Raw genomic sequence first — 103478 nt, forward strand, 5'->3', positions numbered from 1 at the left:
GATGGATAGTTTTCCTTCAGCCCCCCTGAGTATAAGACCCATTCCCTGCTGCCTTCACCTTTACCCTCCTGCGCCCCACTCTCCGGTCCTCCCTGGCATGCTGCCACGCCTCAGCCCCCCCAGCCTGCCTCCTGCTAGGCCCAGCTCCCAGACGCCTGCTCACACATGCCAACCAAGAGCTCACTGCCAGGTTCTCAGCTGCCGTGTGCGACTGCGGCCGCTGGATTGATGGGGGGGGGGGGGCTGGCGGGGCATAGGGCCCTGTGCGAGGCAGAGCCCAAGGCTGCTCAGCGAGAGCAGCTTTCCCTGGCTCCTTCCCCGTGTTCGCTCTCCACCCACCCCCATCCTGCCCGGCCACATGCTTCTCTCGCTCAAGCTGGTGGCATCAGGCTGCTGATGATTTCACCCCAGCTATTCTTGGGCCTTCTCGGCTACGCACCGTCTTTACTCATGCGTGAGCCGCAGAGCATGGCTCAGGGTATTAACCGGGCCAGATGCTGGCTGGCTGGAGCCATCCCCGCTTGCTTTTTGCTGGTTTGCCTTTCAGGCCAGCATCACAGAGAGCTTCCTTCCGTGATCCTGGCGCTCGCCTCCCTCGGCATCGCCCATCCCCATATGACCATCAAGGGTGGCTGAGGGGCAACGGGGATGGAAGGGAGCTTCCCCAAGGACAGCAGCAAGTCCTCCCCACCCCCCCCCAGCACTTTGTGACTCAGTGATAGAGCCAGAACGAGAGCCCCCTGGCTCCTAGCGCCCTGCCCGAGTTGCCATCCGAGTGGGCAGAATTCACAAGGCCCCAGGCTGAAATGTTGGAACTGGGCTTTGAAGACAAGAAGGAGGTCTGGCTCATTTTGTGATCAGCACGGACGGGGAGGGGGGAAGGAGGGGATTTCCCCCAGCCACTTCTTCACAGCACTGTACAATGGGCCAGGGGGAGAGCGGGGTTCACCTTCTCCTGCAGCATCGGTTAAGGCGGGGGGCAATTACCATCACTTGGGGAAGCCAGGGTCTGCTCAGTACAAACTGGGTCTGGGTTGTTCTCCACGTGAATGCAAGGAAAACGTGTGTTAAACCAATGGGCTCTTTTCTCCTTCTCTTACCATTCCCTTCCACCGAACACAAGCCCGAGCCTGCCTCTAGCTCCTCTGTACTCTGATCAGCATGCCCGTCCCTGCATGGCTGGGCCCCCTGCACAGGAGGTAGGAGTGCGGGGCGGCAGGCCCAGCTCCCAAGGGTGTGTCGGCACCTAACTCCCATTGACTTTCATGGGGAGGGGCGTGAGTTGGTGCAGATTTGACCTCTGCTCCTCCTCCCAGCCCTGCAGGCTTGTCTATACTCCGGGCCGTACCTGTGCCACTGTAATGGCAGAGTGTAGCCACTTCCGACAGCGCCGGAAGGCGTTTTTCCACTTCCCCAAGTGAAGCCAGACAGGTCGATGGAAGAATGCCTCGGTGCCCATCAGCTGATGCCTGAGATCTGATCACCCCCATCTCAGCCTTTACTGTCTCTAGCTGTGGCTGCACTGGGGGGCTCAGGGGGGTGAATTTTTCCCACACACCCCGAGCAGCAGAGCTACGTTGGTCTAAACTGGAAGTGTAGACCAGGCCTCTGGAACCCTCTCAAAAGTGGAGTCACTCCCAATTCACCAATGCCCAGCTTGGCTGAGGTCTGGTATCTATTCGAACAGTTGCCCCCGTAGCATTTGGTGTTATTCGGCGGAGACAGGCACGCGGCCACATCTGGGTTCTTCCCCAACCGAAACCGCCTGCAGCTTTTGCTCTAGAGGCTCCCGCCTGTTCAGAGCCCTGTCGGCGGCGGGCCGGCACGGCCGCATGCTGGCACAGGCCTGGTGGCACCAGAAAATGCAATCCTCCCACTGCGTCCCCCATCACACCGCTCCCTCCAGCAGCCGCCTGTCTGGCAGCCTTTTGAAGCTCCACTTCCCATCAAGAGGCCAAAGGGCAAAGGGCGGGGAGCATCGATGCCACACACTAATTGCCAGGCGGGGGGAATTCTGAGGGCTGGCATAGCTGGCTGGGGGTGAACCCCACGGCCAACTGAGATGAGGATTACCCCCCCGCTCTAGATGCAGGCCCGGTGGATTCAGCCAGGGCTGGGTTGACGCAGCTCCGGGATGAGGACGTGTTTTACAAGCGTCACTGCCCCCAATGCAAAGCAAAGAGCTGATTTATGATAATGGTGAGCTGTTTAGACCCATCCTTCAAAGCCCAGGGAATTAAAATGCACCAGAGCCCCTTGTCTTGATTCAATCATCACAGAGACAAGAGGTTTTTAACAAGACGTTCCTGGCAAGTGTTTGTGAAATTCTCAGCCTCCGGCTGCTCCCCCTCTTCTCTGGGGTGTGGGGATTCTCCATCCTGAGCTTTGACCAGCCAGTCCTGGGGTGTCACAGCGAAAGCTGCAGGATCTGGACAACTGGGGAGATGCTGGGCACTGGAAATCTGACCCCCTGGACCCCAATCTGCTCCCCTTTACCTGTGTTGAGTAGCAAACTACTCCAGCAGCTGGACCATGGGAATGTACAGAGAGGAGCTCCCGCTGTGTGTCTGCACGTAGATTTCAGGATATAAACAAGTGATCTCCTTAGCCCACAATAAACCACTGAGAACATTCTTCTGGCTGAGCTAGAGCCCAGCTTTCAGAGAGCCATCCGGTCTGGCATGAGCCACTGTGCCATGTCCTTGAGGGGGAGTTCCCCTGGCTGCCAAGAATTTGCCGCTTATCTGATGCCTGCATTTGTCAGCTGGATTCGGGGGCAGAGGGGAGCTATCACCTCCTGCAGTGGAAATATTGGGGGCTGAACAGTGTTCCCACGTGCATGTCACATGCTGCCCTTTAACCCCGAGCATCACCCCTGGCTCCAGCCACCTCTGAGCCCCGGCTGGGGAACAGGCCAGGCCAGGGCCCAGGAGCGAGAGACACCCCTCTCTGCCCCACCCTGCTGTGCCCCATCCAGGAGCTGATACCTGGGCTCCAAAACACAGGGCCCTCTCCTAGAGGGAACCAGCCAACCAAGGGGTTAATAGCCACGGTAGTTTAGAGCCCATTTGTTCCCTCAGATAGTTTTTCTTCTCTCGCTCTCTCTGCCCCTTACTAGCTCGTTCACTCTGCCTGCGAGCGTCAGCATCAGCCCAGTGATTGTCAGAGCGCGGCTAGTCATTCTCTTCCCGCTGCCCCCCCGACGTCATCTCTTCCTGGTTTGCATCCCACAGCCTGGGCGTCAACGATGACATTCCCAGGGCCCTCACTCTGGAAGGCGCTTTGATGCTTCATGGCGTGATGCTCTTGCCTTTTGCACAGAGCGATGCTCCCAGAGCAAAGGCAGCAGCTGCATCTGGATTTGGATCCAAGAGTTGTTTTTTCTGTGCTCCCTTCAGCAATGGAGGAGGCCGGGAGGGAACGGGGGGGCAGGAAGGAATTTTGCAAAGAGGACATTTCCCCATGGACACGTTATGCCATAACTGTCCACTAGGGGCGGTTCTTGCACCTTCCTCTGAACCAGCTGGTGCTGGGTGCTGATACAGGAATAGGGTTGCCACCCATGCAAGTTTTCCCAGGATTGGCCCTTTTTTTAGGCAGCTGTGCTGGGAAATCTGGAAGTCTGCCCAGGCCCTTAAAAGTCCCGGGTTCTGTCAGTCACACCCCTGCTGGCTCCCCCAGCCCCCACTGGCGGTAGCCGGTAGGGTGGCAGTGTTGTGCAGAGGGACCTCTGGCTCCAGGGTGTCTGGGAGCCATGGGGATGGGTCAGTAGCAAACAGGACAGGGGGAGCTGAGGGTGGGTAGCACCCAGTCACCACCATGCAGGTTCTAGCTGGGTGATTGCTGCCAGGGTGGATTTAGCCGGTACTGTGTCCTGCTTGGCGAGGTCGTTGCCAGGGACAGCTCTGGCAGCAGGAGCTTTCAGGGCTGGTGCCCTCTCCTGGAGGTGGGATGGGGAGACAGGGCCCTGGGTGGGGGATAAGCGGTACCCAGGGGTGTATGTGTTGGAGGGCAGGCAGACGTCTGAGTCTTTTGGGCCTTAGAGGTGGCAACCGTGTAACAGGACTAGCTGGGTCTCTGGGCTGATCCCAGCTGGCAGGCACGCTGTTCCCGTTCACACTGGCTGTGCTCACACGTTAATGCACTCGTGTCCCACGAGGATTTGTGTGTCAACTGCAGGCATTCCCTGCTTTAAAATTTGTGCCAAAACTCAAAGATCAATTCAATCAGGCGGGTCATGCACGCTCAGCCAGTCAGGGAACAGAAATGGTGCCGTGTAACACTTACAGGCCCAACTGCGGCTAAGCAATGAGCCTGGCCTATACCCACAACCGACCGTTCGCGATCAGCCCGCCCCTGCAAAATAGTGTCCTATTGTTATGGATAAAGGACAGATTCCTGGGTGTGGCCCAGGAACCGTGCCCCTAAATGCACTCTGCTCGCTCCTCTGCTGGCATGACGCAAGCCAAGGCAGCGACCCTCATTCGCACCAGCTCAGGGGCCGGCCCATCAGCTGCTCGTGATCCCAAGACAGGGCCTTTGCTCGGATCTGCCTCCTGGAGGCCCAGATATTATTCGCGGGCGTCAGTACGTGTGTAAAAAGAAAAGGAGTGGATTTTCCACTGAATGCGTCCGAGGAAGTGAGCAGTAGCTCACGAAAGCTTATGCTCAGATAAATTGGTTAGTCTCTAAGGTGCCACACATCCTCCTGTTCTTTTTGCGGACACAGACTAACACGGCTGCTGCTCTGACGACTTGTGTAGTGTAATGTTACTTGTGTGTTACCCTCCAGTTCCACATACGGCCAGCAGGGGGCTCTGTGATCCCCCTGGAACCGGCAAGGGAGGAGCCTCCCCAGGCTGTGGGGGGCAGCCGCAGGCTGGGTGCTGGCCAGGCAGGGGGTGTCAGCAGGTGCAGGAGGAGGAGGACGGGGCAGACGGGGTCACCGTAACAATACCCACATAGCGCTTTTCATCGGTAGGGCTCCATGAACATCACAAGGGAGGTCAGGCTCCTTAGCCCCATGGTACAGATGGGGAAACTGAGGCACTGAGCAGGGCCGTGACTTGCCCAAGGTCCCCTAATGGCAGAGCTGGGAATCGAACCTACTTGTCCCAAGTCCCAGTCCAGGCTCGTCCGGCCAGTGGCCCGCGCTGCCTCCCAGTGAGCCTGCTCCCTTTACAGCCCTGCCCCAAGGGGCTGTGGCAAGAACGGCTGGGTTTACCCTTAGCATGAAAGCAAACGTGTGGGATTGGGAATGGCAGGCCACCAAGGGCAAGGGCCTGGGAAGTTCAGTGCTTGGAGCAGGTACCGGACTGGCCGCTGCATGCCCAGTACACCCATCACGCTGCCCACCCCCTCGGGGAGTGGTGCACTCAGTCACCCCCCACCCCCACCCCCATGCGTTTGGGGGACAATAGCAGGAGCCTCCCCGCAACGGGTCATCAGTGCGGCTCGAACCCACGTCCCAAAAAAACCAGCAGGCGCTGCCCCGTGAGTGACTCCCTTAGCTGGTGGCAGTAGTAGACTTTTGCCCCCGCTGGGGGACACTGGGCCAGTGTGTTGCATATCTCAAGCCAGCCCCTGCCCTGCGGTCTCTATTCCCGTGGCAAGAGGAGACAAAACGAACCGGCGGTTCAGCGTCAGCTTTCAGCCCTGGCCCGCTCACATAAGGCTTTGATGGCACGGGCGGCTGGCTGGCCAGGGCAGCGCCCGTGGGAGGAGGGCTTTGGCCGAGGCAGGCGCCAGGGGCGAGAGGGACGGGTACCCAGCGATCACTCTGCTAGGGGCACCCCGAAAAGCTAGCCACCTCCAAGGGCACTAAAGGGGGCAGGTGGGTTTCTATCTGGGTTGAGCGCAAACAGCAACTGGATGCCATGAGGCCTGGAAGGGGAGGTTTTAGGAGCATGAGCCCCCCCTTGACACCCCCACATGCCTCACTGTTCTGCTGCTGCCCCCTCCTGGCCCTGCGCAGAACCGCACGGTCTGGCAGCCAGCGGAGGAAAAGTTTCCATCCAAATGTTTTTCGGCAAAAGATGCAGCTTTGGTGACCAGGAAAGGCTCAGCGGAGGCATGACGCACTCCGGGAAGGGTGCTGGTGTTTTACCCAGGCGCTGGCTGCTGGGCCCACCTGGCATGGTGCCCCCCCTTTGCGGGGGGGCCAGGCCGGGTGAGGATTCCGGCCCTGCCTTGTCACTCATAATAATCAGAGATGGGACCAGCCCGGCCGGATGCTGGTTCAGCCCCAGCGTGGGAGGAATCAGAGCCAGGCTGGAGGCAGAGGGTGTGAGCCAGCCGCGTGGCGAGCGCCCACCAGGGCACAGGGATCTGGCACAGGACAGGGCCTATGGGTTACAGATTGGGGCAATGAAGGGGCCGTGGGAGGGCCCCTGCCCCAACTCCGGTCCAGGTGCTCCCTCCCCCATGCTCATGGCAGTGGCTCCGGGTGACCTGGAGTCCCATGTGCTGTCAGGACAGAGCACTGGGCAATGAGGCCAGTGACAGGGCAGGGTGGGGGGCTCCAGAGGCCCCTTTCTTCCCCTGCAGGGACTGAAGCAATGTGAGTCACGAGAGCCATGGGCCAGGGCAGGGGGTGTGGGCGTGTGTGTTTGTGGGGGGCGTAATCAGACCTCGGGAGCCCAGGACAAGTTACAATGAAATGGGATGGGGGTGGAAGGGAAGACGGGGAGCACCTCCCAGGTCACAGTGCCCCCCAAACTCAGCCAGCCAGACAATAGCACTGGGGGCATTTCCCCCTCCCCTCTGTGACTTTGGGAGCCTCCTCCCGCAACTGGGCCGGTAGGAGCCATGCTGGGCCAGTCCCAGCAAGGAGCCCCCTCCCCCGAATGGGCCGGTTAGGTAGGAGCCATATGGGCCGTTACCAGCCGGATCTCGTGAGGGCTAATTTGGTTTCTCCCAAACGGTGCCCATTTTCACCCAGCCCTACTACGGTGCCATAAATTCCTTGGGGGGGGGAGGATCACAGCCCCCCCTCCCCACAGTGGGGATCATCTCCCAGCTCCAGCAGGAGCCTCTGAAACAGAGCCCGCCTCCCAGCCCTGCCCTGCCCTTCACCTCCCCTGGGCAGGGAGCGTGGGGGTTATTTTCTCCCCCTGGAACAACCCCGGCGAGGCTGGAAGTGGGTCACAAGCTCTGCGTTTGCTGCCTCAGCACCCCGGCTGCCGTCACAGGCCCCGGAAGCCGGCCCCCCTCCACCCGCACTCCCCAGGCCAGGCAGGTGTGTGTCAGCCGAAAACGGTTCCAGGACCAGCTATATTTAGCCACTGTTTGTCATGCACGGATTTATAACTCACCGCTTGGAAACTGCAATGCAGCCTCCCGGAGACAGCGGCCGAGCAGGGAGGGGAGGGGAACCGCCGGGGGCGGGGGGGGGTGTCACCCCAACCCTTCCACGGGTGCAGAGGGAATCGTCACAAAAAGTCGAGGTTTGGGGGTTCTGTACGCTGGGATCCTGCCGTGGGTATCTCCAGCTTCTTCCAGCCACGGCGCCCCAGGCCCGAGACAAAGGGCGAGGAGTCAGGGCTCACCGCATCTCCTGTAGGATAACAGCTGGGGTGCCCAGCCCCAGCACCCCAGAGAGACCCTACAATCACAAACCAGACCACCCAGCCCCAGCACTCCCAGCCTCCTCCAGCTCTGCCACGGGGAACGAGCTGGGGTGGGCCGTTCCAGTCACCCCCCAGGTCTGCCTGCCCTGGAAACCCTTGGAAAAGGTGACCTGGGCTGGGAGTCGGGGGTGGGCCATTCCTGCGGCCAGCACGGCTCTCCTCCAGGTCAGGAGTTTGAATTCTGCTCAGGTTGGCAGCGGCCAAGCCCAGCTCTTGAGATCAGGGCCGGGATGTGTGGGGCACCGCTTAGCACGAGTGCCTAGGCGGGATTGGCTAAGAGCTGCAAAATGAGCTGTCCTCTATCTGCCCAATTGGTCCCCACCCATCACCAGGTGTCCCTAGTGCCCCAGCAATCCCCTCTCCGGTTCCTCTCTGCCCACAGCTAGTCCTAGCACTGTAAGCACCTCCCCATCTCTCTGCCCTAAGCCCCCCCAGCTTAGCGGTTTTCCCTCTTCAGAGCCCACCACAGACGGCAGCTCCGGGCTCAGGGATGCCAGCGGCAGAGGAGCCCGAGGCTGGATTGGCCACGGAGACTGACTCCCAGCCTGAGGAGGGCCCCCGGAGTCACGGGTGGTGCCCATGGGTGGGGGAGCTCACCCAGCGTGGTGGGAAATAGAGACCTCAGGGGTGTCGCTCTGGTACTTGCCACTAGGGGGCGCCAGTGTGTTTTGGGGCCTGGCCCCCATCCGTCGAACTGGGTGTCAAACAGGCTGGCACAATACGCCCACCGAGACCTGCGCCCTTGTCCGCGCGGGTCTCGGCCAGCCTCAGCCACTGCCCCTCTCTGCTGTGCTGACCCCAGCAAAGCCCCACTCCCAGCCCTGGACGTGCCCTTCAGGGGAGGCCTCGGGCTCCCCGCCCCGTGGCGGGGCCGAGGCGCCTAGAGCCAGGCACGCTTCTGCCTCCCGGCTGCCGATGAAGCTCAGAGGTCAGCCCCACTCGGCCACTCCTGACCGCGCAGCTGGGTCCAGCCCGGCCTGAGGACAAAGCCAAGGCGAGCCAGGACTCGGGGACAGCCCACAGCTGCGCCCTGGGGTGGGGGTGGGTATGGCTCCCGCCAAGGAGCCCGGGGGTGGGCGGCAGAGGGAAAAAGACGAGCAACATCCCAGAGGGGCCCAATCATCCCTTCTAGCCCAGTCGCCGCAGCCAGTCCAGGAGGGGTCCCATGGCGCATTCTCCAGCTTGGGGGCCGCATGGCTCAGGGCGCCTCCCTTCTGATCACCCTGTAATGGATGACGGAGGATGCAAGAAGTTTGGCCCAAGGATTTTCCTGTTTGTTTCCCCCCCCCCCCGGACAGTCCCCGAGATCAGGACGATCAAGTCTCTGTCCCTGGCTGTGGCGTCCTGGGGTGGCAAGACGCTTTCGTATGGGAGGGTGGGGAGGGTGTCAGCGAGCAAACAGCGCTGCCCCCTGCTGGAGGGAATTGGCTCTGTGTGTGTGTGTGGGTGTGTGGGTGTGTGTGGGTGGTGCTGCCCCCTGCTGGTGGGAATTGGGACCCTGCGTGTGTTTGTGTAAAATGGTTGGCCGCAAAACCCAGAGAGTCTCCACCGGTCTCAGGGAAACCCCCGTCCCCGCCATCCAGGCTGCTTTGTTTGTGCTCCAGTTCCACCTACCAGCCCCAGGCGAGAGCGAGGGGGGCACCTGAGGCGATTCCCTGCCCCCCAGGGGCTGTGGTCTAAACAGGCAGGAGAGCGATGAGCAGACTTGCCCTGGGTCAGAGGTTGGGCTGGGAACAGAGCCCAGTGCCCTGCCCACTGGGCCATGCTGCCTAGTACCCTACCCCTGCCAGCTCCCCGGTCACGCACAGAGTCCTCCGGGGGCCACAGGCCCAGCGTTTCTCATGTAGACACCAAGCCCCCCATCTCTTGGGAGGGTCAGACGGGGCTCCTTGGAGCTGGTCCTCCTCTCCCCACCCCCCCATGCTTAATTATTCCCACGTCCTCGAGGGAACCGCAGGCAGCAAGAGGCACTGAAAAGCAAAGGGAAGTCCGCCACGGTTTCAGGTTAATTATTTTTCCCATTAAAAACAGCAGCTCCCCCCCCCTGCCCCCCCAGGGGCTCAGCAAGAGAGAGGGAAAGCCCAGTCGTGGGGCTCTGCTCCCAGCCCCAGGCTCTGGAATCCCAGAGGGGGCTGGACGGAGCAGATCGGCCGTGGGGATCAAAATGTGGGTGAATGACTAACGGCCAGGGGCAGAGAGACCACAAGCCAGCTGGAATTGACCGCCCCCCCCCACCCCCGGTCTCTGTCACGCACACACCATGGGGAGGTCAGTCAAACTGGGCTCGGTGCTGCTCACTGGGCGAGCGGCTCTGGCCTGCGTCCGGCCGGCTCAGCCTAGAATCTCGAACCCCCTCCCCTGGCCCTGAACTCTGTGTCACTCAGACGTCAGCCCCCTGCCCGCAGCACGGGGTGCCTGGGGAGGGCCGGGGTTGACCCCCGCGAAAGGCCCCCGGCCTTGGGCTGCTCCTAGGAGGGCTGCTGGAGTGGCCTTGGGGAGGGCCTGGGGCGGGGGCGAGAAGCATGGGTCAGCGATGGGGGGGTGGGGCAGGGCCTGGCCCTGGAGAGCAATAGCTGGCAGGGAGAGTGCCCCTCGGAGAGGCCCCACTCTCGTCAGGGCCCCTTCTCTCCTGCAGGGGACGCTCTACACCCAAAGAAATTGCCTGGCTCTCTTCCACAGCTACACCCAGCTGTGATCTGGGGGAGACGCTCACGGGTGGGGGTGCTCTGTACTTTCAGTTCGGCTGCATTGGGGGAGATGAGTGTGCAGGCCTCAGCCAAAGTCCCTCTCTTTCTGGGGGTGGGGGGGGGGAGGATCTGAGCTTTGCAGATCTCCCCCAAAGGATGCAGGGCACCTGGGGCGTGTCCCCGCCTCCCCATCCCCAGCGGCTCCTGGATCATTGCAAGGGCTGGTGTTTACTGGAAACGGGGCTTGTGTACAGCAAACACCAAGAGCGGGCCCGGTTTCCACCCAGGGCCTGTGATCCCTGCTGCCCTGCTGGGCCCTGGCCTGGAAAGGGGGGTCCAGGGATAGAGAGGTGGGATTGTGGGGGAGGGGAGATGCCCCCACCCATGTTTGGAGTGGGCAGAGCCAAGGCTGGGGGAGGGGGGATGCCACCCCACCCCAGGTGGGGTCCGGCAAAGGAGAGCTGGGGGGGAGGGAGCTCTGGAAGGCGAGACAGAGGTGGGGCAGGGGAGCCAGAGCTGTGGGGGAGGGGATGGGGAGGCAGAGCTGGGAACTGGGGGGCCCCCCGCCTGCTGGGGGAGCTGGCAGGGAGGCAGCAGCTGAGCCTAGGAATGGGCTGGGTGGAGGGGGGGGGGTTTGGCGACAAGGAATGAGGAGCAGAGAGATGCATTGGTGACCCCCTCCTGGTTGCTACCTCAGGGGGCGCCAAGGGGATCTGACAGGGTTCCCCCTCCCCCGCCAACCCCCGGACTCCAGGGTTCAATCCTGCCAGGAGCCAGGAGCCCTGGGGGTGGTTCTTCACCCTCCGTCCTGATTCTGCAGCCATCTGGTGTCAGCCTAGGGTAAAGGCGCCAGGCCACCAAGGAGCTAATGCCCCCAGACAGGGGGAGCAGCCCCCCCCAGCAGACGGATCCTTAGTGGGCTGAGGAGGCTCCTTGTGGTTGCAGAGACACCCCCCACCCACCAGCCCCCCACGGGCTGAGAACTGGGACCCCAGAGTGTCTCTGAGCTACCAGGCCCTGACACCCCCCAAGGGACCCATCGCTTGGCCCATGGAAATCCACGTCGGTCAGTGCGCTACTCAGTGCCCCACAGGCCACAGTCCTCCTGCCCCACCTCGGCCCTCCACAGTCACTGCCAGTGGGATCCACCTGCCCCAAGCCCTGCTCCTGGGCCCAGCCGGCGTGGGATGGGCCACAGCCTGGGATCGGGGACCAGCCCAGCCTTTGGGGGGAGCTTGGAGCTGGGCCTGAACGGCTCTGCTCCAGCTCGGCTTGGGGGGGAGGGGGGGTCTGAGCCCTCCAGCAGGCAAGCGGGGCTGCTTGGCCCCTGCCCCCGGGAAATTTGGGGGGAGGCCTAGGTTGTACTGAGCCCCTCTCCCCCTCCATGTGTAGCTCATGTCAGGGGTCTCAGAGGGGTGAGCTGCAGCCCCGGCTGCCCTGCTTCCCCCCAGGTCACACCATGACCTGCCCCCACTGCAGGGCTTAGTCTTTCGTCCTCGGGGCCCCGGGGACCAGGGGAGGTGCTGTCCCCTCCAGCCCCCCAGCCGCTCTGCGGTGGATCAGTATGGGGCCAACTAGCCAGGCATCCCACCCCCCAGCTTCCCGGGCCCCTGGATCAGACCAACAGATTGAAGTCCCCCAAAGTCCCTCTGACCCCCGGACACCCCCTGAAGTGCTGTCCCCGTCCCCCTACCAGTGAGCTCCGTCTATTTTGACACCAAACACACACGTCTCTCCGGGTTTCTAGGAGCGCGTTTTACGGCGCGGGCTGTGTGCAGTGTAAACACGGGCGCAGGGTGGGGGGGAGCGGACTCCATGCACCCAGCAAGCCAGCAGCACGCCCCCGTGTTTGTGCGTAAACACCCCATGGGCGTGTCGGGGGGACGGGGTCGACGGACGGGGGGGGGGGTTGGGGGGGACACTGCCAGAGCGGGCAGGAAGCTGATCTGAAGCCAGCCCAGGCCCAACGGGACGGACCCGATCACCGGGATGCAATGGACGAAGACCAAGCGTAAGGCGGAGGGGGGCAGGGGAGGTTCATCACTGCCCTGTTGCCATTAGTGGGTGCCAACGGGCTCCACGGCCCAAAAGCCCTGGCCCGGGCGGCGTCCCGCACAGGCACAGATTCGGCTCCCCTGACTCTGGGCTCCCCCCACGTCGGAGGCAGAGTGCGCCCCCACCCCAGCGCTTAGCTCATGGGGGTCATTGCAGCAGGCGGACGGGGCAGCACCCGCGGCTGAAACGGCCTCCAGCAGCCCCGGGTTGGGGGATGCAGGACCTCCGTCCTGGCTCGGGGCTCTGCACAGAGGCAGGGGTGAACTCGGGCCACGGGGCTCCCCGGTCTCAGCCCCCCGGTGCCTCCCGTCCCCGGAGCCCTGCCCTTTCAGCAAGTGATGCAGAGTTTAGGCCACACAGGAAGGAGCAGCAGCCACCCTGTATTTTCCTAGCGATCCCCCCAACCCCTTGCCTCCGCCGCCTGCACTGTCCCCTGCTTCCCCCCCAGGCCACAGGCTCCCAGCCCCACGGCTGCCCCAAACCCTGGGCCAGCGACACCTCCCAGCCCCCGCTACAGTAAAGAGGGAAGACAAGAATTTCCCCAGCTCAGCAAAACAAAGGGCCCTTGGCTCTGCCTGTTTTCACAACAAACCCCAGCAAAGTGTTTGCTGTAAACCCGGCTCCAACCGCCCCGCCACACCCTTCGCTGCTTCGGGGAGGGGGGGAAAGCTCTTCCCAGCCCCCCTCCCCGGGGCAGTCCTGAGCTCTCGCTCACCCCACCCCACCCCCTCGACTCAGCCGTGTAACCCTTTCCTGGAAGCCCCGGAAAGCTCCAGGCAGCTGGGAAGAGACCCAGGCCCACCCAGGCACTCGCTCCGGGTGGGAAGAGGTGTGATCCTTGAGCCACCCAGGTGATGGCAGGGCAGAGCTGGGAACTGGGGAGACCTGGAGCCAATGAAGTCACAGCACCAGCCGGGTGCACACCAGGTGGGCGTTGCTGGGCTAGCATGTGTGCACGGCTAGACCAGCACGTGTGCATGGGCGGAAAGGTCTGTTGCCATCATCTAGTCTGACACCCTGGATAGCCCACTGCTTCCCGGGATCGAGGCCCCCATCCGGGAAGCACGACCTCCAGTCTCCCTTCCCGACGTACAGGGGCACAGGGAGCCGTATTAACCCAGGCTGGCGGCCGTCGTGCCAGACCCTTCTTGCAGAGCCCAGCTTTCTGAGCACCCGGCGCCAGACCGGAGCAAAGCTAGGAGTTTTTGGTTCGGTGCCGGGGTTCCTGCTCAACCCGCGGGCTCTGCAGACAGACGGGCCTTCCGCCTCTGGGCCCTGCCCGCGTCTGGCCTGGCTTCGCTGCTCCTCAGCGTTTGCCTCCCCGCGAAAGCCAAGTCTCCCTCCGTTTCAGCCGCAGGCCAATCTAGGCCATGTTCGTGCCTCCCTCTGCAATATGCTCCCCGCTCGGAGATGCCCCCTGGGAAAAGCCTTTTACACAGGCGTGCGACAGGAGAGACAAGGCAGGACACCGGCCATCCTCTGTCCCAGCTTGCCCAGGCCTGTGCAGCAGAAGCCGGAGTGCACAACACGACACGTGGTGAGCTGCAGCGGCCAGGAGGCAAGAGGCCTGGGGGACGATGGCATGTCTGGGGAGCTCCTGCACCAGTGCAGCCTGTGGCTGGCGAATCCCCCAGCAAGCGAGCCCCGTCCCAGCTCAGGGCTTAGCTCTGCGATCGCCTGTCTCCTGCGCCTCCAAAGCATGCACATGGGGGGAGGAGGTTACCCAGGCAATGCCCGCTGCAAGGTGAAGCCCTTCTGGCCCAGCCCCCGGGGACGGCTGGACGTGGCTATGGTTTTCTGAGCTTGTTTGGGCCGCGTCCCACTGGGTCCTTGCTGCCTCCTACCGCAGCTCTCGGTTAAGCAGGAGGGGCAGGAACCCCTCTCCGGCTCGTGGCGCTTTGCCCGCTTGTGCCCCAGCGATGACCGCCCACCTCCTGTAACACAGACCAGGGCAGCCGCAGTGAAACGGCCCCAGCTCCCGTCCTTCCCCCCCAGGGTGTGGCCAGCTGCTCAGAGCCATCTGGAAGCTGGCCAATCCTTCAGCACCTCTCCCGGCACACGCCCACCTGGGGAGCCTGGGAGCATAAAGGCAGGTGCCAGGAGCTGCCTCACCAGACAACAGCCACCTGACAGCGCCCCTCACTCAGATCTGGGGACTTTTCCGTCCAGCCTCACGCCCTCACCATGCTGTTCTGGCACAGCCAGCCCGAACACTACTGGCCAGGGCCAGGGGAGATGTACCCCTGCTCCGGCGGCAATCTGCTCAGGTAAGTGGCTTTTTCGCATCCCCCAAATTGCTCCCCCACCGTCACTACCTCTCTGCCTCAGTTTCCCCTGCTGTAAAACAGGAATATCAATTTTTGCTTGGGCTTGGAGATCCTGGCCTGTTGTTACAGCAGCTGCGCTAGCTGAAGGGGTACGTGTGTGCGTGTGAAATGGATGCCCAGGAGAGGCGGCAGGGGCTCTCCTGCAAACTGGAGAAATGCAAGCGAGCGAGGAGCAGGGGATTGTCCCATTTCAGTGCCCTCTGTATGTGAGAGATGCCCTTCAGTGGGTGTTTGGAAAAGACACAGGCGATTCACTTCCTGTGCCTGACAAAGCAGTTCGCAGGCTCCAAGCACCGGCCCGAAGAAAGACATTTGGTTTTGGTCCGTCCCCCCACCCTCTGTCAAAAATGAGGATTTTAATTTTTGTTAAAACCCCAAGCATGAAGGACCTTTCTGGCTGGCTCGTGATGGTGCTGGATTGCCAAGAGCTGTCCAAACTGCGTCACATGTGACCAACACGCCCCATGGGGAGACACGGCGGGTCTGGTCGGCAGAGAGGCTGAGCGCCCACACGTGGCTGGCCACGCAGTATGGAGCTCCCCCCCACTGGCAGGCCCTTGGCAGGGCCTGAAGGTGGGGCCCCTGGAGCTCACAGCACATGCTTCTGCTGCTGGAGCTAAAAGGCCAGGCTGGCAGCACCCCCCACCCCCCCCAATAAACCTCTGCACTAGCAAAGAGCCCCCTGGGGTTAACACTGGCGCCTTCCCAAGCGCTTGCAGCCAGCCCCGGGAGGCAGGAGCTGGGCCGGGACAGCCCCCCTGGGCTCCAGCCACCTCCCTGGCATCAGGGCAGGATTCTTCCCTCTCGTGTTTCCTCCTGTGAGGGCTGGTCTAGATGTCCCAAGGGCCAACGGGCTTCCACCCCCCCCCCCCCGAGAGACGATTCCAGGGTCGGGGGCATTTTCTTGCCCCTCGGCAGAAATATTCCCTCCCCTTCCTCCTAACCCTAAATAATCGCTGGGGGCCCACCCCCCTTCAGAGCTAAGCACTAGCAGATGGGTCAGGGTAATGCTTCAGAGGGGAAACAGACTCAGCAGAGGGGGAGTGATGTGCCCAGGTCCCAGTGGTAGGAGCTGGGATGAGACTCTGGCTCCCAGGCCTGTGCTCAGGGCACTAGGGGCTGGGAGGATGTGTGTGTGGGCGGGGAGTGTGACAGGAGAATTATACTCCCCTTCCCATCCCCCAGCCCTGCATCTACAGATCCCCCCTTCCAACAGGCTGGGGGGAGGGGGAGCTCACAGGGGAAGCTGCCCCCACTGCCGTGTGCTCTGCCCTGCCGCAGGGAGTCCCTGGCGCTGCCCTTCCTGAAGCAGGAGGAGCAGAACATCTCCACGTCGGCCGAGCTGCAGTGCCCGGCCTTCCAGTACGTGCTCTGCGCCCCCACCTCGCCCGCCGTCAAGCAGCACGAGGAGACCCTCACCTACCTGAATCAAGGTGAGCCGGGTGGGCTGCGCCCTGGGCGGGGGGTAAGCCCCGGGGCTAGCAGCGGGCCGGCTGCCCACAGCGGGGCACAGAGAACTCCTCCCCCGGAGCCTCTGCCCACAGTCGCCCAGATCTCACCCGCAGGGCCCTGCCGTCTCTTTCAGGCCAGTCCTACGAGATCCGGATGCTGTGCAACCCCAAGCTGGGCGACTTTTCCGAGTGCCGGAAGCTGCTGAAGGTGAGCCGGGGAGGGGGCCCGGGGGGGCAGAGAATGGGGGCTGAGCTGTTGGAGTCTAGGCTACCCCGGCTGCATGACGTGGCCTCTCCCGCCCTGGCTGGCGTGGCTCCATCCCCCATCTGCTCCTGGCCACGGAGCCCAGCCGAGGCAGGGCCCAGGGCCTGACGCCCCTCTCTCCCGCAGAGCGTGGCCAGGGTGGTGTTTCACGACCGGCGTCTGCAGTACATGGAGCACCAGCAGCTGGAGGGATGGCGGTGGAACCGCCCTGGCGACCGCATCCTGGACATCGGTGAGTCTGGCTGCCCGCAGGGGGCGGCCCGGCTGTGCCCCAGGGATAGGGAATGAGAGGGGTTGGGTGAGTACCAGCTCCACACCCCTAGTGTCTATCACACACACGGCGCATGGTGCCCCTCGCTCCTGGCATCTGCAGCCCAGCCCGCTCGTCGCTAGAATCCAATCCCGGTGGGCGAGGAAGCCCCCAAGAGCAGCCCAGCCTCGGCTGTGGGTGAAGCGGGGAGGGGAGGGGGTCCCTGGGTCAGAGCCAGGAGGAACCAGAACCGGACTGTAGGCCCTGCACGGAGAGGACTCGGGGAGGGGAGAGGGGCATAAGGAATCTGTGCTGGGCCGCTGGGCCAAGCCAGGCTGGGCAAGATCCTATTCCTGGTGCCCTCCCACCTCCATCGCGGTACATGTGACAGTACCACCTACTGGTCCTGGTACCCCAGAAATGCCATCCCAGCCTGGCACTCAGCTGAGAGGTCTGGGGGAACCCCAGGCTCCCCCTTGCTGGGTCTGGGCCAGCTCCAACAGCCCCCGCGGTGGGGGAAGGAAGCAGAGGATGAGAACCAAGGGCTGGGAACCAGGCTAAAGGAACAGGGGGCACTGGGGAGCCGACTCAATTCAGTCCAGCCTACGGAGGCGCGGCTCCTGCAGACACCGGGAGCTGGGCCACTTGGGAAGATTTGGGCCCATAAAGTGCTTAGAGCACAGGACTGGGAGCCTGGCCGCCAGGGTCCTGTTCTCACCTCTGGGAGGAAGCCTGGGCTAGTGGTCAGAGCCCCAGCTTGAGGACCTTGGGCAGGTCACTCTCACGGCCTCACTTTCCCTAGAGGGAGAACAGCTCCCGGCCACCGGGGCTGGGAATTGAATTCGCTGTGGTGTAGGAGGGCTTTGCGATCCGGTTTCATGGGAGGGGTGAGAGCGCCGAGAACGTAACCGGCAGGATGCCCATGTGGCTGGGCAGAGGCTCATGGGCAGCGGATCCTTCAGCCCCCTTCTGTTCCACATGGGCTCCTCCGTCGTGCCCATCCCTGGGGTGTCTGGGCACCTGTTGCCCCGCATACACGTCTCCCTGGCTCCAGTCCTGCCTGATCCCTCTGTGCCCTGCTTGCAGACGTCCCCCTGTCCGTCGGGGTGCTGGAGCCGCACATCCACCCCACCCTGCTGAACACGGTGGAGTTCCTCTGGGACCCCACCAAGAGGACGTCTGTCTTCATGCAGGTCAGAGCATGGGCGGAGCATGGGGAGGGTGGAAAGGCAGAGCGTGGGTGGCTGGGGGGGGGGGGGGGAAGCCAGGGCGCCACGCTCACCCCTCCCCCTCCCGGCAGGTTCACTGCATCAGCACCGAGTTCACGCTGCGCAAGAACGGGGGCGAGAAGGGTGTCCCCTTCCGCATCCAGCTCGACACCTACAAGGCCAACGAGAAGGGCGAGCACGCGGATCACCTGCACTCGGCCAGCTGCCTTGTCAAAGTGTTCAAGGTGCCCGCGCCGCCCTGCCCCTGTCCCGGGCACGGACTGGGCCCCCTCTATGGCTTCCCTTAACATCCCCGGCTGCCTGGGCCGGGGGGAGGCCGGGAAGAAGCAGCATTAAAACAGAGATGGTCATGGTAACCGTCCTCCAGGGCAGGGGCCTGGCACCCTGGGATCAAGTCGGGGGCATGGAACCCAGGAGGCCGCCGCGCCAGCCTTCGCTACAGCCACTAGATGGCCCAGCCCTCCCCTGCGCCCACGGCCTCGCAGTCAAGAAGAGAACCCAGGAGTCCTGCCCCGCTGTCCCCTGTTCTAGCCCCTAAACGTTGCTCCCTCCTTTCCATCACTGGCGTGCAGGGTGCTGCTCTGGCTCTGCCCCCACCGGCAGCAGCCTCCCACTGCCAGGCCTGAGCTTCCACCAGACGGGGAGCAGCATGGGGCTCAGCTCTCCCGCGCTCCCCAAGACTCTTGTCTTCGGGGTCAACTCTGTCTCGCCGTCAGCTTGGCAGGCTGGTGCAAGCAACACACAGGGTATCTGTCAGGGGGCCCAGCAGGGAATCCGGGGTGGGGGTGGGGGGGGGGCGGTCCAAGGGCCAGCAGAGACCAGAGGAGTTCAGTGATTTATATTTTGCCATCACTACCGCCTGGGAGGCAGTGCGGTCCAGGGGTTAAGACACCGGAGCAGGACTCAGCACGTTGGGGTTCTATTCCCAGCTTTGACCCTGACCTGCTGGGTGACTTCCCCACTCTGTGCCTCTGTTTCCCCATCACCGAAATGGGGATAGCAATACTAAGATCCTTTGTGAAGATCGAGGGCTGCAAAGAGGTAGAGGGTGCTGGGGAACTTTCAGAGGCCCCTATCCTGCCAGCCCAGCCAGGGGGAAGGGTCCCTCGATAGACACGATGGGGTCTGCGCTTACTGGGTCCAGCTGGAAACTGGGAATTTGTTTTTTCAGCCCAAGGGAGCAGACAGGAAACAAAAAACTGACCGGGAGAAAATTGAGAAACAATCACCGCAGGAGCGAGAAAAATACCAGCCTTCCTATGAGAGCACGGTGCTGGCGGAGGTGGGTTTGGGTCAGGTATGAGGCAACCCCACAGCACCAGGGGCAGCTGAGAGAGGCACCAGCCTGCTGGCATTACATTTCTAGCTGTACCTTGTGCCCCCCCACGGCAGCCCAACTGTGGGGTTAGCAGTGCAGCGTTCCCAGGTAGGCCAGGGCTGGGCAGACCCGGACCTGTCAAGGGGGCAGGATCGGTGCCACCATCTTAATGGGGCAGCAAGATAACCAGGACTCCATCCTATTAATGAACCCCAGAGGTGTGTCCCCTGGCCGGGAAGCGCGCAATTGTCTAACCCCAGAACACAGACAGGGAGGGCGGGAGGTGCGTGTGGTGAGGGGGTGGCTAGGTCCCACCCCAGAGGTAGCTGCATTAAGGGGGCAGAGCTGTATGCAAAGCACAGCACTGCTAGAGAAGTGGAAACTACCCTCCTCCTAACCCCCTCCCCTCTGCTTCCAGTGCACCCCCTGGCCCGAAGCCTCCAGCAGCCCCCCAGCCACCCCCGGGCTCCCCTCTCCTCACGCCTTCAAACTGCTGACCCCAGAAAGGTAAGCTGGAGAGACCCCCTGCTCTGATCAACCCCCCTCCCCCGCAGCACTTGTAGCCCCCCACTTCACCCCTGTGCTGCCTGCTGCAGGATAACCGTCAACCGTCTCCCTTCTCCCTGGCAGGGGCTGTTCCTCGCCCAGCTGCCCCTCCGACAGCCCAGCAGAGAGCACGGCCGAGGTAAGAGCCTGCCTGGCGCTCCCCTTGCCTCACTCTGCCACCCACACCCCGTGCCATGGCCGGCTGCCGCAGGAGGGGACCTTGGCATTGCATGTAGCAGAGGAACCATCATTGCTTTCCCGGCAGGCGGAGGAACTCCAAGCACTTGCTAATCAAGCGAGTCTCCGCACGCTGCGGGGTGGGCGTTATGGCACCCATCTTGCCCGTCAGCAAACTGAGGCAGAGAGACTAAGTGATTTGAGCTGATGCCCCGCTGCAAGGCAGGGGTAGAGCCCAGGGCAGAACCCAGGAGTCCTGACTGCCTGTTCCTGCTCTAACCCCCTGATCATACGTCCCCTCCCAGAGCCTGGCGCAGAACCCAGGAGTCCTGACTCCCTGTTCCCGCTCTCACACCCTGATCGCGCTCCCCCCCTGCTTGGGAATGGAACTCACAGCCCTTCACTCCTGTTCTAAACCCTGCGCCACACAGGGAACACCTCAGCCCCGCTACTGGAATAAGCCACGGAGGTAACCAAGCTTCAGCCATCCGTGGATTCACTGGGGTTGTTACTGAACCTGCCCTGCTCCTGGCTGATCCCTTGATGAGAGAGGGGCTGGCAAGAGATTGCAGGGCACAACGATCTGGCATGAGGGTGGGTTCCCTGCAGGGTGAGATGCAGAGGTTAGATCCCATGCCTGGGTTGGGACACTGGACAAGGCCTGGGTGTCTGGGCCCAGCTGGGACAAACACTGAAGGCGTTCAGGTTCCGGGGGGCTACCAGCATCACTCTGCACCTGGGGCTACAGCTGGTGGCTGTCTCCCCACAGGCTAGTCCTCACGGTCACTCCACCAGGTCCAGGGGCCCTAGGTGAGTGCTGGGCTGAGGTTTGCTGAGTACGTACAAAGCTCGTGATTGGGGTCTCAAGCCCACCTGTCACTCCAAACGCTCCCCTCTCCATCTGTCTGTCCCAGGCTCTCAGTCCCTGTGCCTCCATCTTGGAAACCCAGCAGTGGCTGCACAAGAATCGCTTCGCCGCTTACTGCAGGATGTTGGCTAATTTCACAGGTGAGGCAGTCTCGCTTCCTGAGCCAATGAAACTAGGGAGAAGGGCTGGTGGAGCCAACCCGCCCCAGAGCTGGGGGGCAGCGCTCACCCTTGCGTGGCTCTGTCCCTGTCCTAAGGGGATGCTCACAAGACAAATACACCTCTGTGCTTTGGAGGTGCTGAGACGCATGGATGAACTCTGGGTGGCTTGGATGATGGAGAGGTTAGTGGTGGGTAGGAGGGGCAGTCTGTCCGTGCCCCTGGGGACCGGCAAGCGTGAGCCCTCCACTTACAAAGGGACGTAGGCCACGTGAGCAGTACCAGCTCTGCAGGCTGGGCTCTGGCCTTGTCCGAAGAACCCAGCTGATCCAGGAGGTGGAGGAGCAGCCTGCTCTCAACAGGTCCACGCTGCTGGATTCATTGGTCTGGAATGGAGATGGCTGCCTTCATCCCCTGCTCACCTAACCCTCCTCTGGGGGGAGTCAGGGGATGGTTTGAAACAGACAGGAGCCCTGCTCGGCCCAGTCGCACCCAGGGGGACGCTTTCCTTCCCCAGGCAGGGACCTGCAACATGGCAGGTCCGGCCCCTGCCTGTGAACCACTCTGCACTGGGATTTAGTGCCGCACTGGATGATCATGCCAGCCACGCCTGCCTGCCTCTCTCTCTCTCCAGGAGCCGACCTGCTGAAGCTTTCCCGCAGCGACCTCATCCAGATCTGTGGAGCAGCTGACGGGATCCGGCTCTCCCATGCGCTGAAAGCCAGGTGGGGTGGGGGGAAAAGAGACCTTGACACTGCATCCAGGGCTGGTGGGTGGGGGAACACGGGGTCCCCTTCTGCAGTGCTCAGGCAGACCCAGAACCCATCGATTTGCACAGCCGTAGCAGCCCCAGTCACAGCCCAGGCTCCCGCTATGCTAGGGGCTGTACAAACAGAATGAAAGGACTGTCTCTTTCTGAACGACTTTATACTCTAAGCAATTGCTTTGCTGCACCAAGTCATTGCTCTACCTCATCTAACAGTAGCATAGAGGGAGGCTCCCCGTCTCCTTTGCACCTAGCTGGCGCATGTCATGAGCTTGTAAGTTCTCAGTGTGGTCACAAGGGGTGGGATGTGGTGGATATAGACAGCCCAGGAACCGGTGATCGTGGGAGCCCAATTCTCAGAGGGCAGGTGCTCAGCCCTTGGAAGGAATCTGAACTTAGACCCCCCCAGAATCACTAATCACCTTTGGAAATCTTGGCCTTAGTGTCCAGGAGGAGGTGCAGCGGGTGGCTGGCCCTTCCCGGCTCCCCGCAGGCCTGCCCGGGCAGAGCCGAGGACACAGGATCGCGGAATGGGCTAGTCTTGCGGCGCTTACCCCTACGATTGCAGCAGCCATGGAGCGATGGGGTCCCTGTGCAGGGGGACAGTGGTGACCTCGTCACAAGCACTGAGGTCTGATGTGCATGTCCCACTTATGCAACCACAGTGCCTAGCAGGAGGTAAATACTTCTCTCTCCAGCACCCCCACAGCCGGGGCAGATCAACACAAGTCTAAACGGTTCATTACAAGCTTCTCTTCATCCGCAGGGGTAGGGTAGCCCTGAATTCCAATAGGCAGAGGAAGGTGGTGTGTCCGTTGGAAGCCCTGTACTGGGGACTCGGGAGATCTGGCTTCAGTTCCCAGCTCTGCTAGATTCCCTATGCAGCCTCCAGTGAATCACAAGCCCCGTGCCTCAGTTTCCCCAACTGTAAAACTGGCATTGAGGTCTGGGGGGGGCAGGGGGTGGACACGTGCACACATGCAGGCAGCACTCAACCTCTCCTGGGGTCCCTGGGCACTAAGTGTAATTCACGTTACACGAGCATGGCTCCTGCGGCCCTTCTGCTTCGAGACACTTGGAGCTACAGGTCGATAGGCCAGTCAACACGCTCTCTTCTCCCACAGGTGCGTCCGCCCTCGGCTCACCCTGTACATGTCCAGGGAGCCCCAAGCCCATGGCAGAGACACCCCTGAGGACTCGCACCCAGGTAAAACAAGCAGCTGCTCTTTACTGTCAATGCTCCTGAGGGCCAAGTTCAGGGAGCCAGGCCAGTTCGCCTTTGACCAGGGGGCTGGGCACAGCAAGTCTTGGGCTCAGGAGAGATTCTGCACTGGCCTCCAGCTGTGCATTTCTGGTGCACCCATCCATGCAAAGCTGAACCTGGCTGGTCATCTGGCTCAGGGCTGGGGCCAAAGTCCATTGAAGACGATAGGATTATGCTGGCTGAAATCCCCTAGGGCCTATCCTATCAGCTGTATGAGGAAGAGGCTCAGATACCCACGTGCTGGGCAACTGCATAACACTTTTAGCCAGACAGCCCTCCCTAAGCACTGGATCAAGCCCTTGGCTTGCAATCAAGCCGTGGCTATTTCACAGGGGCTGCCGTGTCAGCTCAGCAGGAGCTTTCAGGAATTGGGGGCCGCTAATGAGGCTATATCTGAATCCAAACTTCCTCATACTGCAGGAAGGGCCGGAGCTGGGCTGGTCTCCACGGTAGCTGCAGGTGACCCCTGGAGGTCTTTTTGTCGCCCGACAAAGCTCTTGGGAAGGGGAGGGAAATCCTGGCGCTGGCTCACTGGCTTTTTGGGGTTTTCTTTGAAAGCCACGTACCAAGAGGTCTATCTGGAAGAACTCACTGCCACGGAACTGACCAATAAACTGGCAGAGCTGCTCAGCCTCCCAGCCAACCAGATCCAGCAGGTTTCCAAGCAGGGACCGACCGGGATTCACATCCTCATCAGTGATCTGGTAAGGGGCTTCCAGGTTGGGAAAACTGCTCTTCCCTTCACCTATTCCCTCCCCTCGCTTGGCAGAGCCCGCTTTTGTGCTGGACTTTCCCATAAAAGATCACCTGCCGTTGGTGAAGGGGTAGGACATCACGGGGGCTGGGGTGGGGGGGTCCCCCTTGCACTGGCCAATACGGGCACGTGCTGCCTTGTGTGGCCTAGCAGATAGAGCATTGGCCTGGGACCCAGGAAAACTGGGTTCTAACCACAGCTCTGCCACAGGTCAGCTGGATGACCTTGGGCAACTCACTTCTCCTCTCCCTGTCCCACTTCCCTGTAAAATGGGGATAATGATGAAGATAGTGCTTTGAGATCTACCACTGAAAAGTGCTATGTAAGAGCTGGGTATTATACAATCCCGCCTGCACACAGCAGGATGACCAAACAACTGGTACCCACCCCAGCAATTCGCACCCCGCCTCTTAAAATCCTGCTGGAGCACCGCTGAAGAATGAGCAGCCTGACTCACTCTGCAGCCTGCCCACGTTCTAACCTTGTCTCTTTCCTCTCTGGGGCACCGCAGATGGTCAGGAACCTGCCAGATGAAGCCTGTTTCGTAGCAGCTGTTACCAAAGGTATACGGCTTCCCTGGGAAAAGGAAAGGGCGGGGAAATGAGGAGCAGCCAAAAAAAAAAAGCCCGTGAAGGGAAACTCCAGTCCACAGTTGTGATAGCCCTGGCTCATGACAGAATGGAGAAAATGACTCATATGAACATCAGTCATAAAAGAACAGGGAAGAGGGAGAAAAAATAAAGACACACGAAGAGGGCCTGTGCAGGTCTAGTTGGGGGTGGGGGAGGCTCCTTCATTCTCACAGGAAGACAGGATTTTGTGATGTCCCAAAGCGCGGTCTTAAATCGTCTCAAATGCACTGAGACGCCCCCCCACAAGCTGAATAAGAGAAACATTAGGACTACATTTCCCAATCGAGGAAAGTGACTGGTGCGTATGCCTTTGTCTCTCTCAGTGCAGGCTCCAGAAGGCTACCACTTAATTTTAAGATAAGCGGACAGCAACCTAGGACAGTTCAACGCAGAGAAGTGCAATGAGAGAAGCAATGCCAAATCACTGTCTGGAACCAAGGGAGATTTCCCCACACAGAAGCTGGTGAAGAGGCCAACAGGAGTATTTCCCAGCAAGGCAGTCCCATCCCAGTGCTGTAAAGAATCTAGGCCAAGACAGCTGCAGTGTCCTGCATTTGTGAAATGCCCACATGCCACCTGTTTGAAGACATGCTCTGCTTTGTGTAGCCTTAGACTGGCACAGTTTACACTGATGCTCCATAGTGGCACGGTCATACACACAGCTAGTGGCCTCCTGCACTCAGGGGCTTGGCAATAAGGAGTTCACTTCTAGGCTGTTGGTTGAAATCCAGCTTAAGTCAGTAATGATATTCAGTCATCTGGAGGCCTCTATGTCATGAGGTTAGGGGGGGGGGGGGAAATCTTGGACAGAGGACTTCTGGGCAGAATTTCCAAAAGCACCCAACTCCCAGTGAGCTAGGCACCCATCCACCTTGGGAAGCTTTGCAAACCCCTGCCTGCCAGGGAACCCCTCACGACCCTTTAAATTCTTCCCTTCACAGACCTGACCTGTAAGCAAAACCAAACCTCAGGCTGAGGTAAGCAGGCTCCTCTAAATATTGTATCATCTGCCTTAGCATTAACACTGAAAACCAACTGCTGTTTTTAGAGTTCTATTTTTATTTGGCTGTTGTATTGTCTAATCCTTTTGATATTAAAAATATCAGAGCTGAATAGTCAGTCTATTACTGCCATCTGCTTCAGTTTGGGTGGGGGGGTGGCACATTAAGGGGATTTCAAATCCCTTTGTGTCACAGCAGGGGGGCACCTCTAGTGATTAAACTAACCGCTAGCAAGTAGTTTGAGAGGGCAGAGCCTGTGTGTGTGGGGACCAGGAGTCGGGCCTGCTCAGACACAGGATGGGGCTGTTGCGCACACATTTTTCACCCTGCGGAGCCAGTGGAGTATGAAAGCAAAGCTAAGCCCTGGCCCTGCAGGATCCACACAGACAGAGCCTTGCACAGGCATGGAGCCCTAGTAGGATTGCCCCCATCAATACAACTGAAGAAGCAAGGATTAAGAGTAACCTCTCCCTCCCCCCCCCACACACACAATCCCGTGGGTGCAAAGGCCTGAGTGGTTCAAACTCCTCCCCAAAACCCTATGTGCTCTGTCACTTGTACCCTGAGAAAGGGAGCAGGTGACTCACACCTAACGCACTGCTGACTTGCTTTGGGAGCTAGGACTGCAATGCTTAGCAACCCTCTGGTTAAATAGGAGGAAAAACCATTCTTAAAAGGAACGTGCATTCACTTCCAGGGACAGCCCTGCCCCTTCACCTGGCACATCTCAGTCATTCTGGCACACGAAGGATAGGACGAGTGGGGAGGTGGCACAGCTTTCCTCAAGCCCATCTGGTGGCCCCCTAGGTTTAGATTTGTGAAAAACATCTGGTCCTTATGGTGCTGATGAAAACCTGCGGAAGATGATGCAATGCTGTCCCCAGCAAGAAGCATCTTTCAGAAAGGTGAGAACTACTCACCCACAGAGCCTCAATACACTGAGGACTCTGAACGCTAACTATGACATCTCACATTCAAAGAGCCCCTCTCATCCAGCTGGGGAATGAAAATGTACCAAGGGAACCCAGATTTCTTTAACTAGATACCTGCTTGCGTCCCCTTATCCGCCTTCCACAGTCAAGTGAGAGAGCAGCAGTGTGGTGTGATGAAACATTAACGGACCAGACATATTTCACTTGCCATAGTTAAGGCTGGAATTTTCAGAAACATCAATAAAAGATGGGACACAATTCCCACTGCATTTGGAAATTAGGAACTTAACTCCTACATGCTTGTGTAAAGAAGCCCTTATCAATCCTAAATACCAGGGACACTCAGCACTAGAATCTCATCTTAAATAGGTTGGTTTTTCTCCCCTTTCTGAACCACCTTTTGTCATTGTTTAGCTACAGACAAATCCAAACCTGACTACATACAGCTATGGACTCCGGAGGAAAGCTGGCAGGGAATGAAATATTAATGAACCTATTTTTGTGGTCTGTCGCTTTCACTCCATTTCTTGTGAAAACCTCACTTGAGGTTTGCATGTTCTCTTCTTTTATGGTCTTTAACTAGAGGGGTTCCAAAGTCCTGTGAATTATAATTTTAGGATGCTTTGAGTAGGCAACACACACACTTATCAACAAGGATTGGGGGGGGGTCCCCCACCCCCAAGGTTTGGTACTATGAAAGGAGGATAAACCATGGAAGAAGGGAAGATCCTTCTCGGCTTCATCACAATGGGAGAACGGTGTCATTGAGGCTAACATGTTAGTGACATGCAGCTGTTGCCAAATATATTAACACTTGGTCCTTTAGTAATGAGTCTTCCACCCAAGGATCTCAAAGCACTTTACATCGTAAGCCTCAACATCCCAGATTAGGTCAGTATCATCCCCATTTTACAGATGGGGAAAACGGAGCAGTGACTTGTCCAAAGTCACACTGTGCATCAGTGGCAGAGCCAGGAGTAGAACAAACTCCCAGATTCCAAGTGCCACACACTGGAAAAAAGAAAGTGAGCCCTTTACTTGAAAAATGATGAAATTCAACAAACAGCATTAGCCAAGCAGCAATACCAAGGACTGAGGATCAGTCAGGACAAGTAATCGTTCCCCAAAACAATTAAGATCCTCTTTAGATTGTGGTAATGGTGGGATTTCAAAAGTGCTCAGTGGTGGCCTAACTCTGCTCCTGTAGAAGTCAATGTTGAAAACCCCAGCCTAAGTGTATAAGAAACAGAATAGATTAAAGAGCCTTTGTCAGACGATCCGTAGCTATTTGCTGTGTGACCTCAAAAGGCAGTATTTGTGGGCACTCCTTTGCATTACCACAACGCCACCTCGGTGTTAGTCAGGACTCCGGCATATCACACAGACGAAAAAAAGGACAATTTAGCTACATATATATATTTTACTTTTAGTTAATTGGCAATATTATATCCACACTTAGTGTCCAGGAGAGGGAAAGCACAGATTACAATATCATTAAAATAATATTTTACAGCTCTCTCTCTAATATATATAATTAAGGGAGTGTATGACAAGGTTCTATCTTGTGTGTCCAATAAGTTAGTCTAATGGACATGATGCATCCAACAAAGTTTAAAAATACTTAAAGAAACCTCTCCAACACATACAACTTTAAGAGAATAGTACACTCAACCAATCCAAAACTGCAGCTATTCGGACTGGATCAAGATAAGAGACAGTTGCGGGGGAGAAAGAGAAAGGAACTATAAGACAAGATCATCAGCCCAATCCTGAATGCTAAAAAGCAAACAATAAAACAAAATGTCTTCTCAACACAATTAAAACTATTTCTTTAAGTTCAATTAAAATTACGAGCCTCACAGCCAAAAATAAAAAGATACTGAACCACCCTCCTGAAGAATTGAAAGCCAGGTCAGGGCTACGCTACAAAGTTATGCCAGCGTAGCTATGTTGGGAGGAGCGTGCAAAAATTAAAACCCCTTAGCTGGCACAGCTATGCCAGCAAAGTCCCTAGCGTAAATGCAACTATGCTGACAGAAGAGTGCTTCCGTCAGCATAGCTCATGTCGTTTGGGGAAGTGGTGTTACTATGCAGGTGGAATTCCTCCTTCTGTTGGCATCTGTGGTGTTTAGATTATACTAATGGGCTATGCCATTATAGGCTCTGTCGTGCAGACATGGCCTTAGTTCAGGAATCCGGTCAGCTGCAGGAATCCACAAAGGTTAAAGGTTTTAGTGTGGCAGGAACGGCCTCAATGGGAAAGGAGGATTGTAGGAGGTGATGGTGCAAGAGGGATTGTCATGGTGAAAGCTAAGTAGTCTCCAAGACCCCGTCTGTCCTGGCCTTACAGCCAATCTAAGCATCATGCCTCAATGCATGGGTAGCCAAGCTAACAACATCTGGACAGACTGGATGGGGCCAAGACCAATCAACAGCCGCCACATACTAGTCTTGCTAGGCAATGGTGCAGATGGGTCCTAGGAGAGGAACAGCCTCCATGTGGCTGGGGAGGGATAATATACATCTGAGGGGACATGAAGGAGATTGTCTCAGTGGGGGCAGTAAACGGAGGGGTGAAGGAGCAGCAGAGGCGGGTTGGTGAAGCCAGAAATTTCACGTACCTTGGCTGTTTCTTTAAAAAATCACTGCCCAAGTAAAAACAAAACCAGAAGGTAAATGTGGTGTGGAAACACATTCGGTGGCCGCAAGGACATGGCAACATGTGCTAACCTTTTCCTCCCCTGCCTGCTGGGAGGCGGGGAAGAAGCAAGAGGAGAATAATGCCCTGTCGCAATGACAGTCCCTCCACTGTGGAATCCAGAGGTACAAGGCCATGTTCCCTGCAGCTGTAAACAAGAAGGGAGCAGAACTTATCTGAGGGGGAGTGTAAACGAGACGAGAAGCATTTAAAAAACCCAGCAGACTTCCCTAGAGATGTGGCATTATGCTGAGGAATCCACTCTATACCCGGGCTACTCCAATTGCCAGCAACTGTGCAATTACCTGCAATTATGTGGGTTTTGGCACATAACCCAGGGAAAGGTTATCCTCAAAGATGGAAACGAAGGGCTAAGAATGCAAGATACCGGATTTTTGAACATGGACTGTGAAAATTTTGGCCTGAAGCTTTGAAAGATAAAAGTATGTTTTTGGTACCTGTCTGGAAAGCCCTTAAGAGGGTAGGGCATGGGGTTGAGAAGCCCAGCGCTAAGGAGTAGGACTGTGACTCCCGGTGCCCGTGAGTTTTCTGATTAACTCTGCAGTATTGTTGGTAAAGCAGCACAAAGAGAAAGATCTGCAGTTTGGTCAAGTTGGGTGGATGCCCCTCAAAAAAAAACCAAAACACTAAGCCACACACTGTGTGGACAAAGGATCACAGGTCAGTTCAACCCTCAGCTCTGCCCACCCCCACTAATAGGACACTGTAGTGAAGAACCTTGTCATACTGGTCTCCCCTGCACCCCCCCCCCCCCAAAAACCCAAAACACAACACCATGGGCCAGCCATGAACAACACATTCGATTAAAATAAAAAAAAGGAAAAAGGAAGAATACAATGATGTTTAGAAAATAGGAATTTTGTTTAGGTTTTTTTTTTTTATTTTAAATATTCATTGTGACAGCATGCTACGCCTTTCCCTCCCACCCCTTTCAGGAGCAGTTCTACAATCATGATTGAAAGTTCTGCTGTCTTTTTTTTTTTTTTTTTTTAAATTAAAAAAAGCCTCTTATTTTTGGTTGTGTTCGAGCTCCTCACAGCACCTCTACTGGAGGACCTCAAATTCCATTAGTCCAGAGGTTCTCTCGGTCTTCATTTACTTTACCTTCTTGTCTGTTCTGAAGGTCGCCCCCACTTCCCCTCCCAAAAGTGCATGGACTGGGGCAGTTTGACAACCACTGCACCAGCCCATGGACAACTCACGGCTGCTGCATGTTGAAAAGACAGATACAGATTACACAGAGGAATTAATACATGGTTCAACCTACACCACTATCATTGTGGATCACGTGGATTTCCATGGAATCACCCCCAGCAATTTAGGCTGCGTGTGGGGATTTTTGGTGGGTGGGTAAAGAGGGAGCCAATAAGTAAATGCAACAGTCAATGGCCTGATACATCTTTAAGACCAGCACTGACAGTCGCTGGAGATGACACTAAGTGAAAGAAGTCTAGTGTCCTTCAATTTAGCTCACATATTTGGCACAAGTAGAAGTCTTCAAATCAGATTAGATATTCAGCACGGGTTTGTTCCTTGCTGAACCTCTAAGAAGTTCCACTACTTCCCACCACTTCCCCCTCAAAAACCTCCACATCCCTAAAGGATGATCCCTTCATCTCAATACATGATACCTCCTGTATTCATCAGGTCAAACAATGGTGCTCAAGTCTATTACCACCTCCGCATCAGCAGCACTTAGGCTGAGACATAACCCTGCCGCTGGTGCCTAGCAATCCCATATATCTGATTGATGGCTAACCAAGACAAAGCAGGAATGCACCTGGGACCTATTCTAGAATTCCAAAAGCCAGAGCTTGTCCAAAACACTAAACTGTTGAAGTTCTTGCCCTACAAAGGCATTCTTCTGATACGACCAAACTTGGAAAGTGGTTGTTTATTGTATTTATAAATACAAAACATAAGGAAGAGACCATTTAAAAGAGATTCTTGACATAAATGGACTCTGTCAAGTAGTTTGGGATGCCAAACTGTTACCCTGTTTAAGAAAACACTTTGGATTCTAAATTCTTAAATTCCGCCCCCAGCCCAACAATCCATTGCCAAGAAATTAAACAGCCCCTCTGTAGTTTGACTTACAAACCACTGTTTTTTTTTCCTCTTGCCCCACCAGAAATTAACTAAAAGATTACTTCCAGAGCTGTGCTAACACTGACTGCTTCTGGTGCCCAAATTGACATACATCTGACTTGCTCAGGAGGTCAATAAGTTGCAACATAAACCCGTAGCCAGACTCCTTCCGACACACTGAAATCAAGGGAAAGTAGCAAGTTTGGCAAATGGAATTTGAGCTCTGCTGTTGAGGGGAAAGATTATCTCAGCTTCTAAAGAGGGCTTAATGAATACAACAGATATAAAAATTAAAATCTGTGCGGGAAACAACTGTCAGTATCCTTTTAAACAGTGCATACTGGGTTTCTTCTACATGCCTTTCCAGCAGATTCACAACATCTTGCAGATTCACAAAAACATACTGATGGATTGGTGAAATGAATTGTAGATGAAGGAATATAGCTTATACAGTGCTAAAAAATGACCCTTTTAATTGCCTGAATTACTCAGGTGGTGATGAGATCCCTGGGTAGGTAACACACTGCCCTCCACACAAATGTGCAGGGAAAAAAACAAACCCTCAGAGCTCTGAAATCTATTACTAGTACTTTAGAAAACCATCTCTTCTTCCCTGTCTCCTGTAATTCTTCTCCATAAAGGTGGAGTGCCGTTTCCTCAGTCTTGGACAATTATGATGATTAAGCATGCTCATTCCTCTGTGTCTCAGTCAGTCGGGAACAATTCACATAACATGTGCTCTCTCTTCTATCCCAGAGTGCTGACAGCAGGAAAAGAGCAATTCCTTACACATGATCGCTCCTTCCAGGAACCTGCTATAGTCTGACCAAGTTCAGCCCCATTAAGCCCGCAATGCCAGCGCATCTGTTAGCATCTTTTGTGCTGGCCAATCTGGACTCCTGATATCAAGGAATCAAATGATTACATGTAGGCTAGCTCAGGTTCTCTACATTCCCTTGAAGCAGCAGGGTTAAGCTTGCCTGAATCACTCAAAACACAGCTGCTACACAGATTAACCATGTCAGTGTGCTAGAACATACCCTTTTTGAAAGTTGGGAGGAACTGGAAGCATGGTATATCCTTATGGCATAGAAGAAGCTCCCATTTCACTCAAATGGATGCTTCTCCAGGACAAGACACTTACCTGTGGAAAATGCAAACGTCAACAAAGTTGCTGAGAGTTCACAAACTCAATACACGACAATGTGTCCATAATCAGTGATAGATTTTCAGGTCTTCGGTCCCTCCTGCTTCAAACAATGAATCATTTCTTGATGAGGGCAACAAGCAGCGATTCAATTCTGATTTTTTGGGGGTGGGGGGGGGAGGTGGGACTGTAGAATGTAGCTGTGTCCCCTATATTGTGAGCTATATTCTCTTTGCTGGGGTAAAACTTGAAATGCAAAAGAGTTGAGACCCAAATATTGGTAAAAATGGGCAAATAAGCCCAGGAGATCCTAGCCTGAACTCCACTCTCTCTTTTATTTAAGATCTTTCCATCAGACAGGCAGTTTCAGACGCAGCCTTCTAATGGTAAAAAGTGTCTTATTTTTATTGATAAATAACTTATGTTCAATAATCTCAAAAATTACTAAATTAGAAATCTGTAAAAAAATGAGCAGTTGGGTGGGGTAAAAACCTGAGCCCGACATTACAGATTTCAAGCTATATCATCACAACAATCTAGGAAGCCTCTGAGCTGAATGCTATGAAACACAGAAGAAACTGATGAACCTTCAATGTGAGCATGCTCAGTGTGTTAGCATGGAAACAAGGAAGTACCGAAGCACAGTAAATCATGTCTCACAATGGCTGCTGTTTTCATTCCCTTACTGAAGAACGGAAAACAAAACCTCTTTTTTGTTTTGGACAGTGGGTGCAAGAATAAAGCATGTTCATTTCTCTCCCTCCCCCAGCTTTGAAGGATTTTGGTGCCATTCCAACACTTAAAAAAAAAAAAAAAAAAAGACAAAAACCAGCAGCAGCCGTTTTGGGTTTGCACAACCCCTTCCCCAATAGTTTCTTCTGAGCATGCCCAGTAGGAATGGTTCAGAATTATATCAATCCACCTACAGCAAAAGACAACACAGATCCAGCTCCCATGTCACAGAGTTCATCAGTTGCTGGAACAGGTGGTGCGTGTGTACACGCGTGTGTATGGGTGGCTACAGGGGCCCGGTGCCACAGCCCTTTTCACTGGCCCTTGCAAATGACACTGGGATCACTTTCGCTGAAGATACAGGTGTCCACTGTAATTCTAGAAGTGTAATTAAATACTCAGTTTGCAAGGATGACCAATTCCAATGTCATAGGATGATGCAACATCTGCAGAAGCGCTGTCTGCTGCCCCCTACTGATGGAGGTGGAGTCACAGGAGCGAAGTAGGCATGGACTTTAATATTGGGTAAATGGGTCTGAAAAGATAAACACAGTATTTAAAGAAAGAACAGCTATGGTAGTGCAATACGCAGTCATGCACAGGCGAGCAACTGAAAAGAGCGTGAGACATTGAGGGGCCTGGTATTTTTCTGAGCTTGGCCACCTAAATAAAAGCATCTTTCCTCTTTCACAAAAATGTCAAGCCTTTTACAGATCTGAGCGGAGGGTTGGAATTTTATCTTCCTGGACCGTTACCAAGTTCTTTTTCTCATCTACAATTTCCCTTTCCTGCCTAGTGAGGGTGGCCTGGAAACCTCTCCTACTCCAGCAGAGTTCACCAAAACCACATGTCCTCACCCAAAAAAATCCTTATTGGATGAGCTATGGCGAGGTAGTGATGGCCTTAAATAATAGTTTTTGGCCCTTCTTTGGTCTAAGATGCTATTCTTTACTTATGCCAAGCTATTAACGTTAAATTATATCATGAAATAAACAGTCAAACTTTGCAAAGTTGCATAGTGACTTGGGGACACATTGTAGATTACCGAATTATTTGAATTAGCCAGTAGGTTAAAAAACAAGTTGTAAAGGGTAAGGCATCAAGAGATGTTATTTTCGTGTATTCCCCAATTGCAAGAGATTAGATTGAGTTAGTTACTAGCACATGGGGAAGAATCAATATGAAGTGCTCTGTCATATACTTCATCAGATTACTTAATATGAGCTGTTGATCTAACACCGGCTCAAGTTATTTCTTTGCTGAGAAGTGAGGCGAGACTCTCAGGTTTTGAGGGAGCATCATCAGGTTTGTGAATCTGCGAAGTAAGCATTAGCAAGCTGGCTTCTCCTGTACTCCTTTTTAGTTCTATTCATCTGGAACTGGAACCGGATCCTACACAGAAGGAAGGGAGCATTCCTTCCCCACCAGCTAGTGCTTACTGTCATCAGCCTTCTCTTGAATGAAACAGCTATCATTTTCACAGATGATGGCATTACCCTTGTAGCACTCTCAGGCATCTTAAGGACTTGGTATAGATTATAGTGAGTCCGGATCCTCACAATCACCCTCTCCCCATCCAGCCATTTAATAACGTGTAAGCAAAAGTCTTAGGTTTTTGGTTTTTTACCCTGAGTCTCTTGATTCCTGCCCGTGTGATCTGTTGACAGTCATAAAGTTCTATCCTCTCCAGGCTATGGCAACTCTTCAGGTGTTCCAAGGAGGCATCTGTGATCAAAGGGCAGTTGTCCAGCTCGATCACTTCCAGTCGGTCATGTGCACAGGCGCCATTCCCCAAGTGACGAATCCCATCATCTGTGATCAACTCGCAGTGTGACAAACTCTGCAGCCAAACAGAGATGGTTAGTGGTCTCTGGAAACACTACTGTACAACCATCAAGAATACCAGGCTAGGACGCTTTCTGGAGAGATGACAGGATGAACGGAGATAAAGTCCTAGAAGAACAAAACACACCCCAGCAAATCTGCCATGTCAAAGTTCTGGGCAAGTCTGCAGTTGTCCCTTGACACTGGAGGGGGTTGTGAGCTGTGAACTCTGGTTATCAGAGTCCCTGTGCCTCTCTCTAACTAGCCAAGACCTCTGTAGACCACAGGGGAAGTTCATATAATGTAGAAGGGAGCCAGTCAAGTTATAGAATCATAGAAATGCTGGGATGGAAGGGACCTCAGCTCCCTGCACTGAGGCAGGACCAAAAATACCTAGACCATCCCTGACATGCGTTTTTCCAGCCTATTCTTAAAAGCTTCTCATGACTGAGATTACACAACTTCCTTTGGTAACTTATTCCAGTGTTTAACTGTCCTTGGAGTTAGAAAGTTATTCCTAGTATCTAACCTAAATCTCCTTTGCTGCAGGTTAAGCCCATTGCTTTTTGTTCTTCCTTCAGCAGACATGGAGAACAACTGATTCCTGTCCTCTTTACAACAGCCCTTAACGTATTTGAAAACTGTTAACAGGTGTGTCTCCCCTCTTCCCCCCGTCCCCCATCTCTAAAGATGCCAAGGGGTTGTTGTTTTTTTTAAGCCTTTCTTCATAGGTCAGCTTTTCTAAACTTCGGATCATTTTGTTGTCCTCCTCTGGACTCTCCAATTTGTCCACGTCTTTCTCAAAGTTTGGTGCCCAAAACTGGACACACAGCTGAGCCCTCACCAGGGCAGAGCAGGGTGGAAAAAATTACCTCCCTTGTCTTACATACGACACGCCTGTTAATACATTCCAGAATGAAATCATGGGAGGTGAAGAGCCTCCAACAGACGGAAGAGCAGCCATGTAGTGTCAAAAAAAGACAAGACAACTATAAAGTTTACCTGATCTTCAATACTACAGTATTATACAGTACCCCAGACACAGCGGTAATACTCTTTTGAGCTGTAGGCACTGGAACTATAAGGAGGACAGACTTTCCCATCATTTGTGGGCTGCCCCTATTTTTAAATATTCTAGTATGTGAAACTAAACTGTGCAGGGAGCTGGGAGACTTCACCATTCCACCATTGTGAGTGATGTCAGTCCATCCCCAGAGCATCTGCATAGTTCATGCATCATTTACTTTGCAGAGGAACTAGGAACAAGAGCTGGTGCACAGATCGCTGTGGAGGAGAATGCACTGGGTGAGTGCTCCAGAGACAGAAACTGTGCAGCTAAAACAACGAAGCACTGTGGAGACAGAGAAACACCCGAAGTTACAGGAATTTCCTGCCCAAAGGGTGCAAGGAAGCACAGCAGGCATGCCTGAACACTTCAGATCTAAAATGCCATCAGTGATAGAACTGCCATTTTAAGGCACAGGGCAGGTGGAGTGGAAGCTGTTTTAGTGAGAGCTCCCTTCCCTAGTGGCCTCTGCTGTCCCTCCCCTCACACAGAAGGAACATGCTGTTTAGAAGTGAGAACATTTGCTTTGTAGTCCCCTCACCTCAGGTTGAAGCAGACACTCCCACTGAATATGAAGTCTAACTTGCAAGGACTACTCCAGGACATGGAGGCTTGTCAAAGCTGGATTCAATAGGTTACAGGCCAGAAGCATTCATGCTCCAAATGAGTGAAGAGAACTCATTTGAACTCCTCCATCCCTACCCCAGTTCTTTTTATTTAGGGCCATCACTTATGCCCTTTATTCTATGAATACATCCTTGTAGGACTGTAGCTAAGGCTGTTAAATGCTAACCCACAAGTCAAAACTTCCTGTATGAGAGCAATAATGCACATTTCACACATGGAGTAAGATTCAGATTCAGAGGTGATGACTGCTATTAAACTGTCTTTCAACAACAACGGCTTCTGAAGCATAGTGTGAAGAAAGGAAACGAGGGTGGTTGCAGCTTTCCATCTCAAGTACTTATCTGGCCCCCATCACTGCAGTATTTGAACTGCCTCAAAATCTTAATACATTGCTCTTCACAGCACCTGCATGAGGCAGGGTAGTGCTGCTACCCCCATTGTACAGATGGAGAATGGAGGCACAGAGAGGATAAGTGACTTGCTCAAGGTCACACAACAAGTCTGTGGTGGAGCAGGGACTTTAACTGAGCTCTTCCAAACCGTGGGCTCATCTCTGTTCTCCCTCCCAGGACAGACTGATAGCCCAGCCACTGAATGAATTATATAGACTTCTACGATCTAGGGCTGTAACTAAAGCAATTAAACCATGTGCCAAGATAATTACTTTCCAAATTATATAAAGTCTGAACTGATTAACGCACTCATAGATCAAAAGTATTGCTTTAAAAACAAATAAAAATCCAAATGCATATATATTATTATTATTAATATTTCTGTGGGGAAGTTGGTAAAACTTCTCAACTTAATCCCGGATCACGCCCTATTGCTTTCGGACCACGCCCTATTGCTTTCAGGCCACAACGTGTGAAATCACTGAAACAGCCTTCAAAATAGCAGACAACTGCAATGCAGTAATGAGATGGGGGAGAATTTCTTTTTGGATCATACGATGTGTGATCAGAGCTGCGGAACCAGAATGGAGCTGTAAACTCACAGAATGGAAGAGAGGATAAAATGCCACTGGAAAAGGAAAGGTATCTGAAGGGTTTTGGCAGGGAAACAGAACATGAAAGCTAATTACAACAGTGCACTTTGATATCCATAGGACTGACTTAGCTGGGACTGCATTCTAGTCTCACAGGTCACAGTTCCATATTCAAGACAAAAAGGGGCTGCAGACTACTGCATGTTATACAAACTAGATACAACCATCACATGCCTGGCAGATTGCAGAGGCAATCCTCAATTGGGAAAAATCTGGAGGCTCCCATTTTATGAAGTGAGAACACAAAAAACTTTTGCCCAAACACTTACCAACACCTGAAGCCGCGGACAGTGTATGGAAAGCTGGATTAATGTACTATCTGTTATCTGGAAGAGACACAAAGCCCTTTAAGACTGAAATCTTTGTACAGCAATTTCTTCCCAACCAAAACTTGACCCCAAGTTAGAATCTTAAATATTCACCATTTTTCTCCCCCATTGGAAACAGCAATCACTATCTCGAACATTTCCAGAACTGGTCTGTATCTGGACCACATTTCAGCCAAAGGTTCCTATTCATTCTTTAGAAGGTGATCGGAAAGGATTTTTAAGAAGTTGGGTCTGCGTTTTTTGTTTCCTTACGATGCGTAGTTTAAAAGGGTTTTTTAAAGTTTTTCTTCTTTTCTTGTTCTTCCCATTTGAAACATAAGGAATGTCTGGTCTTCCCAGGTTTTGCTGGAGTGAGCAGAACACTTACAGATACAGTTGTCCAAAATGTTCATTTATCACTGAAGTTAAACAGGCATTAACAGCCTGCTAAAAAACCCCTTCTGCTCTAAACTGCTCAGATTTCAGTCTCCAGCTCCTGAAGTGTCCTCACTTCACTCTTTTTCAGTCCTCAGAGTATGTATACACTGCAATAAAAGACCTGTAAGCACAGCCTCAGCTGGCCTGGGTCAACCGACTGGGTCTTGCAGGGCTAAAAATTATAGTGTGGATGTTTGGGCTTGGGCTGGACTCTGGGCTCTGAACGTTTCCCCCTCAGGAGGTCTCAGAGCTTGGGGGCCAGCCCAAGCCTGAGCGTCTACATTGCAATTTTTAGCCCCGTAAGCCTGAGTCAATTGACCCGAGTCTCAGTGCCCCAGGTTTTTTACTGCAATTTAGACGTATCCTTCTAGGCTAAACGAGACATGAAGTTCTAATCTAAGAAACATGCAACCCTGACTCCCCTTGCCCTTAAAAAAAAAAAAGCAAAAAAAAAGCACAATACAACTTTTCAGGTTGTCTTTGTACAAAGCAACAAGACTGGACACAGCTTTAAATCACTTCCTGTCTGGACTACTTTAATTTCCTTTTCTATGGCCTTCCTAAATCCCTAGTGCAGAATGTTGGGGCCAGTCTGTTTTTTCACTGCAGGAGGTGAAACCCTATTAACTTCATGGTCTTCCTATCCATTTCTAATGGAAAACTGCTCTGCCCTTATGGTATTCAGTCTCTTCAAGGGCTTCCTTATTTCATACCCACTTAACACAATATTTCACTTTACCTTTAAATCTTACATTAATCTTTTCACTCTTATGACATATTTGCTAAAGGACAGTGTTCAGTCACATATGAAGGGCATTCTAAAAAAAACCCATTGAATGAGTCTGTGGCACCGAGTTATTAAGGAAGTCAGATAACAGACTCAAAGGCTGGTGAAGAATTATAGCCCACTGACTTCTTGGGAGATTTTTGGTTGGAGGGCACCTCATCTTTATTTCTAGTTATTTCCCTCCACCTTCATATACAAGGTCACAGTTGTTAAATACTTCAGCTGCAGTAACATTTAATATTTGGAGATTACCTTTACTGATCTCTATCAGTTTATGGACCAGAGAGCTTTCAATTTAATGGCAGCAAAGATCTCACCCTGGGGCTTGTAGTTCTTGCAGTTGCCAGGTTTTTCAAAGGTGCCTAGATTTGCAGAACTATACATGGTCTTTAGGAGACAAGCACACAGTCTAGATTTGACAGGATCTTTAGATTTTAAGATTTTCAATATTCTTTCAATACAATTCTCTGTTGAAAACTGGAATAGAGGTGATCAAACATATACAAGTAATTCATCTTGTCCAAACTTATCTCCTTTTCTTGATCAGGATTCTGGAACAAGTTGTTTTCATTTTAAAAAATGAATTTGGGATTCTGTGCTCTGATCATTTAGGTGTTGTTAAAACCTAGACACATTTGTCACAGACCATGTTTCCACACTGCTGTGACTTCCTACATGAAACCACCATAGTCAGAAAGCTGGGCTCTTACCTGAACACACTCTTCCAGGTCCATTTTTTCAAGCTCATGACAGTTCTACATAGTACAGGCAGGAAATAAAAGCACACAAGCAAATTAGACACACCCAGTCAGTACTTGTAAAATTATTGGATCCCTCCTTGCTCAACACAAATGAAGTGTGTTTGAAAAGAAAGTCTTCTTTCCAAAGCTGGTCATGACTACAGATAGTTTGTTGCTCCCTGGAGGACAATGCTACTAAAAACAAGCATAATACTGAATATCTATCAAGCCTGCCCATTTAAAGACATTTATAAAATATCTACTAATTTGTTTATCTTTTTTTTAAATGTACAGAAAGGAAAAGGGGGTTAACTCAGTGTTACTCATAAGGAGTACAGGTTGAGTTGTCTGATGCATGAAATTGTACAGGGATTTGTATCCCGCTAACTGTTGTTAATTTCATTGACTTTAGATGCATATTACATTCAATTGGAAGTTGGGTGGCTAAATACAATGTTGAAAATTTAAGGAACAACGAACAATGTAGAGATCTACTTAGCCCTCTCATTTCCACGCAACTTTTAAACCAAAAAGAGATGTTTTAGAAAATATAATTTCATGGGAAACGACTACTGTTAGGCTGAGCTCTCAGGAAACAGAGATGCACCATGTACAAAGTGGAATGCAGCACTTACCTTAGCCAGAGTGGTAAAGCCCACATCCGTTAGCTGTGAACACCTTGCAACTTCTAATATTCTGTACAGAAAGAATTAAGAACGTACTAACCATGCGGTAATCATTTTGCTTTAGCGCCCTGTTTTATTGGGAGCAGGGCAGGGCGAGACTAAGTCAAGGCAGTACTCTGAGAGGATTATTTCCATGGAGTATTATACTCGAGCACATTTGAATGGAGGTCCCCCTCCACTCCATTTGATAATCTCACCATGATTTAATGTATTACATGGCATAGTATTTCATGATGATGCTCAGGTCATGTAAGAATAAGTACTTAATGCCATAACATACTGATTTAAAGTTTTCTAGATAGCAAATTGCTCATTCCCAGTTCAGATGACTGCCGAAAATTCTTTGCTTCAGCTACTGCAGTTTCATGATGCCTCCCCCTTTTCCCTCAAGTTTTACTCCTGAATGCTATAATGCTGCAGGGGAGAGCATTATTTCCATTTCTAAAAATTTAAGATCAGGACCTCCCTTAAATGGGAGAGACACTTTGGTTTATTTCAGAGTAGCATGGCATTTTATGCAGTTGATCTGCAGGCAGAGTTGAACATAAATATGGGATCCAATTGGAATCACAGCATCTTTATCTTCCTCTTTCAAAGTTAGAACCGCATATCTATGAAAACTGAAACATGTAGCCATAATCTTTTACTTTATTTTTGAGTTTATTGTAGAAATTCCATTTCTATTCTGGATGCCACTTATTTTAGCAGGGCACACAGCTGTAACAGATGCCAGATAATACTATTCTTTTCTTTTCTCTACCATGTCATTTTCCTAATTATGCTGTAAAATCTTTAAAGAGATGGCACCTTAAGCCCATTCTCTGTCTGAAATAGTGAAAATTAACAAAACACGCCACTATCTTTTGCTTCACCTGCTCCAAAACTATCCTCAACAAGCATTAATAACTAGGTATTGAGGCAGGGAATAACGCAGTTTAAACCTCGTTTCCAGTTCTTAACACAAAAAAGCTGTGGACTAATTTCAGTTGTTTTAATCAAAAATAAGGTAATACACTGACTGAAAGGAAATGGTCACTAATTCTATATAAGCTCATCAGAGTGGCACAGAACACTGCTGCACCAAGATATCTTGTAGAATTATATTCTGTGGAATCAGAAGTTAGGACATAACTAACTCATTGTCATCTTCTCGCTGGACAGCTGGAAATAACTTCAGCGGTAAACAAGTGCACTTCCAGATTGGACTAGAAGTCCTGATCTTTAGAATAAAAAATTCAAGGAGTTCCATTACCAGGTCACCCACATCTTTACTCAATCTGCACTGTGTGAGTCCAGACTGAAAACTCACCTAAGCCGTGGGCAGTTTTGTCCCAGGGCATTCAAGATGGCATCTGTAATGTTAGAGCAGCCTGAGGCACACAAGGATTGTAATTTATGGCATCCTCTGCATATTGTTATGAGACCATCATCTGTGATTTGCTACAAGAAAAAACAAAACATCAGAACCATTAGTAGCGATGACTGAGATCCAATGCATTGCCCAATTCTACGTTTTGAGACAAGCAAGGAGGTATTCAGCTTAGAGTGATGAAGGAAAAGTTACGCTTATCAGCCAAGAAATGTGTTCAAATATTTTTACGTGATAGCTGAAACAGCACAAGGCACTCTGATATGGCTTATAAATAGTCTGCAGCTGATTCCACAGGCATGCAAATATTTTAGGGGATGGCACTACAGAATCTGCTGCCTAACACCACAGCACTCTCAACTTCCTCAGCAATGCCGACAAAGTAATTCTGGCTGAAAGATTAATTAGGAAAGTCTGTTAGAGGTCACAACATCCCCACAATTTAGTTTTACAAACAACTTTTTAAAACTCAATCTACTGCCTTGGTGCCCAAGAGATAAATGCCAAGAAACAGGTCTGAATCCCTGTCAAATTCAGCACCCGTGTAACTTCACTGAGTTCAATGGAGCTGCATCCCCTTTGGCCAGGGATACATTTGGACCTCGGTCTAAATCCAGGAACCAGTTTGGGATGGCAACATTTGAGGCAGAATCTGTCAGGAGAGTGACATGCTGGTTGACAGTAGCAACATTAACAAAGTTCTGGAGCTCAGTTTAGCCCTGCCAGCTAGAGGACAGAGTATGATGGCAAGACCAAGGTATACTGTGGGAGTAGATAAAGAAAGGAGGAGATGAGATGAGTCAGTATAAAGACACAGGAACAACCTGGGCCTCACTGGATTTTGTCACCTGGCTAGAGTCGATTTCCCTTGTGGAAAGCACCAGCCTGGCGACTGGCAGTAGCTCTTTTGGACCAACTGCTGAAGTGAGAAAAAAAGGTGGGGGGGGGGGGGAGAACCCCTCTACAAAGGGTTAAATTAAAGGTGAGTGAGAACCTTACTTAGTTTTCCTTTCACCTCCTTCTAAAAGTTGCATCTTCCAGATCCCAGGTACCCAATGTCAACAGTGAAAAGTTATTGACGACACCATCCCCATGCCAATCATGTATACATCTCCCTTCAGAGTGTAACCACTCCTCCTTAAAACACACTATTGAGTGAGGCACAGATCTACAAATCTCCAAGCCCCTTCCAACTTTGGGGACAGTCTTAATGCTGCCATGTCAGAAGAGCTGGATGATATACACGAAGAACCCCTCCCAGTTCCTTTTTTGGCTTAAAAGTACATTTTTGGCACTGTTAATGGTTGGTTCAGTGTCTTTTTTTAGAGGGCAAATATGCTGCTTGATTCAGTTTTAAAGGCTACTGTAAAAGTTTGGATGCAAACAAACTTACATTCCAGCCCAAAGGAAAGCATTTTTCCAGCTAGCTCTGCAAACGTGCTTAGAAGCCCCATGGGAAGGGCAAAGAGACACAAACGGAAGCTAACAAGGCTATTTTGGAGGCGTGTATGACTCTACCAAATGCTACCACAAGAAAAAAAAGCCAAAAAATATTTTTATACATTTATTTTTAGAACTTGCCAAAGTACAATTTTCCAGTCTGGGAAAATGACGATGTTCAAGGGTGGAGTAAGTCTTATTCAATCCTGTTTAGTGATGCCCTTTATAGCTACATTGCATGTAATATAGGAATCACAGGAAAGATTACTTACTAAGCAGGTTTGCAGGTTTAAAGTCACTAGTTCAGGACAGTGTGCTCCAATGTATTTGAGAGCTTCATCCTCAAGCTAGAAAGAAAAATGTACAGACTGAAACAATGTGTTACATTCAAAGTGGTCTCTACATGAAAATATGAGTTATCACTCTCTGAATTGTCACTGCGGGGGGGGGGGGGGAGCCACTCAGTTCTCAAAATGTGTATAATGGCAATAAGCAGGCATTATACAGTCTATCTTCCGCTGTCTCTGAGATTGAGAGTCTACAGATTTGCAAGGTTAGTTTATTGTAGGGCTGTCAAACAATAAAAAAAATTGTGATTAATTGCGTGATTAATCACGCTGTTCAACAATAATAGAATACCATTTAAATATTTTTGGATGTTTTCTACATTTTCAAATATATTGATTTCAGTTACAACACAGAATACAAAGTGTACAGGGCTCATTTGATATTTATTTTTGATTACAAATAGTTGCACTGTAAAAAACAAAAGATAGTATTTCAATTCTCTTTATCATGAAAGTGCAACTTACAAATGTAGATTTTTGTTGTTGTTACATAACTGCACTCAAAAACAGAACAATGTAAAACTTTAGAGCCTGCAAGTCCACTCAGTCCTACGTCTTGTTAAGCCAATAGCTCAGACAAACAAGGCTGTTTACAAATGCAGGAGATAATGCTGCTGGCTTCTTGTTTACAATGTCACCTGAAAGTGAGAACAGGCGTTTGCATGGCACTGTTATAGCCGGCTATGCAAGATATTTACGTGCCAGATGCGCTAAAGAGTCATATGTCCCTTCATGCTTCAACCATCATTCCAGAGAACATGCATCCAAGCTGATGACGGGTTCTGCTCGATAACAATCCAAAACAGTGCGGACGGACATATGTTCATTTTCATCATCTGAGAGAGATGCCATGAGCAGAAGGTTGATTTTCCTTTTTGGTGGTTTGGGTTTTGTAGTTTCTGCATGGGAGTGTTGCTCTGAAAGCATGCTCCACACCTCATCCCTCTCAGATTTTAGAAGACACTTCAGATTCTTAAATTTTGGGTTGAGTGCTGTAGCTATCTTTAGAAATCTCACATTGGTATCTTCTTTGCATTTTCTCAAATAAATAAAAAAATCTGCAGTGAAAGGGTTGTTAAAATGAGCAAAGTCTTCTGGGTCATCATCCGAGACGGCTAGAACATGAAATATATGGCAGAATGCCGGTAAAACAGAACAGGAGACATACAGTTCTCCCCCATGGAGCTCAATCACAAATTTAATCTACACATTTTTTTAACGAGCATCATCAGCATGGAAGCATGTCCTCTGGAACAGTGGGCAAAGCATAAAGGGGCATACAAATGTTTAGCATATCTGGCATGTAAATACCTTCCAATGCCAGCTACAAAAGTGCCATGTGAAGGCTTGTTCTCACTTTCAGGTGACACTGTAAACAAGAAGTGGGCAGCATTATCTCCTGTAAATGTAAACAAACTTGTCTGAGAAATTGGCTGAAAAAGAAGGAGGACTGAGTGGACTTGTAGGAGCTGAAGTTTTACACTGTTCTGTTTTTGAGTGCAGTTATGTAACAAAAAAAAAATCTACATTTGTAAGTTGCACTTTCATGATAAAGAGATTGCACTACAGTACTTAGGTGAATACTATTTCTTTTATCATTTTTACAGTGCAACTATTTGTAATCAAAAATAAATATCAAATGAGCACTGTACACTTTGCATTCTGTATTGTAATTGAAATGTTTTGAAAAACATTCAAAAATATTTAATACATTTCAATTGGTATTCTATTGTTTGGCAGTGCCATTAATACTGCGATTAATCAAAAGCCCTAATTTACTGATTTCAATAAATTATGCTCTGGTCAAAAATACATGATTAACAGACAGAATAGGAACTGAAATTACTATCTTTTAATTTTGATAAATTTTGTTTCTAATAAATTAATGCTTCATAGGCCTCCTCTATATCACCATTTTCCTTCCTCTATACCACTTTAGCTGCTAACAGAAAGCCATTGCCAGCCTTACATCCCTGAGAACAGATGGCAAATAATTGATAACAAGGATGTATTCCCATCAATATTTCACTAAAGTCCATAAATAACCAGAAGTTCGAGCTGTTTTTCAGTGATCTGAATTCTGAAAATAGGCTTAGATTGTTAAACCTCTTACCAGTCATGTATATGTCTCCTAGGCTATTAAAAACAACAGTAACATAAGCTTAGGAAACTACTGGCAATGGTCCTAATATTTGGGCTTGTTTTGCAGAGTGATATATGTACTATTGCTTTGCTTAACATACGAAAAATTTATCGCTTTCTACACCCATGTACAGTGGGACTAATCTTTTGGAAAGTAAATGTTATTGAAGTTTACATGTCAACAGCAGGTAAAATACTAATTCCGTTTCAGAGAAACAAAGAACTAAAACCAACACCCCAAACCTCCCACATCACAATTTCAAGATTTGGGCAAAAGCAAACCAAGTACATCCAAGAAGATGGCTTACAAATTTAATCCTTAGGTTTTAATTATGTAGATTTCCTGGAACCACAGGTTGGAAATACAGCAGGGACAACTCAGCACTTCACGTTCCCAAGACAGAAACGCTGAGTTCTATGTAGTTTACTGCATGTTGCTCTTTCAGTCTTTCCTGCCTGATCTGCATGTGCATTGAAGATCCCATGGCTACTTCTTATTTTTTTTAAAAAAAATAAGGAGTAAGGGGATTTGTTCTCATGTTCTTGGGCAAAATTTCTCTTGCCTTCACTGTTCTTCAGCAAGCGGGGTGCCAGTTTTCTGCCAAACTACAATTCTCTCAGCCCAGAATTGGTAGCTAAAGTAATTCCTATACTTACGAACACTTTGGGATTCTTATGTTCTTGGGATGAAATATTGTATCAGGTTCTACAGCGTCATTCTGATTTAGCCAGGAGCACGTCTGTCTGCACAACAAATCATACTTTCCAGTCCTACGTCGGAACTTGGTTCATATCCAACGCTACAACCAAGAGTACTAGAGAAGGTACTACACTGTCTGAAGCATGGTCATCTTTTGGAGGACATTAAAATGGGGTCCCTTGGCTTGTTCTGGCTAGCAAGCATTAGGACCTGTAACCTGGGTACGAACCCCTCTCTCACTAAAAGAGATTCTAATACTCAAGGTAGATATCAGCTATTGCAACTGTAACATCTGCCTAAATAAAGTCACAGTACTATCCCTATTTAACATATTAAGTTCTTAAATACCTAGAATATGAAAAGAGTTACGCAAATTTCATTCTAGTTTGAAGCGTGGGTACTTTCATGGCCCAGCATGTAAAACAGGAAGGTTAAAGAAAATGAACTCCAAACAACAAAAGGTAATGGAAATTTCAGCCTTAAAAGCTAATGCACAATTTTTATTCTAAAGTGTCAGGGTTGAAGATCCATCCATGTAGTATCTTCAGAACCTATTATATCTTGGCCTAGACACAGTCCAAAGAGCAACATGGCCAGTACTACAAGTGGAATCCAATTCTTCCTGGTACAGGGGGTGGGGGGAAGGAGGGGGCACATGACCTTCCATGTGACTTCGCCTCACCCCCAGCCTGGGGCCCCCACGCTCTCCCTGTCCCCTCCCCATGAACTCTGTCCTCCTCCCGCTGCGCCTTCAGAAACAAGCACCCAGGACCTGTACCACCCCAGCCCTCCCACGCAGGGTCTCCTCCATCTGTACAGCAGCCAGCCCCGCCGGATGACAGGGCTGGGGGGGGGGAGGTGTTTGGGGGCAGTACCACAGCCACCCGGTTGCCCCACATTCTGCTTCTTTCCCCTCTGCAGTTCCTGGGAGAGCCCTGAACTCCAGGGCTCTCCCGGGAACCGCAGTGGCGAAAGGAGCAGAATGCTGGCAGGTCCTTCGTTCAAGGGCTGGGGGTGGTACGGCTGCATGTGTGGGAGCGGCCGAGCGGCCCCCCCGTTCTGCTGCTCCTCTTTCCGGTACGCTGTACCGGCTACAAATACCTTGCTGGTACAGCGTACTGGACCGTACCACTGCTGAACATGGCACATCTCTGAAAGGATGGTACTAAGTGTTTAATTTGCTGTAGGAAAACCTTTGAAACAAACAATTACAGTCCAATTCTACATCAGCCAGCTGGAAGATTCCACTCAGTCAGGAACTTTTATCATGTGATTCCAGATGCGACTATAGCCAGGCTTTCTACTACTGTCTGACCCTTTTAAAAAGGATTAAAATAAGTCTAAGGACATAGCCAGGATATTTTATATATTATTAAAAAGAATGTTAATGCGAGTGTCATTTTGCTTACTACATCCTCTGAAAAGGAGATTCCACTACTAGATAGTTTTCATTATTCAGTGTTCAGCTCCTCATGCTGGGCTCAAAGCTAGTAAAGAGAGTTTCAATAAAGCACTTAATGTCTAGTTGGTAGATCTTGAATAGTTATTTCAATAAGGTAATGTTTGGAAATACAAGCCCTACAATACTTTACACTCATTGCTGTAACTGACGTTGAATGCATAAAGGCACTTGTTGTAGTTAGTGTAATGCGTATGGTCTCCATAGTCATACCTGGGTGCAGCCCTTCAGAAACAGGGCTTTGAGTCCTCCACAGCCTCTCACCAGAGCCTGGATGCCGTCCTTAGTCACTTGGTCGCACCAGGAGATATTCAGCTGTTCCAGCAGTGGGCATCCCTCACTTGGGAGGTAAAAGGAAAAGTGGGTGGAAACATAAGAAATCAAGCTTCAAGCCAGATTACAGGAAATTCCAATTTCTGGACTTCAACTGAGCACAGGAAGCAACATGCACACCCCACACCCACATGGAACATTCATTTATTAAACAAAGATCCCCAGAGGAGAGCCGCTCTCCAGTGGTAGGCTCGGAAACCAGTAATTCAATAATTGTGGCACTCTGAAAAAAGAGGGTTGATCTACTGCATCCAGAGTCGGCCATAGGGCTGCGTCCCACTCCCTTGTCCAGAGACTGGGCTTATTCACAGTGTTATTGGTTGAGAGGCCTAGATACAGCCAAACCAACATTAAATCAGAATCAAAAGGGCTTCATTTCTGAAACATGGCCTCTGATTTTCCAGACACAAAGTTGTGCTTGAAAATAACTGCTTGCCCAAACAGAATGTACACATTCGATTTGCAGTCAGCATTTACATGTCTGTCTACCTATCAACTGTGATTGCAAATAACTGCAGGTACAAAACTGACCCTATAAAATTGGAGGCCAGATTGAAGCCCCTTTTTAAAAATAAAAAAAATTTAAAAAACCAGGCTCCAATTTCTGAAAGCTAGCTACAAAACCAAACCTCTCCCCATTCCTGTACTCTGATTCCTTTGATATCTCAATGCAGCCTCTTCACTATTTTGTTTTCCTTCAGATTAGCCTTTCTATATTTTTATCCTTTTTAGATATATGAATTTGTCATTATTTAAAACCCACTTTACTCAAGTTTTTTTTGTTTTGTTTTTTTAATAATTTAGGCTTCACTCCCAACCTTCATCTTCAGGGGTCTCTTTTGCCTCCTTTTTTGTGTCCCAATCTCTTGTCACCATTGCCTGTCATTCCCTTCCATTTCTAGATTACTTGGCAATTACATTTAGTAGGGTTAAGTAGTTACCATGTCACCTAATCAGTTTAAGACAAGTAATCATGTGCCAGTCTTTATTTTGCAACTACAGGACACTTGCTATCTATGCAATGGGAGTTGTGTAATTCAAAAGTCAACTATTAACAAAAAGGTATTTACAAGGCATGTTAATTAAAAACTAAAAACACTCTGCCCCCTGCTCAAAAAATAAACAAACATTGAAACCTCAGTGCAATCCAATTATGCTACTGCTGCTAATCATTATCAGGACAAGGCATCTTCTAGTTAATTCCTGTCTGTTTGCAGACCAGGAGGCATTACCCAGCAGAGCTCAGCATTCACGTATTAGGTTTGGACTGCAATGCTAGTAACCTATTCACTCATTTCAAACTCCAAGAGGGGAGTTCAGAGAATAGGGGACATGGTGGAGCAAGCTATTTTGAATTAAACTGGTGCACAGGATCTCAATGCTGTCAGTTCCTACCTCAGTGCTTTTAGAGACAGGTTGGTTATGGAAGTGCAGGAAGCCAAATCAAGATGCCTGAGTTTAGAGCAGAACTTACTAAGGCTGGTACATGTCCTGAAAGAGAATATATATATATAAAAAAATACTTCAGACAGACAACACATTTATCCATCAAAGACGTACACAGAAATGATAATGTATATTTTTCCATCACACGCTATGTGCACAAGTATATTCACATAAGCCCCGACTTAAAAAATAAAAGGATGGAGAATACTACATGGAGCAGGTATTGGAGGTAGACTGGTGGGAGAGAGGATAGAGGAAATGCTCTAAGCAGTCTATACGTATGTGAAGAGGATAGCGATTTTCTTCACATTTTGAATCATTCAGCTTTCATTCAGGGATTAATTTGCTCAAAACCCAATGCTGAAGACCGTTCTATAGGATATTTCTAACATCTGCTACCAAAGGGGCCAAAATAACTCTTAGATCTGTACCCCCTACCCTATTTTCCCAGCTTGCTGCTCAAGGCTGTTTTGATAGTACTGAGAAACCTCTGAAAATGAGCAAGGAAAAGTACCAAGCATCACATGACTAAGGGCACATACTGCACACTAGCAACAGGAGCTGAGTGCTGGTAGCAGTCTAGAGTAGATGGAGCACATCTGAGGGGCTTGCTGTTTAGCTGGGACTTCAAACTCCCCGACACCAACGGCAGTGATTTCACCTGCCTAAGGATTCGTTTCTGAGGGAATAGCAACAAACTATGATTTTGTGCAGCAAGTGCCAACTGTAGGCAACTATGTACTGGGGAAAACCAGCGGCTTCTTTTATCAAAGCCTTCAAAATGATTATTCAACTAGTACAGTGTAGAAAGACCCACAAGTGCCTGAAATATACTGCGAGTGACAGCCAGCAATACCCCTTAAAAAAATAATCGTTGTAGTGAGGCCAGTCTGGAGGCCAGCTGAGAAACCCAGATGCCATCGCCAACCCAGCTATCTAGCTCCAATGGGCTGGCAGAAGTGCAGAGGTAGAGAGTCTGATCCCGCAAGACGCGGAGCATTCTGGCCTGGAAAATAAAGATGAACTATGGTTTTGAGTCACAGGACTATATTAAGGTTATAAAATAAAATGACTAGCAATACAAAAAGAAGTACTTCCACCTGCTAATTAATAACTCATCTCTACACATCTTTGCTGGCTATTGTTAGTTTTTGCAGGATGTGTTATCTCCAGTGGAAGGCCACATGAGATATGAACAATGACTAGGCTGCATTGTCTGCCCCCAGAAATATGAATTGTTTTTAAAAGCTATTGTAACACTGATGCTTAGACATTAACAGACAACAAAAATTCAACAACATGAAGTGAGGCTATTTCTTAACAATAGTTGCTACTTATATCAGAAAAATACCTAAAAAATCTTCTTTTTAAGGGTTCCTTCAGTTGGCAGATCTTATTTGTCCAAGGACACAATCTGATTTAGTGGATTTCACCACTATTCGTCTAAGAAGAGTATTTTAGGCCATCACACTTTCATTCTGAGACTGATCTATACTTTTAGATGAAGAATCTATAGGTAATCAATGCAGAAAGAGCATACATGTAACATGGTTCTTTCTGATCTCATTCCCTCATGTACTGCTACTGTAGGAAACATAAGAATCTTACAATTTTGTAAGTGATGTTATTTTAAGGAGTTACAAAAAGCACTTAAGCAGGAAAACAGCAAAGTGGCAGAGAAACTAGATAAAACTTTGATACATGCCTATTTCAAGGCAATCCCGGTGCAAACTAAAGCATAGATGACCAGCTGTCCATGGGAAAAATCTCAAATCTATGTGGAGTTGATGGAAAAGCAGAAGAACTCCCCTAGCTCTTAACAGTCTGTGCTCGGCAATGTGGAAGTACGGCTTGACGTGCGTCACCACAACTGAGACACATTTTACTGATGACGACATCTGTGGTCCCTGGATATTAACCAAATTACGTCCATCCATATTCATAGCATTTATTAAAGAAAGTTAGCATTTAAGTACAGGAGGGTTAACTCTTGCCAACTCTTTTAGGAAGGTTCCTTTGCAAAGACATACACCCCCCGTAACTTCTTCCTGGTCAGGGCTAGCATAGGTAAGGATATGTGGGGAACTTCCTTTCCTCGCCCTCTCAGCAAAACCTTCAAAGAGAGAGATCCCTTTCCACCAAGACAGGCAGTCCTCTTCATACTCAGGTTCCCTCTGAGACCTTCTCCTTTCATCACAGAAATGAGAAGACCAAAGCCTCAGAGTGAAGCTACCCCCTACCATCAGCATGAAAAAGGGGGAAAAAAAACTGTACACATTGTAATTTAACAGACAGAATCACTCAAAGGAGAATCGGAACTCGAAGTATACAAGAGGTGGCAGATGAGCACAAGAACCATAAACTAAGCAACTGCAGCTGCTCAATGTGCAGAGAAATTGCAGTCTCCATAAATTCTGACCTGGGAGAACAAGGCTTTTTTGTTCCATTACAGAGTGAGCCTTACTGTTCTGAAGTGGACACTTTAGCAGCCTTTTCTGCATCTGAAAACATGAGTCATACCTGCCTAAAGAATTATTTCCTCAGCTATATTTTCCCCTTAACGTCAACAACCTAATATGATCATCTGCCTTGAAATAACAAGTGAGCCATTCGATGTAAGAGGTTTCCTGATGTCTTCAAATTTTTATCAGACCATAACAAGTCATTCATCTGGAAGTAGACCACTTACTCATACCACATTTAGAAAACAAACAGTACTAAGATAATTGGGTGGGACAACAGAGGAGAATTTGGAACCACTGCCTTCCATTCAGTTGAGACAGAATTCGTGTATGTTAATAATTACAAAGGTTAATATTCCAACATTCCCCCTAATAAACATGTTACTTACGTATCTGTGATCTTGGTGCAGCCATTTAGGTTCAATACTTCAATATTTCTGCAATTCTGTGCAAATGTCCTTCGTTAGAAAAAAAGATAAAAAACGCACTACTTTTCAGACAATGTGTTTCCAGATGCTTTACCCTAATACTACAGAAATAATTAAACAAAAAAACAGGTACTATTTATCTTGGGCTAACTGTTGATCCTCCCCACCAGCCTTTTACAGGTGAGCATCTCTCAAGGACATCGAATCAAACAGGCTACTGAATGCTGGGCTTAGAGGGCAACGCAGAGCAACGATGAGCTGTTACCCATATCTGGTCTTTGGAGTTCTCTCAGCCCGAGAGCAAGGGACAGAGGTTCAGGTTTCCAGTGCCAATTCCCCCAATATTGCAATACCATCATTTGACTCTATGCTGCTATTTTTTAGGAAGGGCTAGGGAGAAAGGCTCATATTTCAAACACACAAAGAATGATACGCATATTGTTCATCATTTACTTAAGCAATTATTTTTGGATGCATATTGTTATTGGTCTCACTCTAGCATGTTCAGGAGTGAATGCACCATTCCAGTCCTCTATGGGGGGGAAGGAGAACTATTCTTTGCTTCACAGTTAAGAGTAGAAGAAGCCATACCACTACCTTAATGCGTTGTCTCCCACGCCTAGACACCCACGCAGGCTTAGCTTTCGCAAGAAACCCCCACATCTTTTAGAAATATTCTCCACTACTCGCCCCTGTAAAAAGACAGGAAAAGAATTCCACTGATATCACTTCTTAGTTGCCACAGTCTCTTCTTTAAAGTTAAATTTACAACTTTGTAGATTAAAAACAGTCTGTATATTATTCCAGGCATAAAGGCCCTGAGCAAACACAAATTACCATCAAGGTACCAATATAAAACTGAAGGAGACCGATTCAACTTCTAAAAATGGACAAGGAACAATTACCCAAAACCAAAGGAAGAAAGCCGAGGCTAAGCAGTAGAAAAATCCTCAACAGTCAGAGCTACTAGGCCGTGCAAGAGGTTACCCAAGGATGGCTGAAGTATCATTACTGAAGAAATACAACAAATCACAGAAACAACACGTGACAAGGATTTCCAATAGGCATGTGTGGTCATGAAAGATGTCAAGATTTTTGTTTTGGGTGACAGAGTGGAGATGAATAGTGTAGGGGAGTTCTCTTCTCTCACGGAGGAAGCATTTCAATTTTCCTCTCAAAGACATCTGGAGAAATGCAGTTTAATGTCATATTTTACATATGAGAGCGAGAGAGAGAGAGAAGGAGAATATCTCCCCAGAGACCCCAGGACAAATTTGAATTTTCCACAACTTTAGATGATGAAATGGTAGAGAGACCGAGGAGAGGAGAGAAAGACTATACAACTCTATCAGCACAAAAGTTTCAGTGTCCAGTAATATTTTATTCTCCTCCTCTGATCATTGGAGAATGGAAACGTCAATCACGTTCAAGTGTTAACTACTAAGAGTTTGTATTAAGAAATTTTTAATCCCTCCCAAACCAAAAATTTATGTGCGCAGTAGGGTAGCTACAAAGTATTAGCAAGCTCTAAAAGGGCTATCAATCTGCTGAACCCCCTCATTTACCTTCCTTAAAACCTACTCTCTGAAATACACTACTCTTGGAATGCCAACTGCAGCTAGGATGTGCTGCCAAAGTGTTGCAATGGCTGAAAGGGATAAAGGAAGGTAAATCCCATGCTGATTAGAGGCCTGGTCTACATTGGGGGGAAGGGGGAGAGAATCTAAGTTATGCAACTTCAGCCACTTGAATAACGTAGCTGAAGTTGATGTACTTAGATTGACTTACAGTGGTGTCTTCATGCGGTGAGTGGACTGCTGCTGCTCCCCCGTCAACTCCGCCTGCGCCTCTCGCAGCAGTGGAGTACAGGAGTTGACGGGAGAGCGCTTGGGGGTCAATTTATTGCGTCTAGGCTAGACGCAATAAATCGACCTCCGCTGGATCGATTGCTGCCCGCCGATCCGGTGGGTAGTGTAGACATACCCTTAGAAAAGGAAGGTTACAGAATTTTAAACCACGCATGTGTTTGTATAGGCCCTCAGTGGCCTCACCATAGCTGTGAATATGTTTGGGATTGCAGAGGATTCAAATATATTTTAAAGAAAACGTAAAAGCTGCAAGTTTATCTTTCTTAAAGCATACAACATTTAGGACTTAGACAGCTTGAGAATGTCTTTTTAGGTTAAGGAACAGCAGCATTTTGGAGCATCTTGTATTAAAATATAAGCCAATGCTAGTGCACAAATACATATTTAGTACACAGATGAGTAAGAGAATGGGGGGACTTTAAAGCCATGTAAAACTGCTCAAGAAGGGAAAAGCCTAGTTTAAAATTCACAGCATTACTCTCTCCTCCTTACACCGTCTAGATAAAGCACCATGGCTGAAAAGTTCTTTCCTTATTTTCTGCTCCTACCTTGGATCAGGGAACTCCAATGACCTCCCTGCACCTGTGTTAAAGTGAAGTCTTATCCCAGCAGAGAACTTTAGGAATGCTCTTACTAGTTTTACTTTCTCCCTTAATCAACAGACACATGTCTCAAGAAAGACTTGCTGTAGAGAGCAGAACCACATTTGCTTCCCTCCTTCAAATATTCAGGGCACTTGCCAAACACCATGAGCCTTTAGACCAGATTTTTCGGGTAAACAATTTGCCATATCAGAGGCCAGTTCCTTTACGTCTATATGAGATGCTTAGACATGTCTGGCAGAGAGAGTACTTTAACGCTTCTGTCCACAAAGGCTGTGTAACTTGCAGCTTCCACCAGGACATCAAACAATCCATTCTTATGTTTTTCAGTTTGTGTTGATCTACAATGCTGCTCTCCTCTCCCCATCTCCAAAAAAATAATTTTTAAAATGAGAATGTAACAATCTGATAAGGGTTTTAGTTTAGTTTGTTTCTGAAAATTCAGCCAGGAAGCATATAGGGACTTTAGTTTCCAGAACGGTATGACAACGTGAGGCACAAAGTTATCATTTCCTACATGGACTCCATAGTTCACTTCTAACAGATTTATCCAAAGTTACAAAAAGGCCTTCCCACAGAGGTACATCTTTTAGAACTAACTCAGAACTGGAAACCTCTGGCATCTTCCAGATTTGTGTTTCCATTTCCAACAAAGGAAAACAGACACTAGAGACAGAGAGAAATTTAGTGTCTTAATTATATAAGTCCAAGTATACTAGATAAAAGCCATACTTGATTATATTGAGTTGAAGAGAAAAATCTAGACCAATACCCACCAGCAATATCTTTCAGCAAAAGCACATATTTACTCCAGTTATTTCTACTCTCTCAGTAAACAAAAAACTGCTTCTTTCAAATAAGTGTACATGTACACACACAAATACCATTCACTCCTGGTACAGTTAAATAGTTCTGTCCATTTTCAAAAGCTGAATGAATTGCCAAGACTATAAAGGCTCCCTGAAGCTAAGAAGAACTGAAATTAATTATTTCTATCTCCAGGGAAGGTGGAAAGGGTTATGCTGGGGGTCTTAATCTATTCCATACTGTAATTATGTTTTTAAACAAGAAAAATGGGTTTGTATGTCACTTAATTATACCTCAATATCCCTCTGGAAATCAAACAGGTCAATTCGCTGCCAGTTACTGCCATCCAGGGCCAGAACATTCCATGCCTTTATTGGGGAAAAAAATGTCAGTGCATGATTAATATGAAAAAAAATGCCAGTGGGAATCTAGTTACAATTTGTTCCTTTTAGAAACAACACTGTATCTCAAGTGAAAAGCCACCAAATAAATGACTGCAACAGATGAAAAACCCTTAGGTCAGCAATATCCTCAGTTCAGATAAGACTTACCACACCTACACAGTGAGCTCTTAATTCCTCATATATCACTGAACACTTAGGTAGGCAAGTCCAAGGTATCGCTGAGATTATCCGCACACAAACGATATTTCCATTTATGGGCCACACACTGGACTTTTTATTTTGTATTTTAGAAAAGAGCTTTCCAATTGGAGAACATATACAGGGGTGACTTATGGATCCCAAAGCATTTTACAAACATTAAACCTCTTAATATCCGTGCAAGGCAGAGGAGTATCATGTTCTACATTTCACAGAGGGGAAAAGAGGCAGAGGCTAGCAGGTTGATTTCGGAGTCGTGGAGCATCCACTGATTCCACTGATAGCAGTGCAAGCTGTAGATACTCAGCACCTCTAAAAAATATCAGGTCACAGGTGACTTGACAAAGGTCACAGTGAGTCAGTGGCATAGCCAGGAACAGGCCTGGACCGCCTGACGGCTAGTCCCTCTGCCTTAAACAATAGACCACTCCCTCACTATATCTTTTTCTGGAACTTCTGCTTCCTCAGTGAAGCTGTGTTCAATCACCAGCTGTCCAAGTTCCCTGATTTCCCATCCTTTCCTTCTACTCAATTCTTCAGTCACTTCACAGTGCTGGATTTGTGACAGCTGAATCCCGAGAAACTGACCAAGGGTCACACACACTGGATGACATCACTGTAGCATCAAGCAGAAGGTGAAGCGGGGGATGTGAAAAAGGAAACAAACACCAGTCTCCACATACTAGCAACAGCAGCAAAGAAGAATGCTGAAGAGTCACAAGCAAAGATAGTTTGCTCATGTGAGCTCCAGCATGAAAGTTACAAGTCACTAAGAGTCTCACATATGTATATCTGTGATTTCTGAAGTGACCTGGAGGATGGATATAAACAAATCCAATCAGTGTACAATGGACGGCGTTTAGAATTTTTGCTTGGCACCAATTTTGTGCTATTTAACCACAAAAAAAAGCTAAAAGGGATTATTACAGAGCCAGCTTAAAACGTGAAAAACAAGAATACTCAGAATGAAGGGAGCGAGTCTGTCCCTAATTCACATAGGTATTAAATAGGCCCCAGAACAGATGCTATACATCATACATGCTACAATGTCCAATAACAAAGAGGTAGGTCAAAGATGGAACCTTAACTTAGCCTTTCCTCACCTCTGCACATTTAAAATCAGATGCTTCTTTTTTTTGAGGTTCTGGCTTATTTTTAGATCAGGAATCAAACTTTAGCAACTGAGACTATTTGTCGAGCATACATTGTTTTCAGCCAGCTAAGTTACTTACCTGTAACCAGAGTATTTCAAGATGAGCCTCTGCATATTCACATTTGTGGGATCAAGGTACCTGCACTGCAAACTTCCAGAACCTTTTGGAAAGCAGCCTCCATTGGGGCCACTCATCTTTCTCCCCCCCTCCAGGGTTCCAAGGATTTGAAAGGGGGAGTGGCCCTAACCTCCTGCCCCTCCACCAGCACCACTAATTCAGGAATTCCTAACCTGAGACTCGAAGGTGGGCAGGTAGTGTGACTATGTAGAGGCTCATCTTGAAGATCTCTGGTTACAGATAAGCAACCTTCATTTCTTCTTCAAGTGGCCTCTGCATAGTCCCACTTGTGGGAGTTTAGCAAGCAGTACAACCCCCAGGAAAGGAGGCTGCGGAGTTATAGGTAAACAAGGAATGCAGAACTGCCAAACAAGCATCAGCTCTGGATGCCAGGGCAGGAGAAGCAACCAATCTTGCTCCCCCAAAACAAGTCTAAATGAGGGAACATTTTTGCTAAACGCATGTATAGTTCCAGTATCGGTAATGCAACATGATGCCATGAAGACACAGCGACGGCATGCCAAGGACACTCCCTTTGTCCAGGATGAGGAGTGATAATTCCAGGAAGATGAAGCCCTGTGAAGTCATAATTGTGAAACAGATGAGCAACCTTTGGACCATGACAGACTGGCTCCTAGACTGTCAGTTCTTTTTCCTCCAAGGGACTGGGAAACATGTAGATAAGCTGTGGCCTGATACAATAACAAGTTCCTCTGAATATGCAGATGTAGGATACATTCAGGGAGGCAGGTAAAGGAGGCCCAGAACAAAGACATTCTAGCAGTCTGAAAGAGGTGGAAATCTCAGACGACATCTTAGACTGTTGTCTACACACAGACAGATATCCAACCATTCACAGCAAGTAGTCATGACAGCCGGCATTTAATGGAACACTTTCTGCCAGAGCATGGCCAAATGATAGGGCACATTTTACTGAGAGAGGTATTCTTTTACTCTAGTCAAAGCTATGTGTAAAGGGACAGATACAGGACTATGGCACAGAAGGGTGCTATTACTAGTACCCTTCAGAAAATAGGAGAGTTCTGTTTCTGGAACCCAGAGGTGAACACGATGAATCTTAGGGAGTTAGCACAGCCAGACAGCATTTTGCCCCGTGCGACACAGTCCTATTGTCCACATTATACAATAGGTGTCAAGTCTCTTTCACATTGTGGCCAGGAAACAAATCTCACACACCACTAAGTGTAGGTGATAGAAGTCTCAACCCTTATGTGCAGCTTTTCCTTCCAAGATGAGAGGAATCAAAGCTATGTTTACTGAGAATTCCAAAAGTGCTGAGTCAACTGCTTCATTAGACTCCAAGTCTATTTCTTCCAAGGAAAGCTTGGTAATGCTAAGGATGGGCACCCCTATGTGTTTCTAGAACCCATACAAGGGGCTAAAAAAAGGACACTACCCAATACTATATGCTGCGTACTCCATGGTGGAACCGGAAGCAGACCTGAAAAGTCTCCTTTCTGGCTTAGAACTGAAGGTAGGTAGCCCAGAGCCCAATAATGTTCTAACAGAATTTCCTCCTATAAGAGCTCAGACACATGGATCCAACCAAATATTATGATGTCAGCTTCAAGAAATATCACAATCCCTCACAAAAAGCTCTTAATGTAAAATAGGACCTACAGTGCACTGCATCTTATTTGCTGACCCTTGGCAATGCGCCTTTTAAAACAAGTATCTCTTTTTTTGCCTTTGAATTCACGGGTTGCAAAGTGACTCAGTCAATAGGCCATCCTTTCCGGAGCCTCAGATGGATCCTGGGACACTGCATCCTGTTCCTCGTATACAGGCTGTGTTGCAAAGAAATCTCTGGATCCGTGAATCTCAGAATCGATAGAACTGTGATGGGTATAGCACCCTCACAACCTAAGGGAGCCTCTGAGCCTGGCATCAGTTCTTAGCCTGTCAGATTCTTGTAAATTCTCTAAGTTCTTGGAAAGCTGAACCGGCCTTTAGGAATGGGCTGGGAGCCCAAGAGAACCTCAACAGTCCCTACCCAGAACCAAGGGGAACTGACAATTCCACAACTAAGTAAATTGGCTTATACAACGTCTCATAGTAAAAAAGTTTAAGAACAGACCAATCCTCCTTTTCTCACCTCCAGGGTAAGGGTCTGACAGATGGAGCATTGAGAGGGGAAAACCTTCACCCAGGTAAGCAGTGCATCCAACAAGTGCATCTGAAGACGACTGAACAGGAAGCACAATGTGAAAATACTATGCTGTAACAGAGACCCCCCATTCCAGACCTGATTAGAAGCTTGCAATGCATTTCCCCTTTCTAGTTTGTGAGGGCCTCCAAACTGATCTGCTTGCTTTTGCCACTATGTTGGGCACAGAATCAGTCAGGCAAGCAGTTCTGCAAGGATTGTGGTGGTGTAACACCAGAGTCCAATGACCTGGGCAGATCTGGGGCCTCAGTGGTACAGCATTCTTAGACAAGTGACTCAGCAGTAACAGATGTCAGCTCCCCATGCTGGCTAGATCCCAGGTAATCAGACCCCTTCTCGGCAACTGTGCTCAGCAGTCCTTCATGTGTGACTGCTCCATCTGGATTCAAGTTCTGGCCCTACCTCCATTTGGATCCAAAGCCAAACATGGCTTTTTTTTTCCAGGGTGGGTGGGGGTAATTCTAGATCTGTGCTCAGTTTGAATTCAGGTTTTGCAGCTCCCAGATCCATAGTAGGCCACCAGATCTGGATCAAGATTTTACAGCTCTGGATACATGCTAAGCCACCAGATCTTGGTTTTGCAGGCCTAGATCCACACTAGGCTGCTGGACCTGAGCTCTACGGATCCAGATCCATTGGAAATTGAATCCAACAGCCAGAGAGCCAATTTCGGCACATAGCTAGGTATCCAGGTCAACCTGGACAGACGCAGAGACTTTTATAGTGACCAGCCTGAGATGCCTCCCATGTGCATGGGTGCGAGAGACAGCCAAACCCATTCCTGCAAGACAATCATTGAAGCTGACTGCGAACTTATTCAGTGTCAGCTTAGCTGACTGGAGGAACCTCCCCACTGTGAGCAGGCCCAATCTGCTCCTGTGTCCAGACAAAGCCCATGCTCGACAGGCATTTCCTCATGTCTTTTAAAAGAAAAACCTAGCTAAAGGATAACTCAGTACAAACAAAATTTGCCTCAAAAAGGTAAAAAGAGAAAAAAGAAAAACTGACAGGAAAAGTGTCGAGGACACCGTGCGATCTGAGCTTGCTGCATCTTTGGCATTTAGAAAGGGACTGAGGGGTAGTTGGGGCCACTCCCCCTTTCATACTCCCAGAACTCATTAGGATGGGGGCATGAGACGAGTGGCCTCAATGGACACTGCTTTCTGGAAGCTTGTGGCACAGGTGCCTTGATCCTACAAGTGGGAATATGCAGAGGCCACTCAAAGAACAATGGACTAACACACAGAGACTATATATTTAAGGTTCAAATTGTTAACTATATCTCCATGGGGAGGACTCCTAAAAACCTAGGTGCATTCTATATGCTAAGAGGACCCTTATTGGAAGCGGGGGGGGCGGGAGAGGAGGACGACTATATAAATGTGCCCAGTACCTACAGTGCAAAGGTTTGATGTGTGTGACCCCACTGCTCCTCATGCTGTTCATAACTCTCTCATTGTTATCTTGTGCTCCCCACTTTCATTTGTTGCATCTGCCTGTTATCTAATCTTATACTTTGACTGAAAGCTCTTCAGCACAAAAAGCATCTTTGTGTAATGTGTTTTTACCATGTATAGCACAATAGGACCCTGAACCCAACTAGGGCTCTTGGGTGATACTGCAATATAAATTAGTAAGTGTAAGGATGGCTGGGACTAAGCAGGTTTCAATAGCTAGGGAGGGAAAGAAGGGGAAACAGGGAGAGTTTATAATTAATACATTGACGGTTAGCTTCCTTATACTATTTGCCACATCTATAATATTTTGAGACCAGATTTCCATGATAAGGTCAGTGCAGGTAGATGTAGTTGGGAACCTGTATTGGAAGTCTCTGCATCTCAAAGATTACCTCAGAATGATGGAAAAACTCCATCATATTTGGAACTATCACTGCCAAGAGAAGCACCTTCCTGCTTTGAAAGGACTGAGAGTATGCACTGTGGGGAGAGACTAATTTCCTACAGGCCATTAAGTGAAAAGATTCAATCAACACTAAAAATTAAACTTCTCAGAAAAAAGAATTAAGAAATTTCAGGGAGTTTTGGGCATTTCTCCTTAGTAAGTCCAATCCACTTTCATAAAAGGTTCTTCCACTATAAAGCTATTTGATATGTCAAGTTAGTGTCTCCCAAGTTCCAAAACTTCATCACTTATCAGTATTTCTCCACAAACTGGGGTTATGGGAGCAGAAAGGGGGTGAGGATGACATTGCAACCTTGCTGAAGCCCTAAAGCTTCCTATTATCTCCTTGCTCTTCTTACACACACACACACACACACACACGTCCCTAGAGTCATGCCAGTCATGATTTTCACAGGAGTGCATTTCCTCTTCTCCTTACTTTTACCCTGATGGTTTCTGCATGGACTTGCAATGCTGAGAAAGAGGCATCATTGCTAGAAGATAGGTCTGGAGTCAGGGCTGAGGGTAACTGTACCAAATAAGCATGATATGCCAAGACAAGCACTTCCTGTGTATTCACCATGGCTATGAAGGCCTTAATACACACTGTAGGTTTGGTCTCAGTGCCACTTTTGATTTAGCTGGCATTGGTGGTGCTGGGCAATGAGACTGAGGAGATGTAGACCTTGAGGCGGATATAAAAGGTGGTGCCAAGGCCGGAGCAGCAAAATGAGTCTTGGATCCTCTGCAGAGGTCTTTGGCGTAGAGACTGGTTTCAGTACCCTCAATAAGCCCAGAGTATCCGGTGTAGGCATAGAGAAGCCAGATGAGTCCACAGCTCGAAGCTTCTCTCTTCTAGTGCAAGGAGTGATGATGGCATGGCAAATTGCACACTGGGTTACCAGAGAGTCTCACGCAGACAGAGAAGGCACTGGCCTCAGGAGTCAGTCTCTAGTATGACTGCCAAGTGCATTTCTTGAAGCCCTTATGAGGGTCGGTGTCCTAATATGGCCCAGGTGAGGGGCCCAAGGTTACAAGGACAAGATGTGTAAGCTAAACTATCCTATGCTACTCTAACCACAAGAAAAATAAGCTAGACCAAGGCCACAAAGTAAGTTCTGTTTACACTAGGCTGCACAGGAACTGAGGCAGGTGCAGGGAGGAGAGGGGGGGCATGCCCGTAGAGTAGGGCAAGTGTGACTTTGCATGAGATCTCTCCCATTTCCCCTGGGGACAAGGTTTTATAAAGCAGTTCCACAGCTCTATGGCAGAGATGCCATATTCCACAAGCAGGAATACACAGAGACCTCCAAAGAAGAATCCATTGTTAAAGTTTCACCTCATTAATAAAATGCACTTTGCAAAACATTTCTGTAGCACCGTGACCGCTTTTGTTCACTTTAAAAAGTGATTTTTTCAAGAGAAGAAACTGACAGGCTTTTAAAAATATGTATTACTTACCCTGTGAGTGAGAACAAGTAATTGGAGGCCTGTAGCTTGTGTTTATTAAATGCAAAAAGGTACATTAAAGTAATGATATGATTGCAGTTTTAAATACATAAGTCATAAAATATAAAGTTACGTTCTCACAACACCTGTAACTCTGCCTTCATTCTATTCATAATACCCAATCACACAAGTCATGCACTGAAGTTACCATTACAGTATGATGAAATACTGCATATTGCATGCACAAGGAGGTAGAGTTTACAGTAGCTGATGGAACCATAATGGTATTAATGGAGTTGTCCGATTTCTGTGCATTTAAAATCTCAATTGTGATATTGCTTTTATGTCCTGTTTTTCATTTAATTACTCCCCCCCAAACCAGGAAAATATGAAGTGGAAAAGAAATGTACCAGTGGACTTAATTCATGGTACAGAGTCAGACAATGCACGTTGTAATGTGTGATCCAGTGAGAGTACTATACATTTGCGTACAGGCTAGACTTAGCAATATTTTCACATTAAAAGAAGGCTGCATGTCATCTGTCTTTCTGAGCTCCAATGTGTTCACAGGTGCCCAGTGAAAAGGCAAGGGTGTGACAAAATGGGAATAATAGATAAGATGGGTAAATGCCTTTGGAAGCCTATGTGAGCCAGTTAATAGCCAGAGTTGCTCCTTTGAGAAAATGAAGTCATCCTTAGCATAAAAATCTAGTAGGATCCAAACACATGATTATGACCATCGTGTCTAGGGGCTGGGTGGTGTCTTCAATTGCAAATAAAAGCAATTTATGATATCATTTTTGTATTATTGAGGGCTACCATTAAGAAAAGCAAGTCCATGGACAGCGTATCATCAAGTGGACCCAAAACTATTCAGCTTTCTCCTACAGAGTCAGTGGATACTGGGATCGGCCAATAAGGTAATTCCAATATACTAGTGACTCCACAGACAAGGATTTTTATATAAGCATTTAGAACTAGATGATTCATTACGGTAATTTTTCTGTGAACAAGATATGTGTCTTATTAGATGATAGCAAGATAAAAAGCAGAAATTCTGGACAAGAGTCCATAAAACAAGTCTAGTAGCTCCGGTTGAATTGGCATTCGAGTTAGTGGAAGTTTCACACCCATTTTCCCTCAAGGAGTCTCGAGTTGAACTATGTTTGCTGAGTTGCATGAAGTTACGAACTACTTTACTACTTAAACACTGAATGAAATACTCCGGACTCCTTCCATCTATATTTCCATCAGCTACATTGGAGCAGAAGGGTAACTGTTCATTGGGTTCTCTTTGTTGCGTTAAAGTTTAATTCATGAACATGGTACATCTGCATTCAAAGCCCAGATATTAGCACAACTCATTTAAAAACATCATTCAGCTAAAGTGAATTGAACATTTTCCCCTGTTTAAAGCAGCCCTTCTGTACCCCATCTAAAAACTGTTCAGAAAACATGTTTTTTAAAGTATTGATGTAGCTGACTTTTCTTCTTCAATAGGTCCTTAGCTGCCACCAAAGGGATATAGCTAGACATTCAAACTCACAAACTGCTGTGGGAAATACCAGAAACTCCTGGCATCACTAGATTAACTATAGAGAAAGAGGAATATGTATAAATAGCTGAGACATTCTTTGAACAGAGTTTGCTGGCATGTTCTTCCCAATCTGAGATAAAGAGGGCAATCTGGAAATGTCAGAGTCAGAAGAAGAAGAATAGTGCTGATAGATTTTAACTGATACATAAAGATTCTTACCCTGGAAACCTGAGCACAACGACACAGAGTGACCACATCCAGAAAAGAGAATATTCTGTAAAGAAAACAAAGAGAAACTTTATTTATAAAAAGGTATTTTGGTTATTTGCATCTAAAAATAAAAAAAGTGGAAAGCTTAAAAAAAAGCTTGAAGATAGAGAACTTCTTTGTAATGCAGATGAAAGCTTGACTGCAAATAAAAGTGCAGAACAAGCAGTTAACAAATGAAAGCAGAGTCCCAGATATTGGACTGCTATGAAATATTTAATCTTGTACCTTGTAGTATTTGCTGACAGAGTAAACTAAATGATTATTTAATCGAAACAGACGCTTCCTGCTACCTTGTAGCTCAGCAGTCAGAAATGTTCAATTAGTTAAGGAAATAGCAGGATAAAGAGTTATAGTTCAACACAAGAGAACAGTTGTACAAAATCTGTTTGTTTACCAGTGAAAAATCCCTTTATCCTTAACAGTTGCATAGCTCCGATGGCACTCAGTGGAGTGAATAACAAGTTAAACACCTCAGTAAAATATGAGGATCTGGTCCCACTTCAGGAATTTATATATAATTTCCTGCGATAATTAAGAATTAAATACTACAATATGAGAAATGATTAAAAGCATTGTCGTCCTCATGCCCCAAGGATGAGGTAGAAGGAGTATCTCGCTTTGAAATAGAAGGTAAGTGCAATTTGCATAAAGTCAGCGGAGTTCATTAGTGTGCCTGTGTAATTGTCTAGGTCACGTGTGTTAGGAGTGAGATGGCTGGGTCACTCCTACATGGAATGCCATTCCTTTGCATGAGGGCACTCCTAAGTATTCTGAACAGTTTGGTGCATAGAAGTCCATCTACTTATTGCCCTATTTATCAGAATCCTAGAAGCAGATTGTTGTACTTTGTTATTTTTCACTGGGCTCAGTTTTTCTACTCTCAAGTCATTTAAACATATACAAATGAAGTACAAAATCCACTTAAACTCTGAAGAAATAAGGTGTTAAACACTGTTGAGAACCACTGGTCTAGCAGTAAGAGATGGGAAGACAAGCAGACTAACTGAGGAGAAGGGCGCAAAAGCATGGTTGGGGAACACTTGGAGTTTGGATCAAATAGAGATCAAAAAGACATTAAACAGCAAATGCTCATGATGGCAACTATAAAATTGAATTTATCACTCGGTCAATAGTTTATTGCAAAGACAAGACTTATTTAGTTAAGAGAAAAGACAGTACACATACCCATGCATATATGAAATGCGTGTATTAATATTTAAAATTGAAGAATTTTTAGAAAGAAGGAAACTTGTTAACATTTGCATTATATAAAGGGTTAAGGGGATAAGCTATTTTTTTTGTTACTCTGACAGGTAACTATTTACAAGGTATGGTCCGTTTACTTTCATTCAAGGTGCCTTTGTTACTGGAGTAAGTGTTTATATAAGGTTAGAAACATCAATGACTAATTTAACCCTATTCACCCCCAGATTTTGTCTACTGTACGTGGCTGTAGGGGATTTGTGGGTCAATTGAACTATTAAATCCCAGAATTTTCTGCACACACTTGAGGCATCCATTTTTTCCCTTTTACATAACAGGATTAGTTTTATTGTGGAAATATCTAGGTAATATTTTAAAACTGCTGTGATTATTATGCAGGCTTTGCTAGTGAGGAATTTGGTTAGATAATGTAGCCGATACACATCAAAGAGTTTCAAGGTGCCACAAAGAAGACAGAACTTCACAAACATAAATGCTCCCGAGCATTAAGCTAACCCAGGAAAGATGGGGCACCTAAAGACTCAATGCACCCCAACGCAGCAGGAAGTTGCTGCCATAATTACTGCCAGACTTGAACTAGGAGGGACCTGGGATGAGAGCTGAGGGCACTGTAGAAGTTGGGCAAGGATTTGGAAACCCTCCAGCAAGTTATTCCCCTCCTTCACCCCTAGTTTACTTCAGAAAACTCCTTCTCACTCCCAAGCCTCACCAACTTCTGATCTTTCTCCAGATGGGCAAGAGAGGAAGCTAAAACTGAAAAGAAACAGGAGTGAAGAGGCAAAGACTGATAGTAAGGGGGTGGAGTAGTACCTTTATATAAAGTGGATGATTGACAAATCTCTCTGCCTACTGCTTCCAGGTTGGTGGACACAGATACTGCAACAGTTGGGACCATGAGGTGCTCAAATGAACAGTCCTTTAGCATAAGTAGGAGGGGGCTGGCAGCACGGTGTTCTTGGTAAGGTGTCCATTGTTCTAGGCTTTACTTACTTCCTTTATTTGGGAGAGCCTGGATACAGTGACCTTCAAGGAGATCCTGCAAGACTCAGTTCATCCCTCCCCAAGAGGGTCTAGGACAGTGGTTCTCAACCATATGCGTCCCACAATGTGTTATGTGGACTGCATCCAATATTATCTGTATGGTCCTGAGAATGTCACATGGGCCGCTGCTGTGTGCTGATTGGGCAGCAAGCAGCCCAGGTCCACAGGTTGAGAACCTCTGGTCTTGGTGTAAGAGGTGGAAAGACAGGCTGGTTAACTCAGGAGAAGGGGGCAAAAGCAAGGTTTGGGAAACACTCGGAGTTTGGAAAATATTGTGGGTAGTTTGTTTTTCTTTGCATGATTTATAAGCCTGGCAAGATCCCTGGGCTAATGTGTTACAGAAACTGTTTTATATTAATTGTGAAATGCATCCACAGCTTGGGATTGTGCAATTTATTCTCTGCATCTAAGTCAGCGGTAAAGCTGGGGGGAAAAGGCACTTGAAATAATGAACAAACATGTACTGCTGACAAATTCCACTTTACATCATGTAAGAATTAGGAGGGGTTATCAAGGCTGCTGCTGCCGCCAACAAACCAGCAGGACAAAGCAGTTTATGAACATTAATGTCCATGCTTTGTATTCAAAGATAGTACAATTATTTTCACAAGGTAATCTGTAAGTAGCAAAGCCATGGGTTTGAAATTTTTCAGAAGTGGAGACTGGCAGCGTGGAATGACATGATATGCTACAGCAAATAGCATTATCAAAAGAAAGTGAAAAACTTTGACATCATTATCAGTGGAAGCATGTCTGCTGACTACCTTGAAAGGAAATAAGCTATTTATCACATCCACTTCTCATAAAGACAGACAAAAATTAATTCACAGACGTGTGCCTCGCTGGAGGTCTCATTTGTCAACATGCTGAAGGTCACCCTCATTAGCCATTTTGTTTAGCTTTGCTGTAGGAAATAGGATTGCAAGCCCTTGTTTTCATTAACCTTGTGACCTCTGGTGCTCAGCAACTCTGCACAGGCTCTTAAGTAGCTCTTTCCTGGACAGAGGAGAGAGGAGAGCGCAGCATGGGTGTGACAGAACAATAAGAAGCCTACAGCAGAGCATTGAGTGTTTTATCAGCAAAGCAGTTAAGGCCTTGTCTACCAGGGAAAGGTTTTTCAGTGTATTTTCCCGTTATAACTACAGCAAAAGAGTGCTTCTACACAGCTTTATTTATGCTGTCTTAAGTTACTTCCCTTGTGAATCATTGCATGCACAAAGCTCTGCGTTTTTTGTGTTTTTTTTTTAAAAATACCCACACAGCATTCTGGGCACATATCCCATGGTGCAGTGTTCTGCCACTGGATTCTACATATTCTATGATTTTTCTCGATGCAGTGTGAAATGCCAACCAGAAGTCTGTGGCTTGGGTCAAACTAAAACTCCCATAATTCATCTGTTTTCCGCAAGCCAGCATCATTTCTACGCAGTATTGAGGAAGCCCTACTGACTGCAGTGATCTGGACAGTCATTTACATAAACAGGCTCTTCCACATGTATGGACAGTTGTGTAGCCAGATAGCTTTGAATGAGTAGGGAGACAGCCACTGTCATGCCTCAATGATGCTTATGCTTAACAATCCGACCCACCTTGTAGCTTGGACACTGGTTACTTTCTCCAGACCTGAAGAAGAGCTCTGTGAAGCTCAAAAGCTCGTCTCTTTCACCAAGAGAAGATGGTCCAATAAAAGATACTACCTCATCTACTTTGTCTCTCCTATCCAGAGACCAACACAACAACAACACTGCAAACACCCTTTTGGCAGCCAGTCCACAGCAGGGTGGGAAAAGAACACTTACTTATTCTACAGTAACTGTAACACTTCAAGACATCAGAGTCCGAGTGGATTTCGCTATAGGAGCACATGGGCCTCCTGTGCACAAGAGGATTCTCTCTTTTTGGCAGAGCGGATCCGTTGGGGCAGTGCATCACCCTGGGCTACCTCATGCGCCCATCCAAGGGCATAAAAGATGGAGCACAGGCAACCTTCCTCCAGTTTCTTTGCAATAAAAAAGGCCAGTATAACTGAGGATTTCTAAGAGAGGGAAGGGAGAGAAGGCAGTGGGATCCACATTGACTATATCATCTTGAAGGACCACAGTTACTGCAGGGTAAGTAATAATCCTTTCGGTGTTAGAGTTGACCCCATTGTGGGACACCTGCAAGCAACATCTCCTGAGGACAGTGGGAATGAGGAGTTCAAGCTGAATCAGTTGAACAGCGATTGAAATACTGCTCACCTGGCAGCCAAGTCTAAGGCATGGTGTTTAACAAAGGTCAGTGAGTTGCCACCTTACAGATTTGATACCGGCACATTCTTGAAGCAGATGGAGGACACTGCTTGTGTCCTGGTGGAGTGAGAGGCTCACCAGCCAGCTAACACAGCGAGATACGCTGTTATCCATTTCAATGTTCTCTGTGAAGAGATGGCTTGACTTTTAAAATGTCTGGCTATGGCTATAAACAGACAGGGAGACAGTTTGAATTGTTTGGTCCTTTCAATATACATTCATAGATTCCAAGGCCAGAAGGGACCACTGTTGTTATCTATTCTGACCTCCTGTGTAACAGGCCAGAGAACTTCACCAAAATAATTCCTATCTTTTAGGGTGTGCAATTTCTCATCTCCCAGCACAGAGCATTCTTTTTCCCAAAACTAAGGTAGGCTGACTGACTGGTCTAGATGAAAATTTTAGACCACTTTCTGCACTATTTCAGGAAGGTCCAAATTAAAGTAGTAACCAAAAATAAGGGGGGTGCAGGAGGGCTGGTTATGACAGAACTTGTCTAGAAGAGGAGTATGAAGCTCAAAAGAAAAGTAGCAGATAGGAGACTTACCAAGTTCTATCTCACTGCCACAGATAGTCAGAAGGAGCTGAGGGAGGGTTGCAATCACTTTATCCTTTATGCAAAAAGAAAAGCAGTACTTGTGGCACCTTAGAGACTAACCAATTTATTTGAGCATAAGCTTTCGTGAGCTACAGCTCACTTCATCGGATGCATACTGTGAAAAGTGTAGAAGATCTTTTTATATACACACAAAGCATGAAAAAATACCTCCTCCCACCCCACTCTCCTCCTAGTAATAGCTTATCTAAAGTGATCACTCTCCTTACAATGTGTATGATAATCAAGTTGGGCCATTTCCAGCACAAATCCAGGTTCTCTCACACACCTCCCCCCCCACCCACAAACCCAGCAGGAGAGTGGGTTTGTGGGTGTGGGTGTGGGGGGGGGGCGGGGGTGAGAAAACCTGGATTTGTGCTGGAAATGGCCCACCTTGATTATCATACACATTGTAAGGAGAGTGATCACTTTAGATAAGCTATTACCAGGAGGAGAGTGGGGTGGGAGGAGGTATTTTTTCATGCTTTGTGTGTATATAAAAAGATCTTCTACACTTTTCACAGTATGCATCCGATGAAGTGAGCTGTAGCTCACGAAAGCTTATGCTCAAATAAATTGGTTAGTCTCTAAGGTGCCACAAGTCCTCCTTTTCTTTTTGCGAATACAGACTAACACGGCTGTCACTCTGAAATTTATCCTTTATGCCCTTACACAGAAGCATGAAGGACAACAAACTCTGCTAATCAGAAAATTTCAATCTCATATGCACAAGGCACATGCACACCTGCTGTAGGGTCCACACCGACATACTGGAAGTATGACCGCTTTTTTCAACCTCATTTTCTGGTGCTAACATGCATTTCATTATTACACCCAGCTCTGACTCCAGTACTGGGTGTTCAGAAAGGAATCCAATACCTTGTCTGAAATCTTTTAATAAATCCTCAGCATACAAATGTCATACTTAATTTGAGGGAAGATATCAGCCAATGTATCAGCCGTCATGTGAGGACTACGGGCATGTTGGAAGCGAGGAAAATACTTTTATTGTCTCTCTGGATTCTTGTTACATGAAGCACAAGTATCTATAGAACACAACCACAGCTAAACCATAAGGCAAGCTCACTTTCCACAAATTATAATTCTTCTTCCTCCATAGAAATTCCAAGCCATTAATAAATATTCCAGTAACAGGACCCAAGGTATAAAGGATGCTAACATGGCTGACAATTGCCCCTTTCACCCTTGAGGGTACACCTCTGAGGTCAGAGTAAATAAAAGCACATGAAAAGTTTTCCTGATCCTAAAAGTCCATCTCTGTATGGTCCAATATACGTAGATTACAGGGTTCTTAATCTTACTTTTCATTTCTCTTGCCACACCTCCCTCAATAGCCTCCCTGCACTCTTCTTGTGGGGTTTTTGACTGCCCAAGCTAGACTGGTTGCTTGGGAGTGGTTGCCTGACAATGACTAGGTTCATGGAAGACAAACAAATTTAAAATCATTCTCTTAAATAGCTAATAAGATTACTCTTTTTTTTTTTTTTTTTAAAAAGGCAAAAAAGACACTTCTAAATGCTGTCTGCACTACTTTTCCCCTAGTCTTTTCTCACGGATACCAAAGAACGACTCAGCAGAATCAGACTATGAACGAATACTGTTTCAGCAAGTCACTGCTCTGCTGTGCACATTGGCTGCTTCACAACTTGGCTCAAGCTTGTAGCACCTCACAGTTGCTGGAGAGAACACAGGAGCACACTGAATGCCCTGAAGTTCGTTTTCCAATGTAACTCCAAGGACAGGCTTTTCTCCTCAGAGAAACTGCTAGAGGGGAAAAACAGGTTGCCCTGCATGGCTAGGCAATGATGAAACAGGGTTCCTCCTCCAATACACACACAGTATGGGTCATAATTAAATACTGGACTTCTCCTCACCCTAATCTGAATTATGCAGTCTGCACAGTAGAAACAGAACATAAAAACCCAAGCATAGATAATCCAACCCTACTTAAACATTTTTTGTTAATATCCCATGACTGGTTTAAAATGAGACTGTACAACAGGGAAGCATTCTGTGCTTTCAGAAGTTTGGAAGAGATCTAACTAGTCCTTTCTAGATCCTACATATAGCAACATTCATTTACTAAAGAGAGGTTTCAGAGTAACAGCCGTGTTAGTCTGTATTCGCAAAAAGAAAAGGAGTACTTGCGGCACCTTAGAGACTAACCAATTTATTTGAGCATAAGCTTTCGTAGCTCACGAAAGCTTATGCTCAAATAAATTGGTTAGTCTCTAAGGTGCCACAAGTACTCCTTTTCTTTTTACTAAAGAGAGCCACCTCTTGGAGTTGTTCCAAATTATTTTGGAGGATATGACTCTGGGCATAAAAATATTGTACAAAACATCCTTCTAGTTCACTGTACAGCTCTACATTGTTATTTACTAGGCTAATAAAGATAGCTATCAGTCGGAATCAAACCTTGAGAAGCTGGTTAAAAAAAATTAGCACGTTATTTAATAGTATATCTGCATGAAGACTCTTCTAGTTTTGATTTACTGGATGAAGAAAATCAGCTATAATTTCAAACAACCATGAAAATACTCATTTTGCTTTTAAGTTCTACACAGCATTTATTTTGATGAAATACATCTCCTGACATTTGACTGCTATGTTGTCGTACTTGCCTTTTCCCCCCCTCACAGAGGAGTGGCAGCAAGAATATAATCCATGCCGTTTAACTTCTGTTCAAACAGTCATTGGAGGGGGAGAGGCAGACACTTATCTAAATATTATCAGCATTAACCCAAGTCAAATCTGTTTCCTATGAGAGAGATTAAGTAATTCCATTGGAAAGCAACAAATTATGACCACTCTTCAATAACAGTAGGACCAAGGGGTTCAGAAAAGCTTTGTGAAAGGGCAGGATACTGCCTGCTCTGGTAGTACTAGCAGAGTCTACAGCAAGGTAAGTCGCCAAAATATATTCTATGAAGAAACGTCCAGCACATTTCTATCGTTCCAACTTCTTCAAATCCAGTCAGGATTTTCTGAGAGATTCTTTACTCTCTCCCATCACCACCACCATTTCCTCTGACAACACAGAGTTTTGCCTTTGACGTCAAGGTGAGCTGGATGAGGCCTTTAAAGATATGCAGCTGTCAAAAGGCTACCATCCAATGTATCGCTTTGACCTTCAACCCAGCCTATTCAAGTCATAAGAACAGCCATATTAGGTCAGACCACAGGTCCATCTAGGCCAGTATCCTGTCTTCCGACAGTGGCCAATGCCAGGTACCCCAGAGGGAATGAACAGAACAGGTAATCATCATGACCCATCCCCTGTCGCCTATTCCCAGCTTCTGGCAAACAGTCAAGCTCTGTTCCCTTCCTATTAAGTTGGTTCCTATGGCCTGACCAAGTAGGCACAGACTACGGTTTGCTGAGCCTCCAATAGGTGAGCCATTCAATTGTGTGCTGTTCTTCACTCATTTGGAGCAGAAATAAAGCTACCGAAGGAGAAATCAATATGGAGGTAGATGCAAAGCCACTGCGCTGTATGCTGAGACAAGGCAGGAGATTATGGGGCAGCAGAGCGGGGACTGAACAGAAGGCAATCAAACCATGAGGGGGAGGATTTTAAAGCTGCGTGACCTTATTGTGAACCAATTTGGAAAAGGCAAACTCCTTAGGGCCAGGGAGACCAAGCCAGAGAAATGTATATTTGTGGAGTAAAAATTCCTTAGGAAACTAGTAGATACCACCATTTCTCTAGGAAAAAACTCTTTCTGACTTCCCAGTGGAGTTTGGCCTACATTCAAAAGTCAATTGGCAGCTTGCCTTAACGTATGAATGCCCTTTCTCAATGGACTATCGATGCAATCATGTTAGATAGTACAGAAACTATTGGCACACAGCTATTTTGGCAAAACAGATGTCTAAATTAACCACAACTAGTGCCAAAAATGAAACATGAATTCACCTTTCAGAGTCAATAAGCCAGCTGTTGGCCTGTCTCAGGGAGGGAGCATCTAAATTCATTGCTACACAAACCAAGCAGCTCGACATTGTCCAAATAGAAGTTGGCAGCTGTGCTGGAATGAGAAGGCGATAAACTGAATTCCACCTTTTGATGGTTTGGCTCTTTTAGAAATGTACATTTTTTAAAAAGGTGTAAGCCCCTAGGGTATGTCTACACTACGGAATAAGGTTGAATTTATAGAAGTCAGTTTTTTAGAAATCGGTTTTATATATTCAAGTGTGTGTGTCCCCACAGAAAATGCTCTAAGTACATTAAGTGCATTAACTCGGCGGAATGCTTCCACAGTACCGAGGCTAGAGTCGACTTAAGGAGCATTGCACTGTGGATAGCTATCCCACAGTTCCCGCAGTCTCCGCTGCCCAGTGGAATTCTGGGTTGAGATCCCAATGCCTGATGGGGCTAAAACATTGTCGCCGGTGGTTCTGGGTACATATCGTCAGGCCCCCCTTCCCTCCCTCCCTCCATGAAAGCAAGGGCAGACAATCGTTTCGCGCCTTTTTTCCTCAGTTACCTGTGCAGACACCATACCACGGCAAGCATGGAGCCCGCTCAGGTAACCGTCACCCTATGTCTCCTGGGTGCTGGCAGACGTGGTATGGCATTGCTACACAGTAGCAGCAACCCATTGCCTTCTGGCAGCAGACGGTGCAGTATGACTGGTAGCCGTTCTTGTCGTGTCCGAGGTGCTCCTGGCCACGTCGGCTGGGAGCGCCTGGGCAGACATGGGCGCAGGGACTAAATCTGGAGTGACTTGACCAGGTCATTCTCTTTAGTCCTGCAGTCCGTCCTATTGAACCGTCTTATGGTGAGCAGGCAGGCGATACGGATTGCTAGCAGTCGTACTGTACCATCTTCTGCCGGGCAGGCAAGAGATGAGGATGGCTAGCAGTCGTACTGTACCATCTTCTGCCGAGCAGCCATGAGATGTGGATGGCATGCAGTCCTTCTGCACCGTCTGCTGCCAGCCAAAGATGTAAAAGATAGATGGAGTGGATCAAAACAAGAAATAGACCAGATTTGTTTTGTACTCATTTGCCTCCTCCCCTGTCTAGGGGACTCATTCCTCTAGGTCACACTGCAGTCACTCACAGAGAAGGTGCAGCGAGGTAAATCTAGCCATGTATCAATCAGAGGCCAGGCTAACCTCCTTGTTCCAATAAGAACAATAACTTAGGTGCACCATTTCTTATTGGAACCCTCCGTGAAGTCCTGCCTGAAATACCCCTTGATGTAAAGCCACCCCCTTTGTTGATTTTAGCTCCCTGAAGCCAACCGTGTAAGCCATGTCCTCAGTTGCCCCTCCCTGCGTCAGAGCAACGGCAGACAATCGTTCCGTGCCTTTTTTCTGTGCGGACGCCATACCAAGGCAAGCATGGAGGCCGCTCAGCTCACTTTGGCAATTAGGAGCACATTAAACACCACACGCATTATCCAGCAGTATATGCAGCACCAGAACCTGGCAAAGCGATACCGGGCGAGGAGGCGACGTCAGCGCAGTCACGTGAGTGATCAGGACATGGACACAGATTTCTCTGAAAGCATGGGCCCTGCCAGTGCATGCATCATGGTGCTAATGGGGCAGGTTCATGCTGTGGAACGCCGATTCTGGGCTCGGGAAACAAGCACAGACTGGTGGGACCGCATAGTGTTGCGGGTCTGGGACGATTCCCAGTGGCTGCGAAACTTTCGCATGCATAAGGGCACTTTCATGGAACTTTGTGACTTGCTTTCCCCTGCCCTGAGGCACATGAATACCAAGATGAGAGCAGCCCTCACAGTTGAGAAGTGAGTGGCGATAGCCCTGTGGAAGCTTGCAACGCCAGACAGCTACCGGTCAGTTGGGAATCAATTTGGAGTGGGCAAATCTACTGTGGGGGCTGCTGTGATGCAAGTAGCCCACGCAATCAAAGATCTGCTGATATCAAGGGTAGTGACCCTGGGAAATGTGCAGGTCATAGTGGATGGCTTTGCGGCAATGGGATTCCCTAACTGTGGTGAGGCCATAGACGGAACCCATATCCCTATCTTGGCACCGGAGCACCAAGCCGCCGAGTACATAAGCCGCAAGCTGTACTTTTCGATAGTGCTGCAAGCTCTGGTGGATCACAAGGGACGTTTCACCAACATCAACGTGGGATGGCCGGGAAAGGTGCATGATGCTCGCATCTTCATGAACTCTGGTCTGTTTCAAAAGCTGCAGGAAGGGACTTTATTCCCAGACCAGAAAATAACTGTTGGGGATGTTGAAATGCCTATATGTATCCTTGGGGACCCAGCCTACCCCTTAATGCCATGGCTCATGAAGCCGTACACAGGCAGCCTGGACAGTAGTCAGGAGCTGTTCAACTACAGGCTGAGCAAGTGCAGAATGGTGGTAGAATGTGCATTTGGACGTTTAAAGGCGCGCTGGTGCAGTTTACTGACTCGCTTAGACCTCAGCGAAATCAATATTCCCACTGTTCTTACTGCTTGCTGTGTGCTCCACAATATCTGTGAGAGTAAGGGGGAGACGTTTATGGCGGGGTGGGAGATTGAGGCAAATCGCCTGGCTGCTGGTTACGCGCAGCCAGACACCAGGGCGGTTAGAAGAGCACAGGAGGGCGCAGTACGCATCAGAGAAGCTTTGAAAACCAGTTTCATGACTGGCCAGGCTACGGTGTGAAAGTTCTGTTTGTTTCTCCTTGATGAAACCCCCCGCCCCTTGGTTCACTCTACTTCCCTGTAAGCTAACCACTCTCCCCTCCTCCCTTCAATCACCGCTTGCAGAGGCAATAAAGTCATTGTTGCTTCACATTCATGCATTCTTTATTCATTCATCACACAAATAGGGGGATGACTACCAAGGTAGCCCAGGAGGGGTGGTGGAGGAGGGAAGGAAAATGCCACATAGCACTTTAAGCACAGCACTTTAAAAGTTTACAACTTTAAAATTTATTGAATGCCAGCCTTCTTTTTTTTGGGCAATCCTCTGTGGTGGAGTGGCTGGTTGGCCGGTGGCCCCCCCACCGCGTTCTTGGGCATCTGGGTGTGGAGGCTATGGAACTTGGGGAGGAGGGCGGTTGGTTACACAGGGGCTGTAGTGGCAGTCTGTGCTCCAGCTGCCTTTGCTGCAGCTCAACCATACGCTGGAGCATACTGGTTTGGTCCTCCAGCAGCCTCAGCATTGAATCCTGCCTCCTCTCATCACGCTGCCGCCACATTTGAGCTTCAGCCCTGTCTTCAGCCCGCCACTTACTCTCTTCAGCCCGCCACCTCTGCTCCCGGTCATTTTGTGCTTTCCTGCACTCTGACATTATTTGCCTCCATGCATTCGTCTGTGCTCTGTCAGTGTGGGAGGACAGCATGAGCTCGGAGAACATTTCATCACGAGTGTGTTTTTTTTTTTCTTTCTAAGCTTCACTAGCCTCTGGGAAGGAGAAGATCCTGTGATCATTGAAACACATGCAGCTGGTGGAGAAAAAAAAAGGGACAGCGGTATTTAAAAAGACACATTTTATAAAATAGTGGCTACACTCTTTCAGGGTAAACCTTGCTGTTAACATTACATACATAGCACATGTGCTTTTGTTACAAGGTCGCATTTTGCCTCCCCCCACCGCGTGGCTACCCCCTCAACCTTCCCCCCTCCCTGTGGCTAACAGCGGGAAACATTTCTGTTTAGCCACAGGCAAACAGCCCAGCAGGAATGGGCTCCTCTGAGTGTCCCCTGAAGAAAAGCACTCTATTTCAACCAGGTGACCATGAATTATATCTCACTCTCCTGAGGATAACACAGAGAGATAAAGAACGGATGTTGTTTGAACGCCAGCAAACATACACTGCAATGCTTTGTTGTACAATGATTCCCGAGTACGTGTTACTGGTCTGGAGTGGTAAAGTGTCCTACCATGAAGGACGCAAGAAGGCTGCCCTCCCCAGAAACCTTTTGCAAAGGCTTTGGGAGTACATCCAGGAGAGCCACGAATGCCAGGGCAAAGTAATCCTTTCACATGCTTGCTTTTAAACCACGTATAGTATTTTAAAAGGTACACTCACCGGAGGTCCCTTCTCCGGCTGCTGGGTCCAGGAGGCAGCCTTGGGTGGGTTCGGGGAGTACTGGCTCCAGGTCCAGGGTGAGAAACAGTTCCTGGCTGTCGGGAAAACCGGTTTCTCCGCTTGCTTGCTGTGAGCTATCTAAACCTCATCATCATCATCATCTTCGTCCCCAAAACCTGCTTCTGTATTGCCTCCATCTCCATTGAAGGAGTCAAACAACACTGCTGGGGTAGTGGTGGCTGAACCCCCTAAAATGGCGTGCAGCTCATCATAGAAGCGGCATGTTTGGGGCTCTGACCCGGAGCGGCCGTTCCCCTCTCTCGTTTTCTGGTAGGCTTGCCTCAGCTCCTTCAGTTTCACGCGGCACTGCTTCGGGTCCCTGTTATGGCCTCTGTCCTTCATGCCCTGGGAGATTTTGACAAAGGTTTTGGCATTTCAAAAACTGGAACGGAGTTCTGATAGCACGGATTCCTCTCCCCATACAGCGATCAGATCCCGTACCTCCCGTTCGGTCCATGCTGAAGCTCTTTTGCGATTCTGGGACTCCATCATGGTCACCTCTGCTGATGAGCTCTGCATGGTCACCTGCAGCTTGCCACGCTGGCCAAACAGGAAATGAGATTCAAAACTTCGCGGTTCTTTTCCTGTCTACCTGGCCAGTGCATCTGAGTTGAGAGTGCTGTCCCGAGCGGTCACAATGGAGCACTCTGGGATAGCTCCCGGAGGCCAATACCGTCGAATTGTGTCCACAGTACCCCAAATTCGAGCCGACAAGGCCGATTTAAGCGCTAATCCACTTGTCAGGAGTGGAGTAAGGAAATCGATTTTAAGAGCCCTTTAAGTCGAAATAAAGGGCTTAATCGTGTGGACGGGTGCAGGTTTACATCGATTTAATGCTGCTAAATTCGACCTAAAGTCCTAGTGTAGACCAGGGCCTAGAAACTCATCTGGTGGCAACAGAGAGAGACAGCTGAAGCAGGTACAGAAATATCATTGGGGGGGAGAAGAGAAGGGAGGAGCAGAGACCCAGCCTGAGTACCTCAACCCTAATGCTCCCTGGACTCAGATCTGTGAAGAGACTTCTGGTGCAGTAGGGTACATGCCATTCCACCCCTCACTCCAGCCATAGAAACGTGGCAGCAAATACTGCTGGGAGTAGCCAGCCAGAGACTCAGATGGGCAGAAGCAGAGATAAGTGGCTGAAGCAGGGACATGCAGACTCTGAGATCAAGGCGGGGGGGGGGGGGGAGAAAGAGAGGTGTTGTACTATTTAAAATAGCTTTTGTTGTGGACATTCTTCCTTTTTGCTGATTGACTGTTCACTCCAGTTTTCCCTGCCCCTTCCCTTACAGTTTCTTTACTCCAGCCTCACATCCAGTCTTCCATGTACCCCTGATTTCCTACCCCCCTTTAATGTGACCTCTACCTTCCTTGTCTCTTGAAATAATCCTCTCCCAACAAAGCTCCACCCTGCAAAATTAAAAAAAAACAAAACACAAAATCATGGCACTACCATGACTTTTGTGAAACTTCATAGTGTTCACCTGCTTATATGTTACATCACTCCCCCGAACACTTTGTCTGTCTTGTCTATTTAGATTGTAAACTCTTCAGGACAGTGCTCTTATTCTATTTTTGCACACTGAGATCCCTAGGCATTACCATAACACAAAAATATTTGGGGCCAATCCTGGAATTTGAATGGAGATTTTGACAGCAAGATCATACAGACTGATAATTATGCTGTACAACGGGCTTCTCATTAGAGGGATACACTCACAGAACGCAAGAGTCAAGTCACTATTTCCAACAATATTGTGGGCCATGTAGCCACAGCAGAATTGCTTAGTCACTGGTTTAAAATCTCCTGCTCAGGATTCAAAAGAGAAACATTTAGCAGATTTGCTCTCATATAAGTTCACATCAAGCATAGCTTTTTGGATTCAGCAGGGGGATGGAAATCACAGACTCTAAACCCATAAGAGACCATTGTGATTATCTAGTCTGACCTCCTATATAACAGGCCCCAGAACATCCTCAAAATAGTTCTTAGAGCATGTCTTTCAGAAAAACATCCAATCTTGATTTAAAAATTGACCTTGGTAAATTGTTTTAATAGTTAATTACTCACTGTCAAAAATTATGCCTTATTTCCAGCCTGGAACACTTAAATTACTATTAATCTGTGCCTCCATTTCCTTATCTGTAGAAAGGGCAATGAATCCATTCCTATGTATTCACAAAAGTGTTTAGATAAAGACCATCTGAAGATGTAAAGTGCCGTAGGTCTTCACCAAAAACCTCAGCAGCTAGGCAGGATGAGAGAATGATAATAAATTCACACAGATTTCTACACTGTGTGGGTGATAAGGTCTATTGTCCGCCCATTTTGCACCCTCCCACAACGGAATGGGCGCAAGTACAGTTTTTCACTTCACAACCACATACATGATACATCAATACCATCCTCAGAATGGCCAAACTGGGGAACGAGAAATTATCCAGCAGCATTGCTGACACACACAAGTCTTTGTCTTGTAGACACTGACATTCATTTACAGGAGATCCCCTTAGACAAATGCATCCAAGTCTCTTTCAAAGGCTGCACTGTCAATCTGCAGTAATTAATTTTCACAGAATGCAAATGATGGATTCCAGCAAGCCAAACCCTTACTTAGGAACTTTAACTTTTATAAACTCATGCTCCTTATTCCTTTTAAAAACAAAGTTTAGCATAACCCTGAACACAAAACACAATTCATCAGCGTGTACCAAGAAAAAGTGACATCAAGGGATGAACTACTATTACCATTCCCATACTAAAAACGCAGCCAGCCCTGGGAGCTTTGTCTGCACTATTGCTTCCATTGACGAACACAAGTGGAAATTTTTTGAGAGAGCAAAATACCTTAGTAGACATGACCACAGAGAGAAAAAGCTCTTCCTCCTAACATCTTGCAACAACTTCCCTAGATTCTGAAAGGGCCTACTGACCCCTCTGAGACCTTTCCATTCTGACTACAGTGCCAGAAATCTCATCCAAGCTCTGATCATCTATTCCCTTCTGGCCTTGATGCCTGCAACCTTTCCCCCCCCCTCAAGTCCATTCAAATGCTGCTACTAACATCTTTCTAGCTTGTCACCAACTGTGTCGCCCCTTCTAACTTCCTCCACTGGAACCTTTTCTTCCAGTGCATCAGACACAAAATTCTTGCCTTATCAAAACCCTTTGCAATCTGGACCCAAACCTACCTATACATCCGGTTATCTTATTGTGAGGGTAGACTCCTGCCTCCGCTATACCAGTGGTGCCACTCGATCACCCATTCTTCCACACTCACTCCCGTGCCGCACTTACACGTGGTAATTGGCTCAGAACTGTACACACAGCTAGTCTGTGCTAAGACATCCTATATTTGTTACCCCAGCCTCCTCATCCTCCAGCTTATCTCATCCACCTATTGTGGCTCGTCTTTTAGACCATAAGTTCTTTGGGACAGGGACTGTCATTTGCTAAGTGCCTACATTGCAAAGTCAAAAACAACTATCCACAACAGCAAGGAGAATATACGGTGTCAGTTGTGAACTAAACATTTTATAGAATAATCAGTTATTTCAGTTCAAGATTTACTTCCGTATTAGGAAGGTTTGAGATGCCTGTGGAGACGGTTCTGGAAAAAGTGATTCTCAATACACTTGATGAAAACTCAAATGACCAGAGCAAGATTCAAGGTAGCAGAGTTGGTGCTTTGAGTGGTGGGAACACCCCAATCTGTGGCCAGTAAACAACCAGACATTACCCTTCAAGGAAGATTAGTGAATTACATGTTCAGGTGCTACAGTGACAAGTAAATTTTTCCAGAGCAACTATGTGACTTCACAGCCCAAGTCCCAATGATTTTCATTAAAATCACATAGGTGTTTTTGAAAGCTTTTCCCAACATCTGTGGCTCTAACTAATGGGGTATTGTGAGAAGTAACAAACATTACAGAATATCAGATAATCGTTATTCATTTTATTTTAAATGGACTAGTGCTTTTTTCAGAGGCTAGGGCTCACCTCCAAAGACTTTACTACCATTAAATCTTGAACATCACTGAGCAATACTCACACGCATTTCAAGAAGTTTGCTCATTTTAATAATTCAGATCCTCAGCACAGACTGCCAGCTACTATTCTGTACAAGCTATGCTCTAGTCTGAGCAAAACAAGAGATGAAAAAAGGGAGAATTTTGTTTCCAGATTTGAAAAATAGCTGCCCAAACTTATGTTGCTCCAAACTTTCACTTCAGTAGCAAACATGAAGGTAATAGTCACAGCATAAGAAATAGATTGAGATACTAACACAAGCTAGATTCCACAATACCATGACAGGAGTCCCATCCCGTGAGATGCTGAGCACTCAGCTACTATTTACAGCAGCTGCGACTAAATGTGCTCAAGTGGGAACTTGGCCATCGTCCAACAGTTTCTCACATTTTAAGTCTTTGGGAGAAAGGGGTTGTGTGGGTTTTTTTTCAGATGAAACATTTCACATTAAAATAGGACACTCTCTGCCTATATTCTTTTTGTTAGACTTCAGAGTAACAGCCGTGTTAGTCTGTATTCGCAAAAAGAAAAGGAGTACTTGTGGCACCTTAGAGACTAACCAATTTATTTGAGCATAAGCTTTCGTGAGCTACAGCTCACTTGCATCCGATGAAGTGAGCTGTAGCTCATGAAAGCTTATGCTCAAATAAATTGGTTAGTCTCTAAGGTGCCACAAGTACTCCTTCTCTATTTTAGACTGTATAGGTATTAGCCTATACCTAGCACTTATTTTTATTAAAGGCCTTTTAGACCTATAACTTTTTTATCTATGAAAACAGTTGACCAGCAAATTCATTTAACACTTCACAAAGACATAAAAAGCAACAACAAAATATTTAGCATAAACTGTGGCTAATGCAGGCCTTTGATCAGCATAGTGTTTGTTTATGGCTTTATAATTGAAGCAATCCAAGCTCATAACTTGTGAATGAACCAGCTAAATTAGCTATTGCTTGTAAACAGATACATAGAAATTCTCCAGTTTCACAAATTGGAAGGCAACTTACCGAAGGAGCAGTTCTTTCGGAAGTTTTTTGTTGATCACAGCTTCGTCATTGTTTGAGAACATCTGCAAACAAAAACAGTTTAAACCATTTAGCCACCCTGTATTTTCATTATAAATCATTACTTCTAGGAGCAAAACTGCTGGTTAACAAGAAAATTTCAACTGCATCGACAGGGCCAACTTTGTGCTTAAATTCTCAAGTTCTCAGACTGGGCACCAGTGTGCGACTGGCATTTGATGCCTGATGTAGTTTTGCTCAATTGGGCCAAAAATGCTTCATGGGTTGATAGAGAGGGATTAATTATAAACGGTTCTGGGAGAACAGGGGCTGTTGGGTGTTACAGGCCGAAACCTACTGTATGAAGGAGCATCTGATCGCGTATGGTGCTAACAAGGGACTTTCAATCCCTGTCAGTGCTGTGAACATGCATCAAAGCACAGGCCTTTTCACGGAAAGAGAAAAATGGCACATTACTCCAAACAACCTTGTGCCACTAGTGCCAGCGGGCAGGGAACAAGAAGAATTGGAAAGAAAGGCAACAATGGGGCACGCAGGGAGCCACAATGTACAGGCAATGGTGACTCAGGAAGGGTGTGTGCTGGCTCCTGTTTCTTTGACAAAAAGTGAAGAAAAGAGCAAGGAGAGCAGATGAGGAGGAGGTACTGATTACAACTCAGGAGCCTAACTAGAAGGGTACCACCACTGCCTGTACAATTGCCGTGAAAGGATAAAGGAACAGCTTTTGTGAGCTTTGAAGAAAATCACCAGCAGTGCCTGCTCCTCCACAGGATCGTGACCACAAAGCATGACCTGAAGAGTAGCATGATCTGCATAGCTCTGCAATGGGAAGAGAGGATTCAGGGAGAATACTACATTCCTCTCCACTGGCAAGTAAGCAAGAGTTTGTTTTCTCTCTCTCTCATACAGAGACACACACACACACACATTCTCACCCGCCGCCCCACACCCCTAAAGATTATTCAACGACATAACAGTCCACTAATTTACAAAAGGGCTCGCTGATCAGCTAATCAATTTTAAAACCACCTCACTAGCTGTATCAAAAACAGACTAGCCAAGCCCCAGTTTTCTAGTTACCAACAAGTCTTATAAGGAAGGCAGAATCTCATGTGCTTCCATGGATGATCTGCATGTATTTAAAGGCTTAGTACTTCCTCCCATTGAAATATGCACTTAAACCTGGGGGAGGGCCAATTAGAGAATACTTACGAATACCTAGATCACTGATGTGTGCAGCCTTGTTGCTCTGTATTCTTGGGTCAAGCATTCAAGTTTCCCATACCTATCATACAGTAGTGCTGAAGCACATTTCCAACTGACAGTGAAAGTGTTATATCAAACCTGGCAAACAAACAAGTCTAAAAATAACGAGTTTCATTCATTAACAAGGTTTCTAACCTTTCTCCTAAAACACACGCAAGAACTGTTGTGTATGGATAAGTTATACCCCACAAATGCAAAGCCTAACAAGACTGATGAGCAGTGAAGTTACATTCTGAAAAGGTTGATTCTTATCAGCTGATTAAGTGGGCTTCACTAAACCAGTCTGGCTGTATAGATGCAAAGCAAATAAACCCAGCATTAACACACCACCAGGTAGGTCACTCTTCTGTTGGCAGAGGATCAGATTAAAAGAGTTAAAAAAGGACAGCAGAAATCTCCCATGTCTTAAATAGGCTACATCTATTTTCCTGAAATACAAAAGGCAAAGTAAGGAAAGACATCTGAATGTTGAAAATCCTACAGTAGACCAGAAAAACTCCAAACTGTCCTTACACATATCATACTTTAACACAATAAACCACCATGCTGCATATATGAAGGCTCCTAGGTAGGTATCACCTGCAGACAGAGGTAATGAAGCAGGCGGTCTGTAAACAAAAGTCCACAGAATATGGGTTTCTTTTCATATATAACAAGAAACACACGTACCGTCATCCCAAGCAGATATCAGAACTGCTCTTTAGAAATAAGGGTAAAATTTTCAATAGCAGTTAGTGATTTATAAACCCAAGTTCTATTTTCCAACCATTTATATTACCTGATGCTTTGCAGGTAATGACAGTGCAAATCACAAGTTTGTCGTGCTGGACTTGGGGCTGACTATGACCAGAGTACCAAAGCAGCATTGTCAACATTCTGGGAGCTGTGAGTTGCTTACAACAAAACCTACTTGCTCAGTAAGGAAAGGAGATTCTGGATTAAGTCCTATTGGCAGAGTAATACAGAGGTGTACCTGACCTCTCTCCCCATAACAGTCTGTGCAAGTATAGTATGTTTGAACCAACATTCCACACTCTGTGGGGAGCGGAGAGAGACAAGCCAGATAACGGTAGGATAGAGGTTAGAAAGGTTCATGTTAGAAGAGATTATCCAAGGCACATAAAGTCCTGAAATAGAGACGACACCTAGAAGTTTACAACTTAATTTCTCCTTCATCCCCACCCCGCAAACCCATCTAAACTTGGCTATTAAGTTACAACTGTTTCTTTTGGATTCTGACCACCACAGTGACCCATGCATTACATTAATTACCTCCCATCCCTAGCTGAGGCTATACTTCAAGGCTACTTGGAAACCAGTTACTATAGAATGCAGCTGCCTGCTTTGAGTTTTCCACAGGCAGCGTATGACACCTGACCACTTGCTTCAGTCCATTCCAGGTGCCATTCAAGGTGTTGACCTAAATCTACAAAGCCCTTCCCATTGTTTAGTTTCTGACTACTATAGAAACTGTCCTTCACCTTGAGCAATACTGAGGAAGTTGCAAATTGTTGATGGTAACACCTTGTAGATTTAAGGTGAGGGGATTAGAGGCAGGACATTCTCAGCGAAGGGCCCTCATTCTGCTCTGAAAGAATCCGAGTTTGGTGACACTCAGGCTACAGTGAAAGTCCCACCTATTTTCACAAGCCTTGTCGGAAAGCATGGTACTCAAGTGATGGGGGGATAGACTGACTAGGATTGCTAATGTGGCCAGTTGGATCTCTGATTTTTACATGCACTTCAAGTTCTAGAAATGCATTGTAAAAATCAAAATAAGATTATACAGACAAGAATTATTTATACAGCATTATTTCCTCCCTATGCACTAAGCAGGTATGCATGAGGGGGGAACAAGCTTGGTAAGAACTAACCTTTAATTATTTGGCAGTGTATCAATAATAAACCAAACAGAAGAACTGACACAAATTCCTCAGAGAAAGAGGTCCTTACCTATTCTCTCCATGTACAATTGAAATGGAAAGGGAGAAAAAGAGTAAAGACAGAAACCATTTGATGTACAGTGTAAATCTGCAGTCTTCCATGTTTACCAATCTGCTTTCCAAATAAGGATTGTGCTTACCTGCACAACTTTTGAAAAGGGTGACTAGTTTTACTGTGGTGTGGGGGCTCACGAGCAAGTCAGCACCAAGAATACACCTAACTTCTGAAATGTTAGAAGTTAACCAGGACTTCAAATCTTTTGACTTTATTTCCAGAAATAATTTTTATTGACCTTGATTTTGCTTTTCTTAACATCCCTCCAACACCAGATGTTTTTCTGTTGAATGGGTTTTCTTGCCAGAAACTATAAGAAAACAAATGCATTTATTGTGTGTTAATTTTGCTGCCCATATAAAAATGTAAAATCTAACCCAAACCTCTGCCCCCATAAAGAATGAAATCCACCCCTTATGTAAAGCCCAAGATGATTGTGCAAGGAACTGCACAAGAACGAAGGGGTAGAACGGGAGTATAGAATTTACACACACACCTCCAACATGAAGACAAGCCACGGCACAGTAACGCAGCCCCTTCCCAGCCACTGTTCCAGTTTATCTGTTGAAACCATTCCCGCCCCCTCCAGTTGCCTCTCTACCACCACGAAAATATCCCCTTTCAGAGGCAGTATATAGCCCTCCTGATGTGCACAAGACCCTCTAGAGTATCTCCGTTCCCATACCTCCCCACTGGATAGCTACAGCAGTGCTTCAGTGGTTTTGGGCTATGCAGAGGTCTTCCACACTTGGATGACTATAACTCAAAGAACACAGCTTCACTGCAGTCAGTGTTTAATACCACAAACTAGGGTGCAGAAATATCTCAAGGCAGGAGGTAACACACCACAATGGAAATGGAGTGGAATTCAAAACGGGGAGTAGCACATTGTACAGACTGCCATAACCTGCTACATGGCTAGGGAAAATTTGTGGTATTTTGACAAGTAAAATAACCAGAAAAAGGGAGAGAAAGACAAGAGTAAGATTGTCCTGTTTAAATACTGCTAATCTCCTACAGGCCTTTGAAGGCAATGTCTGCTTATATTTTGAAATGACTCCTTTGTTACCATGGCCAAGAGGTGGACAACATGCCAACGTCACAATACCTAAAGGAGTTGGTCGTTAGTAGGTTAGGATGGCTTGTGTTTCCCATAAATATATTCCAGCTCATGTGCCAAAGCTGGAAAATTGGCAGAACCTGTGGAATTTTCCAGGGCATATGTCAGCTAGAAGTTTTACATTTCACACACAGGCATTTCACTGCTCTGGAAATATTTCCCGAGCTATTGTGCCTATGCAGTTCTGCAGTATTTCTACATGGAAATACGTCCCCTATTAGAAGGGACAGGAAGGAAAAGGGAGAACACACAGGATTCATTTAATTGCAACTATGTGTTAGGCAGTATGACTTTGCAACTCTGAAGAAATTATAAAGCTGTTGGATTTTATCCTAAAATCAACTCTTAACAATGTATTAATTGGGCTACAAGCTACATTTATTGCCGAAGAAGAAAAATTCTAACCCTATTAGGCTCATGGCTAGAATTATCTTTTTTTCCCAGCGTTCTGATGAGTGTGTGCATACAAATACAGGGAATGCATTTTGTTAAGAACTTTGTTAGACTAATGCCATAGGTGACAGCTATAAGGAAAGGATCTTTCAGGCTCAGTCACCTGACATAACTTGCTGGATGCCCTTTAATTTATGCAAAGTCTTCCATGTAGACTTGCATAGCTAATGACAAAGAATCCCAAACAGAATGATTTTGCATTGGTTACTAGACCGATGCCTCTACAGAGATTTCTGTCATTAAGTACCCATTTAAGAACACTATAGTACTTCTCTCCAGAATGTAAAACTACCACAGTGATCCAAACCGAACAGAAATCTAACTGAATGGACTCTGTATGCCCATGGGCAAAAGTATCTGAAAGACTCAAATAAGTACAAATCTTATAGCCTAGGAAAGTATACAGCCTGAAAGGGCGGGGGGTAGGGGGGAGGAGACTGTCTAGTTTGTTTTATCACTTTTTCCTTTGTCCTCTAGCGCATACTATGCTATGACCATCCCCTCTAGTTCTTCAGGATACTAGTTATTGCAAACTGACAATATATTTTGTCTGACACTATTGTAACTTTTAAGAAGTCATATGAGTGTAAGGAAATTCATCTACAGTTAATCACCTTTATATAGTAAGGATGCTGAAGTTGCTACTCATGCATTTGCTACACCATTCATTAGAGGGTGCAGTGATTACAATGGGGTAATATTTTAGGCCATCAGTGGAGGATTGGGCAATGGTATCTGCATAAGGTGGCAAAATGCGTTGTCAGCATTGTAGCTCAGGTAACCCTATTTGTGTGTAAGTGAACCAGAGTACCTTTTTATAGTTATGAATATTTTCGCATGTGCAACAGTGGTGTATAACATACTATATACATATACAAAAAGAGTATTTGAATATAATAAATGTAAAGTTGTACAAATGAAACAATTTTGTGTACATGTCCTAGATAAATAAGTTACAATATACGCTAGTACTACATCATCATACTATTGCAGCAGTTGTTTCAGAGCTTTTCCAATAGTGCTTACACGATCAGAGCCTCAAAAAGTGTGGGTGCAATGAGACTGTGGGTTCTGCAACTTCAGTCTGACAGACTAAAGCGTGGGTGAGCATATTTAGTTTGGTGCCAGGCTGTGCCTCCCACCAAGCCTTAGTGAAGCATATAATATTTTGCCTATAAATGAGATTTCCATTTGCTGAATATATTGGAAAGTTTGCTTTTAAAATACAAAGTGTACAACTGGAGAAAACACAAACATCTCTATTCATCTCTCAGGGACCCACATACTGATTTACGCATGTTGCACTAGGGAGTAGAAAACTTTCTTTAGTGAGAAGGGTGCTTAGAATTTAGTTAATGCTGAATTTAAGAAAACAGTTAAGCTTCTAGTCCTCACAGTTCCAAATAAAACTTTATGAATATAAACCAGTGCAGTGTTGTCTTCCTGAAAACAGCCTAAAACATGGAATATGAACTACCTAGGACCCCAATTCTAACCAGGCTGTGTGCTGCAAAGGTCTTCCTGGGCTGGTGAAATCTTAAGAAATTTCTGTAAATGTCACCTCTGGCAGAGTGGAGGAGTGTGTGTACGTACAGGAGGAAGTTGAACCTAAGAAGAAAAACTAAACATCTGTGTTTTTCAAGTTCTCTTTTCAATTAGATTTACTCTTACTTTTATTAAAACATCTTAAAAATGAGTCGTCATTTTAAGACACACTCTGTTTACAAAAACTGTTTGGGAACATTAATCTATAGAACAAACTCCACATAAATTTTATTACTTTACTTTATCACCTTAAAAACTTAAAGCAATTTTCTGAGTATTGGCTTCACCTTCTAGTCTCTGACACACCACTATTGCAACATACTCAAATCTTCCCTTTAAAAATAAAGTCTGCCCCTTCCTTCTTCCAGAAAACAGATAGTTCATGCACAGTAAACCCTGGACAGCACAGCAATCAGATTCTCTTCTCTCCTACATGCAAGACAATGACAGCAGTATCTAAACTGCCAAATTCAGGATGTTATCAGATGGAGGAACTGAGATCGTGTGTGTTGTCTCTGCTTTATCAACAAGTGCAATTTATATCCAAGCAATTTCCAGGTTAAATTCACATTCCCTCTCATTAGAAGGATGGCTAAGATGTATATTTGCATGCTAACATTTTATTCATTGTTCATTTCCATCTAACAACGGTTTACTTTTGCGGGTACATCACCTGAGACGTGTGACATCCTCTATGCTCTCTTTTAAAGAGACATAACAAATACCACCACATACAAGGAAGAAAGGTGAGGCGGTATCCCTAGCATGTACCAACCTCAAGGGGTGGAAATGCCTTTTGACAGACATCAGTTAATGGCTACATGCTTAGTGGTCAAGAACCATATTTTACCTCAATTAAGATGGGCATTAAAATACTAGTTACAATGGTAGCTCTTCATGGGGTTTAAACATCAAGTAGTCAGAAGTATAAGACAGCTGATTGTGCGTATTAGCAAGGTCAGGAGTGTTTACTATGTTGCTGACAAAGTCAGCTGGTTCTCAGCTGAGATTGCATCTGACTTTAGCATCAGTGAGGGGCTGTTCTTTTTAAATCAAATCACACAGGACTTTAAGAGAAACAGTGCCAAACCCAATAATCTAACACAAAGTGTTAGCCTAGATGTGGACCTTGAACCTGAACACTGTTCTTCTAAAGCATGAAATTCAAAGCACCACAGAAAAAAGGATGCAGTTTATCTGGAGCTTTCCAAGCTAATAGCTGATAGACAAGTTCCTCCTCTAGCCTATGTTGTCACATTGGGACCTATGGTTGTTCATCCAACTGAGAGACAATAGGTGGATGCCTGCCAAATCCTAGTCCTCTTACAGTCGCTCCAGTGCGTATGCATGCGTGTGAGAGAGAAACTAAAACAGCCCAACAGAAACTAGACTGAAATGCAATGCTATTCCTATTGCAAATATTCAAGTGTTCAGCCAAGTGTGGGCTGGCATCTACAGAGAAATAGGGAGTCGGCGAGAATGAGAAAGGAGATTTTAGTTTTCAGGATTTAACAATAAGTACAAAGCTGTGGGAGAATGGAAAAGTAAAAGCAGCAGCCACACAGATGGCCTGACATGATAAGATGACTTCAGATATTTCCGTAAATATGTAGAGTTGTCCATTTTTGGCACTAGTTTCCCAGTTACTATAAAACATGTCTAGACAGCTAAAATGTAAGATCGCATGATTTATTAACAAGACAGAAGATCTATGAAACACTGGTATAAATTCTCAGTTCAATATAATTTAAAAATATTGTAGCTCACTTAAATTCATTTTCTGATAATGCAGTTAAATAGGACACCAGTATTCTTTTAAAGCCATGTGACCAACTAGAAGAAAAAACCCACCTTTTTCATAGATTATTTTGACACTTTTGTATGTGAGGTTTAAAAAAAAAAAATCTCGCAAGTCATTAATCTAGAATGAACTAAAATCTGGAAGTATTGAAACTATAGTTGATAAGTATTTGTAGGTGCCAATTCACATCCCCACCTGAAATACTCTAGTCTCTGTTTGAACATTATAGGCTAACAACAGAATCTTCAAATATAGATAAATAGACTGTTTACAAGAACTATGGTCTGGTAGGTCAAATGTGAATGATGTTTTTTTCCAGGCTATAAAAATATAGGAATGTTGTGATTTTTTTCACTTACGAGCAGCTCCTTGGCTTTACAACAACTGGCTCATGTCCAAAATCTAGCATTAAATGGGATCAATGAATTCAAGAACATTACCTTTAACTCTTAGGGCCCTTATGGAATAAATGAAGAAGTCTCCTACAGGTTGTGAGAGAGTGAATGAAATATAGCTCACATGGAATACAACTAAGTCCAAAAGGGGAAGAATAGTTTAGAATGCCTAATGGCAGTATTTTTTTCCCCCAGCAAAATATAAGTTGAGACTTTTTGCTAACACTCTCTCAAAGTGCACCCACACCTCCTGTCTGGCTTTGGTTAGGGAATATACCACAAGTTTCCTGTAAAATAAACTCAACATTATTGTTCATGAAATGACATATATACAGCAACCAATTTAGCAATATCTTTATTCAGAAGTTCTTTCTTCACAGCACACACTGTAACTGGCATTTCTATTTAACAAGCATATGAGCAAAACTGTGCTGTCCTGTTTGAGGTGCTGAAAAAGTAATTCTGGGAAGGGAAGCCATACAATTATAAGTGATATTTAAATGTAAGGCTTTTCGGGACTCTGAGCATTACGCTGTTGTGAATGCTAATTTATAAATACAAGCAGTTCAAATGGGGTCAGCTTTTCTTGTAAATTTTCCAGTTACCCAGGGACTTCTTTTTTCTACCCAGTTTAATCTGTATAAAATCTCCTAGGGAAAAGATTGTCTATTGAATAAAGCTCTATCATTAGTAGTCTCACTGCTTTGGCATCCTCTCTAAGCATGTGTGTCAGCAGGACCAGGGAATAGGTATCTACTGACTGTCGATTACATAGACAGCTGCCCTCATTCCACGCTCCCCATGTTCACAGGCTCTTTAGATGCAGGGTATGTCCACAATGCAGCTGAGAAGTGCAATTCACAGCATGGTTAGACAGATTTATGCTAGCTCTGCTTGAGCTAGCATGCAAAAAAAAATAGCAGTGTGGACGCTGCGGCATGGGGAGCAGCTTGGGCTAGGCACCCAGGCGGCTAGCCCTAGCTGCCATCCATGCTGCAACATCCCCACTGCTATTTTTAGTGCACTAGCTTGAGCAGCTGGGAATTGCACCTCCCAGCTGCTGTGTAGCCATAAAATGCCAAACCCAAAGTTGTGACTAAGTGGTATGAAACAGAACCTAGCCCTTGAGGCTTCTCCTAAGCTTATTATTCCTAGAAATAGTTTAATATGCAATTTACTCCACATGCAAGTGACAGCTGATGAGGAAAAGTGATTTGACAGTCCATTACGAAAGACTGAGTTCCTTATGAAGATCACTTTTAATCACCAGTATCAGAGAAAGATGTTTCATCCCTTCCTGTATAGCCACCCTGTAATCACCGATTACTGAGTAAATTGCAAAAAGGCTTCTTGGCCAGATTTATAAGGGCTTCTCTACACTTCAGATTATGTTGGTATAATTTATGTTGCTCAGGGGTGGAATAGGCTACCCCCAAGAGTGACATAAGTTACTCCAACCTAAGCGCTGGTGTGGTGGTTTTATGACGACGACAGAAAAGCTCTCTCCTGTCAGCAGAGAGCATCTTCACCAGATGCGCTGCAGCTGCACCACTGTAGCATTTCTAGTGTAGACTAACCCTAAGAGTTAACAACAGTGCTAAAAGCATTTGACTCCTCCGTGTAACAACAGAAAATCAAGCCTCTGAAAGGGGATTAACCCCATTGTAAAGAATTAGATGGCTTACTGCACATCTTGCTTCAATTTACGTGTGTGGGGGGGTGTGCTGGTGCTGCTAGGGTTAAGAGTTTTTACACACAGACTGAAATAGCCATAAAGATAGTATTCACAGCAGATTTCCTTTTTATTCTCTCCCTTACAGTTGATCAGACTGACTTCACAGGGACATGGCTTTCTCCATGAAGTATGCTATGGGTCATCCACTACCACAGTGTTTGAGCTAAGATATATATTCCTTTCACCATTTGTTTTTTGAAACAATTACAAGAAAATTGTGGTTTTCCATTAAAAATTTTATAGTCAGATATTAAAACATATCTAAGAGAAATGGTCCAGCATTATCGGGGCCAAATTTCACTTGTCAAAGTTATTTGACTTTGGTAGGTCTACAAATTGTAAATACTACATTATACATACAATTCAAACAATGATCCCCTTTGAGAAAGACAAAACCATACACAATCTGTTTCTGTAAGGCCTAGTATTTTATACTCTGCTAACAGAGAACCAGTAGAGGGATCACAAATTCTCGAAAACCCCATTACCTGAGATATGCTGATGTTGCTATTACTTCCTAGCAAATGCACCAGTAAAAGTCGTCAAGCTATACGGTCCCCATAATTAACATGGGGTGCTGGGAAGGGGACAGGGCAAGTTTGCCAAATGTAAGAGAATCAGCTATTTGAAAGTGTACTTCCAATTGAAAGATCAACAGGTTAAGGTAAAACATGCACAGGTGATCCATCCACACGCAGATTTATGACCCAGTATATTACTACATACTTTTAAGTACACCATACCATATTCATAGGGCAAAAACACACATCAAGATCACTTACATAATGGGGCTAAATTAGTTTGAACAAATTAAGTAGCAAGGTAATCCAGCAGGGGAAAGGAAAACAAATTACCTGATATGTCTTAGGCCTCAAGTGAATATGCACAGTCTGAAACAAAATGAGCCTAGCATACAAGGGATGCCTGTTTCAGTAATAAGCAAGAAAAGTGACCATTTACGTACGTGTCAAAGGGCCTAGCCATGAGAAGTAATATGCAATCAACAGGCAGATATCATTGCTGAATCTAAAGTGATGTTCGGTCAATGATCATGTAACACGTGACACTTGCAGTACATGCCTGTGCTTCTCTTTACCTTTATCCAGTCAAAGCCTTTAATTTCAAGCATATGGTTCCTTTCTCCCCATTTCCCCCTACCCCCGAAAAAAAATTAAAATAAAAAGTGCTCTAACTTTTCCAGAGTAGAAAATCTATTCTGGAATAATAAGAACACCATCAACTATTTAAAAAAAAATCATGAAACATCTGTGCTGCAATGCGCAACAAGTCTGCGAAACCGCGCACACAGTCCTATGTGCTACTGCTCCCCAAAAAGGTCATTAGCTAGTGTCTGCACTTTAGCTGTCAGCAGTCTGCTAGTACCTTTCTTTGGTAGCAAAAGGTGTTTGAGACATCTGAGCATGGACTCTGGGGCCAGAGGGCTGAGGTCAATCAAGCCTTTTTTCTTGGTACAACTCTCAGCTCCCCACCACCTTTAAAGCCATTATATACTCTGTATCTGGAAGGACGAGCAATAGTCTACCACACTGCAGGAGGGAGATATGAAGCATTTCATGTCACCACTGTCCCCTCTATAACAGCAACATAATGACAAAGCTGACAGAACACAAGTTTTTAACCTATGGCAAACTCAAACCTGAGGCAATTTCAGTTAATCTCTCGAGCAAGATTCAAACATATTTTGGGTGTGCGGAAACTTTACTAAAAATCCTGTGTTTACATGCAAAATATGCAAGATTCTCAGGCTCTTGGCAAGTTGCCTATATGGCATCCAGAGTTGCAAAACATGGGCAATACTGCACAAGGGAGATGAACAGGGGGTGATTCATGTTACCATCTCTTGCCCCATTTCCTCCAACACAATGCTAAGTCTTCCTGTTTAATCCTTCCTAGTCCTCCCACAGCTCAACTAAACTGACTTTTGCTTCTGAATCTGGTTAAATTCCACTCAGCCCTTTGGTAGAGTATGCAGTGTGGTCACTGTACCTCTACAGTGACAGAGCCACATGTGAGTTATGCATAAACTCAACTCAAAAAAGATATACTGGCATTAGAAAAGGTTCAAAAAAAGAGCAACTAAAATGGGGTTTGGAACAGGTCCCACATGAGGAGAGAATAAAGAGGCCAGGACTTTTCAGCTTGGAAAAGAGGAGACAAAGGGGGGATATGATAGAGGTATATAAAATCATGAGTGGTGTGGAGAAAGTGAATAAGGAAAAGTTATTTACTTGTTCCCATAATATAAGAATTAGGGGCCACCAAATGAAATTAATGGGTAGCAGGTTTAAAACAAATGAAAGGAAGTTCCTCACTCAGCGCAACTCCTTGCCTGAGGAGGTTGTGAAAGCTAGGACTATAAAACAGAACTGGATAAATTCATGGAGGTTAAGTCCATTAATGGCTATTAGCCAGGATGGGTAAGGAATGGTGTCCCTAGCCTCTGTTTGTCAGAGGGTGGAGATGGATGGCAGGAGAGAGATCGCTGATCATTACCTGTTAGGTTCACTCCCTCTGGGGCACCTAGCATTGGCCACTGTCGGTAGACAGGGTACTGTGCTGGATGGACCTTCGGTCTGACCCAGTATGGCCATTCTTACATTCTAGGTTAAAAAAATCTGCTAAGCTTCAGGCAGACATTTCACCCACCTCTAAAAGGATTTTAATACGAGTCACCCAACAAACTGAGTCCCTGTGTCCTTGTTTGTTTGTTTGGGGTTTGTTTTGGGGGGGGTATATGCACATCAAAAAGTCTATTTTTGCATTCTCTGGATAAACTTAAGAACAGAAGTATATGGGACCTTTAAGGAAAAAGCCTTATTCAGGAAAGTTTAAATTTATGTTTTTACTATTTACTCACCATTTCTTATCACTATTTAATAAGTGTTATGTTATTAGCAGAGATCTGACAAAAGCAAATGCTGTTATGTGACTCAGGAACACCACCTAATGACTCCTAACTTCTGCTCTATGGTTTAGCTTTCTGTCAATGGCATGTGAACAGTAGTTTCTCTTCTTTTTCTGTTATGCAATACAACATACAATAGTAAGTACACCACTGGCTACCCATTCATTTATATTTTCTGGGTAGAGGAGCAAGAGTGAAATCCAAATATTTATTGGCATTCCTTGTTCAATTTGTCCAGAATTTAGTTTGTTTCACTGCATTTCAGTAGATTGAAATGCTCAGGGTCTAAAGATATCCCCGAGGTGTCCAAGACCTATCTGAGATTATAGAAATATTCAGTTCAGTTATTTTTTCCACTAGCTACATCTGGAGGGAGGAGACTTATAAAACAGGCCTGAAAATGACAAAAGGCTGAATAAGAGCCACGCAATGGTGACCAAAGCAACTACTGAAAAAGTTAGTTCTGGATTTTAGGAGGCTAACCAGAGCTCAGATTGGGAAACACCACTGGAAGACCAAAGAATGATCTTAAGCAAGGAATACTGAGGAGAAAGTGGCCCCAAAAGAACTGAGATGATGACAGAATGTAAATTAAATTTAGATGATTTTGCTTAGAGAAATTTCTAGACACAGTTGCAAACTATTTCATTCTGTATTTTAAAACAGCTGAAATATTTAGTTTTGATTTCCATTTGCATCATTTCATAGCAGGTTTGACTCCAGACAAGGCCTTACAGATGTGTGGGCCATTAAAACTCTTGGATATTTTGAATCTGAAATACTGATAGGCAACGGATGCTAAGAAAAGAATAAAGTTGATGTACTTGTCCTGCTTTAGTATGAAGGGTTATTATGGATAACACATTTATTGGCGCAGATATCCAAGTTGTTTAGAATCTCTCTCATAAAGAATGACTTCATGGCCAGAAACAACTCCCACTAATTGGAGGGTGTGGAGTCTTCTTGAGGAAGCTGGAAAGGTTGGCTATTACTTTTGAGGATATACTGGAGACTAAGTTTATTACCATAGCATTTTTTCAGGCTATAATTATTTAAGTGCCAACAATGTGGCTCACTACTGTAGAAAACTCAGAAGACGACACAGTCCCTGCTCGGGAGCAGCTTAAACCGTTGTTTGTGCTGAGAATTTTCAGGAGTCGAGCACCAATGCAGCTCAACTCATACTAGCAATGGTAGATGTACTAGTGTAGACCAGGTGCAGGTGTTTTTAACCACTCTATCATCTAGATCTGCTCTATGATAATGCTTCCGTCATTGCTTGCCTTAAAGGAGCTGCATCAGTGATAGACAAACAGTGGAAGTATTGATAAAAATTCTCTGTGTAGTGCAGCCTAAACAAAAATATCACAAAACATACCAAGAGACCAAGAGGAATGCTCTACCTCAGAGCACTACCTTCTCATTTCATGTTTTGTGATAGGTTAGTGACAGTATTTTTGCTGACTTGGGTTTCATGGAAGGAGCAAGTTGAGAGATTTAAAAGGAGAGCAAGGTGCCTAGGGCACAGAGTACAGGCCATCGGGACAGAACGGGCAAAGGATACTGAAGGAACGACGAGAACTAGGACCTTTCTTAAGGTTAACAGAATTTCATGCTGTAGGGTACAAACTGATCACCACAAGCATCAGGAAAGACTCACCCCCTCCTCTTCCCCAGTACATTGTTACATAGGTGCATTTTGCCTCTTTAGTATTGGTATTTGCTATTGCTGGAGGCAGGTTACCAGATATAGGCCAGTGTTCTGATGCACTATGACATGTCCTATATAAAAGCACAGCCAAAAGAATTAAGAGTCAGTCTGGGTAATGTTTTCCTTTTTTCAATTGCTTTGCTACAGTAAGTTATTTTCTTTGTGGTGGCCACACCTCCCATAAGGAGTATATTTAGAATACGCTCTTCTTCAGCTAGTCATGCCAAAGAGTTCATTCTTTCATTTAAAATAAAGAGTTTAGCTGCTTATGTGTTGATATGAGAAATCCATCTGAAATCCATGTTTAGGAAATACAGCCAATATCTTATCACTGTACTTTATTACCAAAGTAAGAGACCATTCCCAAACGTAGCCTGGATTGTATTTTAAAACTCACAACAAACAATTCAAGAAACTGTTTGTACAGCTTAACAAAAGATGTATATTAAGTCTGAATAACTGTGCAGACAAAGTCAACAATTTACTTTTTATTTAAAGACGTTCATCATTATTTTTCATAGTTCTAACACACACTACCTTTCAGAACAGGGCATCAGCCTCTTAAGGTCCTATTAACTTCAGAGTTCTAAGGTCACGTCTACACTAGCGAGCTTGTGCACAGTTGTATCGATGCAGCTGAGCCGCTGTAAGATGGCATCAAGCGGCTACACGAACAGCCGAGATGGGAGAGAGCTCTCCCACTGACATAATAAAACCACCTCAACAAGCAGTGGTAGCTCTCTCGCCAACATAGTGCTGTGCACACTACCATTTATGCCAGCAAAACTTATGTCACTCAGGAGTGTGGTTTTTTCCACACCCCTTAGCGACATAAGTTTTGCCAACCTAAGTGGAGGTGTAGACATGGCCTACACGTACTCAACAGAGCTATGTAGCAGTAATCAGTACTATCTTTGTTTATCTTTCAATATATCATAACTGAATAGAAAACAGCAGCTTCCAGCCTACATACTGTTTTGCATGACTGCCCATTTCTCACACACACACACACACACACACACCCCATACCATTGTTATAGCCACGTCAATCCCAGGATATTAGAGAGACGAGGTAGGTGAGTTAATATCTTTTATTGGCCCAACTTCTGTTGATGAGAGAGACAAGCTTCTGAGCTTACACAAGTTCTTCCTGAGGTCTGCTTTTATATATATATGAACTATTATGTTAAAAACATTTTCTTGTCAACAAATAGAACTTATACTTCTTTGAAGAAGTAAGTAAATTCACTGCTTTAGAATACTTTTATGATAGTACTGCTAATCTCTAACCCCCACTAGCAAAACCACATCACTGCATCCATGCCCTCAAATTACTAACAATTACTTAAAACCAGTGAAAATACACTCAAGAAACATGACAATGTTTCAAGACACTCCTTTCAGTTCTGAAACTAATTAAAATTTTGGATAACATTTGGACTCTTTCCCGTCATCCTATTTGTTACTAAACATTTTAGAGTTCTCACCTGCATATGGAAATACAAGAATTTAGGTCTCAAATAGTACTTCAGCATTTAGCTTAATTTTAGCTTTTCCATTTCTTCCCTGCCTGCTTCCAGTTTTGTGAATGTACACATTTTCAGAAAAAACATTACTTTTGCAATGATTCACATTAATCTTGTTTTGGTACATCCTTATTGGCAGCTAACCTGAAAACTAAAATTAATAAGAACATCCAATGGCAGGACAGACAAGTATGAAAGGTCCCCGCAACATCAAATAAATATTCCCCACAGAAGGCTGCTACTAGTGTGTGTTTACTTTTCAAACAACTATGCAACCAAGAATGGATCAGAATGGTACAAGCAATAACCACAGTCCTGAGACTTTTTGCATTTGGCCTTTTCTTTGTGAATGCCTACCAGCCTCAAGGCTTCACACAGAGGCTAATCACACACATCAGGCTCCATACAGAAGTTAAATCATACACAGGTTAAGGAAATTTTACTTTTACTATGATATAATCTGAAATCACTGTAAACAAGGATGCTTTCTGTTCACTATGGTCTCTGCATCAAACCAACATCAGCTGTTGTAAAGAAAAGTTTCAATTTTTTTTCATAATTATATTCAATTTCTATACCTGTCTCAATCCACTGGTCAGTTTCTTGATGAACACGCTGTTCTTCTTCATTGCAGTTATCAGACACTCCTCAAGTTGTCAGTCAGATTTTTGTTTGATAGTGTTTACCTTCCCCCTCAGCACTGAGAACGAGCCATACCCAACATTGTTTCAGTCCCCTTCTAGGTTGCTCTTCTCCCTTCATTCAAGCTTTTCTCAAGAGCAAAAGGAGCAACAAACCCCACAGTTGAAAATTTGAATTGGTAGATATTTTCCCCTTGCATACAATCTCCATAAAATGAGAAGTAAACCTTGCGGTTGCCCTCATTTCTGTCACCAACATCGTCTCCTCCCCCCTTCAGAAAAAGATAGCTGTTACAACAATGAAGTGCTGGAAACAACCCTGACTAGATGGGGTGCTTTGTGTTATCCCAGATCAGACTGATTATATGCATATTCTTTGAATAGATCTTATTGTTTACCCTCTGCTCCTTGTGTTCCTTCCGCCCTCTCCATCCCCCACCCCGAGTAATCAAATTCTGCCTGCAACTGCCCGTATATCATGTCGACAGCACAAAGCAATGCAAATGTTGCACCTCCTTCCTCTTTCCAAGCTTCCTCCTCCCCCTCAAATCTCTCTCAGGCCATCTACAGCTGGTCTGTTTCTAAGAAGGTATTTTCACATCTCTGGCTCCATCACCAACTCCGCAAGAAACACAGGCACATACAATAGGTCAGCAACACATCAGCGACTCTCCCCTCACCGCAGTCCCTAAAAGGAAGTTCACATCTAATAACTCAACGAGCAGCAAACAAACACGCCCCCCTCCTCTCCCCCCCCCCCACAATATTACACACCAAGGGGAGAAAAGGAAGTGCCACGGTATTTAGCCTCCTTACCGATTACAAGACCAACCCGCCGCCCCGCCAGACCCCATACACCCACCCCCACCCCGGAGACGCTTACACGCTGCCCCCCCCCCCCTGCGATGGCAGGGCCTCCGAAGCCCGGGACCCCACATCCCAGCCTGCCCCCCCCCTTTACCAAAACAGGATTCCCCTTTCTGCTTTGCACAATGAGAAGCGCCCCCCCCCCGCCGCCGACCGCACTTTATCACCATCAGCTACAGGAAGAGCCGCCGGCCCCCCCCGCCGCCCCATCGGCTCCGCGCTCCCCGGAGCGGGGTGGGGCGGCCCCCTCCCCTTCAGCTGCGCCTCTGGGTGCTGGGCGGCCATCGCCAACCCCCCCCCCACACACGGAGGCGAGGCCGGGTCCCCTCCGCGGGGGGCCCGGTCCCCGCCCGCCCGAGGAGCCCGTAGCCCCCCTCCCCAGCGGGGCCCCCCCGGGGCCGGGCCTCACCTCAAACCTGCTCTTGGTGACCCCGTTCATCTCCCTCCTCATGGCGGGGCCGGTGGCTCCGGGCGGCTCCCCCCGGGTCTCTCCTCGCGCCGGGGCAGGAGGTGGTGGTGGGGGGGGGGGTGCGCGGCCTCCGCCCGCCGCCGCCGCCGCGTCTCCTCCGGCCTCAACTTCAACCCAAAACAAAAACACTCCGCACCTGCCAGCAACAGCGCCGCTCATTGGCCAGCGCCGGGCGCGGGGGGGGGGGGGGGGGGGGGGGAGAGCCAGCCCCCGGCGCGAGCCCGGCCGGCGGGGAGCACGCGCGCGCGGACCCGCCGGAGGGGGGAGGGGGGCTGCAGCGGGGCAGGGCCAACGGTCGCACCCCAGAGGAAATGGCCCCTGCCTCCCCCCCAAGCGGAGTGTAACCCGCCCCCCCGGTGGCCCTACACCTCCCCCCCCGCCCCACCTCCCCTAGGGGGCCCTGCACCTCCCCCCCCCGCCCCTACCGTAGGGCAGACCCCCTCCCTCTCCAGCACTCTGCATCCCGCCCCCCAGAGAGACTGCACCCCTCCCCAAACCCCTGCATCCCCCCTTACAGGAGACTGCACCCCGCTCCAAGCCCCTGCATCCCCCCCTTACAGGAGACTGCACCCCTCCCCAAGCCCCTGCACCCCCCCCTTACAGGAGACTGCACCCCTCCCCAAGCCCCTGCACCCCCCCCTTACAGGAGACTGCACCCCTCCCCAAGCCCCTGCACCCCCCCCTTACAGGAGACTGCACCCCTCCCCAAGCTCCTGCACCCCCCCCTTACAGGAGACTGCACCCCTTCCCAAGCCCCTGCATCTCCCCCCTTACAGGAGACTGCACCTCGCTCCAAGCCCCTGCATCCCCCCCTTACAGGAGACTGCACCCCGCCCCAAGCCCCTGCATCCCCCCCCTTACAGGAGACTGCACCCCGCTCCAAGCCCCTGCATCCCCCCCTTACAGGAGACTGCACCCCGCTCCAAGCCCCTGCATCCCCCCCTTACAGGAGACTGCACCCCGCCCCAAGCTCCTGCATCCCCCCTTACAGGAGACTGCACCCCGATCCAAGCCCCTGCATCCCCCCCTTACAGGAGACTGCACCCCGCCCCAAGCCCCTGCATCCCCCCCCTTACAGGAGACTGCACCCCTCTCCAAGCCCCTGCACCCCCCCTTACAGGAGACTGCATTTCTCCCCAAGCCCCTGCATGCCCCCCCTTACAGGAGACTGCACCCCTCCCCAAGCCCCTTCATCCCCCCCCCTTACAGGAGACTGCACCCTTCCCCAAGCCCCTGCATCCCCCCCCCCTTACAGGAGACTGTACCCCTCCCCAAGCTCCTGCACCCCTCCCCAAGCTCCTGCACCCCCCCAGAGAGACTACGCCCCTTCCCCAGCTCCTGCATCCCCCCACCCTAGGGGAGACTGCACCCCTTCCCAGGGCCATCTGATCCGCAACGCGAGGCTGCACCCTTCCCCGTTCAACACAGGGCACACAGCAGCACCCTCTCCCCCGACAGACAGACAGACACACACACACACCCCTAAAATCCAGGGGAGATGGCAATTCCTCGGGTTTAACCCCACTTCTACCTCTCTTAGTGGAGCTCTCCCCACCCCGGGGACTGACCACAGAATCTGCATCCCCT

The 103478-nt window shown here is 47.4% G+C and overlaps 2 protein-coding genes across 9 annotated transcripts; one reads left to right on the top strand and one right to left on the bottom strand.

Moving 5' to 3' along the window:
• Positions 1–14381: 14381 nt before the first annotated feature.
• On the top strand, positions 14382–25488 carry LOC311513668 (transcription factor CP2-like protein 1). 4 transcript variants are annotated; one of them, XM_084615646.1, is made up of 15 exons: positions 14404–14637; positions 15883–16130; positions 16283–16356; positions 16540–16645; positions 17750–17856; positions 17964–18116; positions 19064–19174; positions 19629–19717; positions 19841–19895; positions 20848–20941; positions 21594–21684; positions 22850–22932; positions 23548–23693; positions 24255–24306; positions 24699–25488. In XM_084615646.1, exons 1-15 carry the CDS (start codon positions 14555–14557, stop codon positions 24734–24736), a joined length of 1530 nt encoding a protein of 509 aa, XP_084471772.1. In that variant the 5' UTR covers positions 14404–14554; the 3' UTR covers positions 24737–25488. The 4 variants fall into 4 exon arrangements, 3 of the variants coding, with proteins under 3 accessions (XP_084471773.1, XP_084471772.1, XP_084471774.1); XM_084615648.1 differs by having other exon boundaries at positions 14406–14637; positions 15979–16130; XM_084615647.1 differs by lacking the exon at positions 24255–24306 and having other exon boundaries at positions 14391–14637.
• A 4318-nt stretch (positions 25489–29806) lies between these two features.
• On the bottom strand, positions 29807–101999 carry FBXL20 (F-box and leucine rich repeat protein 20). Of its 5 annotated transcripts, none has more exons than XM_084615937.1 (16): positions 101832–101999; positions 86941–87012; positions 83421–83482; positions 65087–65141; positions 56212–56286; positions 53239–53333; positions 52603–52671; positions 49701–49796; positions 48186–48312; positions 43597–43671; positions 41825–41955; positions 40465–40525; positions 39800–39844; positions 37826–37882; positions 34622–34834; positions 29807–33529 (listed from the first exon to the last, which is right to left on the bottom strand). In XM_084615937.1, exons 1-16 carry the CDS (start codon positions 101871–101873, stop codon positions 33422–33424), a joined length of 1383 nt encoding a protein of 460 aa, XP_084472063.1. In that variant the 5' UTR covers positions 101874–101999; the 3' UTR covers positions 29807–33421. The 5 variants fall into 5 exon arrangements, with proteins under 5 accessions (XP_084472063.1, XP_084472064.1, XP_084472066.1 ...); XM_084615938.1 differs by lacking the exon at positions 86941–87012 and adding an exon at positions 100493–101243 and having other exon boundaries at positions 101832–101994; XM_084615940.1 differs by lacking the exon at positions 86941–87012 and adding an exon at positions 101068–101243 and having other exon boundaries at positions 101832–101993.
• Positions 102000–103478: the final 1479 nt, after the last annotated feature.

This window comes from Lepidochelys olivacea (genome assembly GCF_965140295.1).
Source record: "Lepidochelys olivacea isolate rLepOli2 genome assembly, chromosome: 27".
Classification (NCBI taxonomy): Eukaryota; Metazoa; Chordata; order Testudines; family Cheloniidae; genus Lepidochelys; species Lepidochelys olivacea.

Coding starts and splice junctions, on each gene's coding strand:
- LOC311513668 (XM_084615646.1), top strand. CDS start 14,555: ATGCTGTTCTGGCACAGCCAGCCCGAACACTACTGGCCAGGGCCAGGG. Junction 19,175..19,628: donor AGAGCACGGTGCTGGCGGAG/GTGGGTTTGGGT, acceptor CTCTGCTTCCAG/TGCACCCCCTGGCCCGAAGC. Junction 22,933..23,547: donor CCCTGAGGACTCGCACCCAG/GTAAAACAAGCA, acceptor TTTCTTTGAAAG/CCACGTACCAAGAGGTCTAT.
- FBXL20 (XM_084615937.1), bottom strand. CDS start 101,873: ATGAGGAGGGAGATGAACGGGGTCACCAAGAGCAGGTTTGAG. Junction 53,334..56,211: donor ATTTCCAGAGGGATATTGAG/GTATAATTAAGT, acceptor GTCTTTTTACAG/GGGCGAGTAGTGGAGAATAT. Junction 52,672..53,238: donor GTGGGAGACAACGCATTAAG/GTAGTGGTATGG, acceptor TTTCTAACGAAG/GACATTTGCACAGAATTGCA.